Below are 144,179 nucleotides of genomic sequence, written 5' to 3'. Positions count from 1 at the left end.
TGTCTCATCTCATCTCATCTCATTATCTCTAGCCGCTTTATCCTTCTACAGGGTCGCAGGCAAGCTGGAGCCTATCCCAGCTGACTACGGGCGAAAGGCGGGGTACACCCTGGACAAGTCGCCAGGTCATCACAGGGCTGACACATAGACACACACAACCATTCACACTCACGCTCAATTTAGAGCCACCAGTTAACCTAACCTGCCTGTCTTTGGACTGTGGGGGAAACCGGAGCACCCGGAGGAAACCCACGCGGACACGGGGAGAACATGCAAACTCCGCACAGAAAGGCCCTCGCCGGCCCCGGGGCTCGAACCCAGGACCTTCTTGCTGTGAGGCGACAGCGCTAACCACTACACCACCGTGCCGCCCCTGCTGTGTTGTGACATGCACCATTTGTATATACTGTATATTATTTGTTTTTCTGCTGTGTTGTATTTTCCCATCTAAATGTTTGCACTGGGGTGTGTGCTTTCCATCTCATTATATAATTTTCCCGCACCTTCTCCCGTCGTTCTAGCTTTCTTCACTACACTTTCTTCCTCGTCCGTTCTTTTATTCTTGTTTCCACCATCATTGCTTTTAAAAAACGCCGTTATTCTCTGCATAGCGAATATATTTCTCAGCTCGGTCCAAACCAGCTATCTCTCAGTTGAATGATCTGATGAATCCCTAAAAAGCACTTTTCCCACCTAATGCCACACCCACAACATACAACCGTGGGAAAGAGGGGCAATCACAGAAAGATGTGGCAGAACGGCAAAAAAAAATTTACTTTTTCACTCCTCGCTACCATGGGAACCACCGCAGGTGCAAGACAGAGGCAATGCACGCAACTACAGACAGGGAGCAAGGCGCAGGCAGAACACACACACACACACACGTACACAACACTGAACACACACACTTGCAACAATACAGGCCGTTACTCGTTACACTATATTAGGTAGGCTATCCAGCGCTGGATTTACATACTTTGCAGTTTAACGTTTGATACATTTTAGAATGTTAAACTCATCGCGTCTGTGCTCAGTGCTTTCCTAAATTGTCGGCCGCAAGAAGCCCTCGCACAAATGCGCGTTTTTTTTTTTTTTTTGTCGTTCGCATGCCGAAAAATTCACTCGCAAATGCGAGTGAAACGTGCACACTGTAGAGCCCTGGCGCTGTTGCCTCACAGCAAGAAGGTCCGGGTTCGAGCCCCGTGGCCGGCGAGGGCCTTTCTGTGCGGAGTTTGCATGTTCTCCCCGTGTCCGCGTGGGTTTCCTCCGGGTGCTCCGGTTTCCCCTACAGTCCAAAGACATGCAGGTTAGGTTAACTGGTGACTCTAAATTGACCGTAGGTGTGAATGTGAGTGTGAATGGTTGTCTGTGTCTATGTGTCAGCCCTGTGATGACCTGGCGACTTGTCCAGGGTGTACCCCGCCTTTCGCCCGTAGTCAGCTGGGATAGGCTCCAGCTTGCCTGCGACCCTGTAGGACAGGATAAAGCGGCTACAGATAATGAGATGAGCCTTTTATTATCCCACAAGGGGAAATTTACATTGTTACAGCAGCAAAATATATATAAAGAGAAAAAGATAAGGCAGTGAAGGAGTAGTGCAAAAGTAGTAAGCATACAAAACAGGATAAAAGAAATAAACTACAAATTTAGAGATAAAAAGGGCGGCACGGTGGTGTAGTGGTTAGCGCTGTCGCCTCACAGCAAGAAGGTCCGGGTTCGAGCCCCGGGGCCGGCGAGGGCCTTTCTGTGTGGAGTTTGCATGTTCTCCCCATGTCCGCGTGGGTTTCCTCCGGGTGCTCCGGTTTCCCCCACAGTCCAAAGACATGCAGGTTAGGTTAACTGGTGACTCTAAATTGACCGTAGGTGTGAATGTGAGTGTGAATGGTTGTCTGTGTCTATGTGTCAGCCCTGTGATGACCTGGCGACTTGTGTATCCAGGGTGTACCCTGCCTTTCGCCCGTAGTCAGCTGGGATAGGCTCCAGCTTGCCTGCGACCCTGTAGAAGGATAAAGCGGCTAGAGATAATGAGATGAGATGAGATTTAGAAATAAAAAATTTACAAATTTGCATAAATTAACAGGTTTGCAGATATACAGTTAATATAAATGTATTACAAAGGTCGAATTGCACATGTAATTATTACACAGGTAGTATTACCCAGGTAGTATTGCACAAGTAAGTAGATATATTGCACAAGAGCCATTTTAACCATGTGTAGCTAGCAGTTCGCTGTAAAGTACTGATGCTGATAGTCAGTGCACACAGTATACATTCAGAGGGGTTTCTATGGATGTAGAAGTGATCTGGACAGTATTGTTCATTATTGTGAGGAATGTCTGGTGCTGTGCTTGGTGAGGTGCCGGTTGTACAGTCTCGCTGTACAAGTGTACATTTTGAATTACACATTTTGGATACCATTTTGGTGTGTTTTTGGATTATTTATCATAGGTGAAATAGACCAGTTCACACATATCGCTGCGCATGCGCATGGGTCAAAGGTCAAGGCCTCATCGGAGATGAAAACATGGCGGCAAACAAGCCAAACCTTAGCAAATACGCCTTATGGAAGAAGGCAGAATTGCAGAGGCATATGAGAGAACGGGGATTGCCAACTACCATGGGGGTAGAAGAGTTAAGGGCGCTTGCATATGCCACAGATATTTTGAAAATCCAGCCTGTATCGTCCAAGGAAGACAAAGAAAAATCAAGGTATGCACCCGGTGATACTGCCACGCCCACTGCAGTTTTTGACAGGTCAACGACTCATAGTTGTAGTTCTATATCTGACACGGGGAAATAATATAAGTCGTGCTGCCTACCAGATTACAGTTGTCTGTTTTATTGTATCAGTACTAGTATCACTTACTATACTCATCAGTCATGTACTTCAGGTACATGTGACCCTCAGCCTGCTGCCTCAACAGCTGACCTTGCTATATCAACTTTGTCCAAACCTGACTCTCCACCGAAAGGCAGGAACAAACCAGCAGCCAAAAAGACCAGGTGAAGAAAGACCCGAAAGGACAGTGGGGACATAACAGAAAATGATGACAATAGCGTAGGATGTGATCAGTGCTATAAGTGGTATCATTGGAGGTGTGTGGGCTTTGATGTTTGCTGTCTTGATAATGACTGGTTATGTTCAAATTGCTCAGATTGTTAAATTGTAATGTTACTGGTGAACTTCTCGCATGCAGGTCTTTTGTTAATACTTATCAATAGTTCATCAGAACTTCAGTGTTTTTATACCATTTTATACCATACTTTATCATGTATTAAGCTGTACTAGTAGTGTTAGTGTTTTATGTATTTATTATATGTAGTAAACTGTAGTAAAAATATTACTTGCAAAATTTTTAATTCATTAAAACAAAAATATAATTGATCAACATCTACTCCTGTTAACCAAAAGGTAGTGGGAATATGTGAAATGCATTATTCTTTGCTTAGTATATTTAATAGTAGACAAGGATGTTTCATTTTGTGTCCATTTACTTTTCATTTTGTGAAATCTGTGAAATTTAAAAATTAAAACTTAATATAAATTACAAGGGGTGGCACGGTGGTGTAGTGGTTAGCGCTGTCGCCTCACAGCAAGAAGGTCCTGGGTTCGAGCCCCGGGGCCGGCGAGGGCCTTTCTGTGCGGAGTTTGCATGTTCTCCCCGTGTCTGCGTGGGTTTCCCCCACAGTTCAAAGACATGCAGGTTAGGTTAACTGGTGACTCTAAAGTGAGTGTGAATGGTTGTCTGTGTGTCAGCCCTGTGATGACCTGGCGACTTGTCCAGGGTGTACCCCGCCTTTTGCCCATAGTCAGCTGGGATAGGCTCCAGCTTGCCTGCGACCCTGTAGAAGGATAAAGCGGCTAGAGATAATGAGATGAGATGAGATAATTGTCACAGGTGTTTATTCAGCGCATGCTCTGAATGACCAAGACACGTGGTTTCCTCTCCCAAATGCAAGGGCTGGGCAATGTGGTCCTCTCTCCGGTTAAAGTTCATGTTGTCGTGGCTCAGGTGGATAAGGCGCCATACCATAAATCCGGGGGCCTGGGTTTGATTCTGACCTAAGGTCATTTCCTGATCGATCTCTCTCCTGCTCATTTCCTGTCTCTACACTGTCCTATCCAAATAAAGGTAAAAAAAAATTTGTGATAACCTCAATTGCCTTTTTGTACTACTGTGAATGCCACTGTTCAGCAAAAAGAGAAATCTATGTTGGCAGAATGAGGAATTGAAAATTGACTTAATTAAGAATTCTTAATAAAGATAACAGTGTTATCATAGTTTGGATTATCATGGGCACATCGTTGGCAAAACATAAACTTATTAATGCAGACTGTTGCCTTGAAATTTCAAGTATTCTCAACTATTCTTTTTTACAGTGCACAGCGAGCCTGTAGCCTCCGCCATTGTTGATGTGCTCTACTTCCGCTCGTTTATGAGGCCTTAACCTTTGACCTTTCCCACAACTCCTTGCGCGTTGCCGTGTTTGTGAACTCGTCTATTGCCAGTTGTATATATGTTTTTCTTACCTGACATGTCCAGGATTTTTGCTGGATACAGGTCCTTCCCCCATCTGACCATGACTTCTTGGTTATTTGGCCAGTCCTTTGGATTAAGAGCATTTGGTCTTAAACCCGTGCCAGCCAAATTGACCAAATGTAATGGCCCAATGCCTAAAGTATTTTCCTCGAAAAAACTAAATAAACCGTACATGTTTGCCATCATGAAAAAATCAGTCTTCGCTGCAGAGAAAATCAACCGAAAATAACAGCGACCCCCAACGGTCAAAATGCTAGCTACTTGGAACATTGAATGTGATTGGCTGAGTGGCATTCGCATTCACTGCACGCGCCACAGTCACGTCCGCACGTGCCAGCCAAATTCATCAGGAAAGCGCGAGTCAGACTGCTGACTGAAGTTCAAGCCATGTATCGACGACGACTGGGTCCATACAAACGATATTTGAGTGATGTTGATGTCGACATCCCAAGAGAAACGTCTCGAAGAAGATTGAATGCAATTGTAAGTATGAGGGATACCGCGTGACGTCACCGTACCGCGAGATTTTGTTAGGGCACCATATTGGAAGACCTCAAGTACATACATACATACATACTCAGTGCAGATTAAATGAAATTTATTTTTAATTTACTACTTATCTGTTTTTATTTATATATCTTTGAATTATTTGGACATGGGGAAAAATCCAAAGAGGGATGGAGGGAGGAAAATTGAAACAAAAGAAAGAAATGAAATATATAACATAAATGTGATAAAATTAAGGATGTTTTTATTCAGTAAACATTTTAAAAAATGTTCTACAACACTCTAGCCTAGTGACTTACCAGTAACAAAATGGTCTGAACATATTCTGTACTGTTGTAGATTTGAAGTATTCAGATCAGCTCTGCATAAAGCAGCTAAATACTCTCTCTGTCTCCTGGCAGAAAGCTCCTTGGTTTGCTCCCCTTGTGTCTCAATCACAGCTGGTATTCTGTAGAAAGACTTCTTTTCACCTTTCCCATCAGCTTTGTTAGAACACCCTAACACAGCACAAAAGTTTACCATTGTAGGTTGTTTGATGAACCAAGTGCATGAAATTCTAACGAAAACACCCTAGTCATTAGACACACTAAATGTGTCAGTGGCTGGCTGTAATAAACACAGCCAAGGGACAAAACCATCAGAGTCAGTTTTTCAACTTATCGCTTCCTTTCAGCAGGCTTCAGGGTTTTGAAATAATCTGCCATGTCCACAGATCATGCACAGACTTATCCATTATATCCACAGTTTTTTGCCAAGTCTCACACAGGTTTCTTTCAAGTCTACTGTTGGGCCAATAAATCATAAATAAAACAGTTCAGATTTGTTTGTTTAAGTCGTTTGCCACTCCACTTTATTCTCGTGGGTTCACATACCGCTGCCGTTATTTCCCCCTAATCATGAGTTTGTTGGTCTTCCAATATGGCGCAGGGTTTGTTTACTTCCGGTTTCGGGTGACGTCAGTGCAAGGGGTCTATTAGTAGCCAAGTAAACTAGACCTGGGGGTGTCATGGCTCAGATGGCTAAGGCACCATACCATAAATCCGGGGACCCGGGTTCAATTCCGACCCGAGGTCGTTTCCCGATCCCTCCCCGTCTCTCTCTCCCGCTCATTTCCTGTCTCTCTACACTGTCCTATCTATATATATAAAAAAAAAAAAAAGAGTTCAGAAGTGGACCCTGAACTCCAAAGGAGTCCACTGCTTGCTATAACTCCAATTATGAGATAGCAAGCCATAATTGAGATACTAAGTCATTATTATGAGATAGGATTTCATTATGGGTGATGTAGTGATTAGCGCTGTCACCTCACAGCAAGAAGGTCCTGGGTTCGTGGCTGGCGAGGGCCTTTTTGTGTGGAGTTTGCATGTTCTCCCCATGTCTGCGTGGGTTTCCTCCGGGTGCGCCGATTTCCCCCACAGTCCAAAGACATGCAGGTTAGGCTAATTAGTGGCTATAAATTGACTGTAGGTGTGAATGTGAATGGTTGTTTGTCTCTATGTGTCAGCCCTGTGATGACCTGGCGACTTGTGTACCCTGCCTCTAGCCCATAATCAACTGGGATAGGCTCCAGCTTGCCCATGACCTTGTAGAACAGGATAAGCGGCTACAGATAATGGATGGATGGATGGATGGATGGAAGGATTTCATTATGAGATTGAAAACCATAATGGGATAGAAAGTCATAATTATGAGGAAAATTATTTTGAGATATTGAATCTGGGCGGCGGGGCAGCACGGTGGTGTAGTGGTTAGCGCTGTCGCCTCACAGCAAGAAGGTCCGGGTTCGAGCCCCGTGGCCGGCGAGGGCTTTTCTGTGTGGAGTTTGTATGTTCTCCTCATGTCCGCGTGGGTTTCCTCCGGGTGCTCTGGTTTCCCCCACAGTCCAAAGACATGCAGGTTAGGTTAACTGGTGACTCTAAATTGACCGTAGGTGTGAAAGTGAGTGTGAATGGTTGTCTGTGTCTATGTGTCAGCCCTGTGATGACCTGGTGACTTGTCCAGGGTGTACCCCGCCTTTCGCCCGTAGTCAGCTGGGATATGCTCCAGCTTGCCTGCGACCCTGTAGAACAGGATAAAGCGGCTACAGATAATGAGATGAGATGAATCTGGGCGGCACGGTGGTGTAGTGGTTAGCGCTGTCGCCTCACAGCAAAAAGGTCCTGGGTTTGAGCCCAGCGGCCGGCGAGGGCCTTTCTATATGGAGTTTGCATGTTCTCCCCATGTCTGCACAGGGGTGCTCCAGTTTCCCCCACAGTCCAAAGACATGCAGGTTAGGTTAACTGGTGACTCTAAATTGACCGTAGGTGTGAATGTGAGTGTGAATGGTTGTCTGTGTCTATGTGTCAGCCCTGTGATGACCTGGCGACTTGTCCAGGGTGTACCCCGCCTTTCGCCCGTAGTCAGCTGGGATAGGCTCCAGCTTGCCTGCGACCCTGTAGAACAGGATAAAGCGGCTACAGATAATGAGATGAGATGAGATTATTTTATGGTGGTATTGAATCACTATGATGAGAGCGGAAGTTGTAGTTATGAGTTCCATAGATAGAGATTAGTTTAATCGTTTGGTGTTTAGGCTTGCAGCACTGGATTTGGAACATTTTATATGAATCTCAGAATGGGCTTTGCTCAGCTTTAGCACATGCCGTATGTTATATGCTCTGGGAGCCTGAGCGGCTCTGTGGGGAAGCACCAGAAGTGAACACTGGGTGACCCGGAAGCGCTGCAGCGTGGAGGCGCACAGAAAGAACACCGAGGTCTTTTAGCTTTTTATTAAGGTTCTCCTGCGAGGGAAACTGCAGTCCGAGCACAAGGTTTGTGTGCACCATTTTTACTCCTCCTTTCCTTTCCCCGATAGACAGTTTCATGGTCACGAAAGCCTTCCTACCGGAGATGGATTGTGTTTTATCTGGGCATAAGGCATGCTAAATTTGCCCCCAAATGTCATTATGCGAACGCGCTACGTCTGCAGCTGTAAAATATTTCTGTGCACATTTCACTATGCAGCGTTATAACGCAGTCGTTACCGCCGACGGTGTCAAATTCCAGCTGTGAGCTCGGCCAGCCGTTTGTAAGCCATTTTCTGCACGGCATGATTGTTGTAGGAAGTGTCAATTTTTTTTTTTTTCCAAAGGGGCCGGGCAATTCAAAGGTGCAAATCTGTGTAAACAAACACACACATTAGCACTTTGTATGTTGTCCCGGTTAAACACAGACCCAGTATAAAATGTGAAGGGTGTGTGAAATATGGCGTCGTTCCATATGAAAATAAGGCAGGCTGCCATTTTTTTTTCTTTTGTCTGAATTTTTGGTAAAAGTGTGAGGAGGCCTGCATCAGTTTTTTACCCCGAGCTGGGCGCTAATCAACATCCAGCAAACACTCCTGGAGAAAGTTGGGCAACTTTTGTTTGAGATTCACATCAAAATTTACACTTAAGATTTTTTTTAAATTATTATTATTATTATTAGTCTGCTCTATGAGTTGGTGAGAATTTTTAAGAATGGTACTTTTATCATAAACAGTCTTGTGTTGGGCTGCAACCATATGTCCTTTTGTCAGTCAGTCAGTCAGTCAGTCATTTACCCTTTTTTTTTTTTTTTTTACAGTATGTTTCTTTAGTCTGTTGCATTTATACAAAATCAGCAATTGTACCTACCCATATGGAAAAGATGTAGATAAATCTTATAAAATTTGTATGTCCTTTGTCTGAAACTTGTATGTAAAGCATACAACAGTGAAACCAGATATAAGATCCTTAGTCAATTTGAACAAAATGAAACTTGTATGATTTGCGTATTTATCAGAACAATATATGACAGAAATGCAAAAGTGGCCACTTCCAGGAGTAAATCATATTCCTTATATGATGCACAATACATGAAACATTAACTAAAAGTGATGGAAAGTTATATTTTTTATAAGTTTCTTCTATTTCTTTTCCATATGGGTAGTGCTGGTCACATAACACATTTACTTTTGTCACATCCAGTGCTGACTCTTTTGTGTTTTCATTTATTACAAGCATTCTGGTTGTAATGTGGGATTTTGTCCAGCACAGGTTCGGGAATTAAATGAACCCCTTCGGACATGAAGTTCCATAAACATTTTTCCTTACGTCCGAAGGGGTTAAAAAACTTTGCTTATATTCATTTTTATTCTTAGGCGATACTACACAAATGGGCTTAGCAAACCTGCCATTAAAACCTTAACCTCTGCTTAAAAGCAGAACATTTGTTTAAAAGCATAATGCCTCGCTGGAACTTTTGACTTCTGATCTAAACTTAAAAAAAAAAAGCTTGACTTGGGCTTTATTTGTGTCACTCTTGAGATGGATCGTTACCAATCTTTTTTTTTTTAATAATATTTATTCAGGAAGCTCATTTTACATAGCGTGATTTTCAGTGAGGTCCTGTCTATAAAATATCAATAATTACAGAAAAAATAAGGAAATATTCACAAATACAAAAAAAAACGATTTACAAATCAAATGTTTACAGGTGGGCGGTACGGTGGTGTAGTGGTTAGCGCTGTCGCCTCACAGCAAGAAGGTCCGGGTTCGAGTTCCGTGGCCGGCGAGGGTCTTTCTGTGTGGAGTTTGCATGTTCTCCCCGTGTCCGCGTGGGTTTCCTCCGGGTGCTCCGGTTTCCCCCACAGTCCAAAGACATGCAGGTTAGGTTAACTGGTGACTCTAAATTGACCGTAGGTGTGAATGTGAGTGTGAATGGTTGTGTGTCTATGTGTCGGCCCTGTGATGACCTGGCGACTTGTCCAGGGTGTACCCTGCCTTTCGCCCGTAGTCAGCTGGGATAGGCTCCAGCTTGCCTGCGACCCTGTAGAACAGGATAAAGCAGCTAGAGATGATGAGATAAGATGTTTACAGTTATGAAGTTAAATAATTGTTAACTTTTAATTTAAAAATATGCACATTTTTAATTGAACATAGGTCCCTTGGCAAATTGTTCCAGTCCTGGCCAGTAGTGTTTGTTTTCCCCAATTCCTTTTGGCCTTTGTTAAGTGAATGTCATTTCTTTTCCTGGTGTAGTGGATATGGAAGTCCTTGCTGTATTTGATGTCACTATTGATAAAGCCATTGAGATATTTGAAGGCCAGTAGTACTCTATGAGTGGTACGACGTTGCGTCAGTGTTTTCCACTTAAGTTCACATAGAGCATCAGTCGAAGATGAGTATAAATGTAGCACATTTATTTTGGAAAATTTGTAGCTGATTCATGATGGTGGAGTTGTTTTTATCACCCCACATGAAATCTGCATAATCGAATAGTGGGCAGATAAGGCTGTTACACAGTGTGAGCCTAGCGTGTTTGGGTAGAAGAGCTTCCCACATGTTTTCTTAATTTAACCTTTTTCGTAAAAACTAACCGAGGTGCAAGACATCAAAGAACTAATTCTCCACAAATTCATCTAGTTTGCACTGTTATTTTGGAATCTTATGCAAGATAATAAGCTCATATTTAAATCTGAGTTTGAAGGAATTGAAAAACAGAACAAAAGTTAAGCCGGGTTTACTGATGAACTCCAAACAGGATACAGTGATGGCTTGAATGCAACCCTGATTACCTTTAAACATCATGTAAATTTTGATCTAACATGACTCGTAGAGAAACTTGGATGTTAAAAATTAAAATCCAAGTTAGGACACAAACAATATGGATTTATTTATTTTATTTATCCTTTATTTAATTAACCAGGGTAAATCACATTGAGACGGAAGTCTCTTTTCCAAACGAGCCCTGGCCAAGAAAGGGCAGCACCTAGCTAGAATATAAAACATAAAAACACAAAACAACATACAAAGGAAATAAGGACGTAGACAAAATAAGGAAAATAACACCGACAATCTAAAAGCATTCACAGTGATGATTTCGAGTGTTTGCAACACAAAGTTTAAAATCACAAAGTGGAATAAGTACATCAAGTTTTAACTGTTTCTGAAGTGCATTCCAGGATGAAGGGGCATTGTACTGAAAAGCTGTTTTACCAAATTCAGATTTCACAGTTGGTACATTGAAAAGGATGATATTGTTAGACTTGAGGTTATATCTATTGTTAGTTATCCATTTATACAAATTTGTCCTCATGATTAGCTTTCTTTTATCCTCATTGTGCACTGTGATATTTAGCTTGTTTTAAAATGCTGCCCTTTGCTTCCCTTAAAGGTATGGCAGAGCCTCGATTCAATAACCCTTACTTCTGGCCACCACCTCCTTCTATGCCTGCTCAGGTGAGACATTACCTTTGGAATGTGGGTACAAAGTCAAATTTTCACCATTCACTTCTGTTGTTGATCCATTTCTTCAAAAGATCACAAAACAAATGTTAATCGAGATTTTATAATTTACTTGCACGTTGATAAATCAGTTGTGTATTACATCTTGGTTAGCTGTAATCCTGTGAACTCACCTGTGTGTGACTAATACACTCCTTATTTTATATTAAATAACCTCTGATGACGGTCAAGCTACTGTAAGAAGAATTTTTGTCATATAACAAACTTCTAACGGGTGCCTTATGTACTGTTTACTTGAAACCTTGTTTGGCATCTTACATGTTATAGTCTGCCATCTGCTTTCTTATCAGCTGTTACTATTTTGGATCGTCCTAAGGTGAACCATAATGGATATTGTAGAACATGTGCCAGTTCCATCATAACTTGCATACACATGCAATGTTAATTAATAAAGACCTTCTACCATATGACCATAGATCTTAGTAGTGGTTTTTTTTCTTTTTTTTTTGTAAATAACATCCCCAATTTGAGCATAACCAATGATTCTTACAGCTGGATAACCTGGTACTAATCGACAAGATCAAAGAGCAGCTGATGGCAGAAAAGATCAGACCCGCGCATTTGCCACCCACCACTATTCCCTCTCAGCAGACGCTGCTGGTGGCCTCGCCGCCCTCCGACGCCACACAGCACATGATGCCAATTCCCAAACTGCAGCAAGTGCCGAGCCAGCAGGCCCACAACTCCACCCAACCAGACGTCGCCCTGCACGCCCGCCCAGCCTCCAGTACTGTTCCAGGTACTGAACATGACGTATGGCACTTTGAGGACGTTAACGTAGAGTGGCTGTATGGATTTATGAGACAGATTTCATAGTTTGTAGGTGCTATATAACACAGAACAGTTGGGTGCTGTATGTAATATTTAGCATATATCTAAATGTGGATATGTTACCAGTGGTGATAATGGGTGATGATTTTCTTTCTGGTGATCAAGAGGTGACCATGGATGACAAGTCAGCTGTGAAGGCTAAAGGATTATGGGAAGACTGGCACATGCGCCAAGCTGTGGATCAGGCTGTTAGAGCAAACCATCGTGCAGGTATAGACCATCATTTTAATTTATAAAGCTATATTTGTTTATTTCAGTTCTCTTTCATCATCTTCTCTTTAAAATCCAACTATGGGAAGGACATAGTAAATCTGGCTTGCCTGACAGGGAGTGTGTATCCAGTGCTGAGGAAGGGTCCGTCCTGACCACTGGTATATAAAACGTGACCATGCGCACTCTTCTTAGTAAACATTTGTTTCTTACAGCCTCAAATGTTACTCTCGTCATTTTTATTGCATTTCCACCATCGCTTTCAGAGTCCATAGGAGACCACACCAGCCTCGACTGTGTGTGATAGTCATAGAAATGAGAAATTTTAGCAACTTTACTTAGCCTGCTAGCCACTTGCTGACTTGGCTAGTAATTAGCTTTGAAACATTGTTCACACCATTTCCATGCTGACCATGGATGACAAGTAGTCATCCATGTAGTGCCTTATCACAGAGAGGGATTCATGTCACTTTTGCTTCACTTGTATGGTGGTAAAACATACTGAGTAAACTACCACCCAACTTGAAGCCACTGCCTCATGTTCCCCAAAGTGATGGCAATATGGCAGAAAACTCCTGGGCCCTCGCCATAGGCCGAGGAAACAGCACCTGCCTGTGCCAAGCACATGAAACATCACTTGGAATTCCTGAAGCACATCCTCTCTGTTCTGGAAGCCAAAAACATGTCTGCCCATGGCATGGGGAACCTCCCAGCTATCTTTAATCCATCATAAGGAAGCCTGCCCTCCAAGAAAATGGAAGAAAATTCTCTGCCTCAGTTTTCCAGGCCACGTCTATAGCTTTATCTCTTGCAGTGAGAACTGTATATTCAGCCTTTGAATTTAAAGTTGACCTTACAGAGGATATGGGAAGACAACTGGAAAGAAATGGTCATGTCATTTGCAGCACCTACCAGGCTGTCGAGGCCAGTGAGCATTCCGTGGGTTCTCTTGTGGATGAACGTACCCTGTGGGTCAATCTCTCTGGTCTGACAGTGAGAAAAAGAACATTATAGTTGCACCTTTGGATCCAGAACATGTTTTCATGGGCCTTGCAGTAGCCCTGATACAGTAAAGATGTAGTAACAAGAAGAATGACAAGACATTTAAACTCTGCCTACTGAGGAAAGACCATATATGGTCCCCAGCGAGATGCATCAAGGTTCTGGGAGGCTCAAGCCCCTAGCCAGTAGCCTGGCTACTTGGCCAAGTCCTGGTATAAGAGGTCATTTGCCTTGGCCAAGAAAAATGCCTGACCTCTCCAGATTCCATTGAAATGGGAAGATTTCATGGTAAAAAGCTATATGATCTCTTAAATCATATACCTTTTTACCACAAAATCTTCGCATTTCAATGGAATCTGGAGAGGTCAGGCATTTGAAGAAGAAGAAGCCTTTATTTGTCACATGCACAATCAAGCACAGTGAAATTCATCCTCTGCATTTAACCCATCTGAAGCAGTGAACACGCGCGTGCGCACACACACACAAAAGTGAGCAATGAGCACCTATGATACTGCACCTGGGGGTTAGGTGCCTTGTTCAAAGGCACTTCAACCCACAGCCGCCACACATTAACTTAACCACATGTCTTTGATCTCGGAGGGGAAAGCGGAGCACCCGGAAGAAACCCACGCCGGCACGGGGAGAACATGCAAACGCCACACGGAAAGCCCCCGTCAGCCACTGGGCTCAAACCCAGAACCTTCTTGCTGGGAGATGACAGTGCTAACCACTACACCACCCAACAGAATGCAAGGTCCCCATCCACTACATGGCTGGAAGTGGCAGATGTTTGAGAGATAGTGTCTCACCAGTTAGTGTCTTAGTGTTCAGTCTGACAATATCTTTTCTGTACAATCTTATGGACAATAGTACATCCTTGTCCACCATTAAGGTCTACCTGCCAGCCATTTCTGCATGCCACTTCAGCAGTGCTGCAGTGTATCAGCATCCTCTCATCCACAGATATATAAAGGAAGTTCACCATTCCTTGCCAGTCAGTAGACACCTTATTTGGGACCTGTTCTTGATGCTGGAAGTATTATCCAAGCAGATATTTGAGCTAATAGAGGGTATTTATTTAAGGCAGTCATAAAAGAGCTGTCTTATGGGGTAACCCTGCCCCTGACCTTGGCCTCAGCCAAACACATCAGTGATATGCTCTCAGTTCATCCCTCATGCACTAAATTTTCCCTTAACATGATGGAATCCAACCTTAAATCCATCCTTTGACCCAAGAGGAAAGAAATTAACAGGTATAAAGGGTGTCTAAAAGTTTTAGAAGGCAAACGCCTCAACTTCTGTCCAATTTTGGGTTCATGGTGAATTGGGTAGTGTTACTGGCCTATATACAGTTGAGCATACTTTTTCACCTGAGCTTGATGTAAAGGTTTTGGAAGAATATGTAAGTATGTGTGATACTGTAAGCAATTACTTCTGTTAAGAGCTAAGAGCAGACAGCCATGCTTAAATACCAGATCCCTAAATATGTTCCACTTGTTCAAATACAGGTCTGGCACCTACTTCTCGTGCAGACAATCACAGCACTTCACAGGCCATGACATCCACCACCACCACATCCAGCAGCCAGAGCCGGCTAGGAGCAGTATCTTCTCTGAATGTCATCTCAGGCCTGGCCAGTGCCCCTGGTATGGATCAGGTGAAGAATGCAGGCTTAGCGGGCATGCTGGGGCCCCAGCCCAAACCCCTACGTGGACGCAAGAAGATTAAAGCAGAGAACACCACAGGCCCCCTACTGGTAGTGCCCTACCCCATTCTGGCATCAGGCCCTGACCAGTCAGTCACCATTGCCAAAGAGGGGAAAACTTACAGGTCTGAACTTTATTGGGCTGTTAGGTGTTTACCAGGCATTTGTACCTTTTAGTCATATGTTGTTAACATTTGTTGCTGAACAACAAAATCTGCAGTACTAGTATATATTTGCAACCCCAAATCAGAAAAAAGTTGGGATGTATGCTGAAATTGAAATTAAATACATCTTAAAACATCATCAGATTTTCACACAAGTCCTAAAAATAGATAAAGAGAACCCAGTTAAACAAATGAGACAAAAATATTATACTTGGTCATTTATTTATTGAGGAAAATGATCCAATATTACATATCTGTGAGTGGCAAACGTATGTGAACCTTTGCTTTCAGTACCTGGTGTGACCCCCTCATGCAGCAATAACTACAACTAAACGTTTCCGGTAACTGTTGATCAGTCCTGCACACCGGCTTGGAGGAATTTTAGCCCATTCCTCTGTACAGAACAGCTTCATCTCTGGGATGTTGGTGGGTTTCCTCACATGAACTGCTCGCTTCAGGTCCTTCCACAACATTTCGACTGGATTAAGGCCAGGATTTTGACTTGGTCATTCCAAAACATTAACTTTATTCTTCTTTAACCATTCTTTGGTAGAACGACTTGTGTGCTTAAGGTATTTGTCTTGCTGCATGATCCACCTTCTCTTGAGATTCAGTTCATGGACAGATGTCCTGACATTTCCCTTTCGAATTCGCTGGTATAATTCAGAATTCATTGTTCCATCAATGGTGGCAAGCCGCCCTGGCCCAGATGCAGCAAAACAGGCCCAAACCATGATACTACCACCACCATGTTTCACAGATGGGATAAGGTTCTTATGCTGGAATGCAGTGTTTCCCTTTCTCCAAACAGAACGCTTCTCATTTAAACCAAAAAGTTCTATTTTTGTCTCATCCGTCCACAAAACATTTTTCCAATAGCCTTCTGGCTTGTCCACGTGATCTTTAGCAAACTGCAGATGAGCAGCAGTGTTCTTTTTGGAGAGCAGTGGCTTTCTCCTTGCAACCCTGCCATGCACATCATTGTTGTTCAGTGTTCTCTTGATGGTGGACTCATGAACATTAACATTAGCCAATGTGAGAGAGGCTTTCAGTTGCTTAGAAGTTACCCTGGGGTCCTTTGTGACCTTGCCGACGATTACACGCCTTGCTCTTGGAGTGATCTTTGTTGGTCGACCACTCCTGGAGAGGGTAACAATGGTCTTGAATTTCCTCCATTTGTACACAATCTGTCTGACTGTGGATTGGTGGAGTCCAAACTCTTTAGAGATGGTTTTGTAACCTTTTCCAGCCTGATGAGCATCAACAACGCTTTTTCTGAGGTCCTCAGAAATCTCCTTTGTTCATGTTATGATACACTTCCACAAACATGTGTTGTGAAGATCAGACTTTGATAGATCCCTGTTCTTTAAATAAAACAGGGTGCCCACTCACACCTGATTGTCATCCCATTGATTGAAAACACCTGACTCTAATTTCACCTTCAAATTAACTGCTAATCCTAGAGGTTCACATACTTTTGCCACTCACAGATATGTAATATTGGCTCATTTTCCTCAATAAACAAATGACCAAGTATAATATTTTTGTCTCATTTGTTTAACTGGGTTCCCTTTATCTACTTTTAGGACTTGTGTGAAAATCTGATGATGTTTTAGGCTGCTGGGCCATAGAAGGTTCACGCTGCACGCTGCACGCTACATGCGTGTAAAGAAAAGTGGACAAACGTAGCATGACTTGCTCTGGGCCATAGAACGGCGTTCACGCTGCACACTTCACGCGTGAAGCGAGAAATGAACATGCACACTTTTTTCTAGGCGTGAAGATGGAAATTCCAGTCAATGCATGCGGTCACCGCCGCGCCAGCCAATCAGAACGGGTCTAGGGAGATAACTCTATGCTTTCAGGGGAAAACTTCAGAAAAAATATAATTGAATGGTATAATTGAAAAATAGTTCTTCATCGGGATTGTCAAGCAGATTATAGAATGTTCGGTGAAATTCACCACGGGTTTCTCTCAGAAGGAAGTGTTCTCGGCTCCAAATTCTGTTCCTTTTTCTCTTCCTCTGTCTCAGTAAAAGCAGAATGAGGCAATCGTCGTCATCCGAAGAGTCCATATTGTTGGTTACTCGGTCAAAGTAGAACAGACGCAACACGTGAACATCCAAGCATGAAGTTTAATGGCCCAGGGTCCGGTTCTTCACGTGAACGTGTAGCGTGCAGCATGCAGCGTGCAGCGTGAACCTTCTATGGCCCAGCAGCCTTAGGTCATATTTATGAAGAAATATAGAAAATTCTAAAGGGTTCACAAACTTTCAAGCAGCACTGTAAATGTTATAATTTTTATGCCAATATAGTGGTTGTTTTCTTGTTATAAACACGACAGTGTGGTTTGTTTCTGACTGCTGTGGGTAGCAAGTAATGAATCATCGTAACTTTCCCTGCAAGTATAGCACTTGCTTGACTTTTGTCTTTGTCTATTCTGTGCAGGTGTAAAGTATGTCCACTCACCTTCTTCAACAAGTCAGAGATGCAGATCCATTCCAAGTCTCACACGGAGGCCAAACCGCATAAGTGTCCTCACTGTTCCAAGTCTTTTGCCAATGCGTCGTATCTAGCGCAGCACCTGCGGATTCACTTAGGGATCAAACCTTACCACTGTTCCTACTGCGAGAACTCTTTCCGTCAGCTCTCTCACCTGCAACAGCACACCAGGTCAGTAATTTACTGAGCAATGATGCCAAATGATGAGCAGTACTTAAGGGTACTGCATACTTATTGTTTGGCCTGTCATATCATCAAAGTTTAGAATTCAGAAGGATTGATTTCTTTTGGGGTTATGCAAAAGTGCTGTCGTGAAATACAGGGTGTTTCAAAAAATGTGATATTATTTGAGATGTAAATATCCCAGAAACTACATAGTCTAGGCAAATGAAACTGAACAGGCTTAATGTTGAGCGATTATAAGGTTTATTCTTCAAAATTTGAATGAGAAATTCAAAAGGTATGTGGATTCCATGAACAATTTCACAAATTTTCCAATATCCACGTCGCCTGAGACACAGACAGCCTTCCCCTTTGAACTTTTTGTGCCGTGTCCAAATCTGCATTGCAGTTGGTGCATTTTTAGAGAATTCTCTCATAAATACATGCTGCACAGTCTTCTTCGACTTATCAAATTTTTTTTAAAAACACCCTGTAGTATCAAGGTGCCAGAGCACTTTAAAAACATTCTTAATACTAATTAACCTGATGATGAAGCTGCTATACGCCTTCTCGCATGGAGCATTATGGGTATAATAAGCTCCCCGGACAAACCACAGTCGCATTTCTTCTCTAATACTTGGTTGTCTCTCTTCTCTGCTGAATAACAAGCTAATTCTGTCAGGTAAGGATTCCCACCAGTATACTGAGGTCATTTGTTTACACGTCATAAAATCTGCACTCTTATGCACACAAACTACATTTGTCCTGAAGCAACTATAGAGATGCTGTGCATTTATTGCCCAGTTGGTTTGGTATCAATATGACTAATTTTTTTTTTTAATTATTCTATTATTATATAGGATTCATACTGGAGACAGACCTTATAAGTGCGGCCAACCCGGATGTGAAAAAGCATTCACGCAGCTGTCGAATTTACAGGTGAGTATGACGGGGGAAAAAAAACATTTGAGTGTGATTCTGATTAGTTGAAGACGAATAAGAAAGAGGGACTTTGACAGATATAGAGATCTTGCAGTCACGTGACCGGAATGTAAACAGCCGCCATCTTGTCGGTAAAAAACACAGCTGAATACTGCTGCACTCGTGTACAAAATGGATCAATTTCAACCGACGGACTACACAGCTCATTTTTCTAATGAACAGATAACAACTAGATATATGTCTAAAATAAACGACCTACAGATTAGTGACCCTTATCGATTACCGGACGTAGTTTTCACGACCGTGTCAGTGGATATTGAACTGCCAGAGGTGGAATACCCAGACGTGTATAATTACCTCATTAACTTTCCCTCGCTGTTCAGTGGTGAAGCACTGCGTGCTTATAAATCTCTGGACAGTTATCTTTACAGAAATTCAGGATTTGTCAGCCGCCCTCAGATGTGGCATCTTGTAAACAAGAAAATAACAATCCTCATTGGACGGGTAAGTCACTTAAGTATTACTAGTACTGATACTAGATATATCAGTAGTATCTAGTATAGCACTGACCAGCCGATTATAGAATAGAATAAGGTAATTCCAGCTGTAATTCCAAATCGTCCGTCTTGTTTACCATGGATCTGGCGTTGGAGAGGTAGAGGCTTGGCAGTGGAGGTTTGAGTGGCTGTTTTCTGAGCTTAGTCAACAGGCCGGCTCTGCCTGCAGCCTCGCTTTTGCTTCCGCTCCCGACGCCGCCTCCTTCGCCTGCCAGACCCGATAACAATCCACGGAGACCCCACTGGTCTCGCTATCTCGTCCGGAATGTTGTGCATGCGATGGAAATCGCTACAAACCGTCATTTTCTGCTGGAAACCAATGTCCAGTAAGTCCATACGGTTGTAGTGGATATTGAAGTCCGGTACAGACGAACAACACGCAAAAATACACACAAAAAACATAAAAAAAACGTGCACAGGTAGGGAGAGCTTGTAGCTGCAGCCATTGAAGCAGAAGTAGAACCAGAAATAGAAGTAGAAGGTGGAAATATGGCGTTTGACCGACAAGATGGCGTCTGTTACAATCTGGATCGGCTGTGACGTCACATGCAAGATCTCTGTAGAAGCTTTGATAGGCCTAAAGGAAATGGAGAGGTTCTATGAGGCATGGCGCGTTTTTTTTTTTTTTTTTTAAACCTGAACTACCTAGTAGTCCCTTTATTATGCATATTTACCCTTTTCCTACTTGATCAGCTATACCTTCTGGCTGTCATCCAAATCTAGCTATGCACAGTTTGTCATTCAGCTTTGATCCCACTCTTCATTGAAAGTGTACCTAATTAAAGACACGGGTGCTTTTAACTTCTGAATATTTTTCCCCCAATATGCCCAACGCTACAGAGCCAAAAGAACATGCTAGCTTTGATATTATCTTTCTTTCAAATGCCAGTCATATGTTCCTTTTATTGCTTAGTCCCATCAGAGGCAACACAACAAAGACAAGCCGTACAAGTGCCCGAACTGCTACCGTGCCTACACAGACTCGGCCTCTCTACAGATCCACCTGTCAGCCCATGCCGTGAAAAACGCTAAAGCCTACTGCTGCAGTATGTGTGGCCGTGCATACACATCAGTGAGTACCCATCTGCATACCACCACAAGCACCAATATGGGATATAATCTTAGATGAAGTGTCAAAGGATTAGACTATCCTAAATAGTGTTACACGCACTATACTATACACCGCAGCAGTGAGTGGTTTAGAATACTAAAGAAATAATTGTCTGATTACAGCAGCCTAGAAAGCCAGTAAGGTCTGTCTGGAGACTTCAGACCACAGAAGTATTTGATCTCATAAATAAAAAATTGTGTGTCATTGAAATTTTTAATCTGAATCATAAAAGACTCTGATTGGCTGTACTTATAAAACGGTAATGTTTTGTTTGATTCCATATATGGAAGGCTTTGAAAATTAGAAGGAAGTCATATATATTGTCATTCATATTTACACACCCACACATTTATATTTTGTTATCCAGGTAACTGACATAAGCAAATTCTGTTAGTCATGAAAGTGTTCCGGAATTCCGGGTTTTTAGATTTTCCGCCGGATTTTTTCTGCTAATGACCCGGAAATCCGGATATTTGACAAAACTCTTGAAAATCTCCAGTTTTCCAAATGGAGAAATTTATTTTTCGGATTTTTCACGTTCCTAGACGCGGCGTAATACTTCGCATCGTCCTTGCATGGGCGCGATCCTTGAATAGCCCAAACATAGTTCATTGATTAAAGACAGGTGCTCTTTGTTAACGGCGCGTGTGCCGGAGCTCGTTAGGTGCGCGCGCCTTCAGGTGCACGAGCTAAGGCGCGCAGGACTGACACCGTTCTGCACAAGCGCAACACAATCGCACTAGAAAGCATGTTCAAGCTGCCAGTGTAGCTGCAGTCTTTTTTAGTTGCGAATTACAAGTATTTCCTCGTGTTAATAATTCACCATGTCAAAACAAGCAAAACTTTCCTCCTTCTTTCAATGTGAAGAGAGGTAAGCAATTTATATATATATATATATATATATATATATATATATATATATATATATATATATATATATATATTTTTTCCCCCATCAAAGTTGCATTTTGTGGTTTCGAAGCTAAGTTTTAGTGCCGTTTCTAGAACACAACATCAAGAAAATGTGGAAGAAGCAGCAATAATGGAAGAGCCGGTTTCTAAGCTACCTAAAACTAGCAATGGTAATTTTTTTTTTGTTACATAATGTACTCAGGCTGCCAGTCAGTGTGTCTCACACACACACACCCTACGCCCCTGATTTCTCAGCTCATCTCATTATCTCTAGCGGCTTTATCCTGTTCTACAGGGTCGCAGGCAAGCTGGAGCCTATCCCAGCTGACTACGGGCGAAAGGCGGGGTACACCCTGGACAAGTCGCCAGATCATCACAGGGCTGACACATAGACACAGACAACCATTCACACTCACATTCACACCTACGGTCAATTTAGAGTCACCAGTTAACCTAACCTGCATGTCTTTGGACTGTGGGGGAAACCGGAGCACCCGGAGGAAACCCACGCGGACACGGGGAGAACATGCAAACTCCTCACAGAAAGGCCCTCGCCGGCTACGGGGCTTGAACCCGGACCTTCTTGCTGTGAGGCGACAGCGCTAACCACTACACTACCGTGCCGCCCCGCCCCTGATTTATATGAGAAATTTGATATTCATTGGTGTGTTTAAATTTAGACAATACGAACTAATGTAAACAATTGGCTTCAACTCGCATAAATATGAATTGGAAATGTTTAGTTCACTTAGCTTATGCAAACGCACAACTCTACTAAAAGATTGATAAATGAGGCTCAATGTCCCCAACATTGAAACCTGAAAGCTTTAGAAACTCTAACAGACCTTTACTTTTTAACAGTACTATGGATTTTGCTGACGCGTTGCTGACGAGTACGCGTTGGGGTTTTGCTGAGTTTACCTTCAACTGTCTGATATTTTTCAAAGTAATGAACTGTGTAGCCAGGAAAATCACCGTGTTTTCTAAATGCACTCCTGAAAATTACTCATTAACTAGGGGAATTAAATTTGATATTTTTGACATGTTAATCATTAGTGTACATGAAAGAAAAAGGCTTAAAAGTGATAACTTGTTTTAGTGAAAATAAGTACTAAAATGTACTAGAATGCAGGGTTTTGCGTGTTATGTTATTAAAATATTTTCGGGGGACATTGCCCTGCCCCCCATTTCAGGGTTTTTTTCCTTTGCTCCACTTTCATCTCTATTCTGTGTAGAAGTTTAACATATTCATAAAATGTACCTAATCGTCACTGCTAATTTGACCTGGTGTATGCGAGGATTTTAATCATGTTCAAGGGCTTTCCCCAGAGCGTGGATACGCAGCGCTTCACCGTGCTGTGCGATGTCAACGCCGCACTGTCACTTGCACACCAAAAAAATTCAGTACCATAAATTGAACAATGCAAAGTACTTTCCACACCGCAATATCTCCTCCTATTCCCCTCTGAAAATGAGTAATAACTATAGAAATAGGAAGATATTGTAACATATAGGTCTAGACTATCCTGGTACTCAACCCAGAAGTGAAAATAAAGGGTTTCGCTGCGTGCACTGACTGCCATTGACAACCATACATAATAAAACCACGTTCTAGGCGCTGGTCGCTAGATGGCGCTGTTGCGTGATTTAACTTCGAGTCCCTAGATTGTTCAATATTATGCTTTTTTTTTTTTTTTTTTGGTGCAGTAAAATTTAAATATATGTCTCTGAATTGACTGTTTCCAGTGTTTTCATTTCAAATCTGATTCTGCCCTCTAAATGTTGCTCCTTGTATAATTGACAAGGTAAAAACAGCAAATTTAATAATGTTGAATTGTGCCTAAATCAGCCCTCGATGCCACCAGAATGCAGCATTTGAAGTCTCTAATTTCAAAAATTTCCAGGGGAGCATGCCCCCGGACCCCCCCAGCAGCCTTCAGGGCCCTCCAGCTGGGCTCCGCATCAGTAGCACCGCTCTGATTTTTAAAAATATTTTTTTCTTGAGAAAGCCCTGTGTGGCGGCACGGTGGTGTAGTGGTTAGCGCTGTTGCCTCACAGCAAGAAGGTCTGGGTTCGAGCCCCGTGGCCGGCGAGGGCCTTTCTGTGCGGAGTCTGCATGTTCTCCCCGTGTCCGCGTGGGTTTCCTCCGGGTGCTCCGGTTTCCCCCACAGTCCAAAGACATGCAGGTTAGGTTAACTGGTGACTCTAAATTGACCGTAGGTGTGAATGTGAGTGTGAATGGTTGTTTGTCTCTGTGTCAGCCCTGTGATGACCTGGCGACTTGTCCAGGGTGTACCCCGCCTTTTGCCCGTAGTCAGCTGGGATAGGCTCCAGCTTGCCTGCGACCCTGTAGAAGGATAAAGCGGCTAGAGATAATGAGATGAGATGAGTTTTTAATGCATTCTGATTTTGCTACTTATATAAACTCGACGGAAAAACATTGCTATGTCTCAGAACTTTGTGAATGTTAAGGGGCACATGACTCAACCAGACCCTGTTCTCAGAGGCAGGTAAACAAGATTAATACAAATGGGGGGGTAAGAAATGCAAAGAATCACTTCACTTATGCTGTTAAAGCTTATTCAGGAATTGTAGCATGATCTAAACAGACAACTTACCTTTTCCTGTTCTCTCTCACTTTTTTTTTTTAGGAGACCTACCTTATGAAGCACATGTCCAAACACACAGTGGTGGAGCATCTGGTTAACCACCACTCTCCACAGAGAACAGAATCTCCCAGTATCCCCATACGCGTCTCTCTCATCTGAGCTTTGCTTCGCTCTTCTCTTTACCTCCTCATCTTATTCTGTGTGTCAGACTGCTCTTCTGTTTAGAAAAAAAAGAAGACAGAAAGGAATAGACAGTACTGCGGTCCTCAAAAGGACACGGTGTCTGCCATACTCTTTGCTTTATTTAGCTGTTTAGTGAAAATTAGCGTAGCGGCTCGACTGGCTGCCATCTCAACCCCAGGTGTCTGCTGCTGATTCGCCTCGGACACCAGTTTAACTGACTTGCATTCCAGAAACAGAACAACAGAACGTTTTTCCCTTAGTTTATTCTTCTTATGTTACCGAGGGTGTATTAGGAGGCATCCAAAGATAAGCTTTAAGCACTTTCCAGTCTTTGGGGTTCAGCTGAAATGTTTGAATTTTCAGACAGGATGTGAGGCCTTGTTTTGGGGCTAAGAGTCTTTTTTTGTTTTTTTCCCCCTCCAAACTGTAATGGCTGTTTCGTTGGTCAGTTTCTGTGTCTTTTTACATCTGGCATCATGTTTTACAGGGTTGCGTGTTTAGTGTTCGTGTGGATATGAAAATGCCTCCACTTTATGCTCCTTTAACCATCGATAAACATCAGATATTGGGATAAAAACGATATGGTAGTCATTTTTCGATAAAATATTGTAATGCGTTTGACCTTGGCAAGGATGATTTGACCAAGAAATGGGATTAATGAGTGGTCAGTGTGTCCAGAGAACACCAATGATACACCCGGTGATCAGTTTTCAGCATGCTTTATTATGGCCCCACACTTCATAAACTAAATTGTAGTAGATGTGCACCAAGGTTATGTGGTAAGAGCTCCTTTTATTTTTATACTATCTCTTAAAGGCATTTTCGATGGAGGCTCTATAGAAAATGTACAAAGAGCATCAGTAGGACCAGATGCTCTCTAAAATACTCTCTTATATGAATTACATCACAGATGTACCATGCATCCTTTTTTTTGTTGTTGTTGTTGTTGTGCAATGTCATGGAAATCAGTTGGATTTCCTGTCTTGTTCTTTAGGCCAATCCTAATGTTGTGAGGAAAAGCTGTCATTTTTAGCACTTCATCATACATTACACTGTCCATGAAATGGGTTGATGTATTTATATAGTGCGGTGCAAGTCAGGGGTGTATACTCAAACTCTGCCAAGCCTTTTCTTCATCCCTGTAAAAATGAGTAATGTAGAAGCACCTTGACAAATGATCGACAAGCTGCAAATAATCATGAGTGTCATTATTGGGGATTTCATGACAACACATCAGCAGCCCAGTGCTGAATTTTCTCGTACTGATCACTAAACTTTATATATAAAAATGCCAGCAATGCAAATATCCACCTGTAAAAGCATTACAAGTTTTGTCTAGTTTCAAAAGAGCAGCTATTTAGCTCATAGTGAGGGTGTACTGTAATGTGCTCAAAAATAAAGTCATTTAGCTGTCAAGATAGTTTGAATCAGAAAGAGTAAAGCGAAAAGTTTCTTTAAAAAGCAGCAACAGTATTCAAAGAGAGTCACTCAAACAACATGAAGTATGCGTAAGAATGTAATTATAAATGTAAAAAAAATATTTGGCAAACATTGCATTCAGTTAGATCGTTTTGGTTGAGATATGCAAGAGCGCTTATTTGTCCTCTATCAACTGCCCTGGGCAAACGTTACTGCCGAGAACATAGACTATTCCGTATATATATATGACTACAATTTAAAAATTCACTGTAAAAGAGATTACATTTATATACAACATATTACCCACAAACCAAGATTGACCAGTGTATTTCTCAATTTTATTTATGAATATTAGCACAATTTCACTGAATATTAAATAAATGAAATGGATATTTGCTTTGGAGGTGTCTGGGGAAAGGGAAGTTTGGGCTTCCATGCTCAGACTGCTGCCTCCGCGACCCAGCCCCGGATAAAGCGGATGAAGACGAGACGAGACGAGATATTTGCTTTACAGTTAGCTTTATAGGCAAGAGAGAAGTTAAAGCTCATCCTGGCTTTAATCGAGTATAAATGCTGTCTGATTAGTGTAAAGTACATTATGTTTAGTATTCAGTATTTTCCCCCCCCTCCCAAGAAACTCCCCTGAACATGGACCCAGACAGGTTGTTTGCATATGAAGGTGATTTTAAAAGATAATTGTGAAGTACATACATTTGTATACATCTTCAAATCAATAACAGTCAGTTCAGTAAAATAAAATGACCAGAACACTTTTACGGTCACGTTGTTAGTTCAGTAAAGCAGTTGTAGTGTTCGGACTTCTCAAAGCGATGTCAAACACTGCAGCTGCTTCACTGACTGGTGTTTTGTTTTTGAGTCAGTTATCAGTCATACCAAACCAGTCATTTGTTAAGCTCATACTGTTTTTAATTTGAGAACGTTTAAGCAAATGCTAGAAAGCTTTGAGCAGTGTATTAAAGTTTAATGTTCTCATTAAGTTCTTTATTATTGGTGTTATTTTTCTTACCGTTTCAAATGTGTATAGGTTTCACAAGTGGTCGCTTCCAGTAGGCCAAAATAAGGACTTGTTCAGTTTACTGATTCAACAAATTATCTATTAAGAAGAAAGAAAAAGAAAAAACTTATAAGTAGCCCAAACTTTGCTTTCTAATTTCTTTGAGGTTGCATTAAGAAAAGTTTAAAAACCCAGCAGTGGAGTAATGCGATTCGTCTGTTAGTGACATTATCTCTGTAATTCTAATAGAGAGAACAAAGGGTTTACAACTATCCCTCATCATGAAGAGGCTCAAGTGTTGGTTTGATCCCATGTTTGTGTCTGTGGCCTAAAAAAATGTTCTCATTGTGTGTAAACTCTCAACAGAAAGCTGTACAATGGAACTCAAGCATGTTTACATCATCAAAGCCCGAGTCAGTATGTTCTGGCCCTTTTGGTTTTCACATTTCTCATAGCAGACTGGCAGAAACTGATTGTGATGTTCATTTTTTGCACATTAGTCCTGTTTTATTTAGCTCTGAAACAATACATCGTAACTGGGGCTTTAACAGACTCCCAGATTACTTTAGCCAGTTGTCCACTTGCCGAAATCTCTTTATATCAATGAGATGTGTACATTTATTCTAAAGTATACCATGTATTCATCATTAATAGTGCAAATTACAAGCTTTAGCTAGTGTACTTTTTTAATCTGTATTTCCAGTTATTGATGATTATCTCTGTAAGTACTGATTGTTTTTAATATCCATTCTTTTTATCATTTATTTGTACCTTGAATATTCACCTTGATGGTTGTATTTCTTCCCCCCATGTTGATGTTTTCAGTATTCAGTCTGTTAAGCCTTTATGTTTCCGCATGGACTTCTCCGACAGTAATTGTTATTAACTGTTAACAAATATATGACATTGTTATATATGTCTGGAAATTATTACATTTCATTTGTCTTGCATTGTGGTCTCCAAGATTTAATTCAATATGCACCGACAATACAGCGGGATTTAATTTAGAAAATATCAATGTCATGAACACTTTGTATCTATCTTGTTTAATAAACTGAGACTGTTACATGCGTGTTCACATAACTTCTTAAACTTTTGTTTAATTAGATTGGTCATTCAGGTAGTGGAAAGGCCATCTTTATAAAAAAGTAATGCTTTACATTCACTTAACTGACAGTGAATTAGATGGCATGAACAAACCATGTACTTCAGCATAAATAAGCCATATGCAAAATCGTATGCAAGTAATGAACACATTACTTGCTTAGGATAAAAATAAACGAAATGAGCTAAATATTAAGAATCTGTATAAAAGTTGACGGGGCGGCACGGTGGTGTAGTGGTTAGCACTGTCGCCTCACAGCAAGAAGGTCCGGGTTCGAGCCCCGTGGCCGGCGAGGGCCTTTCTGTGTGGAGTTTGCATGTTCTCCCCGTGTCCGCGTGGGTTTCCTCCGGGTGCTCCGGTTTCCCCCACAGTCCAAAGACATGCAGGTTAGGTTAACTGGTGACTCTAAATTGACCGTAGGTGTGAATGTGAAGTGTGAATGGTTGTCTGTGTCTATGTGTCGGCCCTGTGATGGCCTGGCGACTTGTCCAGGGTGTACCCCGCCTTTCGCCCATAGTCAGCTGGGATAGGCTCCAGCTTGCCTGCGACCCTGTAGAACAGGATAAAGCGGCTAGAGATAATGAGATGAGATGAGATAAAAGTTGACTACCTACCAAAAGTGGTCCAAGGAAGGACAACCAGTGAACCAGGATCATGGGTACGTGTGTGTGTGGAGCAAAGGCTAGTCCGTCTGGTCCAATCCCAAAGAACTATTGTAGCAGTGAATGCTGGTTATGAGAGAAAAGTGTCAGAATAGGCACCTGTGTATGGGGCTGCGTATATGCCACCAAAAGTGCCTACAATGGGCACGTGAGCATCAGAACAGGACTATGGAACAACAGAAAAAAGTGCCTGGACTGATGAATCACATTTTTCTTTTACCTCCTATGGTCTGCCAGAGGCAGTGATGCTCTGAGCAATGTTCCACTGAGAAATACTGGGTGCTCACCTTCATATGGATGTTACTTTGGCATGTACCACCTACCTAAATATTGCTGTAGAGCAAGTACACCCAATCATGGTAACAGTATTCCCTAATGGCTGTGGCTTCTTTCAGCAGAATATTTGCCACAGTGCAAATATTGTTCAGGAATGGTTGAGGAACATGAGTGTTTAAGGTGTTGACTTGGCCTCTAAAGTCCCCAGATCTCAGTCCAATCGAGCATCTGTGGGATGTGCTGGGCAAACAAGTCCGATCCATGAAGGTCCCACCTTGCAACTTACAGGCCCTAAAGGAGCTGCTGCTGGCGTGTTGGTACCTTTAGAGGTCTAGTGGATTCCATGCCTCAGTGGGTCAGAGCTACTTTAGGGGCACAATATTAGGCAGGTGGCGTTAATGTTATGGTTAGTATCTATATGCATTAGGGTGCATCAGTTGCCCCCTAAAAATGAAAAGTTCCTCCGATCATGATGCATTTTTGTTTTTATGTTCCTTTTGGTAAGAAAACACACTGGGTGAAATATTTTGACAAAATTCAAAAGTTTAATGGTGGCACCATTTCCATTTTTAATAAAAGGAATATTTTAGTTAATAGGCTATTATATTATATGGAAACGAGTGTTTTATTAGGAAATACACCACTCGTATTTTTCATACAAGCTACATCCGGGACATTGAGAACCAAAACCGAGACATCGATCTCTATAGGTCATTCATGAGGAAACTGATGAGTTGCTTTGATAAATCTGGGTACTTTTCGTTTGTGAATGTGTCTATATAATAAAAAGAACATCGCACATTGGCTTGAAGATATGAAGTTTATCTTCTCATGTTGAAAAACTTACATTTTTCATAAGAAACATCACGGATCTGAGGAACATATTTAACAGTTATTCTACGAAATCGAGTCGTATATGAGCTGATAGATGATGAGGCGCGTAGCACCGACTTGGCTATAAGCCATGTACGAGATTGAGTGGAATAACTGTTTTATTCTATCCACATTCACAGGATTTTGAAAAAACAGTGCATTTTTATTTTTAGCAAATTTAATTAAACAAAAAAAAAAAACTTTACACAAAATGTCCAACAAAATATTTTCTGCCAAGAATGGAAACAAACTGGTGAAATGACAGTAGCAATTTGCACAGAATGCTATAATAATTCTTGAAAAACAAAAGATACATTCTTACCATCAAATATTTTTATTCCATATTTTGTTGCCTTTTTATTTTGGGGGGTTTTGTTTTCAAGTACAGCTTTTAATTTCATCCTCAGTTGGTTCAGCAACACACTCCACCATTTTGTTTTTCTCCACTCACAGTGCATGAGCTGATTGACTGATTACTCTGCTACTAGGCTATCAGAGCACGCGATTGCTCATATCCAGTGAATGTGGATAGAATAATTCCCGATATTTCAGTCTGATGATGGTCACTCCCAGTGTTTTCCCACTGACCAGACACGCGTTGTAAAAATCACAAACCGGTTCAAAATTTAAATTCTTTTGATCAACTTGCGTTTTGTTTTTGTGTGTCTCCATCCATATAATATGAACATTAGACAGTGGCGCGAAGATATGAAGTTTAACTTCTCGTGTTGAAAACACATCACTCGTTCACTGCCCTCACTTGTGATCTATATTCACCACTCGAAGATAAACTTCATATCTTCATGCAACAATGTAATATCATATATTCATATTTATTTAATTTAAATTTTTTTTTTACTCCAATCTTGTCAAATGTGGGTAAATAAATATACTTCTCATCTCATTATCTCTAGCCGCTTTATCCTGTTCTACAGGGTCACAGGCAAGCTGGAGCCTATCCCAGCTGACTACGGGCGGAAGGTGGGGTACACCCTGGACAAGTCACCAGGTCATCACAGGGCTGACACATAGACACAGACAACCATTCACACTCACATTCACACCTACGGTCAATTTAGAGTCACCAGTTAACCTAACCTGCATGTCTTTGGACTGTGGGGGAAACCGGAGCACCCGGAGGAAACCCACACGGACACGGGGAGAACATGCAAACTCCGCACAGAAAGGCCCTCGCCGGCCACGGGGCTTGAACCCGGACCTTCTTGCTGTGAGGCGACAGCACTAACCACTACACCACCGTGCCGCCCCATAAATATACTTAAACTGAAAAATAATTAATGGTGAAGAAAATTAAACAATTTTTTTTATTGAACAAAAGGATCATTTAAAGTTGATAAAGAACATGAAAAATGTCCCTTTTTACTAAAATTTTATTTAATTGTTCAAAAAATATAATAGAAAAATCTAAATCATGAACCCAATATTGTGAATCGATTTGTGAATCGGAACATGCCTAGTACATGCCAAACAACAAGGTAAATCTGTACACAAAAGACTGGAGATAAAAAACAATGTGATTTTAACTACTTTAGTGCAAGACTTCACCCACGGGCACAAGGCTTTGATGTAATTATTAAATTATTGTGTTGACTAATCAATTTAGCTTTCAATACGTTCAGTTGTGTGTATAAAATGAAAGTATTAAAAAGTGAAATCCAATTTTAAATACAATAAAATCTGATTACTAAATATGTCGTTCCCTTTTCAGCAGCGTGAATTTTCATGTGTAGTCAGTATCATAAACAAGGACCATGGCCAGGGAGCTCATACAGTCAGGCCCAGAAATATTTGGACAGTGACACAATCTTCATGATTTGGGCTCTGCATGCCACCACATTGGATTTGAAATGAAACAACTAAAACAGAATTGAAGTGCAGACTTTAAGGTTTAATTCAAGGGGTTAAACAAAAATATATGATTAAACATGTAGGAACTGTAGCTATTTTTATACAAACGCTCCTCATTTCAGGGGCTCAAAAGTAATTGGACATAACCCTAAGTAAAATGTTACTTTTCAATATTTTGTTGAGAATCCTTTGCAGGCAATGACTCCCTGGAGTCTGGAACCCATGGACATGACCAAACGCTGGGTTTCCTCCTTTGTGACGCTTTGCCAGGCCTTTACTGCAGCTGTCTTCAGTTGTTGCTTGTTTGTGGGTCTTTCTGCCTTAAGTTTTGTCTTGAGCAAGTGAAATGCATGCTCGATTGGGTTGAGATCTGGTGATTGGCTCGGCCATTGCAGAATATTCCACTTCATTGCTTTAAAAAACTCCTGGATTGCTTTTGCAGTATGTTTTGGATCATTGTCCATCTGTACTGTGAAGCACTGTCCAATCAACTTTGCTGCATTTGGCTGAATCTGAGCAGAAAGTATATCCCTATACACTTCAGAATTCATCCGGCTGCTTCTGTCTTTTGTCACATTATCAATAAACACAAGTGATCCAGTGCCATTGGAAGCCATGCATGCCCATGCCATCACACTGCCTCCACCATGTTTTACAGAAGATGTGGTGTGCTTTGGATCATGAGCTGTTCCAATTCTTCTCCAAACTTTCTTCTTCCCATCATTCTGGTACAGGTTGATCTTAGTCTCATCTGTCCAAAGAATGCTGTTCCAGAACTGGGCTGGCTTCTTCAGGTGTTTTTTGGCAAAGTCAATTCTGGCCTTTCTATTTTTGAGGCTGATTAATGGTTTGCACCTTGTGGTGAATCCTTTGTATTTACTCTCATGAAGTCTTCTCTTTATGGTAGACTTAGATACTGATACACCTACTTCCTGGAGAGTGTTCTTCACTTGAGTGGATGTTGTGAAGGGGTTTTTCTTCACCATGGAAAGGATTCTGCAATCATCCACCACTGTTGTCTTCCGTGGACGTCCAGGCCTTTTTGAGTTCCCAAGCTCACCAGTGCACTCTTTTTTCTCAGAATGTACCAAACTGTTGATTTGGCCACTCCTAACATTTCTGCTATCTCTCCGATGGATTTCTTTTTTTTTCCAGCCTCAGGATGGTCTGTTTCACCTCCATTGAGAGCTCCTTTGACCGCATGTTGTGTGTTCACAGCAACAGCTTCCAAATGCAAACGCCACACCTGGAGTCAACTCCAGACCTTTTAACTGCTTAATTGATGACAGGTTAACGAGGGAAGAGCCCATGCAGCCTTGTTTTTTTTTTTCAGCCTTCTGAGTCAATTGTCCAATTACTTTTGGTCCCTTGAAAAAGAGGCGGCTACGTATTAAAGAGCTGTAATTCCTAAACCCTTGCTCCAAATTGGATGTGAATACTCTCAATTTACAGCTGAGAGTCTGCACTTTAAGCCCATATTGATTATATAATTGTATCCTGAATATGTTTTCATAAACAGCTAAAATAACAAAATTTGTGTCACTGTCCAAATATTTTTGGGCCTAACTGTATGTACAACATTTTCAGTCTACAAAATATTGCAATATGTTACAGGACCATCAAGTTAATATCAGCAGCCATGATCAGACGGCAGGTTAATGGAGAATATGAAAACTTACGTATAACCCTTCTGACAAATTCATAAAGTATCAACTATAATTTTAGAGATCGAGATCCCAGTTATTCCATATTCCCAAGATGTTGAGTGTTCTCACACACACAGATCTAAACTCGTCAATGCATTTTAATTGTTACTGCTGCCTTCGACCCTGCTCCCAACCATTTTATACCAGATTCCAAACATATAAAAAGGTGTGTGTGTGTATATGGGGGGGGGGGGGGGGGGGGGGGGTTAGGATTTTTCTGACTGTAAACATTCAAAATACACCACTTGACGTTAAAAGTGCTTTAGCTCCAGTAACCCCTCTTCTTTTAAATCTCTATTGTATCATCATGTCTCCCTTGTGGATTACCAATTTAAAAACATAAGGCATATCATAGCTGCCTTGCAAAAAAAAAAAAAAAGGTCTTACCTTTCCCCCCAGCTTTTATAAGGCTGTAACTCGTGCTTTGGCCTTGATATCAAAAGTAGTATATTGCTTTTGAATGTTTCAAAACACCAAACGTTTTGTTACGCATCACACATTAATCCAGCTTGCCAAGTCCTCGACCCTGTGTAGTCAATACACAGTTATCTGAAGTTATTGCATCTCCAAAATTCCTATTTGGGTTCTAGAGAGCTACAATCGGTTTCCTTTTGACTTTTCCCAGCACTGACAACAGGAGGGACAGGTGAGTGGCTGTTCAGTTTTGACCACATGGCTCAGCTTTATGGCTGGAATACACACGGGGTCCTGAAGAACTGGACTGGGGACTTCTCCAGGATACAAGTGAAGAAGTAGTCAGTCCCATATACGTTTTCCGTACATTGGGGAGAGTGCCTGTTAGAGAGCACACTCTGTCTATGCCACGGCATGGTGAGGTAGGGTGGCCAGTTCCTTTCCTCACCGCCTTTTGACTTCCCCCAGTGTTTCCACCAGGTCCCCATTCACTGCTGGGTGGACAGGAGACGAGCCCCAGATCACCGTCCGAGGCGAGGCTCGAACCGGGGATCGTTCGCTTAGTGGTCAAGCGCTCTAACCACTTGGCCACTTCGCCTCGGATACAAGTGACAAGGGCAATAAACTCAGCTAAGTGGTAATGACCCTGAGTAAAATTAAGGGTGAAAATGTTATACATTATGTACGTTTAAAAAAACACCAAAGGCTTTGATAAAACTATGATTGCTTCAGTTACAGTGACAATGTTTACTTAAAAAAAAAAAAAACACACTACTTTTTTGTATAATCTGGCTACCAATTCATCATGATTTCATACAAAAGCATTGTACAGAATCAGCCCTCCTATTTAGATGCAAGAAAGCTTTTTTTTATATAAAGTAAATCACCTACAAAACTGATGGGAAAAGGCAGGCCTCTCTCTTCCTGCATTCACACTCAGATTTGCTCTTCAGTTCCACAGTGAAATCTTACCACATCAGTGCATGGTAACCAACACTGAACTGATTTGTAATGAGCCTTGTCTTGTTAATTGTTTTGATTTAGTCTTGTTAATCTTCGATCAGGCAACTTCTGACCTAGTGACGATTACTACAGACTGGCTATAAATCTGGACATAGTTGGCAATCTTGGTAATAAGGTGTGGTTTCCTCAGGCATCTTCACTGGAGACGCTGTGGTTCTCCTCCTGATGCTGGGCGACACTGGGAGCCATGGAGGAGCTCACGTTCAGGTAGCCGATCTCCGATGGTTGAGAGGTGGGCAAAGAGAAGGACGACTCCAGGGTTTTAACGTGCTCACCCACTTTAACCCTGCAGATGGCATCCAGCAGTCCCCACGAGTCACGGAGTCCCAGCTTCGGACTTCACCAAAATTTTAATAACACAAGATGGCATAGTTTGTAATCATAAAGACTGAGATTTAATGTTTCTACTGAAACATGAAAAGGTAGATGCCTCATTGGTTTTAACTAAACGTGTAAATGGCACCATGATTTTCTTAAAAAAAAAAAAAAAAATGGTGGCATAGTGTACAGAATTTAGATGCATTAGAATTCATCAGCATTAAAAATAAATCCCACCAGTAGATTAGCAATGCCTTACAATGAAATCTCAGCCTTCAAAATGTAGCATATGCATTGATTTCACAGTATTTAGAAAGAGCAACTAAGGGGATGTGTCCATAGAGCACTTTTTCTGGCAGAAATCCCAGCACTTCATCCATCCATCCATCCATCCATTATCTGTAGCCGCTTATCCTGTTCTATAGGGTCACAGGCAAGCTGGAGCCTATCCCAACTGACTATGGGAAAGAGGCGGGGTACACCCTGGACAAGTCACCAGGTAATTGCAGGGCTGACACAGAAACAACCATTCACACTCAGTCAAATTAGAGCCACCAATTAGCCTAACCTGCATGTCTTTGGACTGTGGGGGGAAACCAGAACACCCAGAGGAAACCCACACAGACACGGGGAGAACATGCAAACTCCACACATAAGGCCCTCGCTGGCCATTGGGCTCAAACCCAAGACCTTCTTGCTGTGAGGCAATAGTGCTAACCACTACACCACCGTGCCACCCCCCAGCACTTCTCATCTCATCTCATTATCTCTAGCCGCTTTATCATGTTCTACAGGGTCACAGGCAAGCTGGAGCCTATCCCAGCTGACTACGGGCGAAAGGCAGGGTACACCCTGGACAAGTCACCAGGTCATCACAGGGCTGACACATAGACACAGACAACCATTCACACTCACATTCACACCTACGGTCAATTTAGAGTCACCAGTTAACCTAACCTGCATGTCTTTGGACTGTGGGGGAAACCGGAGCACCCGGAGGAAACCCACGCGGACACGGGGAGAACATGCAAACTCCACACAGAAAGGCCCTCGCCAGCCACGGGGCTTGAACCCGGACCTTCTTGCTGTGAGGAGACAGCGCTAACCACTACGTCACCGTGCCACCCCCCCCCGCACTTCTTTTTTTTTTTTAAATAAGTAAAATAAAATAAAATTAATTTTTAAAAAAACCACCACCACACCACAACCCAACTCTGCACATGGGTTTTGTTTTGATGACAAGAATATCTTGACATCATACCGCCACTCTAACCACCACTGTATGATAGACTAGCATCACCCTTTGCTTTATGATACATCTATTATTCTTAGGCTCGGGATCGACAGACATGGCCAGAACGAGCTCCTCCATTTCTTGGTTAATAGAGTAACGGGTCCCGACCATATAACTGGCTGCCTGAAAAGGAGCAACAGTGACATCAGTGCCTTTCTGAAAAGTTCAGAGATTTTCAACTAGAAGCATTCAGAGTGGCTGCAAAAAAGGTAGAGAGCTTGGGGATGGACAACAAGCACAGACACATACCCAGTGCCTAGAGGGCATTTTGGGGTTAGGGGCCTTGCACTTCAGCCAGAGTGTTTTCCTGTCGGTCCAGGGAATCAAACCAGCAACCCTTTGAGCCCAAGGCTGCTTCTCTGACCCTGAGCCTATGGCTGCCATGGAAACACTGGGTGCAGCACTTTGCTCCCACCTAGACACAGTCACACACATACAGTTGTGCTCATAAGTTTACATACCCTGGCAGAATCTATGATTCTTTGACCATTTTTCAGAGAATTAGAATGATAACACAAAAACATCTTTTCCACTCATGCTTAGTGGTTGGGTGAAACCATTTATTGTCAAACAACTGTGTTTTCTCTTTTTACATCATAATGACAACAGAAACTACCCAAATGACCAGAGGTGGAAAGAGTACTAAAATATTATACTCAAGTACAAGTACTGTTACTCTGATGAAATTTTACTTAAGTACAAGTTACCAGACAAAAAATCTACTCAAGTAAAAGTAAAAAGTAGATCATTTAAAATGTACTTTGAGTAAAAGTAAAACGTTACTTTTAACAATGGGTGTTTTCTGCCTCCATTGTGTTGTGGAAAAATGAAAAAGAAGAGGAAACAAGGATATATGTACATCTCAACCCAGATGTTTTATTTAAAGGAAGTGTATCAAATTGAATGCTTAGGATAATGCTGCATTAAAACTGAGACAAACAAAAAAGGTCAATACACACAGTCATGTCGTTTACATCGCCCTGACCACACACAAAGCATTGTACACGAAATATGAAAGTGAAATGTTGCACCGAAATCTCGTAGCTTGCCTGTGTGCACTGTGTGTTATTGAACAATTCAATTCAAACATTATTTGTTTTGCTTAGTATTCCTTTCTGGCCTGTTGGATGTAGAATGGTAGGAGGACTGATCACGTCAGGTTGGCGAGCTAACTTGCTTGCATGATTAGCCAACCGAATAACAGATTAGTTACCATTATGTTACAGTACCGGCGGCACGGTGGTGTAGTGGTTAGCGCTGTCGCCTCACAGCAAGAAGGTCCTGGGTTCGAGCCCCGGGGCCGGCGAGGGCCTTTCTGTGTGGAGTTTGCATGTTCTCCCCGTGTCTGCGTGGGTTTCCTCCGGGTGCTCCGGTTTCCCCCACAGTCCAAAGACATGCAGGTTAGGTTAACTGGTGACTCTAAATTGACCGTAGGTGTGAATGTGAGTGTGAATGGTTGTCTGTGTCTATGTGTCAGCCCTGTGATGACCTGGCGACTTGTCCAGGGTGTACCCCGCCTTTCGCCCGTAGTCAGCTGGGATAGGCTCCAGCTTGCCTGCGACCCTGTAGAAGGACAAAGTGGCTAGAGATAATGAGATGAGATGAGATGTTACAGTACCAACAGGTTGCTACTTCAACATTAGCAATGACATCCACTATTTTTGGAATATAACCAGCCTATTGTCGGTTTTACTATGGAAAGGAAACATTATGATCAGGGGCGCAGATACTTTTTTGAACTGGGGGGGGACAAAAAACTTAGGGGGACAAAGCTGCCAGCAAACCAACCCCAACCCCGATATGCCTGTCAAACTTGTTGTGGGTAACCATAGCAACCAAGCTCGAGCTCGCAACCTGTGCAGTCTGCGCAGCTCAACCAACCGAATATCAGTCTTTGTTTTGTTTTATGTGAGTTGTTGCAACTATGTATGTACTGCTGTGCACCTCAATAAACCGAATGGTAATTAGTCTTTTGATTTTTCCGTGAGGTTTGCCTTATGCAAAGAAAGACAGCATAGACGTTTTTTCCTCCCTATAAGTGGGGGGGACCGAACGAGGTGAATTTAAATCTGGGTGGGACGAATCCCACCCGTCCCACCCTCTATCTGCGCCCGTGATTATGATGCCAATGACAATACTTACATGCTTGCGCAGATTAGACGTCGAATTTTTGTATGCCGCAATGGTTGTCTTCTTGGGCACACATAATCTGCACTGCATAATGAAACTGTCACCCCTTTTCTCTACGAAGCTGAAGTGATCACGTATGTAGGGCCAGGGGTGCACTTCATTACTGGAAGAAATTGCGTTTTCTGCAGGGTCGTCCACGACAGGTTCCTCGGTCTCCTCCATGTCCGCAGGGGCGCTTTATCAACACCCGTGGCCCAGGGGCTAGGCCCCTCATAGGCTACCTGTCAACCCTACCCTTACCGTTGGCCAGGAAAACACTCATTTTATTTGCAATATGTGTCAAGCATTTACAGTGTAAGCACGTAATTAGCCTAGAAGCCTACGGTAGGTTACATTTGGCTCAGCGTAGCTGCGCAAGGCCCACGCTCACATCGCTCAACACATCCGACCACAGAGGGAGAGAAGAACGTGCGCATTATCATTACAGAGCCGGTTCTGATTATTACCACGGACAGGACAGTGATACTGCGTAACTTTCACGCAGGGTCATGGCCAGAGATAACCACACAAGCGCGTGTGCACTATAATGTAGACCTCTGTGTTGTAAACATAAAACACACACACACCTACAGATAAGTCCTTTTAAAAAATAAAATACATAAAAATAGCTCGGCGGCATGAAAACAAACATTCACTGCAAGTCAAGGTACTTGGCTCGGCGGCCACATGAAACGTAAACACCATGGACAGTGGCCAAACTCATAACTCTACAGACCGAAATACACGAAACCAAGTCCTACTAGGGTCAATTTTACCGATCTACTGTATGTTCAAGCATCATGCAAGTCTTCCTTCTCCTTGAATAAGACCGTGCATTCAACTGCCTTTTTGACATGACTGCATCGAAATACCACTTGCAACAATATTTCACGCACTCCATCAAGAAAAAAGTTAAACATGATGAACACGGGCATACTGTTTTGAGCATACGATTTTTTAAAAAGAAACTAGCTACATCAAAGTCCTTCAATAAACCCATCCTTTAGCGCAAATGAGCTTAACCTAGTTCAAAGCATGACGCTAGCAGTAGCTGCATAAGGCAAAATCGTGTGGGCCTTTCGTCAACAACAAGCTACGGCGGGCAAACATTAATAATCAAGCGTCCTTACCTTAAAACGTTGTCTTGACCACAGAACTTCTCAAGTATTTCACTTAAATCCACACGGGTTAACAACACACCCAACACAGCTAACGAGAAATGTGGATCTGCGCTAGCTTTGTATTGCTATTCCCCTCAGTATGCTTACTCTGTCTGCTGCCCGAACTGTGACAATTATAGGCTACAATCTTTTCATCAATTTCTTCAGTAGATGCCGTTTTAGACATTTTATTATCCCCATCGAAATATGCTATTATACTAACAGGATTATAACTCAAATCACACGACACGTATTCAAATCACAACTGATTTATTTTACTGTTGGACAGATCATAGCATATCTAGCCTAGCTGCACATAGCCTAGCTGCTGGTAGGCTGATAACTGATAAGTAGCTGATATTCTGAACAGATTGGTGATCCTTACCTTAAAAAAGTCTGTGACTTTAGGCAACGATTCTATCATTACCTGCATCTCTCTTTTTTTTTTCCTTTTATGCGCCCCGCTAACATGTGAACGCTTCATCTTTCAAAGCCTCTAAATTTGTGTCTCAGTAGTCTGCAGTCTTTGGCGCGCTTTCATGCGTGACGTTACATTTTGTTACATTTTATTCTGGTACAGTTGTGGGTGTTCGTTTCGCGAACCACATCCACCATGTCTCTTACAGCAGGCTACTGTGCGCTCATTTATTTCTAACCTTATTTCTATCCGTACATTAATGTAGGCCCACGATTCCGACAGTTTATTATTTTATTAATATTACAAGGCCCCTGATTGGCTGTGGCCCAGGGGCTTGAGCCCCCCGAAGCCCCCCCCTTAAAGCGCCGGTGCATGTCCGCCATCATCTGTGTGAGACTCGCGCGCGCGACAACTGTCCTTCCCGTGATTCATTTCCAGAACGCATTTCCCCTTCTCCGTTTTAGCCTTTTTTTTTAAATTTACTCAGTAACGGTTGTGATGTAAAATGTACCGAAGTACACTACTTAAAAGAAAACATATTTAAGTAAAAGTACACTCTTTAAAAATTACTTGAAAAAGTATAAGTACACAAAAAAGCTACTCAAGTACAGTAACGTGAGTAATGTAATTCGTTACTTTCCACCTCTGCAAATGACCCTGATCAAAAGTTCACATACCCTGGTGATTTTGGCCTGATAACATGCACAGAAGTTGACACAAATGGGTTTGAATGGCTACTAAAGGTAACATCCTCTCCTGTGATCTGTTTGCTTGTAATCAGTGTGTGTGCATAAAAGCTGAGAGAGTTTCTGGGATCCAGACAGACTCTTGCATCTTTCATCCAGCCACTGAGGTTTCTGGATTCTGAGTCATGGGGAAAGCAAAAGAATTGTCAACAGATCTATGGGAAAAGGTAGTTGAACTGTATAAAACAGGAAAGGGATACAAAAAGATATCCACGGAATTGATAATGCCAGTCAGCAGTGTTCAAACTGTGATTAACAAATGGAAAATCAGGGGCTCTGTTAAAACCAAACCACGGTCAGGTAGACCAACAAAAATTTACGCCAAACAGCACAGAGACGAGCCTCAAAACTTCTGGAACAAGGTAATTTGGAGTGATGAGACCAAAATTGAACTTTTTGGCCACAACCATAAACGTTACATTTGGAGAGGTGTCAACAAGGCCTATGATGAAAGGAACACCATTCCTACTGTAAAGCACAGAGGTGGATCGCTGATGTTTTGGGGATGTGTGAGCTACAAAGGCACAGGAAACTTGGTCAAAGTTGAAGGAAAGATGAATGCAGCATGTTATCAGCAAATACTGGAGGCAAATTTGCACTCATGAGCCCGGAAGCTGCGCATGGGATGTACTTGGACGTTCCAACATGACAGCGATCCAAAACACAAGGCCAAGTCGACCTGTCATTGGCTACAGCAGAACAAAGTGAAGGTTCTGGAGTGGCCATCTCAGTCTCCTAACCTCAATATCATTGAGCCACTCTGGGGAGATCTCAAGCGCGCAGTTCATGCAAGACAGCCCAGGAATTTACAGGAACTGGAGGCTTTTTGCCAAGAAGAATGGGCAGCTTTACCATCTGAGAAAATAAAGAGCCTCATCCACAACTACCACAAAAGACTTCAGGCTGTCACTGATGTTAGAGGGGGCAATACACGGTATTAAGAACTGGGGTATGTTAACTTTTGATCAGGGTCATTTGGATGTTTTTTGTTGTCATTATGATTTAAAAATAGAAAACACAGTTGTTTATCAATAAATGGCTTCACCCAACCACTAACCATGAGTGGGGAAAAAGTTTTTGTGTTATCATTCATATTCTCTGAAAAAAGGCCAGGAAAGCAAAAATTCTGCCAGGGTATGTAAACTTATGAGCACAACTGTACCTCAATGAAACAACTGAAAAAAAGAAGTTAGTGCTCAGGGGGGAAAATGCTATATGGACACTCACCCGACTGTGGCATCTACCATTTTCCAATTTCTGTCATTTTTTTTAAAAGGAAAAACATACCTTGTGGTCTGCAAGAGGCCATCCGTAAGAGTACCAGAGGGAAAGAATTTCTTTACCTCCTATTATAGAAATATAAATTTTAATATATTTTTATGCTTACACAGACTAATGTAACTTGCCCAATGCATTCCAACCAATGTAATGACATTTATCAACAGCCACCATTCATTTATCTTTACCTCAGCATTACACACTGACTGAAGATTTCTCAATGCACGTTCTAAAATGCCTATATGGTTGGCCAGCATCAAGGTTTTATCCTGAAGCTGCTTATTCTCCAACTCCAAGAACTTCACTCTATGGAAGAAAGAAGAGATCTTTAACATGGATCCTTAGAAGTTTATCTGAGTGTACTGCGCGGTCTAAAACCTATTCAAACCTCTGCTGTGTGTCCGTAGCTGTTCGTATTCCATTGTTGCCCATCTCCTCAGCCTCGGTCATCCTCCTCAGCAACTCTCGCCTCTCCAGCAAGAGCTGCTCATTCTCCTCTGTCACAGTTCTAATCCAGTCCTTTTCCTTTCCAAAATGGTACAAAAGCTGTCAGAATTCTATGCTTGTATTTTGCATGTTTAACTTTCAGAATATGAGAATAAAATGCATCTCACTTTCTCAGACAGACTCATTGCAAGTGCTAGATCATTCTCGAGCTTCTGGATCTTCATGTCTCGCTGGGTGGTTGCCTTCATGAACAATTGCTTTGCTCTGCATAGCTTGGCTTTATGTACAGAATGTTTTTCATTGTATCGCCTGAAAAGAGCAGACGATTCAAAATATTTCACTTTTCCTGCAGCAATGTTAAGTACACCTTGAACTTAAAAAAAAAAAAGAAGAATAACAAGCTCAACTGTGAGCTACTGCTCACTTATGTATACCCCCACGCTCACTTATCAGAATAGGACACATATTATGAATGTTGACTTCAACAAATAATTAACCTGACACAAGTAAGTAAAGAGCAGTGTTCTCCCCAGGGATTTCAAATAACATCCTGGTGAACTGTCATTTTGAAATAGCATTTTGCTTCTTGAAATGGCGTCAAAATCCACGCTATACGTTTCATAAATAAATTCAGTCGGTAAACAGGAACTTGATGTGTGACAGACCTGAAAATGGTATACATGGTATAGAACCCCAAGCTGAAGCTCGGTACCAAATATCATGCAGTTGTGATTTGTAGTTGCTGAGAAAAGCGTTACGAAAATTTTGTAAATCCACCCTGTGTGTTTCGTAAATACATTCAGTCGGTAAACAGGAAATTGATGTGCGACAGACCTAAAAAAAAAAAAAAACAAAAACACAGTATACATGGTATAGAACCCCAAGCTGAAGTTTGGTTCCAAGTAGCTATGATTTGTGGTTGCTGAGAACAAGGGTGTTTCGGACAGATGGAGATACAGACAGACAGAGGGAAACCAGTATAACCCCCCCCCCCGGAGCAGGTTTTTTTTTTTTAAATAAATAAATCACAATTTGCAACTAAATGGTCACAAAATTTGTGACTATGGTATATCTTGACAGGTTGGGTAATGTTCAATAAAGTACTGAGAATATAACAAGGCAAACCGAGATGCTGATACTCCTCCAAACTAGCAAGTTACTTGTAATGGCAGGAGGTTATGGGATGGTTTTATCAAATGTACACTATTAGGCCAAAAGATTGAGGACATCTGACAGTCACACTCGTATATAGTCCTTCTTCAAACTGTTGCCACAAAGCTGGAAGAACATAATTGTATAGGATGTCTTTGGATGTCAAGTTTCCTTCGCAAGAAGTGAAGGATTCGAACCTTTTCCAGCATGAGAACATCCCTGTGAACGACATGAGCTCCAAGAGGACATTGTTTGCCAAGGTTGGTGGTGAAGAACTTGAGTGGCCTGCACAGATCCCTAACCTCAAACCCACTGAATACATTTGGAACGAACTGGAACGGTGACTGCATCCCATGCCTTCTTGCCTGACCTCACTAATGTTCTTGTGGCTGAACGTGATATAGTGGAAAGCCTTCCCTGAAGAGCGGAGGATTTAAGAACAAAAGGAGACTGGAATGGAATGTTCAAAATATGGATGTGAGGGTCACGCGTCCCGAAACCTTTGGGCACACAGTGTATCAGCATACATAATTGCTTGTTTACGAAGTCCCTACCTGACATTGGCATCAAGCTGCTGAAGGATATTCTGCAGCTCCTCCTGCAGTCTTTCTGACTCTTGCTGGGAGGACATGAGCTGCTCCTCCAGTTTATGGCAACTCTTCTGACTGAGGCTCTGCTGCAGGATATACCAGACAGACAACAACAGGAACAACTGTGACTAAAATAACTCACAGATCACACCAAGCAGGGATTTACAGCAGCCAGCTTCAACAAGCTGTCAGCCTAATTAATGCTCTCTTCTCTGCAACACCACGGTGGTGGCCCTGGGCCTCAAAAGGCCTAAAATAACAAACGTCTAACAAAAATAATAACCAAACCTGCTCCTTGGCAGAACTCAGCTCGCTCTCCAGCACCTCTAGTCTTGTCTCCAGCTGTTGGGAGCGGTGGGAGAACTCAGAGTTAGTGCGACTGAGGGTGGCCTCTTTTGTACGCAGACAGCGTACCTGCTGTTGCAGCTCTTCTTCCCTCTGCTCCACTAACTTCCTATCAACAGAACAGGGATAAGCCATAAGTATGTTGTGAAGACTCCAGTATCTTGGCACTTATTCACAGATCAGATTGTGACTAGGTTTCTACGTTCAATTCCATTTTGTACACAAAAGTGTATTATGCTGTATCAGGTGGTGAGGGCACCTCTTGAGCTTTTCTTCTTGCAGTTTAGCTCGGAGGGCAGACAAGTTATCAGACATGTCTCTGGTGTCTCTCTCCAACTTGCTGGTCTCTCCAGCTCTGGCCTCTTCCAGACGCAACTGATGTAGAGCGGTTTTCAATTGCTGCTGAAGCTCCAACACCTTCAAACAAGCATAGCATGTAGTATATAATTATGCAAGGTAATCATTAAGCAGTTTCTTAATCGACAATCATTTGTTTCATCTCATTATCTCTAGCCGCTTTATCCTGTTCTACAGGGTTGCAGGCAAGCTGGAGCCTATCCCAGCTGACTACGGGCGAAACGCGGGGTACACCCCGGACAAGTCACCAGGTCATCACAGGGCTGACACACAGACAACCATTCACACACTCATTCACATCTACGGTCAATTTAGAGTCACCAGTTAACCTAACCTGTATGTCTTTGGACTGTGGGGGAAACCGGAGCACCCGGAGGAAACCCACGCGGACACGGGGAGAACATGCAAACTCCGCACAGAAAGGCCCTCGCCAGCCACGGGGCTCGAACCCGGACCTTCTTGCTGTGAGGCGACAGCGCTAACCACTACACCACTGTGCCACCCATTTGTTTCATATAACATCAAATTTCCATCCATCAGGGTCACGGGAAAGCTGGATCCCAGCTGACTTCAGATGAGAGGTGGGGTACACCCCAGGTGGGTCGCCAATCTATTGCAGAGCTCATGTAACATTTTACCAAAAGAAACTGTACAGTACATCACCGCTACAAAGACCCATTTTTAAAGAAACACAAATTCTGGTAGATCTGTGAATCAGTTATTTTAAGATGTATACTTTAAACAAAATACAAATTATGCCAGTATATGTTTATGAGAAACACTTCACAAATTGAAAGCAGAATAAAGTTGAATAAACTCACCTTTTTGTCAGCAGCAATAACCCGTGCTCTCTCAGCACTGAGCTCCTCCCGGAGGCTACTGTTGCTCTGGCTGTTCTGGCTGTTCCTGGCCAGTTCCAGGTCCAGCTCCCTGGCTCTCTGTTGCAGCTGTTCCAGCTCTGCCACCTGTGCTGCTGCACTGGCTTCCAGCTGTGCCAGTTTTGCCTGAGCCTGCTTCAGCTCTGCACACAGCTAAACACCACAGATCTGTCAGCATTCAACTTGGCACACCCCCACAGTGGAAATGCAGAATTCTCTAACTGACATGATCACTTATTCAAATAATGCACAGGTTTAAGGTGCAAAAAAATTTTTATTATATTTGTCTTCAAACATAGGCTGAAGAAAATTTATGAGCGTGCACACATACAGCCACAACTAGCTACAATAACCAAACACCAAGTCATGTTTAGCTCCTATCAGTAAAAGCACAAATTAACAACAGTAGCTATTTTGCACAGCACTTCTTGATTGTTTAGTGTAAGGGGATTTTTGTGCATTTGCTCTCATTTGCTGTTTATATGTTCAAATTCTTAAAATTATTTAATAAACAAACAAACAAACAAACAAACAAACAAACAAACACACACCATAACTGATGAGTTTGTAAATTCTTCACAGTTCCTCCCAAGTCATTTTACATTGCATTTCAATAAAAATGCATATTACTGTCCAACATTTAAAAACACTAGGGCATAAAATTCTGTCCTGTCTTTCAAGTACTTATTTTTTTTCACGGTCCAGTTTCCATCAAATCCTGAGCTCTGATTGGCTCGCGAACGGTCCAGAATCCTACGATACAGACCCTGATTACTGACCTTTGGTGACTTGCTTGTTCACAACAACAAACATAGTAGCAATTTTTTGGCAACCTTTATTTTCGCATTTCTCAGTATAATAGCATTAATTTTACAGCATGGATAGCGATAACGACAGTGTTCACAGCAAAAGCGAGTTTTACTACCCTGACGAAGACGAAATAAAAGAAAACATTTCAGGAGAAAGCTGAAAACCTGTAACTGTTGCTAACGCCGAGCAAAAACATGGCTGAATCCTGAATGGCTAAATTTTGCATAAAAACAGAGGACTACATAGTCAGCAAAATGTAGTTTTTTTCCTGCCATGGAAGTGCACTTGTATACCGAGAAGGAAGCCATTTGCATTACAGCCGTGAATGAGGATTCAAAATGCCGGCTTGGCTTGGCTTTGTTTTCCCTTTTGGGCGCTCTCGTTTTCTGTTAGAATTTGGCAAAGAAAAAATAAATATATTATTTATCAGCTTAAGGTCGGTCCGTATGGTGAAATACCGTGACCTCGGCCCAGAGGGCCTCAGTCAGTATTTTCAAGACCTCGGTCACAGTATTTCACAATTCAGGCCTCCCAGCTGGTAAATGAATATATATATTATTGTATTAATCAAATACAAATATACCATGCACTGAGAGGCTCTGATTGAAATTATGGATTCTCTTCGATGACTGGCACAGTACTATTTTGTGATGGGCAGAGCCCCGAAGAAAATAGTACTATGCCAGTCACCGAAGAGAATCCATAATTACCAGTGGATGGTATATTTGATTTATATCCCTCATCAAAAAATTCCAAACTAAAAGTATTAAGATTGAATCTCTGCATAAACTCACTGGAGGCAGCCATATTTGTTGTTTACGTCAAAGCGAGCTTCGACCTATGCACGTGTAAAGTACCATGTTATCGGCTGCCTTGCTAGGCATGATCATGATACATAGATACACACACACACTTGCAGAGCCACAGCTGTGACTTGAGTCGGTCATATAGCTTGAAATTGTGATATCAGTTCATGGTATATCCAAGATATACCATGACTGACTCACACCATACCTTTTTTTTTGACATCACAAGATAAATTGCTTAAAGGTAGACTGCCTTTCAGATTTTTCAAGTTTAGGTCATAAAAAGAATTCTCTGACACCCAATTATTTTTGTTTAGTGGACCGAAAGCTACTGAATTCGAATCACAGACTTCCAATTTTATTACACTTTTTTAAAATAGAACAATTAATGAATTTAGTGCCAAGTGGCCCTAAATTCTCCGCTATTTTTTCTTGCTTCACCATGACCCAATTCAAGATACTACGTCATGCATCACGTGGTGGGCTTTCCCTGTTCGTGCAAGGCATTGTGGGATACAAATTTAAAACAGGAGAGAAAAATGGAGGACGCGAGAGTGCGAATGAAACGTGAAAGAACGACTACAGTAACGGAAAGCGAGAAGACGTCATGTTGTGAAGGACAGAAAATGCAGGACCAAATTAATAAATATCGGCAGTCGGCGAGCACCTCGGTGTGATCAGCTGTTCGTTTAGTGACAGAATGATGTAACAGTCAGTGCACGGTCAAAGTAAACCTGTAGATGGCAGTAATGCAACACTGTGGATGCCAGCTGCTGTAAAACCCAAAAGAAGAAGGTGGTAAACCTACGCATGTGCACACGGACTTCCTCTGTCTGCTTGACTGCACAAAGCGAGCAAGTTCATGCACATTATTTGCTAGGGAATCCCCTCAAATGAAATAATTTCCCAGCCACAGAATAGCCTGATATTTTGTGAGATATTACAGAAATAAACATATCACAATGACCAAATTTCAGAGGGAACTAAATTTCACCGATTTCATGAAATTGAAAGGCCGTCTAGCTTTAATCAATGGTGGAACTATTTTATGTCACGTGAGCCATCCTTGGCCAATCCCTGCACGGGAATTTTTTGATGAGGGATATAAAAGCAATTAGACTTTATCATATACACACACACAATATCAATTTCTTTTGGAATTACCTTGATCTTCTCCTGGTCCAAAAGTGCATTATGTCTCTTAAGGTCAAGATTTTTCTCCCTCTCATAGCGCAGCTCTCGTTCAGCTGAAGTAAAGAGGTGCTGGGTTCTCTGCAGGTCCTGCTTTAGCTGCTTGTTCTCCTCACCCTTCTGCTGCAGGACAGAGTCCTGAGCCTGGGAACAGTTTCAGAACAAGAATCAAAACAGCACTAAAATACGAGTACAATACTGCCCGAAGCAGTACTCTAAGGCAGTCCTGTCTATAAACACAGGAGGGCATTTCTAGTGACTGTGCAATATGATTGTGGCTGTGTGTTGACCTTGACCCGTGTCTGGGCTTCATTGATCTGAGCCTGCAGGGCCAGCTGGTGCTGACTAGCCAAAAGTCTCTCCTGCTCCAGGGTGGTGTGCAGCTTACTCATCTCCGACTTCACACATGCCACCTGGAGAAGCAACACAAATATATAAGGCTTTTGCATTAACTGATCAGTAGTCATCCTTTCCATGCAAGCTTCTCAAATAAGCCACCAAACAGAGTGGTGCTTGAAAGTTTGTGAACCCTTTAGAATTTTCTATATTTCTGTATAAATATGACCTAAAACATCATCAGATTTTCACACAAGTCCTAAAAGTAGATAAAGAGAACCCAGTTTTCAATCAATGGGATGACAATCAGGTGTGAGTGGGCACCCTGTTTTATTTAAAGAACAGGGATCTATCAAAGTCTCATCTTCACAACACATGTTTGTGGAAGTGTATCATGGCACGAACAAAAGAGATTTCTGAGGACCTCAGAAAAAGCGTTGTTGATGCTCATCAGGCTGGAAAAGGTTACAAAACCATCTCTAAAGAGTTTGGACTCCACCAATCCACAGTCAGACAGATTGTGTACAAATGGAGGAAATTCAAGATCATTGTTACCCTCCCCAGGAGTGATCGACCAACAAAGATCCCTCCAAGAGCAAGCCATGTAATAGTCAGCGAGGTCACAAAGGACCCCAGGGTAACTTCTAAGCAACTGAAGGCCTCTCTCACATTGGCTAATGTTAATGTTCATGAGTGCACCATCAGGAAAATACTGAACAACAATGGTGTGCATGGCAGGGTTGCAAGGAGAAAGCCACTGCTCTCCAGAAAGAACATTGCTGCTCGTCTGCAGTTTGTGAAAGATCACGTGGACAAGACAGAAGGCTATTGGAAAAATGTTCTGTGGACAGATGAGACCAAAATAGAACTTTTTGGTTTAAATGAGAAGCGTTATGTTTGGAGAAAGGAAAACACTGCATTCCAGCATAAGAACCTTATCCCATCTGTGAAACAGGGTGGTGGTAGCATCATGGTTTGGGCCCGTTTTGCTGCATCTGGGCCAGGACGGCTTGCCGTCACTGATGGAACAATGAATTCTGAATTATACCAGTGAGTTCTAAAGGAAAATGTCAGGACATCTGTCCATGAACTGAATCTCAAGAGAAGGTGGGTCATGCAGCAAGACAACAACCCTAAGCACACAAGTCGTTCTATCAAAGAATGGTTAAAGAAGAATAAAGTTAATGTTTTGGAATGGCCAAGTCAAAGTCCTGACCTTAATCCAGTCAAAATGTTGTGGAAGGACCTGAAGCGAGTAGTTCATGTGAGGAAACCCACCAACATCCCAGAGTTGAAGCTGTTCTGTACAGAGGAATGGGCTAAAATTCCTCCAAGCCATTGTGCAGGACTGATCAACAGTTACCAGAAACGTTTAGTTGCAGTTATTGCTGCACAAGGGGGTCACACCAGGTACTGAAAGCAAAGGTTCACATACTTTTGCCACTCACAGATGTGTAATATTGGATCATTTTCCTCCATAAATAAATGACCAAGTATAATATTTTTGTCTCATTTGTTTAACTGGGTTCTCTTTATCTACTTTTAGGACTTGTGTGAAAATCTGATGTTGTTTTAGGTCATATTTATGCAGAAATATAGAAAATTCTAAAGGGTTCACAGACTTTCAAGCAACACTGTACCATATTATACATCTCTTTCCACAAACTATCACTATAAAAATTTAATTAAGTAAATCTACCAGTAATGCCTGCTGTAATGGTTATGCCGAGTTAAAATAACTCCACAGCTCAGTCAGTGAATTAAGAGTCTTGCCTGGCCGAGTTCATCATCCTTTCCTGGAGAAGATTTGGGATTAGGGTCACATGCTCGGTCTTGCCTGACAGCATGGAGTTGTTCTTTCTTGAGCTGCAGTTCCAGACCAAGCCGCTCCACCTGGCCCTCAGCTTGCAGCCTCTCCTGGGCTCTGATGCTCAGCTCAGCCTGCAGCTCCATCACCTGCCTACGCTTCTCCACCATCTCATTCCTTACACACAACACAACACATCCGCCTCTGTAGTACTCTCTTGTATTGCAAAAATACACCGCTCATATTTTAAACATCCTCGCTTCAAGAGAAATAAACTTGGTGTCTTAACTATATCATTAACATTTATTTCACACACTTGATGAAATAGTTATAACTCAATCACCAAATGCACTGTAACTGTAAAGTGGTGTATATTGTGCACTTTCTGATCCTTGTAAGTTGACATTTTATATCCTACAACACTCCTTACCTCAGTGTGCTGTGTTCTTTCTCCAGTTTACACAGTTCTGATCGTAGCTGCTCAACTAGAGCATTAAGCTGCGTCACCTGCTCCCTGCTCTCTCTCAGGTCCTCCTGCACTCTGCTGCCCTCTATGTGCTGTGCTAGGTCTTCCTGCAGCCGCAACCGAGCACGCTCCAACTGGGCCACCTAAAACAACATGATGTGAAATTTAAAGCCACTGACACATTTAGGACATTCCAGATTATCTGTATATGGTTTTCTGTAAACAGGTTGGTATTTAGTCAGTTATTAGTCAACATACTGAGATCACCTTTTCTTCCAAAATTCCCTTTTCTCCTTTTATCTGTGTAAGGCTCAAGTTGACGGATTTCCCTCGCTGACATTCAGCCTGTAAGCTCTGCACCTCTATGCGCAATTTCTTCAGGTCCTCATGCTCTCTCTGTGATGCCTGAGGGCAAGCAGTCCATATTCTAAATATAAATCAGCGCCCTCTTTAAAGTAAAAATGCCAGCATTTTTTCTAAATTCCACTATGCTTGTAATGTATGTGTGAGTCTCGCAGACAATTTCAACATGCTTCATTATAAAAAATAATGACAAAAGTTAATCGTTTATTCAAAACATACTTATCATAGAAGCGGAAGGACAATTGTTGGGGAAGTCAATAAACATTTATGCAAAACATGAGGGGTTTTTTTTTTAATAAGTTTTGAATTTACATTATACGTGAATATATTACAAGTGCTTAGATATAAATTGTGCAGATATAATTAATTAACACCTTTGCACAACTCTGGTTCAAGCACTGAATCCAAGTTGTGCAAAGGTGTTGATTAATTTTTTATAACAGCACAGGCCTGACAGCCTGACAACAAGGTCAGAGGTTTGCAGTGTCTCTGTAACAGGACCAGATGCATCTTGTCTTAACAACTAACTTCGGGGGGGGGGGGGGGGGGGTTACATATCGCACACACTGATTGGCTACTCTACTACTAGGCTATCAGCTCATATGCCATGAAGACAGGAAAAAGAAAATGGCGGCGCGTGTTGCTGAACCAGCCAAAGATGAATTAAAAGCTCTACTCGAAAACAAAACCCATAAATAAAGAAATAAATGGTAACAAAATATGGAATAAAAGTATTTGACAGAAAGAACATCTCTTTTTTATTTTCCAAGAATTATTATAGCATTTTTCACAAATTGTGCCTGTCATTTCCCCGGTTTGTTTACATTCTAAGCGCGGAAATTATTTGGTTGGACGTTTTGTATAAAGTTTTTATTTATTGAATTTGCAAAAAATAAAAATGCTCCGTTTCTCAAAATCCAGTGAACGTGAATATAATAAAACAGTTATTCCACTCAAGCTCGTCGTACATGGCTTATAGCCAACTCAGCGCTACGTGCCTTGTCGGCTATCAGCTCATATACGACTTGATTTCATGGAATAACTTAATTATTTTGTTTTGCAATATTCCATAACAAATCAATGACAAAAATTCATACAAATTATGTTTCTTTAAAAAGAAAAAAAAGCTGAAATCACTGGCAAACTGCTGTGGTGGAAACTAACACTACGTTCAGACTGCACCCTGAAACGACCCATATCCGATTTTTTTGCCCATATGTGACCTGTATCCGATTTGTTATTGACAATCTGAACGACACAGATCCGATTTTATCACATGCGACCCAGGCCGCTTGGATATGTGGTCCTAAATCCGATGCATATCCGATATTTTCACATGCGACTGCAGTCTGACCGGACAGGTCGCATTCATGCGACCTACACGTCATCAACAAGAGACAAACGTCACTATTCTGCGTTGGCTAATCCCGCCTCTTTGGTGGAAAACAACAACATTTATACAGTTTTCAGAATTTAAATAGACTTTTATAGAATTGATCAAGCTAATGGTGGATTTGGTAGGGACCTGGATGTTGATCTGTTAGCCTGATTAAATAAAACAGTTTCTATAACTGATTTATAACTTAAACCATCCTGTATTACAAGATTATAAGATTGTTCTGGAAATTTCCAGTAATTTGACACCTTCGGTCTCATTAGTCTGCTGTTAATCAGATTATTGTGCGAGTTCCGCCGCCGCCACAAAAACCACATCGCCAGGTCTCGCCTCATCTCCATAGCAAACTGCACTGGTGTTTCTGCACCTTGAGCCAGCGCTGAGAGAAGTTGCAGAATTCAGCTGGCTATAAACAATCTAAATAAATATTTATAAAAATGTAGAAAAAGTTTATTAATATGACGAAATAAATATGTGCAAATTATTAAGCCTGAATTAAGAGTTTGGTAATACAGCGGCCGTATCCCAAATGACTGCCTACTGAAGCTCGAGTGCACTATATAGAGTTTAAAAATCCATTACTTCCTAGTAACATGTAGTGCACTTATATAGAAATTAGAGAGACATTTAGGAGTCAACCCTCGTTACCAGGCTACACGTTTTCATTTCAGTTCAGAAACAAAAACACACACGAGACCTCACACTTTAACACTAACCAGATAATTAAACAAACAAACAAAAAAAAGAAATCATTAAACATGAAGAGTGCGCTTTTTTTTTGTTTACATATTACGTAGATGTGCTTATTACGTGTCAATTTGCGCATGCGGGACACTTTTGGGTCGTTTTCCGTTCATATTGGAGATCGCATACAAGTCTCATATAATTGGTAATGTGAACGGCCTAACAAAAAAATCGGATTTCACAACAAATCAGATATGGGTCGTTTCAGGTTGCAGTCTGAACGTAGTGTAAAATCAACCCCACCCCGTTGTTGATTATTCTCCTACAACAGGACACACTGAAGTTTTCTTAATCCTTATATTTATGAAATTCAGCAAAATGTCATTATAAGTGAGCTCTGAGCGAAGGAGTTTTCCATTTCTTTCATCAATACAGGGAAACATTGCAGTTATTGTCCTCGGTAACTGTACTTACCCTACAGATATGGTAGACCGATTGTGTATAAAAAAAAAGTTGCAGTATTATTTTACTTATCACTTTAACAATGATGGATGTATAAACATTTCCAAGACAATATAATTTTTTTTTTTTTTTTTGCTTACAGTGAAGTCCTGTTGTGAGCGCATTAAGTACCTGTTTCTCTTTTTTCAGAGAAGACTGGGCTACTGCTAAATCCACTTCTAATCGTTTCCTCCAGTCCTTCTCCTCAGCAAGCCGACTCTCAAGAAATGTCAGCCTCTCTTGAATACCACCTTGTAGCTTTGGATTGAAACGTATTACATAATTAAAATAATTACAGGGTTTTAACTAATGCAATGTGAACACTAGACATTTTAAGCCTTGATTGTCCTGTCACTCAGAAAGCTGAAGGATATCAGATATGCAAATATTTTACCGTGGAGGCACACACACCAAAAAAAAAAAGAGCCGGGGGTTAACTGGGGTCATAAATAGCTATGGAAATTATGTAAAGTCTCAGTGTGAAAATCCAAAATCTCTCAATATTTTGATTCTCTTCTTTTTTTTTTTTTGCTTTTTACCAAACATCAACTTGCAAAGTCATGTAATAATCATTCATGTCTTCCTGACACTTGAGTTTTGGCACTAGCACTGTAGTTGTAGTGTATGGTGACCAGACATCCCAGTTTGTCCAGGACCGTCCCGGTTTCGAGCTGGGCGTCCCGAGTCTTGACAAATATCCGTAAAACACTGAAATGTCCTGTTTTTCAAAATTCACCAACAAACTGTCCTGGTTTTCATCACAATAATAATATACTTGTTTTCAGAAGCTCACATATACGTTTATCATATTCTGTCCCACTCGTTATTCCCTAACCTAATCAAAAAACAAAATGCACCACGCATCTGAATTCAACATTAATTTTTGTCTGTATGTGTGTCAATCAGTGGCTATGGCTATGACGCTCGTGGCTCAGTGTGATAGAATCGGTCAGTAATGGTTTGCTATCGTGCCGAAGAGAAAGTCAGTGTTTTCTTAAGACCTCTGGAAGACAAACCCATTTCTTCATGAAGTAGCCAGCTACGAGAGTGCTGCACTCTGCACACACTGCAAGTGCACATTTTCAGCTTCACACGGTGGAAAAGCCGAAATAAAACATTAAGACGGCCAAACATCAGCAGTGGTGCCAGGCGGGAAGTTGCACCGTTGTGGCCTGGTATAGCGGGGCAAATGCCAGGGACGGTGATATGAAACGGGCTGCTCAGGAGAGGACCTGAGCCTACCATCTGGTATTCTTCTTAAAGATATCTTGTGTGGTTTGTTGTTAGCAATGTACAATAGTGGTTTAATATTTTGACGTTTTAATCTTTGTAAACTTGCCATTTTTAAATTAATTCTGTGATTAAGTCGATTCTATGAAACCTATGGAGTTGAGAGCAGCAATAAAACTCACTGTGACCAGCTAGTGACACGGTGTTGCGAGCATGTACGTTAAAGTTATTTTTATGGTATAACAAGGTCTATGGTGTACTCTGGAACAAAGATGAACCAAAAACAAGATCAACTGTGAGCTACTGCTCACTTACATATACCCCCGCTCTCGTTTACATCAGAATGCAAGCAATCGAAGCACTTATTACAAATGTTGACTTCAACAAATAATTAACCCTGAAACAAGTAAAGAGCAGTGTTCTCCCCAGGGATTTCAAATAGCATCCTGGTAAACTGTCATTTTGAAATGGCGTCAAATTCACTGTATAATCTATTATAAAATGAACACAGAGAGCATCATATTTATGCCATGATGCTATAAGGCCCTGTGGAGAATATTTGTTGCGTCTCATTGTCTGAATGCTTACATATGAGCACAAACCATTCACAAATCTATCTTTTTACTCTTTTAAAATCTTTTCTTCTTCCATTTGTTGATTAACATGTCATTTAGAAAGAAACACAGGGGAATAAAATGTTCATCTGAATCCACTGGTTCCAATGACAGAAATAGTCATTTACACAATTAAATACCATCACATCAAGAGAAAAAGTTGTTCATAATAATCTCATCTCATTATCTCTAGCCGCTTTATCCTGTTCTACAGGGTCGCAGGTAAGCCGGAGCCTATCCCAGCTGACTACGGGCGAAAGGCGGGGTACACCCTGGACAAGTCGCCAGGTCATCACAGGGTCCATATTAATCTGCTAGTCCTAAATAAATAAATAAGAAGTGTAAAGAAAAATTTTATGAAAATTTTGTAAATCCACCCTATACGTTTCGTCAATACATTCAGTTGGTAAACAGGAAGTCAATGTGCGACAGACCTGAAACACATGGTATAGACCCCTTTCACTGACGTCACCCGAAACCGGAAGTAAACAGACCCTGCGCCATTTTGGAAGACCAACGAACTCGTGATAAGGGGATAATAACGGCAGCGGTATGTGAACCCACGAGAATAAAGTGGAGTGGCAAACGACTTAAACAAATCTGAGCTGTTTTATTTATGATTTATTGGCCCAACAGTAGACTTGAAAGAAACCTGTGTGAGACTTGGTAAAAAACTGTGGATATAATGGATAAGTCTGTGCATGATCTGCGGACACTTTGAGGTAAGCAAACGCAAGAAATTCAGATTTAAAACATGCTAAATTGGCCCCAAGTTGATAACTGTATGAGGAGCAAGCCTCCCAGACTTCTACAATTTAATAATAATAATAATTTAGGATGGTTTGGGGCTTGCTCGCTGCTGCCAGGTTGGTTGTTGAGTAGCCTGACTGTTTTTTTTTTTTCTTGCGTGTGGTATCATTGTTGACGCGAGGTTGTTTTTTGAACATGCCAATGCGGACACGATTTCCCCTGATGAGTTATGACTTCAGACGCGATGCGTGTGTGGAGTCCGTGTGATATGTGCGCAAGATAGGCTTCTCATGTGTTTGGAGATCCGCGCTCTGAGACAAGCGCAAGCACAAGCACCCCCAAGGGAAAAAAAGGGACCCCCCGAAAATATCGGCATAGTTCGAACACTGAGTGTAGGCACTGGGTGTAAACAACAAATAGTTTACAATGTCTGGGTAGCAAACAGATGGCAGAATTGGTGTCCGGTCCTCCTTATGTTTCCATTCTCCCTTGCCGCGAGTCTTATCATATGGGTCAAACCCATCAATCACAGCCAGTTTCTCCACATACCGTGCCCTTTCTGCAGCTGGTAATGTACTCACATAACCAGAATTATCATCCATCGTGTCACTTTACTCTCGCTCGTACTTTGTTTTATATTGTGAGTGCATGTACTTGGTCTTCCAATATGGCGCCTAACAAAATCTCGCGGCGCGGTGACGTCATGTGAAAGGGGTCTATAGAACCCCAAGCTCAAGTTTGATACCAAGTGGCTATGATTTGTGGCTGCTGAGAAAAACGGTGTTTCATACGGACGGACAGAGGTAAACCAGTATAACCCCCACCCCCCAGGAGGGGGGAGGGGTGTATAGTAAAAATTGTGGGAGAAAAAATGGTTTTAGTTATTTATAGGATATTCTAAGATACTTGTTCATTGTTTTGTTGAAAAAGCAAAATAAGCTGGCATGCAGTGCTTGTGCACACTTACAAATACACCCACTTATGTTTTGAAAGGTATTTGAGTATCAATAAATATATTACACCAGTGCAATCCTTGTGTTTACTATAGTGTTATTATATAGTTCTGAAATAAGCTATGTTTTTGTGGATGATATTGAAGGGTGTGGTCACTAGGTGCGGTAAGCGCTGAAACGATTGTTCCCCAACTTTATGAACACGCCAGTGGTGCAGGCATAAGCACATACATGTGCACGTGCATGAACATGCAGTACAGTGAAGGGTACCAGTTTTGGGGTTTGAAAATGTGGTCACCCGGAAGTCAGTTATGTGGGTCAGGTAGTGCCCACTAGGTATAACAAGAATACTAAAACTGAGTGCAGCTACCTCTGAGACAGTCTGATCACACTTCTCCACCGGTCTTTTCTCCAGGGCACTCTTCGCATTCAACTCCGCCTCTATAGCTTTAATCTGCAAAGACAAAATTTATTCACTTTCTCTGAAAATCAAACCAAAAATAAATTTGGTTAAACTAGTTAAGCAATAATGTTTTCATAGCACTGATTTCTGACCTTTCTTTGCAAGCTGTCCACTTCACACTCATAGCCCTCTCGCTCCTCTTTTGCTTTGTTCTGTGCCTCCCCCAGCAGTGCCTCTAGCTCCTCGTTCCTCTCTACCAGTTCCTCATGCTCCTGCTGCTGCTTCTGCAGCCTCCTCTCCAGCTCCCGAAGACGGCAGTCCTTATCCTCAGACTCTCTTCGACATCTGCTCACAAACACACACAAATACATGATCAAATTTGTGCACAGTCAAATATGATCATTAAATCAGTGTGCAAATCTCATTCATCTCATTACCTCTAGCCGCTTTATCCTGTTCTACAGGGTCGCAGGCAAGCTGGAGCCCATCCCAGCTGACTACGGGCGAAAGGCGGGGTACACCCTGGACAAGTCGCCAGGTCATCACAGGGCTGACACATAGACACAGACAACCATTCACACTCTCATTCACACCTACGGTCAATTTAGAGTCACCAGTTACCCTAACCTGCATGTCTTTGGACTGTGGGGGAAACCGGAGCACCCGGAGGAAACCCACACGGACACGGGGAGAACATGCAAACTCCGCACAGAAAGGCCCTCGCCGGCCACGGGGCTTGAACCCAGACCTTCTTGCTGTGAGGCAACAGCGCTTACCACTACACCACCGTGCCGCCCCAGTGTGCAAATTCCACAGGCAATTTCCTTATTCAATCGATTTTATCTCTGGCCTATCTGTACAATCAAACTCATGCGGTCTGTGTGTAAATTTGGCTTAAGCAAATGCCCCATCAATCTACTGAAACTGTTTAAGGTTCAGCTTATGAAAGCTATAATAAGTATTGAAAAATGTTTCTGGAGCTAAAGTAAAAAAAAAAATCACATAAATTTTGACACGCATTACTGTCCTACAATGGATCATGCTAGTTTCCTCATATTCCAGAAACTTGCTCTGTAATTTTCCTTAAGAGATATAGTATACATACTTTCAACAGACAGGGTGAGCTCAATTAGAAGGAAGCAAAAGGATCATCATCGCTTTCTACTGAACTGCAATTCACCACACAAACAGTTCAAAAAACTGCCCACTGAAATTAAATTCAGTTAAAATATTATTATTATTACCTTTTATGGAGTTGATCCTTGTCATCCTTTAATGGTGTACCTGAAATTTCTGAGTTACTGGCATTTCCATCAACCTAGCACACACACATTATGTGGTTAGTAGAATATGGCTAGCTTTCTTCAAGTCTTAAATAACCAAACTGGTCAAGCACTACATTAGGTAAAGGTTAAAATGATAGCTGTTGCTACTGTTAGTAAAAACCCACTTCACTGTAATTCACCTGTATAGACTGAACAGATTCATTATCCATCGTAGGTTTGCCTCCATAATTGGGATGTATCTTAAAATTCTCAATCTGTGGAGATAAGATATTACAGTAGTAAGACCATCCCTAATTATTCTATCCACATTCCCTGGATATGAGCAATCACGCATTCTGATTGGCTACTCTACTACTGGCCTATCAGCTCATATACCGTGAGTAGAGAAAAACAAAATAGTGTAGCGTGTTGCTGAATCAAACGAAGATGAAATAAAAACTTAAACAAAACCCCAAAAAATACAAAAAATAATTTTTTTTTCAATAATTATTATAGCAGCACTTTTCACAAATTGCGACTGTCATTTTGCCGGTTTGTTTACATTCTAAGCGGAAATGATTTGGTTGGCCGTTTTGTATAAAGTTTTTATTTATTGAATTTGCAAAAAATAAAAATTCTCTGTTTCTCAAAATCCAGTGAATGTGGATAGAATAAAACAGTTATTCCACTCAATCTCATCGTACATGGCTTATAGTCAACTCTGCTATCAGCTCATGTAAGATTCGATTTCGTAGAATAACTTAAAGTGCATATCCTGGACCAAATTCATTATTTTTTTGGAGGGGTTTTATGAAAGAATGTCCCTTTACACACTCATCCAGAAGGGTAATTTTGCACAAGGCCATCTGTCTACAGCAGAAACAAATAAAATAACAAAACGCGTCTGGAAAAATCCCAAGGGAGTCGTGACGTCACCTGCGGAAGCGCCAGCAGGCTGCATGAGCTTGCACGGTTTCAGTGTACAGCCTGTGTAGACCAAGTTTAGTAGCTAGCGATTTTGCATTGAAATATGGAATTCTCACCTGAGCGCAATGTTACTTCACCTTTGGACGAAGAATGCAATGTTGCTAACCCTCCTACGATACATCTGTTAACCATTTTAATAATTACGTGATAACGTTGAAGAAATTTGCAAAAAACCACCAGGTCGTTTTCTCATAAACAAACCAACGCTGACGTAGGGTTCAGAGAGAGGTGACCCGCATGTGACATCATGAAAATCAATGTTTCCCGGGAAATCCAAATGCCAAGTTTTTTCAGAGGCGGACCAATTCGCCTCAAATGGCTTGATTTCAACGGAATTTTTCTGGTATAGACCCCTTTCACATGACGTCACCGCGCCGCAAGATTTTGTTAGGCGCCATATTGGAAGACCAAGTACATGCACTCACAATATAAAACAAAGTACAAGCTAGAGTAAAGTGACACGATGGATGATAATTCTGGTTATGTGAGCACATTACCAGCTGCAGAAAGGGCACGGTATGTGGAGAAACTGGCTGTGATTGATGGGTTTGACCCATATGATAAGACTTGCGGCAAGGGAGAATGGAAACATAAGGAGGACCGGACACCAATTCTGCCATCTGTTTGCTACCCAGACATTGTAAACTATTTGTTGTTTACACCCAGTGCCTACACTCAGTGTTCGAACTATGCTGATATTTTCGGGGGGCCCCTTTTTTTCCCGGGGGGGGCGCTTGCGCTTGTCTCGGAGCGCGGATCTCCAAACACATGAGAAGCCTTGCGCTTGTCTCGGAGCGCGGATCTCCAAACACATGAGAAGCCTATCTTACGCACATATCACGCGGACTCCACACATGCATCGCGTCTGAAGTCATAACTCATCAGGGGAAATCGTGTCCACATTGGCATGTTCAAAAAACAACCTCGCGTCAACAATGATGCCACACGCATGAAAAAAAAAAAAAAAACAGTCAGGCTACTCAACAACCAACCGGGCAGCAGCGAGCAAGCCCCAAACCATCCTAAATTATTATTATTATTATTATTATTAAATTGTAGAAGTCTGGGAGGCTTGCTCCTCATACAGTTATCAACTTGGGGCCAATTTAGCATGTTTTAAATCTGAATTTCTTGCGTTTGCTTACCTCAAAGTGTCCGCAGATCATGCACAGACTTATCCATTATATCCACAGTTTTTTGCCAAGTCTCACACAGGTTTCTTTCAAGTCTACTGTTGGGCCAATAAATCATAAATAAAACAGCTCAGATTTGTTTGTTTAAGTCGTTTGCCACTCCACTTTATTCTCGTGGGTTCACATACCGCTGCCGTTATTTCCCCCTAATCACGAGTTTGTTGGTCTTCCAAAATGGCGCAGGGTCTGTTTACTTCCGGTTTCGGGTGACGTCAGTGAAAGGGGTCTATTGCGCAAGGTAAAAAAAAATTGCACAAAATGCTAAATGTGACAGATATTTGACCAAAGTTTAATGTAAAATAGGAGAATTACATTGATCTTGCTCCTGAATTTACCCGTGATATGCACTTTAAGTATTGTATCTGAGCAGAAGTTACAAAACCCATTAGCATGACTACTGTCTATTCTACTCTCAATAAAAGGTTAACGTGGGAAAGAAAGGTGTCTCAGCAACCTTTGAAAGGTAACACTAACTTTACAATTAAGAAATACTACATACCATTTTCAAAAGCGTCTTCCTTTCAGAGTCTAAGGAGCGTACTCTGTCCCTCAGTGCCCGAATCTCTGTATCAAGTCTCTCATTATGTTCCTTTGCCTTCTGCAGCTCTACCATATCTGCCAAAGATTTACTTTTTACAAGCAACAATATTTGTTAAGCGCATCAAAGGTATCAGAACTTTTAAACAGTTCTTACCACACTGCTTTAACTGTTCTACTTCCTGTTTTAGCCATGCCACTTCCTCTCCAGTTGTCTGCAGGTCAGGGCCTAACATGAATACACTGCATCATTTCTGCTTTTACAAATCGCCAACACTAATAAACTGTATGAACTAATAATAAGCACTAGTAAGTAAAAATAGATCATTCATCACGTGTGCCTTTTTGTGATGCATTTACCACAAGCTTCCTGGGCTTTCCGAGCCAGATCTAGCTCATCAGTTAGGTGGCGAATCTCCTGATGAGCCATAGCGAGTCTGCAGGATGCCTCTTCGAGATCCCGCTCCAGTTTCTTCTTTTCTGTGCGCTCTTGCTCCAGTTCTGCACTGTGGACCTGAAGGAAATATTACTTTTACAGCTCACTGGCTAAAGATCTTTAAGTCTTTAGGACGTGGTTGGTAGGTGTCAGGTCAACATCCATGCTTGTGCTCACCATGCATTTGCCACAGTGAGGAGCTTGAATGAAGCTGAATGGGGAACATGCTTTAGTGTGCGCAGAGCCAAAAACAGCCACCACTGGCCCATACACCAACTATATCTCTTTACATGCAGCCTAATTGTGTGTTAATAATCTACCTAATGGCTCAAATGGGACCCAAAAAAAAAAAAATAACACCACACATCATATGCAAACCTCATTCGATGCCAATCTAAAATTAGTATCCAACAAAACAAGTAGAATCCATAAAATAACCCATTAAAAAGGGGAATAATCACTACACTAATTTGTGTGTTTGTTTTTGCACCAACAGTGTTGGTCAGTCTTATGAAGCAAGGTGAGTGAACACTTACCTAACTTGCTCAGATAATATTAGCTACTTGATCCCTTCTCACTTGACTCACAAGCTTTTAGTTGACATGCTGATGTTGACTCGAATGCTGTATTTCGCATGCATGTAAATTTCATTTTACACGCATCATGCATGTAAACTCATTCAATAAATTGCACGGTTTTAGGTACACGTAAGCACATTTGAAACCTGTAACTGGGCTGGCCAAAAAGGCCTTAGCGTATAAACACAGCCAATGAAAACCATTAAAGGGACAACAGACTCTTTAAAACCAAGTGCTAGTGGTTAGACATGGGAAGACATGCCAGAAGCTGCATACGTTCAATAAATTTGAGGGGAAATGCACAGCTGAGAGAAGACACATTCCTGCTCATAACAGCAGCTCGAGGAAAGAACAAATATGGCAGTCATGGGAACATACAAGAGAGAGGCTCTGTGCCATTTTTGTTGCCTTGTGCACACCAAAGAACTTCCTCCACGGGCTCTGAGCTGTAGCTTCTTTTCCCTTGGGAATAAAATTAAGGATGTACAGTCATAAAGCTCACACATTTCCCAGACCTGCTGACAGTTTAATTTCTGTTCATGACAGTTTCAAATAGAAAATAGCCAAACGTGGAACATGCACCGAGGTATCCTCACCTTGCTCATATTCTCTTTAGTGAGATGCATCATTTCCTTTTGCTGCCTGAGCTCCTCCTCCAGCGTGTGCCGGATGTGGTCCAGTTCCTCCTAGTTCCCATCCAAGACAGCAGCCAAATTAATAATGCCACCAAAGTCCATTATGAACACACTTCAAACCCCAGAACGCTCCTCTGATGGACCCTATCTATGATGAAACTTTAGGTTAAAGTGTGTGATGCTCGGTTTAGTTCTGGTCTGGTACCTGTAAGTGGACCTCTCTAAGGTTTCCTGTGAGGGTCTGAGTATCGAGTTTCCTCTCTGCAGCCTCCAACCTCTCCAGCAAGGTGACTCTTTCTACCAGCAGGTAAGCCACCTGCTCACTGGAACTGCTGTTACTGATTTCAGCTAGGCCTTCCTGCTCCAGCATCTCCATCACCTCTTTATATTGGCACTCTAGGAAACACCCAGAAGGATTTCTTTCCAGAAAGCTTGAGTAATCTAACGAAAGAAAGACTGAAACAGCCTCATCATATTTATTTTTTCTGAGAGGTATGGGAAGAGGAGATTATTCAACTCAGTTCAAGTTTATTTGTATCGAGCTTTTAAACAACAGAAAATTCATCAAAAATAGCTTTTGATTTGTCAGATAGTTAGCCTTTTGTGTTTTATTATTTTTTACTTAATTTAGTTAGTTAACACAAAGCAGCTTTACAAAAATATGAAGAGTTCGATCCCTAAAGAGCAATCTAAAGATGGCACAACAAAGAAACCTTGAGAGGAACCGACAAATAGGAAACCATGCTCTTTTGGGTGACACCAGATAGTGGGATTGGAACAGAGGTTTTCAGTTGTATGGCCTGGTGGTCAAAGTCCATCCAGCGTCAGGATCTGGTCTTCCCAGGCAGTCTCTTGTCCCAGTACTAACCAGCTCTTTGAGGCACACAGGTGTGGTAGTGATCTTCATTTCAGTAGCCCTCAGCCTCTTGCCCATTATATAGCTAGGGTTACAGTGGGGGGGGGGGGGGGGGGGGGGCTTGTCCTTTGGTAACCGTGAGAGTTTGACTCCCCACTTGCAGCATACCTTGCCAGATGGCAGTAGGTACCATTTTTATGATGTTTTTTGGCATGACCCGACTGCAAGTAGAATTCGCAATCTCCGGGTCTAGAGGCGGACATGCTAACAACTAGGCCAACTCGTGGTTACTGCTCAGCTGGTGGTACTGGCTCAAAACTATCCATCCATTATCCATAACCACTTATCCTGTGCAGGGATGCGGGTAAGCTGGAGCCTATCCCAGCTGACTATGGGCGAGAGGCAGGGTACACCCTGGACAAGTCACCAGGTCATTACAGGGCTGACACAGAGATAACTATTCACACCTACAGTCAATTTAGAGCCACCAATTAACCTAACCTGCACGTCTTTGGACTGTGGAGGAAACCGGAGCACCTGAAAGAAACCCATGCAGACATGGGAAGAACATGCAAACTCCACACAGAAAGGCCCCCGTCAGCCACTGGGCTTGAACCCAGGACCTTCTTGCTGTGAGGCGACAGTGTTAACCACTGTCATTTCCGTTTCCGGTTGAGAGTACGCCATGCGCATTCTGGCTGCCGCTTCTCACCGGAGCTTTTTATTTTTTATTTTTTCTCTTTTGTGTTTGCGTAGTTTGATGTTTGTTTTTGTCCGCTGGTTGTGGTGTAGCTCCGGACCCAGTTTTGGACGTCAGTTTCCTTCAGGCCTTGGTTCGCCGTGGGTGATGCCTGTGCTCCTAGCTATGGACTGCAGTGAGCTCGTTGCTCATTTTAACATCGTGGTTGTCCAGCGTTCTGTGCAGCAGAGCTTTAGTGCTTGGCGTGAAGTTCCGAGCGATGTTGCTCGATGGCGTCGCGGCGGCTGTACAGGCGGTTTGGGACATACCAGCGCTCTGCGTGGCGGTGCATCTGTGCTCGCTTTGTGGATCCATGGTGTGGTGTTCCGAGTGATGTTGCCCGGTGGCGTCGTGGCGGCTGTGCTGGCGGTGTGGGACTTGTTTTCGTGCGCCTTTTGGTGGGACTGTAGCTGCTACACCACTGGAATGACAACCTGACCTTTATTTGGTAGGCTTTTTTTTTCCCCTATAATTGTAAAGCGACCTTGGGTTTTGAGAAAGGCGCTATATAAATTGAAATTATTATTATTGCTACTACACCACCGTGACGCCCCGGCTCAAAATTAGTATCACACATATATAACGCTATTCTCCATTTTATTTCTCAACCTGCACAAACTATTAAAATTAATATAAAATTTAATATTTCAAAACCATGGACGCCCAAAAATGTTCTTTAAAGCAGCATGAATGAATGAATAGAAATGCTTTTATTTTGTGATCAAATGGAGTACTCTGACACTTTAATGCATTAACATCCTTAAAATCATTTTTTGCTTTGTCATGTTTTCATTTGTGAAAAATTCTAATTTTCCTCTCATCACTGATGGAAAAAAAAATCATAACCAGCTTTTTGACAGTACTTTCATGGAGTTAGTAAAAGTTAATCAAACATCCACACAGACAAAGAAACAACATTCATCCAAAAACTCCATGTTAGGCTTATTTGCTGTGCACTAAAATGAGGATGCAGTCACTTTTACTGCCATCACATGACAGCTCGACACACCACTCAAGCTGGTGTAAAATGAACTAGAACCTCAAGTTTGTTAAAATACATTAATGGAATTATTATGGAATCAAGTTTATCAAGTAAGGAATCTAGCAGTTATTCATAATGACTTGGATGATTGAAAACTTTCATCTGAAACATTTTGGAAGACTTGCCTTGCTGGTGCTTTATCTGCTCCAGCTCAGCACGGAGCTGTTCATTATCCCGTTCGTATTCAGCTGTCAGACACTCGCGCTCCTCTAGCATGTTTCGAATATGCTCCACATAACTCTCCACCTGTAACACACGAACACCCCAGTTAAAGTCTCTTAACCTTGTTGGTGGTCTTTATCCTCTGCACTGTGTAAAGAAGAAATCTGTGAAAATAAAATCGTATTTATTACAGAGACAAATATTCATATACTTAATTCAAATAATGAAAACTTGCTAATAACTCGAGTTCCCCATTGTGCACCCATTTAAGTTTTAATTAAAAGTGACACCACACTAAAAACCTTATGCACTAGCCAGATTAACAATCAGGGAAGAGGCAAAATGGCTGAGAGGAGACTGTATAAATTAGTAATACATTGCTTTTTTTTAACTATTATTTACACCTCTAATTTATGACAATAAACATCTTAAGGCAATCCGAATAGATTTCAATACTCCTGTTACCTCGGATTGCAGAAAGGCTGAAATTGAATATCAGTAATGTATCCAGAATGGGTCATTCATGAAGAAGGAGCCTTTGTCAAATATGCATTACAGGGAAATTCTTTCATTTGCATAATCCAGCTTGTTAGGTCGCTGGGGTCTGAGTGTAGCCATGATACAGCACTGTTGGAGCAGAGCGGCTTAAGGGCCTTGCTCATGCACTCAAAAGTGACAGCTTGCTAGTACTGGGGCTTGAACCCCCAACCTTCAGATCAGTAACCCACAGCCTTAACCACTGAGGCCAAGTTTACATTAGACCGTATCTGTCTCGTTCTCTTCGCGGATGCACTGTCCGTTTACGTTAAAACGCCTGGAAACGCCGGGAAACGGGAATCCGCCAGGGTCCACGTATTCAATCCAGATCGTGTCTGGTCCGGTGCTGTGTAAACATTGAGAATACGCGGATACGCTGTGCTGAGCTCTAGCTGGCGTCGTCATTGGACAACGTCACTGTGACATCCACCTTCCTGATTTGCTGGCATTGGTCATGTGACGCGACTGCTGAAAAACGGCACGGACTTCCGCCTTGGATCACCTTTCATTAAAGAGTATAAAAGTATGAAAATACTGCAAATACTGATGCAAATACTGCCCATTGTGTAGTTATGATTGTCTTTAGGCTTGCCATCCTTCCACTTGCAAGTGGTAAGTGATATGCACTGAGATCACACACACAGCGGCTCAGTCCCGAATCACTGCTCGTGCGCTATACTCGCGCGCTCTGTGAGCTGCGCAGGGCCGGAGTGCGCACCCTCCAGAGGGCACGCGCTGTTCAGGGCGGAGTGATTTGGAGCGCAGGATGCCTGCGGAGCCGAGCGTATCCGTGTATTGGTGTTGCTGTGTGCACACGAATCGTGTATTGGTGTTGCTGTGTGCACGCTAATCGTTTTAAAAACGTTAATCTGATGATCCGCTGATACGGTCTAATGTAAACCCCACCTGAGTCACCATTACCAATACGAGTCAGCTCTTTGGGTCAGCTTTTAGGTGAACGTTACAGGCCTTGTATTTTTTTTTTTTTAAACGTGGTAGACAATGCTGTTACTCTCGTTGTGTAATTTAATCAAAATGCTTCCATAGAAACCTCATGCTAGTAAACAACATGAGTTGTTTATTAGCATGAATGGCAAGGACTCAACTGTGCGACGGAATCAGCATGACTGGGAAGGTGAAGTTGATGAAAATATACTACAGTGGTGCTTGAAAGTTTGTGAACCCTTTAGAATTTTCTATATTTCTGCATAAATATGACCTCATCATCAGATTTTCACACAAGTAGATAAAGAGAACGCAGTTAAACAAATGAGACAAAAATATTATACTTAGGTAATTTATTTATTGAGGAAAATTATCCAATATTACATATCTGCAGGTGGCAAAAGTATGTGAACCTCTAGGATTAGCAGTTAATTTGAAGGTGAAATTAGAGTTAGGGGTTTTCAAATCAATGGGATGACAATCAGGTGTGAGTGGGCACCCTGTTTTATTTAAAGAACAGGGATCTATCAAAGTCTGATCTTCACAACACATGTTTGTGGAAGTGTATCATGGCACGAACAAAGGAGATTTCTGAGGACCTCAGAAAAAGCGTTGCTGATGCTCATCAGGCTGGAAAAGGTTACAAAACCATCTCTAAAGAGTTTGGACTCCACCAATCCACAGTCACACAGATTGTGTACAAATAGAGGAAATTAAAGACCATTGTTACCCTCCCCAGGAGTGGTCAACCAACAAAGATCACACCAAGAGCAAGGCGTGTAATAGTCGGCGAGGTCACAAAGTACCCCAGGGTAACTTCTAAGCAACGGAAGGCCTCTCTCACATTGGCTAATGTTAATGTTCATGAGTCCACCATCAGGAGAACACTGAACAACAATGATGTGCATGGCAGGGTTGCAAGGAGAAAGCCACTGCTCTCCAAAAAGAACATTGCTGCTCGTCTACAGTTTGCTAAAGATCACATGGACAAGACAGAAGGCAATTGGAAAAATGTTTTGTGGACGGACGAGACCAAAATAGAACTTTTTGGTTGAAATGAGAAGCGTTAAGTTTGGAGAAAGGAAAACACTGCATTCCAGCATAAGAACCTTATCCCATCTGTGAAACATGGTGGTGGTAGTATCATGGTTTGGGCCTGTTTTGCTGCATCTGGGCCAGGATGGCTTGCCATCATTGATGGAACAATGAATTCTGAATTATACCAGCGAATTCTAAAGGAAAATGTCAGGACATCTGTCCATGAACTGAATCTCAAGAGAAGGTGGGTCATGCAGCAAGACAATGACCCTAAGCACACAAGTCGTTCTACCAAAGAATGGTTAAAGAAGAATAAAGTTAATGTTTTGGAATGGCCAAGTCAAAGTCCTGACCTTAATCCAATTGAAATGTCGTGGAAGGACCTGAAGCGAGCAGTTCATGTGAGGAAACCCACCAACATCCCAGAGTTGAAGCTGTTCTGTATGGAGGAATGGGCTAAAATTCCTTCAAGCCGGTGTGCAGGACTGATCAACAGTTACTGCAAACGTTTAGTTGCAGTTATTGCTGCACAAGGAGGTCACATCAGATACTGAAAGCAAAGGTTCACATACTTTTGCCACTCACATATGTAATATTGGATCATTTTCCTCAATAAATAAATGACCGAGTATAATATTTTTGTCTCATTTGTTTAACTGGGTTCTTTTTATCTACTTTTAGGGCTTGTGTGAAAATCTGATGTTTTTGGTCACATTTATGCAGAAATATAGAAAATTCTAAAGGGTTCACAAACTTTCAAACACCACTGTATATGCACATTAAACTGCATATTCTGGACCAATTTTGTGTTTTTTTTATATGAAAGTATGTCCCTTTACACACTCATCCAGAAAGGTAATTTTGCATAAGGCCATCTGTCTACAGCAGAAAAAAATAAAATAAAATGCGTCTGGAAAAATCCCAATTGAGTCTGGAGCCAGATTCGCGATGTTACCTGCGGAAGCGCCAGCAGGCTGCGTGAGCTTTGCACGGTTTCAGTGCACAGCCTGTGTAGACCAAGCGCTCCCATTTCTCTCTCATTGTCCGATCTTTTGGAAAACGATGAGTACTAATCCCATCAAGATTGGTGTTGCTACACCCTCCTACAATACATCTGTTAACCATTTTAATAATTACGTGATAACGTTGAAGAAATTTGCAGAAAATCACCAGGTCGTTTTCTCATAAACAAACAGCGCTGACATAGGATTCAGAGGGAGGCGTCCCGCAGATGACGTCACAAAAATCAATGTTTCCCGGGAAATCCAAATGCCAAGTTTTTTCAGAAGCGGACCAATTCGCCTCAAATGGCTTGATTTCAACTGAATTTTTCTGGTATTGCACAAGGTTAAAAAATTGCAGAGAATGCAGAATGTTACAGATATTTGACCAAAGTTTAATATAAAATAGGAGAATTACATTGATCTTGCTCCCGAATTTCCCCGCGATATGCACTTTAAGTGTATTACAGGAGGAATCACTTAGCACATCTTCATAATGATGTGCAAACAATGTTAATGCAGGGATGCACATCTGTAATGCTTAAATAGAGATTATAAAACAATGCAAATACAACAAAAAGCCAAATAATCTGACTCCTTGAGAAAAGAGGGATTTCCCATCACTACTCTGTAGCAGTCAGAAACCTGGCCCTGTTTACTGAGGGCTTCATTTATTTCCTCTTTTTTCTCGCCTCAATATTTCAAAATTCATCCATCATCCCACAAATTTACCAATATATTGGAAGGCAGTAACCTTGAGAGATATTCTTTGATAAGGCAATGAAAAATCTCATCTCATCTCATCTCATTATCTCTAGCCGCTTTATCCTTCTACAGGGTCGCAGGCAAGCTGGAGCCTATCCCAGCTGACTACGGGTGAAAGGCGGGGTACACCCTGGACAAGTCGCCAGGTCATCACAGGGCTGACACATAGACACAGGCAACCATTCACACTCACAGCAATGAAAAATCATGCAAATTAAAAACTCAGTCGTTTGTTAGAATGCAATTTGATAATCATGTAAAACTTAACCAAACATTTTGGACGGTATCATTCGGTTACTTTTACAGTCTGCTGAAAACAATGTCACCGAATGACCAAAATGATTAAGTCGGCTATATGTTCTAAGCGTTTTATTTACGTTGAATGGTGTGATGCTTCACAGAACAGCATTTAATACGAGTATGATTTGTATTTTACTGTTACGATTTTTTATTAAACCTTTAAAATGAAGTAAGTTTTGGACTTTTCTTATATTGAATAATTGGCTATTATTTGTCAAAATATAAGAAAATAACGGATAGTAAACAGCATGTCAGAAAGACTGTAAAAGCAGCAGATCATGATCATCTCACTTTGTTAACAGTCAAACCCATATAGTCATGATAAAATGTTGATGAAGGAGTGGCTCATTAACTGATCACTAGCCATGCTTTACAGTAGCTCCTCAGCCTGCCATCTGGACACTCGCCTCTTTCATCTCGCTGGTCTGCTGTTTGCGGAGGGCCTGGAGCTCCTGTGTGGCTGAGGCTAGGCTGCCTTCACTGCTCTGGAGCAGACGCCACAGGTGGCACTGACGCTCATCTGCCGAGGCTTCAGGTGGGACGCCATCCTTCTCCAAGCGCATGAAGAGCTCCGTCAGCTCAGTTTTATCCTTGATCAGAAATACAAAAATGCTTGTTTATACACCAACAAGCCACTATTCATGAGAAGCGCAGGAGTACATAAGACCTGGTTTATCTGATACAGCAAGTTTAAAAAAAAAACAAAACACTATATATTGTTTGGTACGAAGCAACTAAACCATATTATGACGTGATAGATAAGTTCAGAGCTCGGAGATCCAGTGCATCCTCTTGGTAAATTGTGCCACAAGTGTCTGGTGTCAAGTCACGTGAGACTTCAGATACAGACAAGCTTTAAGCAAGATACATCAGTCAACATATCATGCATTTATGGCAGAATATACAGTGCATCAAGAAAAAAAATATATATGTTGAGCCTGATCCAAAACAGATCCAGAGTTTCAGGCCACTGTCAGATGCTGAGTTTCAAGCCCCCATGGCTTGAGAGCAATGATTTGATTCCATATGTCGATGCATTTCCTTTCAGAGTGAAATTAATAAACTCAATTTTCCCCTCAACCGAAAGACAATAAGAAATAGTGTGCTACAAGATGCACAGCCAGAACAGATGAACCATGTTTGCTTCTAGTGTCGATCAAGACCCACCACTGGAGGTGGGACATACACGGTCCCCTCTGAAAGTACTGGAATAAGGCCAATTCTTTTGATTTTGCTTTACACCGAAGACATTTGGGTTTGAGATCAAAACCTGAATACGAGATGACAGATCAGAAGTTCAGCCTTCATTTCCTGATATTTAGAGCCGGACGTGTTAAACAACTTAGAATATGGCACCTCTGGTGACAAACCATCCAAATTTTAGTTAGAGGAACAGATAGTCTTCAAGTAAATAACACTAATATTTGGTTGCATATCTCTTGCTTGTAATAACATCAAGTCGGCGACCCACCGACACCACCAAACTGCTGCATTCTTTTTTTGTGATGCTTGTCCAGGCTTGTACCACAGCTTCTTTCAGTTGTTTGTTTTGGGGAATTTCTCCCAGCAGTCTCCTCTTCAAGAGGTATAGTACATGGTTAAGGGTATAATCCAGGGTTAAGGTCTGGTGATCAACTTGGCCAGTCTAAAACCTTCCAGTTTTAAAAGTCCTTTGTTGTTAGCAGTGTGTTTATGGTCATTGTCTTGCTGCATGATGAAATTCCTTCCAATTAAATTGGATGCATTTATCTGTAAATTAACAGAATGTTTCTGTTGACTTCTGAATTCATACTGCTGCTACCGTTCTGAATTACATCATCAGTAAAAATTAGGGAGTCCGTTCCAGAAGCAGCTATGCAAGCCCAGGCCATGACACTTATCTTGTTTTGGATCATGAGCAGATCTTTTCTTTCTCCATACACTGGCCTTCCCATCACTTGGCAGAATCATGGTTCCAAAACCTTTGTGGCTCATCTCTATATTTGTGAATTCCAATCTGGTCTTCTGATTCTTACTGCTGATGAGTGGTTTACATCTTGTGGTATGGTCTCTATATTTCTGCTCTCAGAGTCTTCTTCAGTGGATTATGATATTTTCACCCCTACCCTGTGGAGCCTGTTTGATACCAAAGACAGACAGGCTTGCGTTTTCGTTCACAGCTCTCACAATGTTTATCATCAGCTGTCCTTATCGATGTCTGGTTATTAGCACACCAGGGGGTTCTTTCTTTTTCAGGTCATTACAAATTGTTGTATTGGTTATTACCAATACTTGTGCCTTGGCCCTAACCAATTTTCCCTCTTTTTCTCAGTTTCAAAATGGCTTGCTTTTCCACAATAGATGGCTCTCTGGGCTTCATGTTGGTTTGTTCTTTTTAAACAGCAAATGCAGGCTTCACAGGTAAAACCCAGGACTCAAACCAATTAACAGTTATTCCACAAAAATTGAGTCGTATATGAGCTGATAGCTGACAAGCCGCGTAGCACAGAACTGGCTATAAGCCATGCACAATGAGATTAAGCGGAATAACTGTGTTATTCTATTTTGAGAAACAGAATATTTTTATTTTTTGCAAATTCGATTAAAAAAAAAAACAACTTTATACAAAACATCCAACACAATCATTTCCACTTAGAATGTAAACAAACCAGTGAAATGACAGTAGCAATTTGTGAAAAATCCTATAACAATAATAATAATTCTCAAATAAAATATACATTCTTACCATCAAATACTTTCATTCCATATTTTGTTGCTGCTTTTTTTTTGGGGGGGGGGTTGTTTTCAAGTAGAGGTTTTTATTTCGTCTTCGATTGGTTCAGCGACACACACCGCCGTTTTGTTTTTCTCTACTCACAGTATATGAGCTGATAGCCAAGTAATACAGTAGCCAATCAGAGTGCACGATTGCTCATATCCTGTGAATGTGAATATAATAATAGTATATATTCAGAGATATTAATTGTTCAACCAATCTAACAATGACAAGAAATATCTGTCAGTCACATTCTCCAGTAGTTTAATCACTTGATAAATGGGCGGATTCAAACAAAAGGTGCCATGTTTTTTAAGCTGTTCTACACATCTACATGTAAATATCACCAAATGAAAGCTGAAATTCACCATCTCATTCATCCTTTGATCCCAAACCTAAATATTCGCAGTGTACTGTACAGCAAAACCAAAAGAATTAGCATTGCTGTGCTAACTTTTGGGAGAGACTTTGTGCTAAAAGCACTTGATCAGACAAACACAAGCCTAGTACAAGAGGAGTCGTCAAAAAAAAAAAAAAATTAAGCACTGGACTAGAAACCTGGGACTAAAATCTCTCCTAAACATTTCATTTTTCCCCCCTACATATACTATTGGGCGACATGGTGATGCAGTGGTTAGCATTGTCGCCTCACAGCAAGAAGGTTCTGTGTTCAAGCCCAGTGACTGATGGGGACCTTTCTGTATGGAGTTTGCATGTTCTCCCCATGTCTGCGTGGGTTTCCCCCACAGTCCAAAGACATGCTGTTGGGTTAACTGGCTAAACAGTCTCAGCGTTTAAGTCTAGGCTGAAAACATATCTGTCTAGTCAAGCCTTTTGTTAATAGTATTTATGAGGGAAAGGAGTAGATCTGGAGGGTCCTCAGGCATAGTGTGTTTTGGTAAACTGGGATGTATGGATGCTGTCAGTCCCCCACTCGCATTTGAAGAAGAAGAAACCTTTATTCATCACATGCACACTTCAAGCACAGTGAAATTCATCCTCTGCATTTAACCCATCTGAAGCAGTGAACACACGCACACACTCAGAGCAGTGGGCAGCCACACCAGAGCGCCTGGGGAGCAGTCAGGGGTCGGGTACCTTGCTCAAGGGCACCTCAGCCCAAGGCCGCCCCATGTTAACCTAACTGCATGTCTTTGCATTGTGGGGGAAACCCACGCAGACACGGGGAGAACATGCAAACTCCACACAGAAAGGCCCTCGCCGGCTGCTGGGTTCGAACCCGGAACCTTCTTACTGTGAGGCAACCATGCTAACCACTACACCACCATGCCACCCACTGTTGACTGTGTAGTGGCTGCTGCTTTATGTCCCAGGGCACCCTCATGCCTGTGTTACCTTCTGGCTCTCCCCTTTTAGTTATGCTGTCATAGTTAGTTTTGCCAGAGTCCCTGCTCCCTCATCAGGTGACATTGGGCATACCTAACAACCTGTGTTTTCTCTCTCTTCCCCTTAAGTTACATGTCAATCCTGAGATCGAGATGTTGACCTCCTCCTCCTGATCCATCCTGATACCCTGCGTCTGGCTGGAGTCTCATCACATCACTCCTGTGGAGGACGGCCCCATATGGACAGTCGAAAGTCACACTTGGAAGATGCTCTGGACACTAATGCCGCTTTTCCACTACAAACGCAGCTGAGTTGGGCTGAGCCGTGCCGTGCTGAGTCGGGCTGTTGGAGTTGCATTTCGACTACAACCGCGCTGAACCGTGCTGGCTGGAAGTGGGTGGACACATTGGGTGGAGTTAGCGAAAGTGGGTGGACATCAGGTGATGTCGTTAAGCAGCGCAAACAGTGACATCAGTGAGCTTTTAAGCGGTAGTCTCACGACCCGAATAGTAAACAATAAACATGGAGGACATGGAGTCGTTAGTGTTGCTGGTCTTGGTGCTGTGGCTTGTTGCCACCGACAACGCGGACAGATACTGGCAACAGCGTATAGATGAGGCGAGGCGCATAAGGCTTCAGAAATTCTCGTAATTCGTAATTCTTCTCCTTCCGGGTTTGCAGTGTTTACAGATCCCAGCGCGCTCGCGGGGCGTGTGTGGGCATGTGAGGACACTCCTCCTCACCAATCAGTGCACAGGGGAGTGTCTGCTCACGCCCCCAGCCTCACTCGGCTCGCTTTGGCTCGCTTCAGCCCCACTCCAAAACGGTGCGAGTTTTAGGGGCTAAGCAGGGCTGAAGCGAGCTGAGTCGTGCTGGTTTTTGGTAGTCGAAATGCGAGCCGTGTCGGGCTGAAGTGAGCTGAAGTGAGCTGAAAAAGGGTAGTGGAAAAGGGCCATTACAGTAATGCTTTTATGGCTGAGGACTACAGTTGACTTGCTAACTTTAGGACTACAGTTGTCATGAACAGTTTTGCACTCTAGTTTCCATCAATGAAGAGTTATAACATCAGTGAAACTGACTTCATGTTAAAAATGTTATAACCACATTGTCTGTTATCACCCAAATGAGGATGGGTTCCCTTTTGAGTCTGGTTTCTCTCAAGGTTTCTTCCTCATGTTGTCTGAGGGAGTTTTTCCTTGCCACAGGCTTGCTCATTGGGAATAGATTAGGGGTAAAATTAGCACATGTTTAAATTCTGTAAAGCTACTTTGCGACAATGTCTATTGTTAAAAGCACTATAAAAATAGACTTGACGAATCCAAATTGCCCATAGGTGTGAATGTGTGCAGAAAGGAACTGGCCTCAAATCCGGATCTGGTTCAGCAGTGATGACAACAACTTATACGAGGGTAAGTCAAAAAGTTCTAAGACAAATTTTTAAAAAATCTTTATTTATAAAAATAAAGCTATTTTTTCTCTACATATCCTCCATTTAAGTCTAAACACTTCTGCAAGCCGTGTTTCCATCAGAGAATTCCTTTTTTGTAGAATTCTGGGGGGTGTCTTTCAGACCTTTTGAAATGAAAGCATCTGTCTTAGAACTTTTTGAATTACCCTCGTCCCCATTGGTGTTGGGTTTTGGTTTTTTTGTCCATAAATACTCAGGAACAGTTATGGGAAAAGAAAGATCTGAAACACCCATTTTGATTTGAGGAGCATTTTAAGGCATCTTGAGTGAACTCAAGGACCAAGGAGCTGGCCATTGACTTTGGGAGGTCCAGACCAAGGTCATGACCAGTTCTGATCAAGGGAGTCGAGGTGGAGACTGTGGATTCCTACAAGTACCTCAGGCTGTGGCTGGACAGCAAGCTGGACTGGACTTGTAACACCAACCACCTGTACAGGAAGGTACAGAGCAGGCTGTACTTCCTGAGGAGGCTGCGGTCCTTTAACATCTGCAGGAAACTCCTGTGGATGTTCTATCAGTCTGTGGTCACCAGTGTCCTGTTTTACACCGTGGTACATCCAAGGAGGACACATCCAGGCTGGGCAAACTGATCAGGCAGGCCGACTCTATGGTGACGGTGGCAGAGAAGACGACTATGGACAAACTACTGAATATTATGGATGATGCCAGTCACCCTCTGCACTCCGTCATCAGCAACCAGAGGAGCCTGTTCAGTGACAGAATGCTCCTTCCCAAGTGCAGGACTAACAGACTTAGAAACTCCTTTGTCCCTCATGCCATCAGACTGTACAACTCCTCTCTGGGGGGGAGGAGGGGTAACAGGAGGACAGACGACGGGAAGGAGCAGTAGCCTAGCCCAACTGTACTGAGGACCCTCCAGGTCTACTCCTTTCCCTCATAAACACTATTAACAAAAGTTTTGACGAAACAAATACGTTTTCAGCCTAGACTTAAACGCTGAGACTGTTTAGCCAGTTAACCCAACAGCATGCCTTTGGACTGTGGGGGAAACCCACGCAGACATAGGGAGAACATGCAAGCTCCATACAGAAAGGTCCCCGTCGGTCACTGAGCTTGAACATAGAACCTTCTTGCTGTGAGGCGATAGTGCTAACCACTGCACCACCATGTCGCCCAATAGTATATGCAGGAGGGGAAAAAAATGAAATGTTTAGGAGAGATTTTAGTTCTAAGTTTCTAGTCCAGTGCTTAATTTTTTTTTTTTTTTTGATGTACGGTATTGCACATTGTCCAGTATTGCTAGACAATACTGGACAATGTGCAATACCTCTCCTGCTGGATTTAAAAAAATATATTTATTTATTTATTTGAATATGTTAATACTTAATTTATCTAGAAGTTTTCTTTATTTTCTATTCTCTGTTTATCCTGTAATGATGCTGCTGGAATTTTAATTTCCCTGAGGGAACCCTCCCAAAGGGATCAATAAAGTTCTATCATGGGCGTTGCCACCATTGAATGTGAAGGGGACGTGTCCCCTTCACATTTCATAATTCTTCGTTTGGAACCCCCCACATTTAACATAAAATATTAGTTCACCCAGCGCCGTTTCTATTGCTTCATGAAAGAATCCATTCCACTTGATCGATAAGAGAATACACAGACCACTGAAAATCCACTCTGGGTTTTCTGGGCGTTCCCTACAACAACTCACCGCAGGCAAGTGAAGTGAATCTCAGTGCAAGCAGAGACATTTTGGTGCAGCTGTTTGAAAGTGGAGGAGGTGACGTCAGCCCCATTGCCACCTCACAATGTCTAGCTTTTGCTAAAACCTTATTCTTTTGTTACATGCCCTCAAAATTAACCCTAGGCCACGTTAAATTAATGTTCAACTAAACAATGAAATAAGCTTAGCCTAATGGGGTATTCCATTATGCTGGATGTTATTCCAGGTGGATTGTGAAGGAAAGGGGGATAAAAGTTATGAAGTGGTAGAAATTGTGGTGGCACCAATGTAAGAAGGAGTTATATCTATAAATGTATTTGTTAGACTCATCTGCAAATGTTACTGTAGTACCACCATTGCATGTAGGTTGACAAAACTGAACTTGTTCATTGTGTGAAGTTCTCTTTTATGTCATTTTGTGTTATGAAGACTGCATGATGCCATGTCATTTTTGTTATGAGTATCACTAAATCAGAAAAAAGTAAAACGCACCCACTAAAGTCACTGTTGGTGGTGAACAAAATTGCACCTGTTCATTGTGTGAAGTTGGTTTTTATGTGTCGCCGTTGCTTGACACAGTGTGATTTTGTGTTATGAAGTTTGCATGATGCCATGTCATGCCTGTTCATTGTGTGAAATTATGAATATTCTTATTTTTAAACATACAGTTGAGTGTCACTATTGCTTGGCACAGTGGCATGTTGTGTTACATCGAAAACTAAATAAAAAAGGAAACCCAAAATAAAAAGTAAAACGCACGCATAAAGTCATTGTTGGTGATAAATTGTGTCACATTCATCTCATTATCTTAGGCGTAGCAGTGGGTTTAAAAACAGGCTGATGAATATATGGACTAGTTGAATGAGGACTTATTGTTGAGTCTCTAAAATAGTCATTGAATTAAGGGTTGTTTTACAATCAGGGTACAAAGTTTGTGTCACAGGGGTCCAAAATTCAAATTGATTCAAACTGGTTCTTGTACCAGTTTTTAAGTGAAGGACAAGTTAAAGAACAGATTTCAGGTAATTTTTTGACATATGCGTATGGTAGTTTTGTGTAATCTGCTATAAGATGGGAGAAACAAATGAAGTGATTCTCGGAGAGGACTTTTTTTTTGACAATTCAGAATCCACTACTTCCACAGTGCTTTTAAATATAAGGCTGTAAGCTTTGTGTTAGTTGTCTCTAATATTTATGTCCCAATATCTTGACCATATTTTAGGATGAAAATAATCATTTTAGATGTTATTTTATATTGAAAAATTAGCTGTCTCAGAGAGGACATTTTTTTGACACAATTACATACTAATTTGATCAAAATAGTCTGAAAACTTACTGGCGTTCAACATTAAAACTTAACTATGTTTCCAATGATATGGAACCAAATATTTGTTTTATGGTATAAAGAATGATTTAAGTGCATCCCTTTTGGAGCTACCTGCGGTCAAAAAAGCACTTTTTCTAAATGACACGAGTAATTTTGCTAAATATGACATATATTGCCATACATTCACCAAAAATAACGTTATCACCAAATTTTTTTTGCATGGTAAATAGAGCCATCACAGGGCTACAATAAACAACCAAGTTTATTTAGTCAAGCCTTTTAATACTGAAGATAATAAGTGTTAAATGTGATTTTTAGCTTGCGTACCCTGATTGCGAAACAACCCTTAAGTGACTTTTGTAGGTAAAATTAGGTGTTTAACAACCTGTTAAAATACACCAGAATGCAGGAAATGGCATCTAATTAATTACAAATTTTGTGGAGGAGGACCCCCAGACCCCCCACCATTAAAAATGCTTCTGATGCCCCGAGTTCTATCTATCTATCTATCTATGAGCAAACATACACTACGGTTCAAAAGTTTGGGGTCACTTTGAAATGTCCTTATTTTTGAAAGAAAAGCACTGTTCTTTTCAATGAAGATCACTTTAAACTAATCAGAAATACACTCTATACATTGCTAATCGGGGCGGCATGGTGGTGCAGTGGTTAGCGCTGTCGCCTCACAGCAAGAAGGTCCTGGGTTCGAGCCCCGTGGCCGGCGAGGGCCTTTCTGTGTGGAGTTTGCATGTTCTCCCCGTGTCCGCGTGGGTTTCCTCCCACAGTCCAAAGACAAGCAGGTTAGGTTAACTGGTGACTCTAAATTGACCGTAGGTGTGAATGTGAGTGTGAATGGTTGTCTGTGTCTATGTGTCAGCCCTGTGATGACCTGGCGACTTGTCCAGGGTGTACCCCGCCTTTCGCCCGTAGTCAGCTGGGATAGGCTCCAGCTTGCCTGCGACCCTGTAGAACAGGATAAAGCGGCTAGAGATAATGAGATGAGACATTGCTAATGTGGTAAATGACTATTCTAGCTGCAAATGTCTGGTTTTTGGTGCAATATCTCCATAGGTGTATAGAGGCCCATTTCCAGCAACTCTCACTCCAGTGTTCTAATGGTACAATGTGTTTGCTCATTGCCTCAGAAGGCTAATGGATGATTAGAAAACCCTTGTACAATCATGTTAGCACAGCTGAAAACAGTTGAGCTCTTTAGAGAAGCTATAAAACTGACCTTCCTTTGAGCAGATTGAGTTTCTGGAGCATCACATTTGTGGGGTCGATTAAATGCTCAAAATGGCCAGAAAAATGTCTTGACTATATTTTCTATTCATTTTACAACTTATGGTGGTAAATAAAAGCGTGACTTTTCATGGAAACACACAAAATTGTCTGGGTGACCCCAAACTTTTGAACGGTAGTGTACATACAGGAGGAGATCACTACATACAACGTGTCAGAGCGATTCAAACACTTAACAGAAACAACACTGACGCACTTCATACCTGTTTCTGTTCCATGACCAGCTGAAGTCCAGCAGGAGTTCAGTCATTACTTGGAAATCAGCTCACAGCAGTGAGAGAACATTCCAGCATGTCGCTTCCAACATTCAATAACCAAACCAGGCTGATGATCGAGTCTCCTAATCATTATTCTGCAGACACACCGCACACTGATGAACTAACAACCATAAACAAACCTGTTGCTCTTCACACGTTTTGTAGGCATTAATACAAACGACTGCGAGACGTCTAAACAAAAGTTGCTAACACTTAACTAGCTAAAAAAAAAACCCTACACGTTCTCCTGCTTGTCTGCAAACACCATTTTCTGTTTGGTGTTTTTGTTCTCACTGCTAGCTGTATTTAGCTAAACAACAAGCTAACCAACTTGTTACAGCTGACCATTTCTAAACAACCGAGCGCAACGCGTTTGCTAGCCAGGAAAAAAAAGTTACTTTTGGCTTTTTTTTAATGATTATTATTATTTTAATTATTTAACACAGCGTACAAACAGTCCAAGTAAAACCTTAGAGAAAAATTCAACTTGTTAAAAAAAGAAAGAGACGTAGTTATGTGGCTAGCTATGATTGTAAACACTGAGGAAGGCTCGTGGTGGCCTGCTGCATATCTTTGTGAGAAGCTTTGGCCAAGCACCATGGTAACGGAACATACCATAATCACGGAGAGAACAGGGGAACGGAGTGATGTCCTGTGGCTTTTTCATCCAGTACAACTTCTGTCCAGCAGATGGCGATATAGCCACTACCTTTCGGTGCTCAGAGCTGAAATTGTAAATAGGTGTGGCTTCAGGTCGTTATAGTGACACAAAGGTTTTTGAAGTATTGACGTTAATAGTCTTCCGGTTCCGGCTTGTAATCCTTTGGTTGATCCTTCTCCATTCTCCAAAAGTTGACTTGGATTTAGTCCCTAAAATCTCTAAACAAGAGGATAGTAGTTGCTACATGTTCCAATCTGCATTAGAACACATTCAACACTTACATATATTTACTCATCTCATCTCATCTCATCATCTCTAGCTGCTTTATCCTGTTCTACAGGGTCGCAGGCAAGCTGGAGCCTATCCCAGCTGACTACGGGCGAAAGGCGGGGTACACCCTGGACAAGTCGCCAGGTCATCACAGGGCTGACACATAGACACAGACAACCATTCACACTCACATTCACACCTACGGTCAATTTAGAGCCACCAGTTAACCTAACCTGCATGTCTTTGGACTGTGGGGGAAACCGGAGCACCCGGAGGAAACCCACGGTGAGAACATGCAAACTCCGCACAGAAAGGCCCTCATCGGCCACGGGGCTCGAACCCAGACCTTCTTGCTGTGAGGCGACAGCGCTAACCACTACACCACCGTGCCGCCCCATATATTTACTGATGGTTCAAAAAAAGATTTTGATTGTCCATCTATTATCTGTAGCCGCTTTATCCTGTTCTACAGGGTCGCAGGCAAGCTGGAGCCTATCCCAGCTGATGATGGGCAAGAGGCGGGGTACACCCTGGACAAGTCACCAGGTCATCACAGGGCTGACACATAGACACAAAACCATTCACAGTCACATTTAGAGCCACCAATTAGCCTAACCTGCATGTCTTTGGACTGTGGGGGAAACCCATGCGGACACAGGAAGAACATGCAAACTCCGCGCAGAAAGGCCTTCGTCGGCCACGGGGCTCGAACCCAGGACCTTCTTGCTGTGAGGTGACAGCGCTAACCACGACACCACCATGCTGCCCTAATTCCAAGTCTAGACATTCAAAAAGATTATAAAATCTCAAATGGTACTATTTTTAGAGCTGAGTTACTAGCAATTACGAAGGCTTTGGAACTTCTTATTGATAAACTTCCCTTTCAAAGTGTGATATTTTCTGAGTCCTTGTCTGTCTTACAAAAAAATCAAAAGGAAAATAATGACATAGAATTATTAGATTTCCCATATCGTATGTACCAGCTTTATCTTATGGGTGGTGAGGTTGTTTTTTGTTGGATTCCAGCTCATGTGGGTATTAAAGGAAATGAAATGGCTGATAAATTGGCCAAAAGATCAGTAAATAAAACCTGTTATGACATTCATTACCCTTTTACCACTTCTGATATCACAAAACATATCAAAGATGTAATTTTTATAATATGGCAAGACAGATGGGAAAATTGGGGCGGCACGGTGGTGTAGTGGTTAGCGCTGTCGCCTCACAGCAAGAAGGTCCGGGTTCGAGCCCCATGGTCGACGAGGGCCTTTCTGTGTGGAGTTTGCATGTTCTCCCCGTGTCCGCGTGGGTTTCCTCCGGGTGCTCCGGTTTCCCCCACAGTCCAAAGACATGCAGGTTAGGTTAACTGGTGACTCTAAATTGACTGTAGGTGTGAGTGGTTGTCTGTGTCTATGTGTCAGCCCTGTGATGACCTGGTGACTTGTCCAGGGTGTACCCTGCCTTTTGCCCGTAGTTTATTTATTTAGCTTTTGCCATAGGAAGATATATATATATATATATATATATATATATGTACATACATCATGGCATGGGAAACCACAACAGCTTGCGCCAATTACAGTGACCCCATTGTACCGAATTTGCATGTCTTTAAACTGTGGGGGAAACCGGAGCACCTGGAGGAAACCCACGCGGACACGGGGAGAACATGCAAACTCCACACAGAAAGGCCCCTGTCGGCCATGAGGTTCGAACCCGGAACCTTCTTGCTGTGAGGCGACAGTGCTAACCACTACACCACCGTGCCGCCCTGTCAGCTGGGATAGGCTCCAGCTTGCCTGTGACCCTGTAGAACAGGATAAAGCGGCTAGAGATAATGAGATGGGAAAATTCCCAAACTGGTAGATTCTTCTACCAACCAGAACCAAGTATTACAACCCATACCACATATTCTGACAAAAGCAGAAACAAACAAAGGATAATTATAAGACTTAGATTTGGAAAATGTCTACTTAATGATGCGCAATTTCTTTTTGAAAAAAATAAAAAATTCTAGATTGTATCAAATATCCAAACTTTCATGATAAAATTATTCAAAAAATGAGAAATAAACAATTATAAATTAATATTAAAAATTAACTTTTACATAAAGAATTTTATGATTACATTTATAAGTTTATTATTGAAAAAGAAATAAAAATTTAATTTTTATTTCAGCTGCTAGCTTCTCTGTGTCAACATAAAAACGGTTTGTTAGAGACATATCTTGCCGTTTTTATGACTCGTATTTAATGTGTGTGTACTTGGTCACAATATGTGAACTAGCAGTTCCAATTCTTACAGGACGCCAAATCACTTCGAGTGGGAGCGTCCCTAAAAGAAGCTCAAGATGAAGCATTGACGCTTTACAGCCATCTACATTATAAGACCAAAAATTTGTAGACACCTGACCATCACACCCGTATGTCCTTGTTGAACATCCCGTTCCAGATTTAGTCCCCAGAAATATTAGTTGAGCTTGAAGGTGTTGATTTTGGAGCAGGGGCTTCTTTCTTGGACTGCAGCCTCTCCATCCATGATGATGTAAAACTCACTTGACTGTAGACAGTGTTTCAGCAGCTTCCAGTTCATGGCAGGCTTGGGCCTTGGTGGTTCCTAACCATCCAAACCAATTTCCTCTCAGCTATGGGTGACAGATTGGGTCTTCTTCCAGCAAAGAGGCTACACTTCCCAGTAAATTGTACTCACATACACCTGTTTAAACTAATGATCTTGGAATCTGCAGTGGTTTAGAAATGGCTCCAAGAGACATTCCTGAATTGTGTAAATCCTTGGACTTTCAGATTGTACTGTGTGTTGGTCAATCCAATAAGCACTCTCTAACAAACCGTTTTTATGTTGACACAGAGAAGCTAGCAGCTGTAGTCATTCATCATCAAAATCATTCATGATCATGAACAGAAAGTTAAGAGGCCTTGGCTTTGACAAGTTAAGACATTTTGGAACTTTCGGTACCACTGAAATAATAACGTAAGTGGGTATGTGCATAGTCACCTGACTATGTATACACCCTGTATGTATAATTTTGACCTGTGTTGATTTCAGAAGACAGCAAATACACCAAATTATTTTTGTTTTCCTATTAAAAGATGCCATTCAAAAAAAGTCATTGAAAGTGCAATATTGGCACATTCATGTCCATAATGACACTTTAGACAGAAAGAAAGAAAGAAAGAAAGAAAGAAAGAAAGAAAGAAAGAAAGAAAGAAAGAATACAGTACCAGAAAAATGTCAGGACCGTAACCTCATCTCATTATCTCTAGCCGCTTTATCCTGTTCTACAGGGTTGCAGGCAAGCTGGAGCCTATCCCAGCCGACTACGGGTGAAAGGCGGGGTACACCCTGGACAAGTCGCCAGGTCATCACAGGGCTGACACATAGACACAGACAACCATTCACACTCACATTCACACCTACGGTCAATTTAGAGTCACCAGTTAACCTAACCTGCATGTCTTTGGACTGTGGGGGAAACCGGAGCACCCGGAGGAAACCCACGCGGACACAGAGAGAACATGCAAACTCCACACAGAAAGGCCCTCACCAGCCACGGGGCTCGAACCCGGACCTTCTTGCTGTGAGGTGACAGCACTAACCACTACACCACCGTGCCGCCCCAGGACCATAACCTGTCATTTCAAAATGTTCTGTATACGGTACCAATCAAAAGTTTGGACATACCTACTCACTCAAAGGTTTTCTTTTTTTTTTTTCTATTTATTATTCTAATAATTAGAAAAACTGGATTTCTGATTTTCATTAACTATAAGCCATAATCACAACTGAAACAAAAAAAGGCTTGAAATATTTCACTTTACATGTAATGAATATAGAATAGATGAAGGTTTACCTTTTTGAAATAAATTATGAAGAAAAAACTTTGATATTCTAATTTTTTGAAGTGTGTGTGTGTGTGTGTGTGTGTGTGAGAGAGAGAGAGAGAGAGAGAGAGAGAGAGAGAGAGAGAGAGAACACAGTGGCACAAAGATATGAAGTTTGTCTTCGAGTGGTGAACATATTTCATGAGTGAGTGAAACAAACGAGCGAAATATTTTTCAACAAACACATACATACATACACCTAGTGAACCAGACTATATCCGGTCAGGTCTATAGCAAAGAGCATTGCTACATTATAGCTTCAAGGTCCCAACAAAGTTCATGGTTCAAGTTTATTTTTCTCAATTAAAAAAAAAAATTAATATCGCCTGTCTTCATGGCATAAGTTTCATGTACAGACTCAGACTTGGTGTTAATTGGAATGGGCATTTAAATAATGATTCTTATTTCAAGGTGTATTTCTGAGGAAAAACTAATTTTGGAAGAACACAATAGTCCTGTCCGTGCAGAAAGCTTTAGACTCCAACTTGCTGACTAGGCTGCACGTTTCTTAAATTATTACTCACCTGCATACTTTCTACAGTGTGTAAACACAGGTTTACGTTAATGTGTTAAATAACCACATCTTTCAACCTATACAGCAGGAGATTTGTAATGTATTAAAAGTGTCTACAGTCTTATTGATTAAGATACAGTATAACCAAAGCCAAATAGAGAGATACAGTTTTATGGATTCATTGCCTGTATACATTTTCTGTGATGAAGCAGGGTTTTTATTTTTCATTAAAAATTCTGTGGCCTAGTAGAAAATGTTTAAACAAACCTGCTTATACATAATCAAAACATAGTCTAAGTATTTTGAATAAAACCAACAGTTTTGCTGACAGCTCGATCAGACGGCAATGTGTAAGCTTCACCGAATCCATGCTTCCTCGATCAGGTTTCTGCTGAATGGTCTGTGAAATGCCACATAAACTTTTCCTTTTGGAGTGGAATTGCCCACTAGAGTCTGTTCAAACAGATTCATTTCCTGGAGGCCGTGCTGTTTTTAATTTTGTAGAAGAGAAGATACGCCTGGCTGGACTGAAGTTGGTCCTCAGATATTTGGGTAACACTGTGAGAATATAGAGAGCATAGAATAGTTTAACAAGACTCATCCCAAAGAGCTATTGAATTCAGTCAAATCTGACTGGTTGATTAATTTTTTTTTAGAACAGCAGTTCTGACATAAGTGCTGTCTGTCATTCAATTTACAGATTTGTATTAATATGCTCATTCTAATAGGTTATTTACACAGCAACAGTTAATTCACAGTATTGTGAACAGCCCACAATAAACTAAGTTTAACAATAATAAAAAAAAATAATGTGTTTTTAAAAAAGTGTAGTCACTGATACGATAAGGGTTTTTTTTTTAAATAAGGAGTAATTTACTTAAAGCTATACTGCCTTTCAGATTATCAAGTATACAGTGGTGCTTGAAAGTTTGTGAACCCTTTAGAATTTTCTATATTTCTGCATAAATATGACCTAAAACATCATCAGATTTTCACACAAGTCCTAAAAGTAGATAAAGAGAACCCAGTTAAACAAATGAGACAAAAATATTATACTTGGTCATTTAATTATTGAGGAAAATGATCCAATATTACATATCTGTGAGTGGCAAAAGTATGTGAACCTTTGCTTTCAGTATCTGGTGTGAGCCCCTTGTGCAGCAATAACTGCAACTAAACGTTTGCGGTAACTGTTGATCAGTCCTGCACACCGGCTTGGAGGAATTTTAGCCCATTCCTCCATACAGAACAGCTTCAACTCTGGGATGTTGGTGGGTTTCCTCACATGAACTGCTCACTTCAGGTCCTTCCACAACATTTCGATTGGATTAAGGTCAGGACTTTGACTTGGCCATTCCAAAACATTAACTTTATTCTTCTTTAACCATTCTTTGGTAGAATTACTTGTGTGCTAAGGGTCGTTATCTTGCTACATGACCCACCTTCTCTTGAGATTCAGTTCACATTTTCCTTTAGAATTCGCTGGTATAATTCAGAATTCATTGTTCCATCAATGATGGCAAGTCGTCCTGGCCCAGATGCAGCAAAACAGGCCCAAACTATGATACTACCACCACCATGTTTCACAGATGGGATAAGGTTCTTATGCTGGAATGCAGTGTTTTCCTTTCTCTAAACATAATGCTTCTCATTTAAACCAAAATTTTCTATTTTGGTCTCATCCGTCCACTAAACATTTTTCCAATAGCCTTCTGGCTTGTCCACGTGATCTTTAGCAAACTGCAGATGAGCAGCAATGTTATTTTTGGAGAGCAGTGGCTTGCAACCTTGCCATGCACATCATTGTTGTTCAGTGTTCTCCTGATGGTGGACTCATGAACATTAACATTAGCCAATGCGAGAGAGGCCTTCAGTTGCTTAGAAGTTACCCTGGGGTCCTTTGTGACCTCGCCGACTATTACACACCTTGCTCTCAGAGTGATCTTTGTTGGTTGACCACTCCTGGGGAGGGTAGCAATGGTCTTGAATTTCCTCCATTTGTACACAATCTGTCTGACTGTGGATTGGTGGAGTCCAAACTCTTTAGAGATGGTTTTGTAACCTTTTCCAGCCCAATGAGCATCAACAATGCTTTTTCTGAGGTCCTCAGAAATCTCTTTTGTTCGTGCCATGATACACTTCCACAAACATGTGTTATGAAGATCAGACTTTGATCTTTGAACTTTGTTTGACTGTTCTTTAAATAAAACAGGGTGCCCACTCACACCTGATTGTCATCCCATTGATTGAAAACACCTGACTCTAATTTCACCATCAAATTAACTGCTAATCCTAGAGGTTCACATACTTTTGTCACTCACAGATATGTAATATTGGATCATTTTCCTCAATAAATAAATGACCAAGTATAATATTTTTGTCTCATTTGTTTCACTGGGTTCTCTTAATCTACTTTTAGGACTTGCGTGAAAATCTGATGATGTTTTAGGTCATATTTAAGCAGAAATATAGAAAATTCTAAAGGGTTCACAAACTTTCAAGCACCACTGTAGGTCATAAAAAGAATTTTCCCTGACACCCTATTATTTTTGTTTAGTGGACCGAAAGCTACTGAATTTGAGTCACAGACTTCCAATTTTATTAGGGTCTTTTCCATCCATCCATCCATCCATCCATTATCTGTAGCCGCTTATCCTGTTCTACAGGGTCGCAGGCAAGCTGGAGCATATCGCAGCTGACTACAGGCGAGAGGCGGGGTACACCCTGGACAAGTCGCCAGGTTATCACAGGGCTGACCCAGAGACAAATAACCATTCACACTCACATTCACACCTACGGTCAATTTAGAGCCACCAATTAGCCTAACCTGCATGTCTTTGGACTGTGGGGGAAACCGGAGCACCTGGAGGAAACCCACACAGACACGGGGAGAACATGCAAACTCCACACAGAAAGGCCCTCACAGAAAGACTGCTGGGCTCGAACCCAGGACCTTCTTGTTGCTGTGAGGCAACAGTGCTAACCACTACACCACCATGCCGCCTTAGGATTTTTTAATAGAACAATTAATTCCCCTCCTTGAACTGCCACCTTATTGTGGTGGAGGGGTTTGTGTGCTTGAATGATCCTAGGAGCTATGTTGTCGGGGGCATTATGCCCCTGTCAGGGTTTCCCAAGGCAGACAGGTCCTAGGTGACAGGCCAGACTAAGAGCAGTTCACCAAAACCCCTATGGAGAAAAATCCGAGGACCGTGACGTCGCCCGGGATGACGCAGCCGGGGCCCCACCCTGGAGCCAGGCCCGGGGTTGGGGCTCGTATGCGAGCGCTTGGTGGCCGGGCCTTTGCCCATGGGGCCCGGCCGGGCTCAGCCCGAAGAGGTGACGTGGGCCCGACCTCCTGTGGGTTCACCACCCACAGAGGTAGCAGTAGGGGACTGGTGCAATGTGGATTGGGTGGCAGTCGAAGGCAGGGGCCTCGACGACCTGATCCCCGGACACAGCGGCTGGCTGTTGGGACATGGAATGTCACTTCACTGGGGGGGAAAGAGCCTGAGCTTGTGCGGGAGGTTGAGAGGTACCGGCTAGAGATAGTCGGGCTCACCTCCACGCACAGCTTGGGCTCTGGAACCCAGCTCCTCGAGAGGGGCTGGACTCTCCACTTCTCTGGAGTCGCCCGTGGTGAGCGGCGGCGGGCTGGTGTGGGCTTGCTTATAGCTCCCCAGCTCAGCCGCCATGTGATGGAGTTTACCCCAGTGAACGAGAGGGTCGCCTCGCTGCGCCTTCGGATTGGGGAGAGGGCTCTTGCTGTTGTTTGTGCCTATGGCCCAAATAGCAGTATAGAGTATCCGGCCTTCTTGGAGTCCCTGGGAGAGGTACTGAGGAGTGCTCAGATTGGGGACTCCATTGTGTTACTGGGGGACTTCAATGCTCACGTGGGAGATGACAGTGACACCTGGAGGGGCGTGGTTGGGAGGAACGGCCTCCCCGATCTGAACCCGAGTGGTGTTTTGTTATTGGACTTCTGTGCTAGTCACGGTTTGTCCATAACGAACACCATGTTCGAGCATAGGGGTGTCCATAAGTGCACGTGGCACCAGGACACCTTAGGTCGGAGGTCAATGATAGACTTTGTAGTCGTTTCATCTGATCTCCGGCCCTATGTCTTGGACACTCGGGTGAAGAGAGGGGCTGAGCTGTCAACTGATCACCACCTGGTGGTGAGTTGGATCCGCTGGCGGAGGAGGAAGCTGGACAGACCTGGCAGGCCCAAACGTATGGTGAGGGTCTGCTGGGAACGTCTGGCCGAGCACTCTGTCGGGGAGGTCTTTAACTTCCACCTCCGGGAGAGCTTTTCCCAGCTTCCGAGGGAGGCGGGGGACATTGAGTCTGAGTGGACCATGTTCTCTACCTCCATTGTGGACGCAGCTGTTCAGAGCTGTGGCCGCAAGGTCTCCGGTGCCTGTCGTGGCGGCAATCCCCGAACCCGGTGGTGGACACCAGAAGTAAGGGATGCCGTCAAGCTGAAGAAGGAGTCCTATCGGGCCATGTTAACCTCCAGGACTCCCGAGGCAGCTGACGGGTATCGGCAGGCCAGGCGTGCTGCAGCTCGGGCAGTTGCGGAGGCAAAAACTCGGAACTGGGAGGAGTTCGGGGAGGCCATGGAGAAGGACTATCGGTCAGCCTCGAAGAAATTCTGGCAAACCGTCCGGCGCCTCAGGAGGGGGAAGCAGTACTCTGCCAACACTGTTTACAGTGCGGGTGGGGAGCTGTTGACCTCGACTGGGGACATTGTCGGGCGGTGGAAGGAATACTTTGAGGATCTCCTCAATCCCACCGTCATGTCTTCCACTGAGGAGACTGAGGCTGATGACTCAGAGGTGGACTCGTCCATTACCCAAGCCGAAGTCACTGAGGTGGTTTGCAAGCTCCTCGGTGGCAAGGCACCGGGGGTGGATGAGATCCGCCCTGAGTATCTCAAGTCTCTGGATGTTGTGGGGCTGTCTTGGTTGACACGCCTCTGCAACATCGCGTGGCGGTCAGGGACAGTGCCTCTGGAGTGGCAGACTGGGGTGGTGGTCCCTCTTTTTAAGAAAGGGGACCGGAGAGTGTGCCCCAATTATAGGGGAATCACACTTCTCAGCCTCCCAGGGAAGGTTTACTCCAGGGTACTGGAGAGGAGAATTCGACCAATAGTCGAACCTCGGATCCAGGAGGAACAATGCGGTTTTCGTCCTGGTCGCGGAACACTGGACCAGCTCTATACCCTTCATAGGGTGCTCGAGGGTTCATGGGAGTTTGCCCAACCAGTCCACATGTGCTTTGTGGATCTGGAGAAGGCATTCGACCGTGTCCCTCGTAGTATTCTGTGGGGGGTGCTTCGGGAGTATGGGGTTCGGGGCTCTTTGCTAAGGGCTGTCCGGTCCCTGTACGAACGGAGCAGGAGTCTGGTTCGCATTGCCGGCAGTAAGTCAGACCTGTTCCCAGTGCATGTTGGACTCCGGCAGGGCTGCCCTTTGTCACCGGTTCTGTTCATAATTTTTATGGACAGAATTTCTAGGCGCAGCCAGGGGCCAGAAGGAATCCTGTTTGGGAACCACAGGATTTCATCTCTGCTTTTTGCGGATGATGTTGTCCTGTTGGCTTCTTCAAACCAGGACCTTCAGCATGCACTGGGGCGGTTTGCAGTCGAGTGTGAAGTGGCTGGGATGAGAATCAGCACCTCCAAGTCCGAGGCCATGGTTCTCGACCGGAAAAGGGTGGCTTGCCCTCTCCAGGTTGGTGGAGAAGTTCTGCCTCAAGTGGAGGAGTTTAAGTATCTCGGGATATTGTTCACGAGTGAGGGAAGGATGGAGCGTGAGATCGACAGGCGGATCGGTGCAGCCTCCGCAGTGATGCGGTCGCTTTACCGGTCCGTTGTGGTGAAGAAGGAGCTGAGCCAAAAGGCGAAGCTCTCAATTTACCGGTCGATCTACGTTCCGACTCTCACCTATGGTCATGAGCTTTGGGTAATGACCGAAAGGACAAGATCGCGGATACAAGCGGCCGAAATGAGTTTCCTTCGCAGGGTGGCTGGGCGCTCCCTTAGAGATAGGGTGAGAAGCACAGTCACTCGGGAGGAGCTCGGAGTAGAGCCGCTGCTGCTCCACATCGAGAGGAATCAGCTGAGGTGGCTCGGGCATCTTTTTCGGATGCCTCCTGGACGCCTCCCTGGGGAGGTGTTCCAGGCATGTCCCCCCGGGAGGAGGCCCCGGGGAAGACCCAGGACACGCTGGAGGGACTATGTCTCTCGGCTGGCCTGGGAACGCCTCGGTGTTCTTCCCGAGGAGCTGGCCGAGTTGTCTGGGGAAAGGGAAGTTTGGGCTTCCCTGCTTAGACTGCTGCCTCCGCGACCCGGTCCCGGATAAAGCGGAAGAAGACGAGACGAGACGAGACAATTAATGAATTTAGGGCCATGTGGCCCTAAATTCTCCACCATTTTTTCCTGCTTCACCATGACCCAATTCAACATACTACGTCATGCATGACGTGGTGGGCTTTCCCCGTTCACGCAAGGCATTATGAGATACAAATTTGAAACAGGAGAGAAAAATGGAGGACGTGAGTGTGTGAATGAAATGTGAAAGACCGACTACAGTAACGGAAAACGAGAAGAAAAGACATCATGTTGCGAAGGAAAGGAAACGCAGGACCACCTCGGTGTGATCAGCTGTTCATTTAGCGACAAAATGCCGCTCAACTGTCAGTGCACAGTCAAGGTAAACCTGCGCATGCGCACACGGACTTCCTCTGTCTGCTTGACTGCACGAAGCGGGTGAATTCATGCACATTATTTGCTAGGGAATCCCCTCAAATTAAATAACTTCCCAACCAGAGAATGGCCTGGAGTTTTTGTTTTTTTTAGATATTACAGAAATAAATATATATCACAATGACCAAATTTCAGAGGGAACTAAATTTCACCAATTTTATGAAATCAAAAGGCCATCTACTTTTAACATTTATGTAGGGCCTCTTGGCTCTTAGTGCTGTGCAACTATCAATAAGTTTTCCACCATGGAAGAGTCTTTAGAACAGAGGACTTTGTACTTTCTAGTTTCTCAATAAAAGTACAAGCTGCAGGTTTTGTTTTGTTTTGTTATCATTAATTTCAAGAGAGAGAAAAAGGAGAGGCTGTGAGGGAAGCACTGTTCATAGCCGCTACAATGTAAGGGACCTAAATACGTTTCGCAGGTGATCCACAACAGTAAATGTAACTGTAAATGGTTAAAAGTGTGATGCGTCATTTGTAAATTTGGCTAGTCACTATGGTGGGAGAGGAATAAAACATTTAGGGATGTGCTGTTATAAGAAAAAAATATTCAGGCCGCATTATATCATGTCATCATTAGTTAGTTTCCTATAATGTGCATTATTCCTCACATATTAGCTTTAACACTATAGACAAAAAGTAATATCATAAAATCCTAGTGCTACCATAAAACATACAAAGATATGCCAAAGCAAAGTCTACATTATTCACCTATAACTCCAAACCAAGTGTAAATAAATATACAAATATACAGTAGGGTGGTCCCGAAATGTATGGGAAATTTTTTTTTTTTACCAAAACATTCCGACCACCCTACCATTTTTTTTTTACATAGGCTAAAAGAAGGCAACAAGCAAAATTTCAGAAAAATTGGTTAATATTTACAGGTGCCACACGAGGTTGCAAATCGGGTTAAGCCATTAACATTAGTTGGTGCGTAGACTGTTGCAGAGAAGATCTCAAACCCCCCAAAAAGTCACAGTTTTAGAGGGAATATACCACTTCTATGAAAAAGAAGAGGCAGGAAGAGTTTATAGACTGATAGAAGGTTAACTTTCATGCACTAAGGGGTTCTTAAACAATGAGCACTGATCGTAATATGCTGATGAAGTTGTGAATGTTTTTCTTTCTATGTTTTTCAGATGGCTAGCAACAGTAATACAAAGTAGTACCGGTGGTGCAAAGCACAAAACCAGAAAGGACAATTACGTTTGGTTAATTGATCCCACTTCCAAGGAACTGTCTGGGGCCAAGTTTACATTAAACCGTATCTGTCTCGTTTTCTTCGCGGATGCACTGTCCGTTTACATTAAACCGCCTGGAAATGCCGGGAAACGGGTTAAGGACCCCACCAGGGTCCACGTATTCAATCCAGATCGTGTCTGGTCCGGTGCTGTGTAAACATTGCGAATACGCGGATACGCTGTGCTGAGCTCTAGCTGGCACCGTCATTGGACAACGTCACTGTGACATCCACCTTCCTGATTCGCTGGCGTTGGTCATGTGGCGCGACTGCTGAAAAACGGCGCGGACTTCCACCTTGTATCACCTTTCATTAAAGAGTATAAAAGTATGAAAATACTGCAAATACTGATGCAAATACTGCCCATTGTGTAGTTATGATTGTCTTTAGGCTTGCCATCCTTCCACTTGCAAGTGGTAAGTGATATGCACTGAGATCACACACACAGCGGCTCAGTCCCGAATCACAGCTCGTGCGCTCCACTTGCGCGTTCTGTGAGCTGCGCAGGGCCGGAGTGCGCACCCTCCAGAGGGCACTCGCTGTTCAGGGCGGAGTGATTTGGAGCGCAGGATGCCTGCGGAGCCGAGCGTATCCGTGTATTGGTGTTGCTGTGTGCACACGAATCGTGTATTGGTGTTGCTGTGTGCACACTAATCGTTTTAAAAACGTTAATCTGATGATCCGCTGATACGGTCTAATGTAAACCCCACCTGGGAGAAAGCTTCCTTCTGCTAGGGAAGTCCTTAGTGTGTTCTTTTATCTCCACAAGATACCATAATACCGAAGGGTTTAGAAAATCACAGACAAGTAATAGCTATTGTTACTTTGAACACAGGAAGTTATATTACTGTATTGTTTGTATTAATATGAAACAGTTAATAAGCCACATTATTTTATATTGTGTCTTGAGTGAAAACTTTGTGGCACCTCTAAACATTGTTCAAACTTAACCAAATTTCGCACAATAACTTCTTTTAGGCAATGTAAAAAAAAAAGTAAGATGGTCTTAACAAAATCCTAAAAAAAAATTTTGGGACCACCCTAATGTACAGTATATTTGTTTCTCTTTATCACTATATGGTTATACCAAACACCTAACTAGTCAGCTTTTTTAAGATGTGCAATGAATTAATTACCTTTTCACATTTCAAAGTGTCAAGCATTATTGATCAGACACGTACTATACAGGGTGTTTCAAAAAATTTGATATCATTTCACAATCTAATAACTTTGCCAATTCTGGTTCAATTGACCTCAAGTTTTAACAGCATGTGTGGAAACAGGTCAAAATTTTATGTTTAATGTTTTTAGTTTTTATCTTCTTAGGTATAGAAATGCCATTCACTGGAAAAGAAAAGGCATTTTGTGTGTTAGAGTACGCTCGAACACAGTCGAACAAGACTGTGCAGCGTGTATTTATGAAAAAATTCTCTAAAAATGCACCAACTGCAATGCAGATTTGGACACGGCACAAAAAGTTCAAAGAGGAAGGCTGTCTGTGTGTCCGTGTCTCAGGTGGCGCACATATTGAAAATTTGTGAAATCGTTCATAGAATCCACATACCTTTGAATTTCTCATTCAAATTTTGAGGAATAAATCTTATATTGCTCAACATTAAGCCTGTTTGGTTTCATTTGCCTAGACTATGTATCCATCCATCCATTATCTGTAGTCGCTTATCCTGTTCTACAGGGTTGCAGGCAAGCTGGAACCTATCCCAGCTGACTATGGGCAAAAGGCGGGGTACACCCTGGACAAGTCGCCAGGTTATCGCAGGGCTGACACAGAGAGACAAACAACCATTCACACTCGCATTCACACCTACGGTCAATTTAGAGCCACCAGTTAGCCTAACCTGCATGTCTTTGGACTGTGGGGGAAACCAGAACACCTGGAGGAAACCCACACAGACACGGGGAGAACATGCAAACTCCACACAGAAAGGCCCTCGCCAGCCGCTGGGCTCGAACCCAGAACCTTCTTGCTGTGAGGCGACAGTGCTAACCACTACACCACCGTGCCGCCCCTAGATTATGTACAACCCCGATTCCAAAAAAGTTGGGACAAAGTACAAATTGTAAATAAAAACGGAATCCAATGATGTGGAAGTTTCAAAATTCCATATTTTATTCAGAATAGAACATAGATGACATATCAAATGTTTAAACTGAGAAAATGTATAATTTAAAGAGAAAAATTAGGTGATTTTAAATTTCATGACAACAACACATCTCAAAAAAGTTGGGACAAGGCCATGTTTACCACTGTGAGACATCCCCTTTTCTCTTTACAACAGTCTGTAAACGTCTGGGGACTGAGGAGACAAGTTGCTCAAGTTTAGGGATAGGAATGTTAACCCATTCTTGTCTAATGTAGGATTCTAGTTGCTCAACTGTCTTAGGTCTTTTTTGTCGTATCTTCCGTTTTATGATGCGCCAAATGTTTTCTATGGGTGAAAGATCTGGACTGCAGGCTGGCCAGTTCAGTACCCGGACCTTTCTTCTACGCAGCCATGATGCTGTAATTGATGCAGTATGTGGTTTGGCATTGTCATGTTGGAAAATGCAAGGTCTTCCCTGAAAGAGACGTCGTCTGGATGGGAGCATATGTTGCTCTAGAACCTGGATATACCTTTCAGCATTGATGGTGTCTTTCCAGATGTGTAAGCTGCCCATGCCACACACACTAATGCAACCCCATACCATCAGAGATGCAGGCTTCTGAACTGAGTGCTGATAACAACTTGGGTCGTCCTTCTCCTCTTTAGTCCGAATGACACGGCGTCCCTGATTTCCATAAAGAACTTCAAATTTTGATTCGTCTGACCACAGAACAGTTTTCCACTTTGCCACAGTCCATTTTAAATGAGCCTTGGCCCAGAGAAGACGTCTGCGCTTCTGGATCATGTTTAGATACGGCTTCTTCTTTGAACTATAGAGTTTTAACTGGCAACGGCGGATGGCACGGTGAATTGTGTTCACAGATAATGTTCTCTGGAAATATTCCTGAGCCCATTTTGTGATTTCCAATACAGAAGCATGCCTGTATGTGATGCGGTGCCATCTGCGGGCCCGAAGATCACGGGCACCCAGTATGGTTTTCCGGCCTTGACCCTTACGCACAGAGATTCTTCCAGATTCTCTGAATCTTTTGATGATATTATGCACTGTAGATGATATGTTCAAACTCTTTGCAATTTTACACTGTCGAACTCCTTTCTGGTATTGCTCCACTATTTGTCGGCGCAGAATTAGGGGGATTGGTGATCCTCTCCCCATCTTTACTTCTGAGAGCTGCTGCCACTCCAAGATGCTCTTTTTATACCCAGTCATGTTAATGACCTATTGCCAATTGACCTAATGAGTTGCAATTTGGTCCTCCAGCTGTTCCTTTTTTGTACCTTTAACTTTTCCAGCCTCTTATTGCCCCTGTCCCAACTTTTTTGAGATGTGTTGCTGTCATGAAATTTCAAATGAGCCAATATTTGGCATGAAATTTCAAAATGTCTCACTTTCGACATTTGATATGTTGTCTATGTTCTATTGTGAATACAATATCAGTTTTTGAGATTTGTAAATTATTGCATTCCGTTTTTATTTACAATTTGTACTTTGTCCCAACTTTTTTGGAATCGGGGTTGTAGTCTCTGGGAAATTTATATCTCAAATAATTTCAAATTTTCTTGAAACACCCTGTATTAATCATAGATGCCATGTTTCCACTCACCACGAGTCATTATAGCAACACCAGCCTCTCTCTTCCTTGCAGAGAGCTGTGTAGTGACCCATGTTCACAGTGCCAGTGTGGTCACATAGAGCATATAAGTCATACAGCACTGAGCCTAAACACATGAATATGAATGTTACATTGCCATTCAACAAAACATAAATGTAATTATGGTAAATGGCTCATTAAGGTAAATCTCAAACTCAGTTTTAGTGATGTAAAGTTATGTTTGTTTAAGTAAATCTTGCCAGTCAAAAATGATATTATAATGTCTTTTGTTCAATAATCAGGCACGGTGTCCAGAGCTTGGGGTACTGTCTCTATACACTTTGTGCACAATTATTAGGCAAGTTGTATTCCTGAGGATTAATTTTATTGTTGAACAAATACAGTGCTCTCAGTCCATCCAAATTGTTAATAAACCTAAAATCCAAATGTTTAACAAAGGAAATAGGAAGTTTAGGCTTTCTCGGGGGAATATATAAGTGTGCACAATTATTATCCATCCATCCATCCATTATCTGTAGCCGCTTATCCTGTCCTACAGGGTCGCCAGCAAGCTGGAGCCTATCCCAGCTAACTATGGGCGAGAGGCGGGGTACACCCTGGACAAGTCGCCAGGTTATCACAAGGCTGCACAATTATTAGGCAGCATTTAATGTGCAGAATTATTATGCAACTAAATGAAAAGCTAAATTTTTCCCATCTCGCTTGTTTAATTTTTAGAATAAGTGCAACAAACAACTCAGAATTAACAAATAAACACTTTTGCCATTTCACAAACATTCAGTGACCAATATAGCCATCCTTCTTTTCAATAACTGCCATAAGCCTTCCATCCATGGAGTCTGTTAGTTTTTTGATTTGTTGACGATCAACTTTTTGTGCAGCAGCAACCATGGCCTCCCAAATGCTGTTCCAAGTGGTGTATTGTCTTCTCTCACTGTAAATCTCACGTTTAAGAAGGGCCCACAAGCTCTCAATAGGGTTTAAGTCAGGTGAGGAAGAGGGCCATGTCATTACTCTGTCATCTTTAAGGCCTTTGCTGGCTCGCCAAGCAGTGGAGTACTTGGATGCATGTGATGGTGGATTGTTCTGCATAAAAAAAATCATGGCCTTCTTGAATGATGCAGACTTCTTCCTGTACCACTGCTTGAAGAACGTATCTTCTAGAAACTGGCAGTAGGTTTGGGAGTTGATTTTAAGTCCGTCTTCAACCCGAAATGGTCCAACTAGCTCATCCTTAATAAGAGCAGGCCATACCAGTACCCCTCCTCCATCTTTCTGGTGTCTGAGTCGAAGTGGTGTCGTGTGTGCATTAGTTATCCAGCCACCGGCCCATATATCTGGTCCACCAAGAGTCACTCTCATTTCATCCATCCATAAAACCTTTGAAAAATCTGTCTTCAGATATTTCTTGGCCCAATCTTGATGTTTCAACTTGTGAGTCTTGTTTAGTGGTGGTCGTGTTTCAGCCTTCCTTACCTTGGCCATGTCTCTGAGCACCGAACACCTTGTTCTTCTGGACACTCCAGGTATGCTGCAGTTCTGGAATATGGTGGCACTGGATGATAATGGGTTCCTGGTAGCTTCATGTTTAATCCTTATCACGTCTTTTGGGGTTAATTTGTGTGATTTCTTTTCCACACGTTTTTTGTGACCCTGTTAATTATTTGCAACAAAATATTTGCTTGTTCTGTGGTCACATTTCAATAGCTTAGCTATTTCAAGAGTGCTGCATGCCTCTGATAGGCATTTAACAATTTTTGCCTTTTCAGGGTCTGTTAAATCTCTTTTTCGGCCCATTTTGCCTGAGATAAAGAAAATGCCTAATTATGCACACCTCAAAGTGCATATCACGGGGAAATTCAGGAGCAAGATCAGTGTAATTCTCCTATTTTATATTAAACTTTGGTCAAATATCTGTCACATTTTGCATTTTGTGCAATTTTTTTACCTTGCGCAATACCAGAAAAATTCAGTTGAAATCAAGCCATTTGAGGTGAATTGGTCCGCCTCTGAAAAAACTTGGCATTTGGATTTCCCGGCAAACACTGATTTTCGTGACGTCACGTGCGGGACGCCTCCCTCTGAATCCTACGTCAGCGCTGGTTTATGAGAAAACGACCGTATTATTTACATCCCTGGTATTGTCACCGTCGTCTTCACTACTTGAATCATCATCAAATCCAAACAGATGAAGCCCCAATACTGACATCTCATTATATTCTTCGTCCAAAGGTGAAGTAACATTGCGCTCAGGTGACAATTCCATATTTCAATGCAAAATCTCTAGCTGCTAAACTTGGTCTACACAGGCTGTGCACTGAAACCGTGCAAGCTCTCGCAGCCTGCTGCGCTTCCGCAGGTAACGTCACAAATCTGGCTCCAGACTCCCTTGGGATTTTTCCAGACGCATTTTGTTACTTTATTTTTTTCTGCTGTAGACAGATGGCCTTGTGCAAAATTACCCTTCTGGATGAGCGTGTAAAGGGACATACTTTCATATAAAAAAAAAAACGAAATTGGTCCAGAATATGCACTTTAAAGGAGAACTGAAGTCATTTTTAAACTTGCTTCATTTCTTAATTAACGTGTTATTCAATTAGGTTTTCAATTTTAGTAACCTTATATCGTGACTCATATTGGCAACTAATTGCAAGTAAATAATATTATACTTATCAGCCTATTCGGTTTTTAGCCATGTTCAATTTAGTTTGTTTGGTCCATGGCAGGCGGCACGGTGGTGTAGTGGTTAGCGCTGTCGCCTCACAGCAAGAAGGTCCGGGTTCGAGCCCCGTGGCCGGCAAGGGCCTTTCTGTGCGGAGTTTGCATGTTCTCCCCGTGTCCGCGTGGGTTTCCTCCGGGTGCTCCGGTTTCCCCCACAGTCCAAAGACATGCAGGTTAGGTTAACTGGTGACTCTAAATTGACCGTAGGTGTGAATGTGAGTGTGAATGGTTGTCTGTGTCTATGTGTCAGCCCTGTGATGACCTGGCGACTTGTCCAGGGTGTACCCCGCCTTTCACCCGTAGTCAGCTGGGATAGGCTCCAGCTTGCCTACGACCCTGTAGAAGGATAAAGCGGCTACAGATAATAAGATGAGATGAGATGGTCCACGGCAGGCGTCGCTTATCCGCGTGATCTTCACGAGACTTTGAAACGTGAAGTGTCAGCCAGGTGTCAGTGCCGTCATTTTGAAAACTGTTTTCCAAACGAAATATTGCACAAAAACGAGTTTAAATGACGATTACTGCCTACTTTTTTCAAACTTTCCTGATTGCTCTCAAAACAAACAAAACTTCCGGCTTGATTATATCAGCATTCGAAAGAGGGCGCGCGCGTCTTTTGACAACGTTGGCAGATGTCGGTCACTCTGATTTCCGCTGTACGTTTTACTTCCGTCCTACGATGTCTTGCACAGGTCTCAACACATCTCGTTTACGGCCATTGCTTTGACATATGGACTGATATATTACATAGAATATTTCAAACACTCATAACTTGCTATAGCAGTGACAAAATAGCGATCAAAAATGCATTCCTATATTTAATAAAATGAGATAAATAGAATTTTAATAATAAAAAAACTTGCCTTCAGCTCTCCTTTAATATAGGGTGTTAATGACTTTAGGCCACACCCTCTTTTATTACACAAATAAATACTACCTGAGAATGCTTAAATCCAATTAGCATTCAAGTGTATACAGCTTGGGGTTGGAAAATACTGTATGCATAGAAATAATGGTAGGGTCAGAGTACTCACTTGCCTAATAATTGTGCACAGAGTGTATATGCATACTCACCACAGTCCGTTGGTCCAAATGGTCCCAAATCAAGATCAGTAAGAGGGAATGACACCGGTACTGTGCTTTTCCGGATTGAATACCTTGATGCTGTAAAGCGCTTCAAGTCTAAGACAGGCAGTTAAGTGAAATTTTATGGAGAATCTTTAGCCTTGCTATAGACATTGCTATTCTTATACCCAGTAAACAAAGTGTAAAGGATACGTATCACCAGGATTTTAGGGAATCTCTGGATGGTTAGACTTTTTGTGCTCTCTGTGTGACGATTGCACTTCTCACAGATCTAAAGCACACAAAACAAATTCCATTTAGTAAGCAAACATTGAGCATTGTCCATGAAGACATATTTGAAACTCATGCCGTCTACCTACAGGTGAATTTTCTTTGCTGAGTTTTTCCTCATGTGAGAACAGATCCAAACATTCTCGGAGGGTCACACCTGCTCTGGAGTCGCATGTCTGAAACAGCACAGGGTGGAAAGAAAAGTGAAAGTCAGGTCTACACATGTCCCAGACAAGGCCTAAAAGAGGGCGTGTGAGATACCTTTGGGATAGGCAGGGACAGATCACAAAACAAATCGAAGGTGTTGGAGTAATGTGAGCAGACAGAGCAGTGTAACGAGCTGCGCAGCTGTCCTGAGAACAAATCTGTGACAAGTGAGAAAACAGAGAAGAAACAGTACAAGGCTCATGAGGAGTATAATTAAAGGTGCAATCTGTAACTTTGTAAAAAGTGTTTCTAGACTGATAGTAATCATATAATTCTGAAAATACCTTAGAAAAGACATGATTTGTTGCAGAATTGCCATGCTATTTTCTTCATTTTATTCTTCTCATGCACTATAACAGAAGTATCTAAAAATTCCAAATTGTTCATTTAAAGCTAGACTGCCTTTCAGGTTTTTCAAGTGTGGGTCATAAAAATAATTTTCCCTGACACCCAATTATTTTTGTTTAGTGAACTGAAAGCTACGGAATTTGAATCACAGACTTCCAATTTTATTAGGTTTGTTTTTAAATAGAACAATTCATGAATTCAGGGCCACATGGCCCTAAATTCTCTGCTATTTTTGCCTGCTTCAACATGACCCAATTCAAGATACTACGTCATGCATCATGTGGTGGGCTTTCCCCGTTCACGCAAGGCATTGTGGGATACAAATTTGAAACAGGAGAGAAAAATGGAGGACATGAGTGTGCGAATGAAACGTGGAAGACCGACTACAGCAGGGGTGGCCAACCAGTTGGAGACCAAGAGCCACATTTTTTACTGTGTTACCGCAAAGAGCCACATCATACACATGGGCACACGAACATCACCCATCCCTTCCTCTCTCTCTCTCTCTCTCTCTCTCACACACACACACACACACACACACACACACACACACACACACACACACACACACCTCTGCTCAGCCAGATTAATAGTAAATGTCACACACCAACATATTTACTCCTACAGTACTAAGACCACAGGCTGAGGCCAGTCATTTTTAACAATGAACATTGTGTGCACTTACTATGCATGCTGCTTAGTGGGACTTATGGTCATTACCAAAAAAAAAGCCACACCATACACATGACCGCACATGAACATCGCCCCTCCCTCACAGACACACACGCTCACGCACCTCTGCTCAGCCAGATTAATAGTAAATGTCACACGCCAACATGAGAGAAACTTACTCCTTCAGTCAGTACTAATACCACAGGCCAGTCATTTACAGCAATCAATATTGTGTGCACTTTACTATGCATGTTGCTTTGAAATGAGCTAATGACGACTGATATATAAGGCAGAATGGCTTGCCATTATGTTCAACAAAAAAGTATAAACTCTCCCACTCTGTTAAAAATGTCCTATGTTCGTCTTCATATTTTCGCTTTGCTGTGCATTTTTTCATTGCCATTTTGAGAGGCTACTTGACACAAGATGCACCTTGCCCAAAATCTTAGCGATTATCTCACGCACATGCGCATTTGACATGACCTGAAAATACCGTAATATACCCAAGCAAAGCGAAGATGCATTTGACGAAAATACCATACTGAACTCAAGCAAAGTGCACACGCACATAAAAAAAAACAAACACAAACTTCGATATGAACGTAAGACACCGGGCAAAGAGCCGCATGCGGCTCGCGAGCCGCTGGTTGGCCACCCAAGGACTACAGTAATGGAAAGCAAGAACAGACGTTATGTGTGTGAAGGAAAGGAAATGCAGGACCAAACTAATAAATATTGGCGGTCAGCGAGCACCTCGGTGTGATCAGCTGTTCATTTAGCGACAGAATGATGTAACGGTCAATACACGGTCAAAGGTAAGCCTGCGCATGCGCACACGGACTTCCTCTGTCTGCTTGACTGCATGAAGCGGGCGATTTCATGCACATTATTTGCTAGGGAATCTACTCAAATTAAATAACTTCCCAACCACAGAATGGCCTGATATTTTGTGAGATATTACAGAAATAAACATACATCACAATGACCAAATTTCAGAGGGAACTAAATTTCACCAATTTTATGAAATCGAAAGGCAGTCTCGCTTTAAATTGACTGTATTCGGTAGAATGCTCTTTAATTACATTCATAAATCTTAATTCAAATTGGTGTACTTCATACAAAAGCTTTTCATTTGGCCTTTCAAACAAAGTCAAATAGTCTGTTCCTGTTAGGCATCACTACAGCGGATCTGTTCTGCATAGGTTTTATACCAGATACCCTTCCTGATGTAATCTTCCCCAATCTACCCAGGCTTGGGACCAGCGCTGGCTTGTGCAACCCCAGTGGCTGGGTATTTCACCTAACCTGCAGGTCTTTGAACTCTGGAGGAAACTGGAGCACCTGGAGGAAACCCATGCAGACATGGGGAGAACATGCAAACTCCACACAGAAAGGTCCCTGTCGGGAGGTTCGAACCCAGAACCTTCTTGCTGTGAGGCGACAGTGCTAACCACTGCACCACCCCAAAGTCAAATAGTCTGAATGGTTTCAATTCCCTATAAGCAGAAGGGTAGCACTGCCTCAACAGACCAAACTGCTTTAAAGTCTAATGATAAGTTTGAATGAAAGTTCATTTGAAATCTGGTACCTGAATAACTTGGTTTATATCGTAGCAATACATGCATTGGTAAACAGAATGTGCTGATATTGCCAAGCCCACCCTGTCTGTGGAGCAGAGCTCATTTCAGGGATAGGAACATGTAAACAAATCACAATTCTTCGAAAGGTATCTTTAATGTTATATGATTATTACAGGCCTAGAAACACTTTCACATATTGCAAGCTGTACATTTAAATAATATTTCTTTTCTTTTTTTAAGTAAAATGTGTTCTCCTGCCAGTCATGCTTACCTACAATTATACTGTCATCCTTGTCCACATGTCTCTTCCACATAACAGCTGCTTCTTCCGAAATACTAGTTGGAATAGTTTGTGTAGGATTTGAATGACTATAAGGTTGAATAGCTGATGTTTCTTTTACATCAGACCTTTTCTTTGTGTACCTGGGCTCAGGAGTGGTCGAGGTGGTCAAGGTGGCAGGGTGACGTGAGGGTCGGCGGTTGATTTCTGTATGTAATCGGTCCAAAAGGAATCGCAAGAACTCCTGAGCATCCTGCTGACTGTCAGAGTGAGGGTGTGAGAGAGCATTCTCATTACCTACTGTACATTCTGCAAAATGGAGAACTGCATTATATACAATACACTGAAATGTATTGAACTTTCTAGCACTGTGGGATGCTTGATTCTGATGGGCAAAAGGTGTTGATTCATTTTCTATAACAGCATGGCTTGGACAGTAGTCCTGTCTGCAAGGGGATGGATGGATAGATGGATGGATGGGATTGATTTGTACCATACACTCACACAATACTACTACTACCACCCAGTTTTACATCAGTTTCTCCACTGGGAGGTAGGTTTGACATTGCATGGCAATTTTGGTTTTTCTTTTCCATCCCCGTCTATCCAATATGTCAGAGGCCTCCAGCTTGTATTCACAAAGGTCACTCCAGATGACCTCCGTCCAGGTTTTCCATGGCCTGCCCCTAGGCACCTGTCCCTCCACACTAAGTCTGGTCACCTTGGCAATCCACAAATTGCTGTGTTGCACGTGTCCAAACCATCTTGGACATCTGCCTGAAATGGCTGTCTTCAGGTCTGCAATTTCAAGCCATTCAAACAGGGAAGAGGTTGGGATGTCATTGTCTCCTCTCACTCCGCAAATCCATCTGACCATTGATTGCTCATTCCTTTGCAATCTACAAAAGTCAGCCTTCTTCAGGGCCCAGCACTCACTGGCATATAGCATTCCGCCTCTCTCACAGATGTTATAAATACTGCTCCGGGTTCTCGTGGAAAGGCTTTTGCTTCTCAGGATGGGTAGGAGTTCACGGAATTTACCCCAGGCAGTTCTCACTCGAGTGATAGTAGCAGCCTCACAGCCACCTCCAGCGAGATTGAGTCTCCCAGGCAACAGAAGGAGTTTACCACCTCTAGCTTGTGCTCATCAACCATCACATGGTCGATGGGTCCACCATTGATGGGACGGGCTGTGCCAAGGCAACGGCTGCATTTGAAGTCAGGGTCAAGAGTCAGTCTGCCGCTGGTACCGGTGCACCTCTTGTGAACCCAGTGTTTACAGCAGTGGCAGAAAATGGAGTTCACACCAACTCCTTTCCTACAAACACCACAAAGGTGCTTGCCAGAGTCCTTCAAATAGCCTAGGTTGGGGCCCGATATTATTAGTTTGGTCTTGGCCATATTTACCCACAACCCTTTTGCCTCAAGCCCAAACTTTTATTAATGCGCTCGATCGAATAGGCTATCGTGTCTCTAGTAACCATTTACACAATGTTTTGTCTGGCAGAAGCTTCATATAAACGGGTTTAAAAATGTGTAATTGTTAATATAGAGAAGGTTGGGGGGGGTTGAGGAGACATGTTGAATTTTTGGAAAGACTCTCCATTGTCAGTGAGAAGTAAAACCTACAGGATGTTAACTAACTTTAAGAGTGTTATAAAAGAGAGGCTGGTGAAGGATTGACTGTTACAAGCTTTTCAAATGTAAGCGATAACAGGAAGTAACTTGTTTTGCTGTCATTCCAGCATCAAACATTGCTATAAATAAATAAAAAGTACGTAAAACACATGCCATGCTTTATTCCTTTCTTACAATCACATTACAGATATTGCAGTAATGCTATTGTAACATTTGTACTCTTTATTATGAATGCAATCATTTGAGAGCACCAAGTATTCGAATAAATTCCTGTTGTTCCTACCTGTATCCACTGAAGTAAGGCATAGCCTCTTTAAAGACATGGTAGAATTGTTCAGGATTTACTGTCCTTTTCCCTTCATCTGTGCACCACAGCCCTTCCAAAACTTTGGTGAATTCTGGAACAGAATTGATAGATCAAGACATAATGGAAACGGCGTTTACAGAAAAAGAGATACGAGACAGCTTTATACCAAATGCTACATGCTTGATTGAACTGAATTACATATCTGAAATACTTAAGCTGTTAACGTTATACTACTACAGTACCAGTCAAAAGTTTGGACACACCTTCTAATTCAATGGTTTTTCTTTATTTTTATTAATTAAAAGACACTTCGTGTCTTAAAGTCAAGATGGATGTCATTTCTCTTTACTCAGTTGAGCGGTTCTTGACATAATATGGATTACTGCAGTTGTGGAATAGGGCTGTTTACTGTATAATGAACTCAAACGCATTAAGAAGGCAAGAAATTGCACTAATTAACTTTTGACAAGACATACCTGTTAATTGAAAAGCATTCCAGGTGACTACCTCATGAAGCTGGTGAAGGTAATGCCAATAGTGTGCAAAGCGTCATCGAGGTAAACACTGGCTACTCTGAAGAATCTAAAATATGAAACTTTTTGTTTTTTTCACCACATAATTCCATATATGTTATGTTATTGCATAGCGTTGATGTCTTCAGTATTGTTCTACAACGTAGAAAACAGTTAAAAAGCAGAAAAAATTATGAACGAGTAGGCGTATCCAAACATTTGACTGGTACTGTACCACAGTATTCCAGTTTTAATTATATAACCAAAAAAAAAAAAAAAAAACTTGATTTCCAAGAGCATATCTCTTTAAATACAGGGTGTTTAAAAAAATTTGATATTTCACAATCTAATAACTTTGCCAATTCTTGTTCAATTGACCTCAAATTTTAACAGCGTGTGCGGAAACGGGTCAAAATTTTATGTTTAATGGTTTTTTGTTGTTTTTTTAAACTCTTTTTAGGTATAGAAATGCCATTCACTGGAAAAGAAAAGGCATTTTGTGTGTTAGAGTATGCTCGAAGACAGTCGAACAAGACTGTGCAGTGTGCATTTATGAGAGAATTCTCTAAAAATGCACTGTTACCAGAAAAGACTGTTACAAAAGACATGCTGCAGCGTGTTTGGCAGGAGCTGGACTACTGACTTGACGTGTGTCTATGTCTCAGGTGGCGAGCATACTGAAAATTTGTATAATCGTTCATGGAATCCACATACATTTGAATTTCTCGTTCAAATTCTGAGGAATAAACCGTATATTGCTCAACATTAAGCCTGATCAGTTTCATTTGCCTAGACTATATAGTTTCTGGGATATTTACATCTCAAATAATATCAAATTTTTTGAAACACCCTGTATTGCAAAACTTTTTCCTGAAGACGACTACTAATTTTCTTGACAAACCAAACAATTTAATACTTGTACTGTTTTCGCAACGTAACATTTCTGAAAAGCTGTAATATTTGCTTTTGTGGTTATCACACAGTGATTTTTTCCAAACTGTCCCATACTTGTGTGGAGGCACTGAAAATCAAATTTACACAAAGAATTAGCATAAGGAACAATACTCCCACCATTCATCAGCTCAGGCTCTTGACTGGAGCACATGGCCTGCAGGTAGGTTTTAGTCAGACAGTAGTCTCTAAGACCCTGAGTGTGAGAGAGGCACTGCACAATGGCGTTCAGGAAACACTGCGAGAGAAAAAGAGCAAGACTGAAAACTTCAGTACCATAATAAGGAAAAATCCTGCAATTTGAAAGCACTAACAAACATTTTGAGGACTGTAACATACTGTGTTCCCGGCGTTATGCAGTCCAACTTGTCCACTGCCCAGTGTTAGCTCTCTCTGTGGGATTGCAAATTAAAACATCTCAAATAATCATTTTTGTAGCTATAAACTAACAAATCACAATGGTAGTCATTTCATTATACCTCATAATAAACCCTCTCAAAATATCCTGCCAGGCTAAACCTCTCCAGGGGGTGTACTGTTTCCATTTATACAACTCTAATCCTATTATCACGCACAGGGAATACACACTCATGGAGGTTATAGAGGTTAACTACAAAGGCATCTACAGTGTCTAGTTCTGGCAGTTAGGAATATGCAGCATGTTTGTGTGTTTGTACAGAGACACGTGCACATGGATTTTTGTCATAATGCAATAATAATGAGTTTAGTCTGAGCATGCAGCAATGAGAATCAGACATTTACAGCTAAGAAACGCTCTACTTAGACCTATATTATAGAGCAGGGATACATTTTAACACACCAAATAAACCAGAGTTAAATAAGTAAGGAATAAAACATGACCAGGTATTCTGTTACTCCCCAGAAGTTGATTAGTTTCCAATAACTGCATGTCCTGAAATGTTTAATTTCATTTATACCACAATTTCCCCAAATATTCCAATTTTTTATTTAAACCCCCGGATGATATTGTGATATGTGATGAAAGTAGAAAGGAGGTTGAGTTGGGTTTGGAGAGATGGAGATATGCATTGGAACGAAGAGGAATGAAGGTGAGCAGTAGCAAAACAGAATACATGTGCATCAATGAGAATGGGGATGAGAGTGTAGTGAAGATGCAAGGAGTAGACGTAATGAAAGTCCCAGCAAAAGTGAAAGGTAAGATGTATAAGATATTGAGACCAGCTGTCATGTACGGATTGGAGACCGTACCCTTAACGAAGAGACAGGAGGCAAAGTTGGAGGTGCCAGAGTTGAGGATGTTAAGGTTTGCGATGGGAGGTTAGACAGGATAAGGAACGAGCACATCAGGGGGACAGCACATGTGGAGAGCTTGGGAATTGAGCTAAGAGAGATGAGACTGAGATGGTCTGGGCACATCCTGAGAAGAGATGCAGAGCATGTGGGAAGGACAATGTTGAGGATGGAGCTGCCAAACAAACAAAAATGAGGAAGGCCAAAGAGGAGATACATGGATGTGGTGAGAGAGGACATGAAAGTGGCAGGTGTGGTAGAGAAGGATGCGGAAGACAGGGACCAATGGAGACAAAAGATCCGCTGTGGAGACCCCTAATCGGGAGCAGCCAAAAGAAGAAGATTCCAGTTTTTTATTTAATAATGAATGACTTGTGTTGCATGTCTTTTTTTTCAAAAATTTCTAAACCTTTATATTTATTTCTGGTTTTAAATTAAAAAAAAAAATCCCTGATTTTCAGTGTGGTCTCAGACTTTTGGATAACAGGAACAAAGTTGTTTAATGGGTGTTCCACAACATTATGTGTAAATATAAAGAGATAAATATATGGTGTCATTCATTCAGTTCAGTTATCCCTTGACTGCTGAGGTCGTCAGAGTGCCATGCTAGACTGGGTGGTCAACACCTTCCACTGGTCACGGTCCTCTGCGAGGCGAAGGAGAGTATCAAGGCTGCTGTCGGTCCAATTCTTGATGCCCAACCAATTAATCGTTTCAGGACATGCAGTTATTGGAAACTAATCAACTTCTGAGGAGTAACAGAATACCTGGTCATGTTTTATTCCTTACTTATTTAATGTGTTAAAATGTCCAGAGCACAAGACTAACAAGTAGGTCAGGCAACAAGTTAATATCCTTGCGGGTAGACAGGAACCGCTCTTAGCAGTCATTAGGCGCAGAAAACTCAGCAGTATGGATACGTGAGCCGCCACAACTCCCTAGCCAAAACAATTCTCCAAGGCACAGTAGAAGGCAAGCACCAACAAGGCAGACCAAGAAAGGCTTGGTTGGACATCATCAAGATTTGGACTGCCAGCAGCCTCGATACTCTCCTTCGCCTCAGAGAGGACCGTGACCAGTGGAAGGTGTTGACCATCCAGTCTAGCATGGCACCCCGATGACCTCAGCAGTCAAGGGATAACAGAACTGAACTGCATGAATGACACCATACAGTTATCTCTTTATAGTTACACATAATGTTGTGGAACATCCACAAAACAACTTTGTTCCTGTTATCCAAAAGTCTGAGACTACATTGAAAATCTGGGATATTTTTTTTTCTATTAAAAACCAAAAATAAATATAAATGTTTAGAAATTTGGGCGGCACATTGGTGTAGTGGTTAGCAGGGCCGTAACTACCATTGAGGACACCGAGGTCATGTCCTCGACACTCCATCACTCAAACTCTCACTCACTCACACTCCATCACTCAAACTCTCTCTCACTCACTCTCACTCACTCACTCACACTCTCTCTCACTCACTCACACTCCATCACTCAAACTCTCTCTCACTCTCACTCACTCACACTAACTCACTCACTCACACTCTCTCTCACTCACACTCCATCACTCAAACTCTCTCTCACTCTCACTCACTCACACTAACTCACTCACTCACACACTCTCTCTCACTCACTCACACTCCATCACTCAAACTCTCTCTCACTCACTCTCACTCACTCACACTCCATCACTCAAACTCTCTCTCACTCACTCACACTAACTCACTCACTCACACTCTCACTCACTCACACTCCATCACTCAAACTCTCTCTCACTCTCACTCACTCACACTAACTCACTCACTCACTCTCTCTCTCACTCACTCACACTCCATCACTCAAACTCTCTCTCACTCACTCTCACTCACTCACACTCCATCACTCAAACTCTCTCTCACTCACTCACACTAACTCACTCACTCACACTCTCACTCACTCACACTCCATCACTCAAACTCTCTCTCACTCTCACTCACTCACACTAACTCACTCACTCACTCTCTCTCTCACTCACTCACACTCCATCACTCAAACTCTCTCTCACTCACTCACACTAACTCACTCACTCTCTCTCTCACTCACTCATTCTCACACTAACTCACTCACTCACACTCTCACTCACACTAACTCACTCACTCACACTCCATCACTTACTCAAACTCTCACTCACCCACACTCACTCACTCACTCACGCACACACACAAAATACTTTTGTGATCGTGCAGTTTTGAAATTGTTAAAATAAACATGTTCACCTACATGTTCATTTTGTTGGGCTTGTGATTTTGACTCGTTTCCAAAATGTATGAAAAGTCACCATATTAGGACATTTTTTTTTTTTGGCAAATAAGATGTATCGCAATGTTTGACCTCAGTATTTGAAAAATCCTGGTAACGGCCCTGGTGGTTAGTACTGTTGCCTCACAGCAAGAAGGTCCTGGGTTTGAGCCCAAGGGCCGGCGAGGGCCTTTCTGTGTGGAGTTTGCATGTTCTCCCCGTGTCTGCGTGGGTTTCCTCCGGGTGCTCCGGTTTCCCCCACAGTCCAAAGACATGCAGGTTAGGCTAATTGGTGGCTCTAAATTGACCGTAGGTGTGAATGTGAGTGTGAATGGTTGTCTGTGTCTATGTGTCAGCCCTGTGATGACCTGGCGACTTGTCCAGGGTGTACCCCGCCTTTCGCCCGTAGTCAGCTGGGATAGGCTCCAGCTTGCCTGCGACCCTGTAGAACAGGATAAAGCGGCTAGAGATGATGAGAAGAGATCTGTTACGGCAAAAACCACACACTAAAACAGATGCATTAAATGAATTTTTGATTCGAGTTATAACCTACTTGAATTATAACTATTCAAGTTGTAGAGCTGCTGTTCGAGAAAAATAATCTGACCAATCACATCTGAGAATGCCACAGCACTGGTGTAAGGTGCATTAGAGAAAGGAAAATCACTAAACGATGGTCCTGGAGAAGTCCAGCGCAAATTAAAACACTAAACATCTCACCTCTTTGTCAGCCACCAGCAACAAGCCCATGAGAGAGGTGTAGAGCACCGACTGTGAGATGTCGATGTTTTCATTTTGGCTCACCAGTGAGCGACACAAGGCCTGGCATGAGGTATCCATCTGAGCTCTCAGCATGGGGCTGTTACACTCTATACTTATGCCATGCAATGTGCAAAAGACAAATGTGAGAATATGATCAATAGTGGAGCAAAACAAAAAAAACCATTGCGTAAATACACCACTGATAAATAAAATTAAATAACTTGACAGGAACAAACTGTATTACAACATTGAAGGCTGCATGTAGGGTTGTTGTTTTTTTTAATAAATATATATCACACATTAATTAGGCTTGACTACCATTTAGCTCCTTAGTTCCTCCGAGTTTATGGAAAATTTCATTACATGAACTCTATTTACATGCTAAAATACTTTAACTGGTCTGCTGTTTTAAGAGTACAGGACATGTACAGTACTTACACAGATAACACTAACAGATGTTCCACAACACTAGATGGAAAAAAAATTTTTTTAAACGTACTCCAACTACAGTAAACGGTGATCCTCTTTCCCTTGGTTTGTAAAGTCAACCGGCTGCGTTCCACTCTCACTGCTGATCACCAGCCACCATTCAGACCAGTGAACCTTTAATCACCACTAAGCTTTCATGCCTCTTTGTAGGAGCGTCTATACTTAGCCAATCTCCTTTTAGGAGCTGGGAAACTTTAAAGCCACAGTTGACATTGGTCTGTACTAACAGCTAAGTGCAAAACTTTGCATCCCCCATGATTTCTGGTTTTACAATTTACGAATAGAAAACGTAGCTAAGGAAAAGATCTGCCATGACCATCTTAGCTCCAAATCTGATGTGAAGAAGTGTAGAACATCCAACTCAGAACAAGAATAACCAAATAAGTCAGAGAAGCCAAAAATGAATACTGATAGTGTCTTGCAAAAGTATTCATCCCCCTTGGTGTTTGTCCTGTTTTGTCGCATTATAAGCTGGAATTAAAATGGATTTTTGAAGGGTTAGCACCATTTGATTTACACAGCATGCCTACAACTTGAAAGGTACACATCGTTCTTTTATTATGACACAAATAAAAATTAAGATGAAAAAACAGAAATCTGGAGCGTGCACAAGTATTCACCCCTTTTCATATGAAACCCCTAAATAAGAGCTGGTCCAGCCAATTCACTTTATAAATCACATAATTAACTGATTAAGATCTACCTGTGTGCAATCAAAGTGTCACATGATGTCTGTATAAACCAACCTGTTCTAGAAGGACCCTGACTCTGCAACACTACTAAGCAAGCAACATGAAAACCAAGGAGCACTCCAGACAGGTCAGAGACAAAGCTGTGGAGAAGTATAGATCAGGGTCGGGTTATAAAAAATATCCCAAACTTTGAATATCCCAGGGAGCACCATTAAATCCATTATAGCAAAATGGAAAGAATGTGTCACCACTACAAACCTGACAAGAGAAGGCTGCCCACCAAAACTCACAGACCGGGCAAGGAGGGCATTAATCAGAGATGCAACAAAGACACCAAAGAGAACACCGTAGGAGCTGCAAAGATCCACAGTGGAGATGGGAGTCTTCGTCCATAGGACCACTTTAAGCTATGCGCGCCACAGAGGGGGGCTTTATGGAAGAGTGGCCAGAAAAAAAAAAGTAATTGCTTCAAGAAAAAAGAAAAAAACATTGAGTTTGTCCAACAGTGGTGACTCCCCAAACACATGGAAGATGATTCTCTGGTTAAATGAGACAAAAATTAAATTTTTTTGCCATCATGGGAAATACCAACTCTTCCCATCACCCCAAGAGCACCATTCCTACAGTGAAGCATGGTGGTGGCATCATCATGCTGTGGGGATATTTTTCATCTGCAGGAACAGGAAAGCTGGTCAGGACTGAAGGAAAGATGGATGGCACGAAATGCAAGGCAAACCTGTTTGAGTCAGCCAGAGGTTTGAGACTGGGACAAAGGTTCACATTCCAGCAGGACATCCATCCATCCTCTGTAGCCACTTATCCTGTTCTACAGGGTCACAGGCAAGAAAAATATTTTCTTTTTTTGTACCTTTAAAGTGGTTGGCCTGTTGCGTAAATCAAATGGTGCTAACCCCCCCAAAAAAAAATCCATTTTAATTCCAGCTTGTAACGTGACAAAACAGGACAAACACAAAAGGGGAATGAATACTTTTGCAAGACACTGTAGGATACAGATTTCAAAAATTACAGACGTGAAAAAAGGCAGTTAGAAAGGTAAGGTTTGGGCATACACATCATAAATACATTCTTCATTAGAGAGATTAACATGTACTATTTGACCATTTTCGTTAGAGATTGTAAAATGAACATTTTTGGAATCTAACACACCAAATGCTTTGGTGCTATAAATGACATTTCTTTGCCTTTTTTTTTTTTTTGGTCCTAACATTCTGCAGACTTGAAATTTTATTGTATTTTAGGTACAATTCAAAGATAAAAAAAAAAGACAAAATGCATCAGGGTGTATGAGCTTGTTATTGCACTTCAAGCTAATACATATCTACAGACAACCGAATAATATTTATTCATGGCACAAAAATCCAAAATCCATAAGTGAATAGCTCCATCTCTGCCACAGCTGAAAATCAACTTCACATGAAAACTGTCAGTTTAACAGAGGGGGGAGTCTGTAAGAAAAATGTCTAATTTCTGTAATCAAATTCACCATCAGATGCTATCATATTACTCACAAGCAGTTACTAGGCATAATGTACCATACATCATCACATTCAAATTACTGTTTGTGAGCCTTAATTATAAGTCTATAAGCTACATAGAAAACAGGAATGAGCTCATGGACTCATTGAGTGAGTAAGTGTCCATTAGGCAAACACGCGTGAATGAACCACTTTACATGTTCTTCAGTCTGGCTGAACCATTCATATAAATACCGTTCACTTTTATAATAAGAAAGTTTGTAAACTTCATCAGGTCCTTGCATGGAACGTGAGAGACTGTATGGATGGGAAACATTAGCTTTGTCCTTGTAAAGTGAGGTCACCTATGACCTATGTGTCTATCATCTCCACATCAGAATTCAGGCTCAGTTCAGCGATGTGGTCAAGTGGAGGCTCGGGGCTTAGGTAGGCTTTGGATTGGCTGGCCTGAGCATCTCTGTCTCTCGATTGGATGATGGCTTGTCGCAAACAGGAAATCCACTGCTGCTTGTTGAAGGAGTCATTGGCCTGCAGGCTGTGCGACTGAGCCTTTGTGCGCCCCCTGCTGCTCACACGGAAGCAGTTCTTCACTGAGAGAGAGAGAGAGAGAGAGAGAGAGAGAGAGAGGTGGATAGATTTTAGTGAATAGTCCATTAAACTCACGATGCATGGTTAAAAATGCCTCTTTCTGACCCATCATACTTTTCAGCCCTTTATAGTCAGATGTAATGCTTTGACTTATCAGAACAGCTCTAAACAATCATTCATCAGCCTCTTTTTTTTCTTTCCTCTCAAAGTTAAAATGCAGTTTGTCATGTCACTGAGAAACCACAAAACCCCCAACTAGCGAAGACGGAAAATGTCTGACTGTTACAAAGCACTGACGCTGGAAAGAAAGAGCGAGTCAGAAAATGTGTAATAAACATCTCACAAAAAGCTTCACAATATAATTTTAAATGTTTGTGTGCCACAGCCACCAAACACAAGTCATACAGAAAATCAACCAACAAAGAGTGCAGGAGGTGTAAAAATTAGTGTCATGATTTCCACCGATCTTTCAAAAAAAGAAAATGTATACAAAACATATGGTTAGTTCTCACATGGAGAGGTTCTAAAGCCTTCATCAGTAAAATCAGACATCACTTGTACACCATTACTCTCCTAGTGAGTCACACTCCATTTATTTATACAGCTGCTTTCTGAGATTCTTGCATTATGTCAAAAAACATACAATACAATTTACCTTTGTCATTGCCAGTGAAGGCGCCACGGAAGGATCCAGAACTGCTGGCCTCTCCGTCAGGCAGGTCCTCCAGCAGGATCTGGGAAGCAGGTAAGGGTTGACGATAAACCTGGAACTGCACCATGCCTTCTTTGTCCTGCACCACTGGGCGAGTCAAAACCAGCACCAGCTCGAACAAGAACACGTGCAGCTTCTGCAGAGGACAGGTGGTGGTAACAAAAGTTTTTTTTTTTAATTCCAAAGAGTATCCATAGCAGGAATACTATATGATAAAAGGCATAATGACTGAAAGCACTGAAGAACAGTAATAAGAATGAGAAGACCGTCTTCACCTGTCCTTTGGTGTTTTTGAGTTCGCCATGGCAGTAGAGAAAGTGTGAGGCATGAATCTCCGGAACTCTTTGCCCCTCCTCTGAGTAGCACAGGCCTCGTTTGTAAAACTGACACTCAGCCTCGCCGGTCTTACGGTTCACCTCAGTAATAATGCTCTGGATTAGCTGTATCTATATACATAAACAAATTGAGAATGTTTACTGTGTGTGCGCAGAAAAGGAGCGGCTGTGGGCAAGACTCAAAATTAAGAGAAAATTATTCAAGAACAATCTTCCTGCGTCTTCGTTAGTGACAAAATGTCACTATATCAATATTTATTTAGTGGTCCGAATATCCGTATCTGTCTTTAGACTCGAAACGGAGGTGGCTGAAAGCAAAATTCTGATTTAAAAACAAAAATTAAAATACCTTTAACTTCAATATGAAGTCTACTATTATGCCATAGAAAAGGTGATTCTGGCTCTGACCTCAACCTCAGTTACATCACTGGAGTTCAAAATTTCGCAACTAGAGATGTGCACTGGACGGTTTTTACTCCTTTCACCCAGTTATAATTGTTTCATGTTTGCTCACAATATTTTCACGTGAATTTAGTTGGTTCCCAAAATATATCCACCGAATATAACTAGCATATCAATTCAAACGACTACAACTCAGACCAGGCAGTTACTAAGGATGAATGAACAAACGCTGTAAATGCCAGAAAGGTAAAACCCATTTTATTACACATCCTGGAGTGCACCTCCTATTTGTATCTGCATTTGTTCCTCTTTAACACGTTATCTATTCATTCCGATTAATTTTTTTGGTATTCCCTAGTATTCACAATAGATTTGGTTTCAGAGGAACTCACAGCCTGAGGCAGCGTGTCCTCATCAGGATGATCATGTGGCGTACTCTTCTGGATCTCCTTCAGAAGGAGCGGGTACTTCACCAGGCGACTGCGTGGCAGATCCAGGAAGTTCCACAAGTCCAGTTTCCTGCTGAAGGATGACTCTTGGCACAAGCGGAGGAACTCCTCAACACGTCGTACCTGCTTTTTCTGGTCTAGCAAGGCTTTGGCACCCACTTGGTTACAGCAGTAAGTGATATAGGCATCCAGGCAAGGGAACTAGAAATGGAAGAATACTGCAGTCAGAGACGTGTGGAAAAAGACATCCGGGCAACCTGTAAAAACATCCATCACCTTTTTTTGCCTTGAGAACACTTACCCAGTCCAGCAAGGTCGGCCCAACCTCTCCCACTGTCTTCTCCACCCCTCGCAGCCCTTCCAGACGAGCCAAAAAATCTGCATGCACAAAAACGTCAAAACACTATGGTCAAGTGCAAAAGTTTATACACCATAAAAAAAAAGCAGGAAATATCATTTATAACAATGACAGCTTGTTAAATTTCACAGATATTCCTTTACCATCAGTCATAAAAAGTTGTCAAACAGTGAACGTTCAAATGTTAATAATGGAAAACATTTATATAATTATAAAAGCCAAAAGCTTGTGCTTCTCATTATTAATGAGCGATGTATAGAATAAGACACGATGGGGAAACGTTATGAGAAAAATCAGCCAATGTGTGGTGTGATACCACCCTGAAGTCAATTATTTTCCAAAAACAGCATGCCCTGTAAATGTTTTAAATCATCTTATACCACAGCAATTTGCAACATGATCCGCATATTAGATCAGAGCATTTCTACTGTTCTTCCAGTGGACTTTATGGTTTCTTAACATGGCAAACAGCAGAGATAAAGGCTAAATAAACTTCACCATATGAACACTTATGGGTTTTTTTTTTAATCCACTGAGCATTGGCCATACTACATATGCAAGTTGGTGCTATTAAAACCAGCACATTACTAGTTTATAAAAGTAATCAACACCTTCTGAACAAATCAGAATTGAACATTCAACAGCAAAATTATAAAAGTACAACTAATAGTTCAAATGCCAATCCCATTAGCTTTCTGAAGGTCACCAGTCGCTTTTGTATCCACTAAGAAGTACTCGCATGTCAAGAATAATGTCCACCCCTCTGGACATTACACTCAACTGCTCCGTTACAATGGTCAGATTTCTTGATAAAACATTGCTCATTTCCTTGACACAGCTATTATAACTTTCAGATATTACACACTGCCTTCTTCAAATCAAGCCTGTAGACCGAGCTTATTGTGGATAATTTGCAAAATAAAAGTCTCGTTTCAATTTTTCCATTCAAAACCGATAGGGGTTGCAATTATTTTTGGCGTCATCTGTAGCACAGGTATCATCTCTGTACCAACACACCTTCATGGAGAGGAATCAGAGAATCAAGAGTCCCAAATATCTGACCCAATTCACTTTCTGTCATGATGTCCAGTTTCAGCATTGGCTCATAGTAAACCTGGAAATGCAGAGCAGGATAAAGCATTAACCAACAGCGCACAAGCAGGACACTAATTGCTACACAAAAGCCACTGTATTTAAACAAACCTTTTTGACCAAATTGAGGTCTTCTATCAACTGCTTTTCTCCTTGCGTCATTTCATATATCACCTGTAACAGGAGAGAAAAAACAAAAAAACCAAAACCCTCACGTCATTCGCCAGCCTATGAGACCAAAGTGCTTGCACAAAAATGTCAAGTAATGTCATTTGACTAAAAACAGGACTAGTCATTATTATGTGCAGAGAGTAAAATAAGTGAGTTCAGTCACCCTGTCCACATCACTTCATGTTGCTAATTATGGAATGATTGTCTTGAATCCAAACTAATTGATATGCCTAATAAAAATAGTTCATTTGTGGATGTGCGTAGTGCAGCAGGTGGCAGGATTCAGAAGAAAAGCTGATGCACACATTACAGCATTGAGGTGCTTTATACCACCGTGAAAGACCGGAACCAACTGGAGCACATTTTGGAGCAAGTTTTAGTTGCAAGAGGCAATAGGGAGTTGTTGTTTCTCTTTCTCTAGTTGCTGAGCAAGTTTAAAAAAAAAAAGCTTATCCCAGTTGCCTGGGCTAGCAATGTATCCACCCCAGGGATCATTGACACTCAGGGACGTCAAATTCACCTCATGACTTAAATCAGGTTTACTAGGCGTGTTAGAGAGAAGAAAAAAAAGGAAAAGGAAAAGGTTTTTAAGTCAGACAACTAGCAATAATATCGTTATATAATAATAACACAGCGATATTGTTGCCTAACTCTTTAAAGCAAATCAGATGTATAATTATTGCATAACACAATCAGATGTATAATTATTGCATAATACAGCTTTGGGCAGCAGTATTAAAGGCCATTAAAAAAAAAAAAAAAAATTGACTTCACACAAAGCAATGACAATTGCCATATTCACTGAGGTGGAGCTGCTGTCTGACAAAATGTGAAAAAGAGAACATGGCCTCTGAGCCAGCTCAGTTACTTCCTGTTTCATAACACACATCCCTCCGTGCCACAGCCTTAACGTAGCCCCAGCAGTTCAGCAGCCCTTCAGAGATTTGGCAATATGTAGAAACTCGTGCTGAGTATTGAGTAGGAACAGTTTTACTTGTTTACAAAAAACAAAGCGAACTGACCTCCAGATGGGAAAGAAACATCTCTTATCTTTTTGTCCAAATCAAATCAATCAATAGCTCGTGGTAAACTAGTGGTATATTATATTCCCTTATCGACTATGAAGTATTGATTACTGCTGCAGCATTGAACACTACAGAATTTGACCCCGATTACATTCTAATCTCCCGTCCTTTCGTACCTCCTGTCTCTTAATCTCTTTGGCGCTAAGCTCCTGGCTCAGGCTGTCAACAGTGTCACTCCACAGCTGGCTGCTGCGTCGTCGTGGGAAAGAAGAAGCCTTCTGACGTGTCCGAATCGGCATTGGTGGCATTGGCCGTGCTTCTGTACGGAAGCTGATGGACCTCTGGAGGTTTAAACAGACAAGAATTTGTTCAGTAGGTTTGCTGAGAGAACTGTCGTGAGGCTAATAAAAAACACAGGAAGTGTCTGAATGTTATACAGTTACCTATACATCCATTTATAGGTATCAGTTACATATAATTCAGTTAAACTTTTTTGTACAAAAAAAAAAAACCCTGATCATGTGGAAGGTTTCACACATTCCTTCATCACAAAATAAAAATGGTCAAATAGTATGTGGTAAAGATATTACTAGTGAAAGGAACAAGTAACACCCCCCCCGACCACCAACTCTTTTTTTTTTTTCTTTCTTCCCCCCTTCAGAACAACTTTGGAACCTTTCAATCATAATTTATAATTCTATCCTCTGTTCTTCAAATCAGGTCTACTGGCTGCGAGATCACGTCGAAACTTTACAAAAAATATTTTTCTGTTGAATTTATAACGTTGCAGTCTATACCCACAATTCATTTAACACACTGCAATGTTTTATAAAGATCAAGTGTAAAATTAGTTATATCGTACTGTATATTTTGTTTTTCCACTACAAATCCAATAAAAGGTACTCTTATTTAAAAATAATAATAATAATAATAATAATAATAATACCTGGATGGACTGTCCCAACCGTTTCAGTGCAGGGGTCTTCACTGGCGCTATAATACCTGTAACTCCACTACTTTTGTCCACTGGTTTGACTCTCTTGTTACAAGGTCCCTAACATTCAAGCAACAAGACAAGATCAAAATTAGTAAGCCACAGTTGAGGTTCTGTTCAATCTTTAAACACATCACCCATCCTTCATAGCCTAACGGTACCTCAGAGTCATGTGGGAGATCAGTGGGAAAGTCATCTTCATCCTGAAAGAACGAGAGAGTCAAAATTTCAAAAGGTTCAAAATGGGCAAACTATAAGATGAGAGTGGATAATGGGTTACGAATAATCAGAGTGAGAAATCTACCACTCTGCGCTAATTCTCAAAAGATGATTTCAATCTTCTTTACACACACCACTGCTCACAGTGAACAGTGCAGACGCTCTGGTAATTATAGAAAGAAAGAAAGAAAGAAAGAAAGAAAGAAAGAAAGAAAGAAAGAAAAAGGTTGTGTGATGGTGTTTTTGTGGTAGAGACGTAAGAGTATGTAAAGCTGCAAGAGATAAGAGAAACACAGCACAGTGCTGAGCTGTGAACATGGAGAGGCCTCTTTCCGTTACAACACAGGAAGCTGAATTGTAAAATGACATTTTCATACTGAGAAATGAGCAAGAACAGCTGAACTTATCGCTGCTATTGCTCTCAAAAACATCTAACATGTATTTGATGATTCGAAGGAGTGGTTAGTATATTAGAAAAAGAAAAAGAAAAAAACACCACTGTGCTGAGAATCACACAGTCACCTGGTCTCAGAAGCAAGGTCTGTGGCCTAAACTTCCGTTGCAAAGCAGAAAACGAGAGATAAAAATGGGGAGAATTTGTAACTGACGGAAACTGCGAGCATCTATTATGTCCACCTAAGGATTTGAAATAACAGTGGTCTTTAAAAAAAAAAAAAAAAGTAGAAATTGAGACCCATGTGCTAAAAATGCAGATTAAAAAATAAAGCTGCAATACGTTTGCAACATATTTCACAAGTTAGGATTTAAAGCTGATCATGTCTCAATTTTCAGCAGATGTACTAAAACTATGCTATTAAAAAAAACTCACATAGTCTTCTGAGGCTCGGGCTGAAAATTCAGCATCACTGCTTGGGTCCTGTTTCCTTTTTTTCTGCCCAGAAAGTAACAGACAACATATTGATTTGCTTCAAAGTTAGGCCTAACCTCCATAGTTTGCGGTCAAGTTTGTGTAGCAGAAAAGCAACTTACCCCTGCAAAATCAGAAAGGTTGGCACATGTCAGGAGTCTCTCTCTTGATACAGGAGACCTTAAAATATTGCCAAAGAATTTTATCATTAGATACCAATATGACTAAAGTTAGTCCTTCAAAAATCATGTTAATATAGAGTGAATAAAAATAAATAGGTAACATAACCCCTACAAAAACCTGCCCCCCCCCTGCAAAAAAAAAAAAAAAAGGGAAAAAATAATAATGAAGCTTTACCAGGAAGGTAACCCATCGGTCTCCGTCTCTTCGAGCTCCATTGTTGTCTCTCTTATATCATCTTTAGATATTAACACTCCAACAGATCCAAACACGATCAAAAGTCTACTTTGACAGTCCTCTGGGTTTGGCAGCAACACCTGTCCCTCCTCTTCGGGGAAAGTAAGAGAGCAAAATTGTGTGTGCTACCAACTCTACACCTCCTCTCTTCCTCTTACATGTCTGAAACCCACATCCTGTATATAAAGAAGTTCTTGCTTCCTGTTCGCACACAACAGATTTAGACCTTAGCCAAAGAACTGCCTTTATAACATTTACAAATGATGAGTAGTACACATCAGGAAGTTAAATATAGTGATTCATTTTGTAGAAACGAGGTCACAGAATTGCCAATGTTACATGAAATTAAGTGTTTATATTTAAGTAAACTTTTTTCCTTTTTTTTTTGGGTGGCGTTGTGCTGCTTTCATGGTACACTGATTAAAAAAAAGTTCATTTTTCCCCCCACCAACCTTTGCCATTTTTCCTGTTTAAAATTTTAAATGGGTTTCAGTAGAGTCTAAAACAGGAAGAGGTGTAGCTCATTTGTTGCATGTTGAATTTGCACACACTTGGCCAGCATAATGAGATTCAGCCATTAAGTAAGTGTCAATTGCCTTCTTTTCCCACACACTGGTGCATATTGACCAAACAGACTTTCACATTTCTCAGCAAACTTCGGTACGTTAGAGGTCACCATACACCTGCTTTGACCATTTCTTTTCACCCACTGTTTTGCAAGAATAAAAGACACAAAGACAGAAAATCTTTTACAACTTTATTCACTATCAGAATCAGACTAAGTGCTCCCATTACAGAATAAAATCACATTTTTACTGTAATGTTTCCTGGAGGTTAACAAAGTAGAAAGAATAGAGTTTGTCCTACAAGGTGTGTGCGCCATGACAACCCAAAAAAAGATCCTCAAGTTATGTGCAGGTTCTATAATCCCTGACTGAAAGAGAAGTCAGAGAAGCAAATAAGACACACCAACTAGACCCATGGAGGAGAAAGGGGTCAGGAGTGAGGGGACCAACATGCCTCGAGACATTAACCAGAAGTAGCACCTGGTCAAGCAACACCATCCATACCATCCCGTATTAGCTTGTGTTTAAGGTGCCATTATATATAGTCCACATCAAGGCTATGAGATGTATCAAATGATGTCAGCAAGTGAGGGAAGAGGGGAAAAAAAAAAAAAAGGATTAAAGCACTTACATTTAAATGTCATCACTTCCAGTCTGCACTTTCTTTTTGGCATCATTCAATTGTATACCATATGCATGAAAGTGTTTAAAAACAAAGCCAGGCGGTGCCCATCATGGAGGAAAAGGGTGAGAAGAGTAGAGTGAGGAAAGTAACAAAACGCCTGTTAAAACACTCAACTTTTTACACTGGGAGAGTGCTTATGATCGTTTTTGTCTACTCGTACGCTGAAGCTTTACAACCAGTTTTAAATAAACGGTTTCCATCAAAGCACTCATTCGCAACTCCCCCAAATCCCACTCGTCCATGCCAACAGGCCGAGGAAACTTTTAAAAATGCAAGCTTGGGGTCAAACTTGGGTTTCAAGACACCGAATTCTGAAGTCAATAACTACCCCATATTTGTAATCATGTTTTAATTTTTTAAACTTTGGGCCCTGTTATTTCAAGAACCATCTGATTTTTTTTTTTTAATTTTATTTAATTTAAATACACCTTCCGAATCCACTAGAACCCCTCCCTCCCTCCATCTTGGAAGTCCTCTCAGCGAATGGTGTATCTGACGTAGGGCACCTCCACATCCTCATCAGTCATATCATTGCAGCAGAGTTCAAACACTAGTGCTTTAACATGCTTCCCCAGCTTCTTCTTCGACACCTTGGTCACTATCTCGGTCATGCTAAAAAAGTGAAGACAAGGACAAGTGAGATTCTTACCACTCGATTCCAAACCGTTCAATTAATTAAAAATAAAAAACATTTTGATCCGGATAAGTTGTCCGTTTTGTGTATGCGAGTGCAAATAATACTCACGGCAGCTCCAGTCTTTCTTTGAGCTTGGCAGCAGGCATGAAGAAAGAATAGAGCATAGACACCCCCTGAGACAGCATTGTGATCTCCAGCTTGTGTTCATTCTGAGGAGAGCAGAAAAATAGAGGAGAGGTTCTGAATTCAACAGTTCTAAGAAACTACTACCAGAACAAAAAGGTTAAAAGGTTCAATTAATACCTTAAAGTAGTCTAGGAACTGTTTGAGTGTCATTTCCTCTCCGCTTGGCTGAATGCCTTTCACTTCGAAGCGGTCCCATAGCGTCCAGTCAATTTCATAGTACTGTAAATGAGATGATTCACAAGGATCATGTGAATAATAGGGCTGTAACAATACACCCAACTCACGATTCGAGTCGTATCGCGATTTTTGACCCACGATTCGATACACCCACGATTTTTTTTTAAATGTTTTTTTAAAGTAGTAAATTTGACTTAACATTTACTTACTTACATTAACTATTTAATAACAAATAATTCAGACCACGGCAGAGAATGAGTAATATGTATGCAAAAATGAACAAATGTATATCCAAAGATTGTTTTATTTCTCAAAATAATACTGTTGAGCCGGAAGCTCTGGTTTTTTCGGTTCTGAAAAAGTCATTTTTCCAAATCGTGTAAATCCGTTAAGATTTTTTTCTTTTTTGGGGGGGGGGGGGATATAGGGGTGGCTCTCTCACTGTCTCACTCTCATAGGGCCAATGATTTTCTGTGATCGCGGAAAACAGATGGAAATTACGGAATTTTTATAGTGAAACATTGCTCGCGTGTCAAAATGTAACTGCCGCAGAAGGCTTCCGCCCAAGCAGACATGCCTTCAGTGTTGCCAGATACTGCTAACGTTTTCCACCCCAAAATATGTTCAAAACCAGCCAAAAAGCACCTAAAACCTCCCAATCTGGCAACACTGCATGCCTTTCCGGTCAAGTGATTGCAATTGGCTTGTGGCACACCTAGCCAGCCAATGAGCTGCTTGTTTACAGATTCGCTCCCCGCGTCGCAACCAGAATGGCGAATGCTTAAAAGAAACAAATGCTCTGGTGGCCAAGGACGCCATATGGCTGCCAGTGGCAAGTGTGGACGTTGCGTGACTCGCAGAAGATTGTCGCAGGTCGGCGAAAAAACGACTTACTAATAGATATAAAAAATAAAAGTAATTTAAGTAAGTTTAAAATGTAATTTAAATAAAAAGTATTCATAAATTGAAGTTTGGAAGCGCCTCTGTTTTTGGGCTGAGGAGAAGTTTGAAAGGGTGTACCGCGATTCTGCCTTCTTGTATCGTGAGACGGATCGTGGCTCTGCGTATCGCGATTTCGATTTGCATATTGTTACAGCCCTAGTGAATAAGCATTCGGATAACGTGCAGCTCACTAACCCTCTCATCAGGGTAATTCCAGGAACATACCTTGTGCTTGGGAGCAGCAATGGGTTCCGAGAAGGCAAAGAAAGGCAGGGCAAGGTTCATAAAGCCGTTCTTATACGACTCAAGCTTCTTGTGTTCCTGAACGATCTTTAGCAGCTCAAGACACACCAGGCCAACTACCGCAGCTGTTGTTGTGGCAATAGCAGGAATGATCTTCCCAGCAATGAGCTTGCTCTGTACGAGAACGAGAGGGAAAAAAAAAAAAAAAAAAAAATCATATATTATATGGCTGTCACCAAATGCTTTTCAAGGTAAGGGCAGCTACTACTAACCTTGTGTCTGTCTGCTGGAGGAATGTCATAATTCTCTGCTCTCAGATTGGACGCTGCTACTATGAAGTCCATGTGGAAGTTAGTATCATCATCCTGAATATATTTATAAAAAACACAGCCAAGTTAAAAACAAGCTCATACCCCAAAAACCTTTCAGTGTACAAGAACCGAGTGCTGTACCTTTTCAAAGTCTATGGAACAGAGTTTGAACTGGGATGCTGCCTCTGAAGAAGGCAGGAGGGTTTTCAGCTCCTCAAGCCTTGAGTCATCTATAAAAGCACAGGATTATATCCAAGCTTAGACACACTAACTTTAGTTAAATTAAAGGTGGAGTACGAGATTTTTTTTCAGGAGTATTTTTTACTATATTGCTTGAAAAGCTCCTCACACCCATGTTGCAAGCAGTACAATAGAAGGTTTGACCCAAAAACGAAATATTTTAATCCAGTCTACAGTGTAAAATAAAGGAAAAACACCATCAAATCCTATCGAGGTAACCACCTCAAAATGATTGGATACTGACACGTCAATCAGACTGAAGCCCGCAACCCCAACCCCCCCGCCCGCCCCTAGTCTGGCTAACGCAACTTCAAAGCTCTGCGAGCATTTGGTCTGGCAAAGATATTAAGCCCAACCGTTTCCCAAAGGCGTGGTTGACCCGCCTCCCTGAAATGCCTCAGTTTGCTACTGGTCGAAGCCAGAAAAGGCTGTGACGAAGCTTAAACCAATCACATCACTCTTTCCTCTGACGTATGTGACGCGACGGAAACTGCTTGAGTAACAGGAAGAAGATAAATACCTCCAGGGCTGCTCTTTGCTCCGTTTTCAATGAGAACTTCCCGTTGAATGCTTTCAATACAGCATCTACCGCTGTGTCAAAGGCTTGCCGTTGCTCCATGTTCGTAATGGTTCTAGTGAATGAAGCGCTTCCGGCATAGATTCTGTAAACAATCTATGGCTTCCGGTCGCAGTTCTACTACGTCACTGCCTTGAACACGCCTCTACCCAGGCAGGGTCTCTGCACATTTCTGACCAGCAAAAATAATACTTTTTAAGACCATTTTAAGACCACTGAGTATAAAAAATAAGACCACTACCGCGGAACAAATACGTACAGAAAAAAAAAGCACACTCTAGGTTAAGTTCAAAGCATTTTTTTAAATAAATAAGTGCATCTTCAGTTTACAAAACAGAACATTAGCTGCCTTCTCGATATTTTAATAGTAGGGTACTGCTGTAAACATAAACAGTGAGGAAACAAATTGATCTTCAGTTAACAAAACAGAACATAAGCTCACACCTTCATTTGAAGTGTATGAGTGGTGTTGGGTAATCGTCTGCAGAACCCACAGTATTTCTGCCTTCAGCGTAGCGTTTGGGGCGAATGCCGCGAAAGCACTTGTACTGGGACCCGGAGACGCTAAAGCTGGCGTTGCACTTTTTGTGACCGTAGAGGCGAACATTGGCATGGGGACTGTTGTTGCCCGACTAGCAGCATAGCGCATATGCTTTTCCCCTTTCGAGTGAGCATCAAGGGCTTTACAGCCCATTGTTGTTAACTTGATGTCTTTCCGACATACCTTACATCTCGCTTCATATTCTGAAGTTGCTGTTGTTAGCCAACTTTTGTATTTTGGCTCCTCAAGCCACTTCTTACTAAACTTACACTTCCCCATCTCCGTTCAAGTTCAACCACTTCTTCCTCGTCTGCTCTACTCTCAATGGTTCTACTACATGGATAAAAGAACACACTGCCCCCTGTGGCGTGGTTCCTGCGCTATTAGAACTAGTGCTAGACACACAACGGCTCTTGTGCTACTTGTTCAGCATCTTGATAACAAACAACGCTGGTTGAATAAATAACGTTAGCGCGGAAAAAAAATCCAGACATATGGTTTTTTTTTTTTCCATTTACCGTAGGCTACCCGGATGAAATTTAATACCTCCCATGTGAAATTTAATACCATAGCTCAAAAAATAGCGAAATATAATGCTTTTTAAGACCTTAAAAAACACATATTAAAAATAAGACTTTTTAAGGATCCGCGGAGACCCTGCCAGGGCCGTTGGAGATGCTCAAAGTTGATTAGCTCCCGATTTTTCGGGAGCTTGGAAGAGCTGGAGATGGCTTGCCTTGCCAGACTAAGCCAGACTAAGTGTTGTCGTTTTAACAAGTGTACACCCTGGCAGCGAGAGCATAACCGATGATACGGACCACAATGTAGGTTTTGCTAAGTTAGCATGATTTGCAAAGTTAGCTGACACGGATTGTTATACTAACGCGTATAGTCGTATTACATCCTTGATGGTAGTTTTTCCATGGTATTTATTTCATGCATACAAACGATTTGTTAGCTTAGCTGTATGTGGCACAAACGATAACTCTTATTTATTGTTTTCTTAGTTATGAAGGCATGGCACAAGCCAGTTCGACACCAATGAAGCATGGGTTTTTGAAATCACCTCCTCCTCCCGTATCCACTATTCGTTCAGATTCACTCTCAGGCTCGGACCTGTAAGTACCATTATGTTCACATAAACATGGTTTTGGCAACATGCTTTGAAGACGCGGGGGTGGGGTGGGGTGGGGTGGGGGGAGCATGGCGAGGGCGGGCATGTTTCTTTTCAAAATATGGCTTGCGGGAACCGTTATTCCAAAATCTCGTACTCCACCTTTAAATCTTGGTTTAGGCAAAAGGACACATTCCCTCTTTGTTAATTATTCGATTAAGTCATTTTGAAGTCCTTACCCACTGAGGCGTTGGCGTTCTGCAACTCTTGATCAGATACATGGATTTTAACGCCAGATTTAGGGGTAAACTCTGGTACTTTAACATTCTGCAACACCTTGGCCACAGCTTCGCGGTCAGTGGAGCCTTGCAGGCCATACGTCTGGGCAAACAAGTTGGCTGCAGCGATGATGTAGTCCATGTGCAGATCCTAAGACAAAACGAAAAATCAATTAGCTTTGCTTGTTCACATGGTTGCACTTGGAGAACATACTATACAGAACACTGACCAGATTCTCATAAGATTGTCTGTCATGGAAAACACTCACATTGCTGGTGCTAAATTCTAGAGGATGAGGACATCTTTTGGGTCCTGACCAGAAAGGCGCTCCAGAGCTTGTGAGCTTGGGGGGGAGGAAGACACACATTAATATTAAAAAAGGTGTACATAAATGTGGTACAAATATAAAAAGGCTGATAAATGTGTAGGATTTTATTATTATTTTAAAACATCTGATATCAATATTTTGAACTTTCAAATAGGAGATAAAATAAAAAGAATGCAACTGAACCAGAGATGAGAGAACACTTTTCACCTGGTCAGGAGGGAAGTTGTGCAGTAACTGGCGAATGTTGTTACTGTATTGGCACTGCCAGTGGTTGCGTGCCCAAGCTACACAGTCCTCCCAGCTCCGGGGACAATCCGTCACCAGACTCTTATACACAGCCTCCAGGACTTCTGCAGGCTGGGCGCCAGGCAGCTTCAACGTGCGCTCCATAAACTTTGGGTCTCTGTGGGTGGGTCAGTTAATAAAACGAAGTCATCCTTATAAGATTTGGAGAACTGATTCTAAAACTTCAGCACAGGGGGTCAACTGAAACTACAGCAATAACAAATAATTCAAGATTACCAAAAGACCATCATTAATGACTTACGTTAAATACTGCATGGCATTCTCAGAAGGCTGTTTGAAAAGTCCCTCGAACTCATCACGTGCCCACTGTGAAAGGACAACAGAGGAAGCATTAAAATAGATCGACCACAGTGATCATACAAACTGAATGCCAACACGCACAGCCTTCCAGTCGGAAAAGTGCTTCTAGCACAACTGTCTCACCTGAAGAGTGTGTTCAATAGCATTGGGGAAGTTCTTCAGCGTACAGATGGGGATGGACTTCTCTGGGGGATCCTGACTAGAGCTGTAAGACTCCGTGAGGAAGGGGATCACTACCTGTACGTTCCCTTTAGTGCCCAAAGTACCAGACTCTAGCAAAGGTTTACGGTAGTACACACACCTGCGGTCCATATACATACCTGGAGAAGATGCACAAAAAGAGGTTCACTAACTAAAATCAACGAGTGGCGCTAGTCTCCTACTTCATACATTCAGGACTGAATATCAGCCAATCAATCTGATCAATTCCATCACACCAGGAGTATTATCTTTGCTTAATTTATTCCATATCAGAAAGGCCTTAGGACTTGTACTCACGCGCGTCCACGTTGTCCAAGGCATTGGCCACTCCATTCAGGCTCTCAAAGAAATCATCATCATAGATTTTTTCTGTGTCGGGCCCAACACGGTTCTGATGGCCTGTGATACGGATAAACGGATTCATCTGCTTCACGGCAGCAGCAGCAGTCTCACTCTTCATCTTCTGCTCGTCAGAAGAATGACACATAACAGCCAATTATCACCTCCTGTCATCATCACCACTTCAAGTTAATGAAACACTGCAAAATGTTCCAAGTCCTCAAACTATCCTCGAGTCAATCAGATATTTCCCAGAGAGACTGGAATGGAAACAACTGGCCACCTCATTCTCTGTTCAGCACCAATTAGACTGTCAATCACAGGGAATATACTCAGCCGGGCAATGGCTTCAGGGCACAGAGCAAAGGGTTTTAAAACCATAAATCTGAAGTATTTTATTTTGTGATTGACAAAATGTGCCCTTTTTAAGGTGACCAAACAAAACTGAATTAAGCATTACTTGTTACAATGAATTGTAATTTTACAATAAATTGAGAATACAAACCCAATTTAAAAAAAAAAAAAAAAAAGTTAGGAGACAGGGTAAAACAAAAAACAGAATGCACCAGTTTGCAAATCCTTTTTAACCTATATTCAACTGAATACAAAGATATTTAATGTTCAAACGGAAACTTTTTTTTTCGATAAATATACACCCATTCTGAATGATACCTGCAACACATTCCCCCCCCCCCCAAAAAAATAGAAGTGGGACAGGGATGTGTTTACCAGTGTGTTACATCACCTTTTAACAACACTCAGTAAGTGTTAAGAGGCCACTCACTGAATTCTGAACATGAAATTCTTTCCCATTCTTGCTTGATATACAATTTCAGTTGCTCAATAGTCCGTGGTTTCCATTGGGGCATTTTGCACTACATGATGTGCCATACATTTTCAATAGGAGGTAGGCAGGCCGGCCAGTTTAGCACCTGCACTCTTACTATAAAGCCACGCTGTTGTAACATGTGTAGAATGTAGCTTGGCATAGTCTTGCTGGAAAAAGCAAGGATGTCCCTGAAAAAGACATCTGAATGGCAGGATATGTTGCTGTACATACCTTTCAGCATTAATGGTGACTTCACAGATGTGCAAGTTACCCATGCTATGGGCACTAACACACCCCACAAGATCACAGATACTAGCTTTTGAACATTATGCTGTTAACAACCTGGATGGTCCTTTTTGCCCAAAGGACAAAGTCATCTTTGTCACACATACATTACAGCACAGTGAAATTTTCTTTGCACATTCCAGCTTGTCAGAAAGCTGGAGGAGTCAGAGCACAAGGTCAGCCAAAATCAGCCAGCATTTCTGGTTGTTGACGTATGGCTCTCTTTTTGCACTCGTGGATGCAGCGAGGAACTGTTTACCGAGGACGCTTTTCCGAACTGGTCCAAAGCACATGTCCTTTATATTTTCAATAAAGGACATTTCATTCATGGAGGTTTTCAATGCAGTGCCACCTGAGGGGTGGAAGGTCACCGATGTTCATTGTTGGGTTTTGGCCTTATAGCCTCTTACATGCAGCCATTTCTGAATTCTCCAAACCTTTTGATGATCTGGATTGTCAAATGATGAAAGCCCCAAATTCCTTGCAACTGTACATTGAGGAATGTTGTTCTTAAACTATTGGACTATTTGCCCACACACACACTCAAAGTAGTGAATCTCACCGCAACCTTGCTCATAAATGACCAAGCATTTCTGAATACCAATTAACCTGTTTACCTGTAGAATGCTCCAAACAGGTGTTTGAGTATTCCACAACTTTCCCTGTCTTTTGTTGCCCTTGTCCTAATGTTTTTGGAACGTTAGTCATCAAATTCAGAATGAGGGGTGTTTTTTTAGCTATTAAAAACATAAAATATCTTGTCCTTGTATTGTATTCAGTTGAATATAGGTCAAAAAGGATTTGAAAATCATTGCATTCTATTTTTTATTTGTTTTACAATGCCCCAGCTTTTTGGGAAATCAGGGTTACAGAAGGGAGCAGTGCATGAAATGCCATAACAGATATACAAAATTACTGCGTGCTTAAATTTGCTCTCACCGTGACATCCCATGGCCTGAACAAGAACTGACGATTGAGGTTTGATTTTTCAATCGTGTCCATGTCAGTAACGATGACTTCACCCTCCCCACTGGCCAGACCCATCATAGCAAAGTTCTTCAGTAGTTCACAGCCAATTGCTCCTGCCCCCACCTGAAATAAAGCAAAATGAAGCTATTAGTACCATCAGAAGACAGAACAGGCTGCTTTTATTACATTCCAAGTAGGCACAATGGTTTTTAAAACAGCAATAGGGGAAAAAATTGACGAGTGCGCTAAAAATAGAACTCACCAGAAAGTAGCGCTGTTTGGCTAACAGATCTTGTAGCTTGGACCCAAAAACAGCAATTTGTCCATCATATCGGCAGCCTCTCTGAGGAAAATGACAAGCAGGTAGAAATTTTATAGCACACCATGTAATATCCCTATTATGTATATGTAAATGTAATACACATTATGGAGTGTGTGTGAGACAAATCCCAAGTACAACACAAGTTATCTCTCAAACTTACAGGTGCGCATTCCTCCTCTGTAAGAAGTACGTCCTCAGCTTCAGGTAAACATTCCAGTGCATCAAAATACAGCCACTGCATGATGGGCATAAATTTGCCTGTGCAAGCCTGAAACACAACAGTTTCATTCTCTATAATTTCCCAAAGAACTCACACAGGCAAAATCTGAATTCAAGATCACACAGTTAAGGTCATATGTAACGCTTTACATCATTAATAATAAGAAAACCCTGGGCAGCACTGTCAGATCTGCAGCGGCACAGAAGGGGATGAAGAGGATAACAGGAGGCTTTATTACCTTCATAACCTCCTGGGCAGCAAGCCCACCAATAAAGGCATTGACTGGAGCCAGGTCTCCAGCTGCAACATAGGAGAGCTTTTTCAGCAGTGCCTGGTCCAGCTCCTCCTGCTTGGCAGAGCCAGACTGCGCTGCATTCACCTCCTCTGCCAGTGCAACCAGCTCATCTGCATCTGACTGCAGAGGACAGAAAACACATCTGCTGAGTCAGCTGCACCTCAAACAGGAATCAGCAGGAATCATACCAGTATATCCAGATCATTGTAACAGAAGATGTAGAAGTTACAAAAAACACCCAGCAAGTTGCAAGAATAGCCATTTGCAACGGAGTTTTAAATAGACAAACATTGCCAGTACACAACAGTTTCACAAGGTTCTCAGTAAAAATCTGTTCGTTTCCAGCACCAAAATGCTGCTGGTATAACATAAGGACTTTGTGAAGTCAGAGTTTAGGTAACATTTAGTTTCCATTACAAATGAAGCAAAACGCACAATTTAAATGATGATGAATGTGAACCAAGCTCATGTGTCTATTCGTTCCAGCAGAGGGGAAAAAAAAAAAAAAATGCAATAACCATACCAAAGTGTTTTCGTAGGGATACAGCCATATTGTTTTTGTTTAACAATTAAAAGGACTTAAATAGAAGCTGCACTGCTAAAGAAAGAAAAAAATGCATTTACAGTCTGAGCATCTCTGTTCTGTGCATAAATGATGGATCTGACTTTGGATTGCAAAAGACTCTTAGAAAACCCTTCAAATGTATTATTTTTGTGTGATGCATGATAAATCTGACATGTGATTATGCAAATCATTTGGTTCTTAAGCTGGTAATAAAATTGGATGGGTCTTTAAAACTACCGCTGCTTCCCTCAATGTGCAACACCAAGGGGTTGTTAAACAGGGATGAGAATGAAAAACATTTAAAAAGTCTGAAAAACGCCAGGGGTTTGGGGGCCGCACGCACCCAGAGGGGCCCAGGGGCAGAGCCCCGGTGGGGGCCCAGGGGGCGGGAGCTAATGATTTTTGGCTTTTTTTTTTTACCCCAAAACCATTAATTTTATCAGCAAAAAGTTGTAATTTATTTGGAAATAAATTCCCCTTCTTGGTGGACTACCAGGTGAAAATGATTAATATGGTACAAGAGACTTGTTTTTAATCAATTCACATTTGATGATTTCAAAAAAAAAATAATCAATGCACCTTTTAATATAAACGAGCTCTACAGTATTATATTTCTGCATTTTAGCTATTCATGTCTTTGAATAATCTAATCCTTTAAAATGAAGTGCAAACCAGAAAAAAGTTCTATCATATAATTCTCTTAAGCTTTCTTCTGATGTTATCATGGTAGCAGGAGGTCTTGCATATTAAGCAGGCAACATTAAACATCACATCACTTCCCTTTCAACTGTTGTGTGTACTAACTAGGTTTTATCTGGACAGGATGTTGTGTAATGTACCATATGGTCAATTTGAAGATCAAGATGGTGATTTTGAATTAAAGAACCGGCATGTACAATGGGCATTACATATTGGAATTTTTTTTTTTTAAATCAAAAACTAAGTTCATCTCGGCCTAAAATATTTGGGCAGATGCTCCCGCGCGGCACATGCCAGCAATCCCCCCCCCCAATGAAATGAGCAATAAGTAGGAGAGTTATACATGTTATCATACCTAAAATTTTATCAGAAATATAGATATGATACTATGATTCTCCCCAACATGCTACATTACATAAGCTAACCCCATTTATAAAAAGATACACACTTATGATTCGTGCGATATACATTATAAATATAATGAATCATTGAACAGGCAAAATAATTTAATTTTCGCCCTACCTTTGTGTTTTTTGGTGTATATGTGAAGTTCGATAGTCCTTGCCCCTCTAATAGCGTAGTTTATCATGTCAGAACACAATGAGCAAAGTACTTTTCCTGGGACGTCTATTTTCCGTTTGTGATCACCGAGCTTCGTTGTGATCGACATTCAGTGTTCTTTCTAACCAAGCCCATCGAAAACAGTTCTTTATTCCTGCACCTTTATCAATCTCCCTCGCTCGATCCTCTTCTTTCTTATATAGGACTTTTGCCATTGTCGATATGCTAAAATATCCCGCCTGAATACGTGTCTTTCCGATGTTACCAATGCGTATCGTCAAACGGCGTGTACGGTCGGTGAACGGCGATTGCAAGCCGCGTGTGGAGAGCATGCGTGCTTGTGTTTATACACTGCACGTGATGGGATTTCCCGAAAATTCTACCGCAAATAAGCCGAACATTGTCGCAAAAGTGAATGTTAATTACGACATGTCGAAATACTCGAGTGTGTTAACCCGGAGCCCACCAAGAATCAAGATGTTATAAGGTGACCACAGATCGTTAACCATACACCCCCCTCCGAAAATCTCTCAATGGATTTACATTGATCTCAAGAACGATCATTTTGGTCTGAAAAAGTCGGAAATCCACCGATTGGCAGAAAATTCTCATCCCTGGTTAAAGGAGGACAACAGACAGACCTGACTCCAAGGTTTGGGAGAACGACTGTGTTTCTTCTCAAAAGCATGCAGAGCCTGGAACCCCAGATGCAGATGGCTGGGATGACTGAACTTGGCAAAGTCAGTCAGCAGAAGCTCAGGCTCCGATATCGATGATGAAAATGTTTTCTGAAGATAGACATGTAACATGAGAAACGTGACTCGCGATACTTCATTAACGTCTATAGCGTGTTTTAGTTGACTGAAAACAAACTTACGAAAACCACTTTCTTGGGCATCTTGACCTGTGTCACAATACCACCTCTCACATAGTCAGAGAAAGATGAGGTGTCACAAATACTGAAAGTGTAGGGGCCTGTGGAGAGACATTGCTTTTTTACATGCAGTGAATTGAAGTCAGACCACATTAAAAATGCTCAATTTCTAAGAATAATTTAAAAATTAGATTTGCCTGCAGTAAATACATACATACCAAGGGCTTTAATTTCAACTGGCTGGCAACCGTTAAGCTCAGTCATACCCTGCACCTCTGTGAAGGTGACGTAATCGCCACTCTCAAAACCGTGTCTTACTTCATCCAAACAAGTTACCACACCAGCACTGTCCTGTTAATACATAACCAAACCTCATTTTCAGTTCCACATTAACACAGATGGCACTGTAAATCAACAAATACATCAAGAACTCAACTACAGCTAACATCACACCAGGTCATGGTTGCTGCTGATCAAGTATAAATCAAACTTTATTTAACCAATTTTATATTCACACAGTAGTGCAAGACAAACCAGGCTGACAGTGTTTACCTTTGTGATCATAGAGATCATGGCACTTAGAGGCTGCTCTCCATTAGTGTCAAATACAGTCATTTCCTCGCCAAAATCACAGAAAAGTTGCCTGTCCGTAAACAAATTTATATCAATTTATCATACAAGACAAGAACTACAAAATTCTCATGAATAAAACTCTGCAGAGGTCAGCCTACACCTGTAGAAAAGAGAGATTTAAAAAAAAAAAAAATTTGGGCCAGTGACACACAGTACCAATCAAAAGTTTGGACATTTGGACACACCTAATTCAATGATTTATTTATTTTTATTAATTAAAGAGAGTTACTTCATGTTTTAAAGTAATGATGGCTGTCATTTCTCTTTACTTAGTTGAGCGGTTCTTGACATAATATGGATTACTATAGTAGTGGAATAGGGCTATTTACTGTGTATTATTTACCATTTGATCTCAAACGCATTAATAAGGCAAGAAATTACACAAACTTTTGACAAGACAGACCTGTTAATTGAAAAGCATTCCAGGTGACTACCTCATGAAGCTGGTTAAGATAATGCCAATAGTGTGCAAAGTGTCAAGGTAAATGGTTGGCTACTTTAAAGAATCTAAAATATGAAAAAAAATTTTAAAACACTTGTTGAACACATAATTCCATACATGTTCCATCTATGTTATTTCATAGTTTTGATGTCTTAAGTGTTGTTCTGCAATGCAGAAAATACAGAAAAACTGAAGAATGTGTATGCTCACTGATCTGGCTTTCATGATCACAAGTTGGACGCTCCTAGAACTCTTTTTACAAATGTGTGTTGAGCTCAAACATGAACGGCTAATACAACAAACCCACAATGACTGATCTTTTTCATCCACGGTATCAGACAAAATGTGTTAGTTTTCATCCACCATAACATTTGCTTACCCAAATAGTCCACGTGTGTCAGCAATGATCAGTTTGATGCCTTTGCTGTGACAGAAGTCACCAATACGTGTTTGTTCATCAAGTGTAGAGTTGGTCAGCACCACAACCTGTAGCAGACATGTGACTATATAAGGAAACAACTCTGTATAACATACAAGTGTACAAGGCGAGAAGAGAAAGGAGGATGTTTGATCTCTGTGCAAATGCATTTTATAACTTTATTGGATGAGATATTGCACATGCTTTTGCACTTCCTATCTGTGAGCTAATTCATTTGTACCGTCCCTCCCGCTCCCTCAGATCTTCTGTCTGTGGACTTCTGACTGCTCCACGTTTTAAACTGGCATCTATGGGTGGCAGATCATTCAGTGTTGCTGCTCCTAAACTTTGGAACTCGTTACCACAATCGCTTCGTGACTGCTCCACTCTTCCTTCAAAGCTAACTTGAAAACTTCTCTTTACCTCACACTACTCTTCTTGGTGTGGCTCTTTTTTGGTAATTCCTGTTTGTGAAAGGCGCTATATAAATTGAACTTATTATTATTATGTGCACAGACACAACCAAGCAGTCAAGTAACAAATTATTAGTCATCATTAACGTATATAAAAATAACCCCACTGAGGTTCTCCTGCTACCAAAGCCTCTGGGAAATGTGGCAGCACCGTTTCGGCTTTTCATCATAGTGTGCCACTTTTCATTTGGTCCAATTATCATGGGGGGGGGGGGGGGGGGGGGGGGGAGAGAAGAGTGTTAAAACATTTTCCTTTTTCTTTTTTTAAATGAACACAAGAAACAAACTAACCGATTACACCTCCAACAAAAAGTTGTTCACTTAGATGAGATAAACATCCTTACGCAATATACACAGCACAGGACCTAGCATGAAGCAAGTTACATCATTACACATGATCCCCTTTAAGACTGCGTGTGCAGTACCTGAAACTGCATCAGGTAGTCATTGGTGAGAGCTCCAGTGTAAGATGTCACAGGAACATAGCTGTTGAGTTCTGCGAGCCTCCCCTGACTGACCTCAGCACGGTTCTTCCCCAGGTCTTCCTCACGCAGGTAAAACTAGAACACAACAATCAAGGTTCAAGTTTCATACACTGCTCTTTACAGCCAAGCTTAATGCAGTGAAACTCAAAGACAAGCACTTTTCAGTCACTGGGGGGGGGGGAACGACCCCTTAACATATCTTGGCTAAAACAACAGCTTATCGATTTAGGTCATTGGCATACTATACAGCAGTACATGCTAACTAATAATAGTGTCTGTGCGTGTTCCTCTTGGGCAAAGTGAAACACGAACCTGTGAGGAGAGGTCTCGCCACTCAGCCACTCCCTCATCATGCAGAGTGACGCTCTTGACTCCGCCCAGAATGACATTCTTGGCAATCTCCACACCTAGTCCGCGCAGTCCTGAGATCAGCACATTGGAGCTCTGCATGCGCTTCATCGCATCATGACCCAACACATACCTGACAAACATCAGCCACTGTCACAGACAGACTACAGATATCCCTATAGAGAACCGTATGCCAAGAAACAAGAATGTGCTATGGGTAACAAAATGTAAAGGAAGCAAGAACTTACAGCTGCCTGGAGTACAGGCCTTCATCAATCTCAGCATCATTTCCATTCTTAGCCATGCCCTGGAGAATGCAACACCATCATTAGCGTACCATTTACAACATATACACTGAACAGATGAACAAGACACCATAGTGGAAGTGGCTGCACTTCATAGAATGAGTTTCAACTCCCAACAGAACTGGAAAATTTTAAAAGCATCCCACTTTATACAAATCATGTGTGTACAACATTTAAATGATCACATGTAAAAAACACACAATCATCTAAAGTAACTAAAGGGCTAGCAATATTTAAATTTTTCTATTGAGATTTATATTACGTGTTACTGTTATATCGTCCGTGTGTGTGTGTTACAAGTTAGTATGATTAATGCATCTCTACATTCTGTTCTTCGATGCCATACAATTACACTTGGGGGGGAATCCCACAAGCTGTTTCCAATCAGGCTGTGACAAACATGGGTCAGAGAGCAAAAGAGAACGATGATTTTGCCTTAACCTCTAGGATTTCAGTTTGCATCCATGTGTGCCAGATCAACCTTAAATTCTAGTGCAAAGGATTGGAAATGTATTATACATCAGTCATATATGACTTTTACAAGTCCAACTGACAGGCGAGTTAGAAAAAGGTGTGTGTAGACAGAGGTGGCCAGACCCCATTAGCGTTGAACTGATTCAGGTGATGAGACAATATGCCTGGATATAAAACTGCCTGTGAGGTGTCATATCCATCTTAGCCTTAGATGCCGCAATTGTATATTGTGACATCTTAAAAGATGTCACAATATACAAGTCAGATCAAAACCCAGCCATCTATACCCCCAGCCTCTCATCCACTGACCCTCACTCGGGTATATTTAACATCTCTGGCAAAAACAGATTACTTTGGGAACAAACTGCAAATTTGGGAATATTTTAGGAACAAATTACAGGGTACAATGCAGCACTACATGGTAATAAGGAGAAGGGGACTTACGTTAGCTGGTATGTGGGATAGTTCGGTTCTGACAGAGTTTGAGGAGGAGCAGTGGGATCCCGTCTTCGTCTCTGATCCTGACACGCGACGCTTCTTGGACAGCGGCGAGCTGGACATCTACAGAACAAATCGCGCAAATTTAGAACAATGGAGCAAGAAAAAAAAAAATGCAAACAAACATTATGCATTTACACTGACCCGCGGTGTATCCAAACCAAATAAAAAAAGCTTAAATCATGTGAATACTTGAATTTTGCTCATCATTAGAAGAAAACATACAGGCATGAGACTAAATACAGCTATGTTAAATTAAACAAACTGGATAATGGTCCAACTAATAAGCAATGCAAGGAATAAACTGCCGAGTTACTGCACAATCATGTGCACACTGGTGGTGCATGGCAAGTTAATCAGATGACTCTTGACTGCTTCGGAATGTATGTAACTTAAGATGCCCATCACCAGAGGGCATTATTTATTTATGTAAACAAGTTGACTGCAAAAGGTCAAATGTGACCAAATTTCTGGATACAATTTGGAATACGCCATTCAAACTGACTACCGCGAGTTGACCTAGTAGTTAGCGTGTCCGCCTCTCAATCGGGAGATCGCGAGTTCTACTCACAGTCGGGACAACCAAAGACCATCTGGCAAGGCACGCTGCAATACAGATGCGAGTGGGGAGTCAAACTCTCATGGTTACCAGAGGACTAGCCCCTCCACTGTAACCCTAGCTATGTAGCAGGCGAGAGGCCAAGGGCTACGGAAACGGAGACTGGCGCCACCCTATACGCCACATGGCGTGGGAGGAACTTTGACTTTTGATTCAAACTGACTGACCCTTAATCATTCGCACATCTTTCACACTTTCAGTTTCTGCGGTTGCAACTACAAGGCGAAGGGTTAACTTTCTGTTCCTGCAGCACTGGAAATGAAAGCATACACAACCCAACTACATTTCTATCTTTTTGGACCATCTGTGTGAAGGCCTACAGGAATGAACTGCATCTTCGTACATCATTCTTTCCCTTCCACTCCCCCATGAAGCATGAAATTAATTTCACCAATGGGTCAGCAGTTTGCAAACTTCTCCAAGTAGGTCAGTGGCCTTTCGACCTGGTATTAACTGTGGTCTTTATAGAAATCAGAATGATCTGAGGTGTTTGGGTTCAGCACTGGACAGTTCCTGTAATGAATAGCCAACAAACTGTGGGATGAAAAAGTCCAATTTACAATGCTGGTTAAAATGTGGCCTAGGGGACTGTCGCGCTTGTTCCAACCGCACAAACCAAATCATACAACAACTGGCTATCAGGATTTTTAAAAAAAATATTTTATTTAAAATGTATATATTTTTTGTACATCAACAAAAGTGAATCAAACTTAAGTGCGTTTTCTGGACTTTAATGATTACAGAGAACAATGCAAAGAATTGTGTTTCATGGCCTTTTGCATCATCTAAGTGCACACTGAGTGCCAAGTCCTTGAGTGATGAAGCCAGGGCAGAGGCTGCACTGTGCTGCAGACTGTAGGTAACCAGCCTGCTATAAATAGCCTGTGGACAGAAACGCTTTTGTTCATGGAGTAAAGCTCGCCTATTATGCCTGCACAAAAAAAAAAAAAAAAATCCCTGATTCATCAAAATCGCTCGTGTTTAATAACCTCTTTAGATCGATCAACGTATGATGCTACCTGCCTTTAAATTCAGCATCCTGATTATTATAGTGCAGATTTGGAGGAAAAAAAAAAAACAAACAAACAGCCGCTTTCGCCTGAATAGGTACATGAAAAACAAACAGTCTACCAAATACGTGCCATGGTTCTTATTCCAGAGGGAAATCCGCAGTACAGCACGACAAAACGAGCTGCCTGCCTTTAAATTCAGCATCGACATTTAGAGAAAAGCTGATTATGCTCGACGGGATCACAACATGGCCAAGTTGAATGAGCTGTCGACATTCAACTAGCAATGGAGAGCACAGAATTTGATCGCAGCAACCGTACACCTGCTCGGTATGTAATTCTGCCAACAAGCTTTTCTCCACGTTTCAGCGATTTCTTCCGAGCACTTCCTTGTCGATAACCGATGATCGGTTATCCGGGAGCTAGTCAGAATCTGATAAATCCGACAACGCAAATTCTTGTTAGCTAGGTGTGGCGGTGTTGATCAATCAAGGTTAGCCGGTTTGATTTGGCCAAATTAAAAAAAAAAAAAAAAAGATGAGATTCGGTTCCGCTAACAGGCTAGCTCCATACAGAGACAGATGCAGTTTTCTGACTCAGGTTTGAGGCCTAGCTAGCGCACTTACAGTAGCGAAGTTGGCCAAGCACCGACTGGCTGCTTGCTAGTCACGGTAACGAAAAACGAAACTTTCCGGTTTTTAAAAGGAAGCGTCGATCCAGGTGGGCTAAAAAGCAAAGCCTGTATGTGAGCACTGTGCATCTCTAAACACCCACAGCACAGAAAGTGAGCAGCGAGGGAGAGAAATAAATGAACAGCACCAAGTTGCAGTGTTAATGGTTCTCTCTCTTACCAATAACCCTTCTCTCTGTCCACTCTCAGTGTCGGCAAAACCGATCCGCGCGTGAAACGTCGACGATGCGAGCTGCTTGTGTTTAAAAAAAAAAAAAGAGAAAAATAAATTAAAAAAAAAAAAACGAACAGCAATACCACAATGTCGCCGTTTCTCTCTCGCTCTCTCTTCGCCGAGATAGTGCGAGAAAGTCCCGCCGTCGCTATCCTGCCGAGTCACCGTGCTCGTTTCTCCCTGCGCCGTCTAACTCTTCGTGTTTCTGCTTTCACTTCAGCACACGGAACAAAACCAAAATGGCAGCTTCAGCGCAGGGGCGGAGCTACTCATTCAAAAGGAAGAGGCGGGCTCTTGGGAAGATGCGAGCCGCTCATTGGCCAGCCGCACTTCAACTTGCGGAAATAACTCCGTCAGCGCGTGCTACCGCGAATACATACCACATGTAACAACGGACTACACTCACACCGAGTCCATAACTCAAACACACAGACAGAAATAACAAACATACTGCTGTACAAT

At 41.9% G+C, this 144,179-nt stretch overlaps 5 protein-coding genes across 14 annotated transcripts in view; 1 reads left to right on the top strand and 4 right to left on the bottom strand.

The window, feature by feature from the left end:
- Nucleotides 1–7,753: 7,753 nt before the first annotated feature.
- On the top strand, nucleotides 7,754–27,730 carry znf362b (zinc finger protein 362b). Its single transcript, XM_060938214.1, has 9 exons — nucleotides 7,754–7,858; nucleotides 11,223–11,287; nucleotides 11,846–12,092; nucleotides 12,290–12,394; nucleotides 14,905–15,226; nucleotides 17,714–17,938; nucleotides 18,790–18,868; nucleotides 20,342–20,500; nucleotides 24,103–27,730. The coding sequence occupies exons 2-9, from the start codon at nucleotides 11,225–11,227 to the stop codon at nucleotides 24,217–24,219; spliced, it is 1,317 nt and encodes a 438-aa protein (XP_060794197.1). The 5' UTR covers nucleotides 7,754–7,858; nucleotides 11,223–11,224; the 3' UTR covers nucleotides 24,220–27,730.
- A 5,643-nt stretch (nucleotides 27,731–33,373) lies between these two features.
- On the bottom strand, nucleotides 33,374–81,910 carry ccdc30 (coiled-coil domain containing 30). 7 transcript variants are annotated; one of them, XM_060938208.1, is made up of 29 exons: nucleotides 81,842–81,910; nucleotides 81,173–81,321; nucleotides 71,491–71,673; nucleotides 66,461–66,581; nucleotides 63,904–64,094; nucleotides 63,660–63,749; nucleotides 63,442–63,525; nucleotides 62,410–62,563; nucleotides 62,207–62,278; nucleotides 62,012–62,127; nucleotides 59,533–59,607; nucleotides 59,312–59,385; nucleotides 58,220–58,412; nucleotides 58,035–58,118; nucleotides 54,250–54,375; nucleotides 51,432–51,578; nucleotides 51,138–51,316; nucleotides 50,674–50,884; nucleotides 48,855–48,977; nucleotides 48,538–48,708; nucleotides 45,701–45,910; nucleotides 44,782–44,939; nucleotides 44,466–44,631; nucleotides 44,142–44,263; nucleotides 42,603–42,744; nucleotides 42,377–42,513; nucleotides 42,177–42,294; nucleotides 41,998–42,056; nucleotides 33,374–34,942 (listed from the first exon to the last, which is right to left on the bottom strand). In XM_060938208.1, exons 2-29 carry the CDS (start codon nucleotides 81,185–81,187, stop codon nucleotides 34,732–34,734), a joined length of 3,732 nt encoding a protein of 1,243 aa, XP_060794191.1. In that variant the 5' UTR covers nucleotides 81,188–81,321; nucleotides 81,842–81,910; the 3' UTR covers nucleotides 33,374–34,731. The 7 variants fall into 7 exon arrangements, with proteins under 7 accessions (XP_060794191.1, XP_060794190.1, XP_060794192.1 ...); XM_060938207.1 differs by lacking the exon at nucleotides 81,842–81,910 and adding an exon at nucleotides 81,466–81,798; XM_060938209.1 differs by lacking the exon at nucleotides 81,842–81,910 and having other exon boundaries at nucleotides 44,142–44,260; nucleotides 81,173–81,798.
- A 4,400-nt stretch (nucleotides 81,911–86,310) lies between these two features.
- On the bottom strand, nucleotides 86,311–113,302 carry usp21 (ubiquitin specific peptidase 21). Its single transcript, XM_060938206.1, has 12 exons — nucleotides 113,168–113,302; nucleotides 109,233–109,286; nucleotides 109,014–109,131; nucleotides 107,407–107,521; nucleotides 105,614–105,745; nucleotides 105,477–105,541; nucleotides 102,660–102,763; nucleotides 102,488–102,574; nucleotides 102,321–102,399; nucleotides 102,117–102,224; nucleotides 98,313–98,427; nucleotides 86,311–87,131 (listed from the first exon to the last, which is right to left on the bottom strand). Exons 1-12 carry the CDS (start codon nucleotides 113,300–113,302, stop codon nucleotides 87,041–87,043), a joined length of 1,203 nt encoding a protein of 400 aa, XP_060794189.1. The 3' UTR covers nucleotides 86,311–87,040.
- A 929-nt stretch (nucleotides 113,303–114,231) lies between these two features.
- arhgef3l (Rho guanine nucleotide exchange factor (GEF) 3, like) lies at nucleotides 114,232–123,665 on the bottom strand. 2 transcript variants are annotated; one of them, XM_060938204.1, is made up of 13 exons: nucleotides 123,457–123,665; nucleotides 123,222–123,279; nucleotides 123,061–123,123; nucleotides 122,174–122,215; nucleotides 121,965–122,072; nucleotides 121,195–121,359; nucleotides 119,934–119,996; nucleotides 119,748–119,844; nucleotides 118,674–118,750; nucleotides 118,316–118,573; nucleotides 117,462–117,632; nucleotides 117,130–117,322; nucleotides 114,232–116,476 (listed from the first exon to the last, which is right to left on the bottom strand). In XM_060938204.1, the coding sequence occupies exons 1-13, from the start codon at nucleotides 123,495–123,497 to the stop codon at nucleotides 116,238–116,240; spliced, it is 1,575 nt and encodes a 524-aa protein (XP_060794187.1). In that variant the 5' UTR covers nucleotides 123,498–123,665; the 3' UTR covers nucleotides 114,232–116,237. The 2 variants fall into 2 exon arrangements, with proteins under 2 accessions (XP_060794187.1, XP_060794188.1); XM_060938205.1 differs by lacking the exon at nucleotides 123,061–123,123.
- A 595-nt stretch (nucleotides 123,666–124,260) lies between these two features.
- The window catches only part of uba1 (ubiquitin-like modifier activating enzyme 1), a 22,190-nt gene continuing 2,271 nt past the window's right edge, over nucleotides 124,261–144,179 (bottom strand). Inside the window, exons 1-26 of one of the 3 annotated variants that reach the window (XM_060938201.1) lie at nucleotides 143,664–143,946; nucleotides 141,130–141,246; nucleotides 140,155–140,213; nucleotides 139,871–140,039; nucleotides 139,499–139,633; nucleotides 138,562–138,668; nucleotides 137,660–137,750; nucleotides 137,326–137,458; nucleotides 137,111–137,208; nucleotides 136,875–137,021; nucleotides 134,352–134,528; nucleotides 134,054–134,161; nucleotides 133,834–133,914; nucleotides 133,542–133,694; nucleotides 131,447–131,612; nucleotides 131,072–131,268; nucleotides 130,890–130,954; nucleotides 130,550–130,745; nucleotides 130,283–130,357; nucleotides 129,975–130,164; nucleotides 127,405–127,493; nucleotides 127,225–127,317; nucleotides 126,935–127,126; nucleotides 125,708–125,809; nucleotides 125,513–125,613; nucleotides 124,261–125,379 (exon numbers count right to left, since the gene is read on the bottom strand). In XM_060938201.1, coding sequence (XP_060794184.1) covers nucleotides 125,244–125,379; nucleotides 125,513–125,613; nucleotides 125,708–125,809; nucleotides 126,935–127,126; nucleotides 127,225–127,317; nucleotides 127,405–127,493; nucleotides 129,975–130,164; nucleotides 130,283–130,357; nucleotides 130,550–130,745; nucleotides 130,890–130,954; nucleotides 131,072–131,268; nucleotides 131,447–131,612; nucleotides 133,542–133,694; nucleotides 133,834–133,914; nucleotides 134,054–134,161; nucleotides 134,352–134,528; nucleotides 136,875–137,021; nucleotides 137,111–137,208; nucleotides 137,326–137,458; nucleotides 137,660–137,750; nucleotides 138,562–138,668; nucleotides 139,499–139,633; nucleotides 139,871–140,039; nucleotides 140,155–140,213; nucleotides 141,130–141,246 — 3,177 coding nt within the window. In that variant the 5' untranslated portion in view covers nucleotides 143,664–143,946 and the 3' untranslated portion in view covers nucleotides 124,261–125,243. Of the gene's footprint in view, nucleotides 125,380–125,512; nucleotides 125,614–125,707; nucleotides 125,810–126,934; nucleotides 127,127–127,224; nucleotides 127,318–127,404; nucleotides 127,494–129,974; nucleotides 130,165–130,282; nucleotides 130,358–130,549; nucleotides 130,746–130,889; nucleotides 130,955–131,071; nucleotides 131,269–131,446; nucleotides 131,613–133,541; nucleotides 133,695–133,833; nucleotides 133,915–134,053; nucleotides 134,162–134,351; nucleotides 134,529–136,874; nucleotides 137,022–137,110; nucleotides 137,209–137,325; nucleotides 137,459–137,659; nucleotides 137,751–138,561; nucleotides 138,669–139,498; nucleotides 139,634–139,870; nucleotides 140,040–140,154; nucleotides 140,214–141,129; nucleotides 141,247–143,663; nucleotides 143,947–144,179 lie in introns of those variants that run through there. The other 2 variants (XM_060938203.1, XM_060938202.1) reach the window with 2 other exon arrangements.

The sequence above is a fragment of the Neoarius graeffei genome, chromosome 13, assembly GCF_027579695.1.
Source record: "Neoarius graeffei isolate fNeoGra1 chromosome 13, fNeoGra1.pri, whole genome shotgun sequence".
NCBI lineage: Eukaryota > Metazoa > Chordata > Actinopteri > Siluriformes > Ariidae > Neoarius > Neoarius graeffei.
Note: the sequence above shows the minus strand (reverse complement) of the source record. Positions and strands in the feature narration are given on the sequence as shown.

Bases quoted from the DNA above. Each gene is read 5' to 3' on its own strand.
- arhgef3l (XM_060938204.1), bottom strand. From the start codon at position 123,497: ATGGAGCTCGAAGAGACGGAGACCGATGGGTTACCTTCCTG. The intron at 122,073-122,173 runs GTACCGTTAGGC...CTTGAATGTTAG, and splicing joins ATCTCCCACATGACTCTGAG to GGACCTTGTAACAAGAGAGT. The intron at 117,323-117,461 runs GTGAAGACGGTC...TGTCCTCTGCAG, and splicing joins TCAAAAACACCAAAGGACAG to AAGCTGCACGTGTTCTTGTT.
- znf362b (XM_060938214.1), top strand. From the start codon at position 11,225: ATGGCAGAGCCTCGATTCAATAACCCTTACTTCTGGCCACCACCTCCT. The intron at 11,288-11,845 runs GTGAGACATTAC...TGATTCTTACAG, and splicing joins CTCCTTCTATGCCTGCTCAG to CTGGATAACCTGGTACTAAT. The intron at 12,093-12,289 runs GTACTGAACATG...CTGGTGATCAAG, and splicing joins AGCCTCCAGTACTGTTCCAG to AGGTGACCATGGATGACAAG.
- ccdc30 (XM_060938208.1), bottom strand. The intron at 50,885-51,137 runs GTAAGGAGTGTT...GTTGTGTGTAAG, and splicing joins AAAGAACACAGCACACTGAG to GAATGAGATGGTGGAGAAGC. The intron at 42,514-42,602 runs GTGAGATGCATT...CATTTTGGAAAG, and splicing joins CAATGAGTCTGTCTGAGAAA to GAAAAGGACTGGATTAGAAC.
- usp21 (XM_060938206.1), bottom strand. From the start codon at position 113,302: ATGCTGAGAGCTCAGATGGATACCTCATGCCAGGCCTTGTGTCGCTCA. The intron at 109,287-113,167 runs GTGAGATGTTTA...GCAATCCCACAG, and splicing joins TGCTGGTGGCTGACAAAGAG to AGAGAGCTAACACTGGGCAG. The intron at 105,542-105,613 runs GTCTGATGTAAA...TATTCCAACTAG, and splicing joins CCCAGGTACACAAAGAAAAG to TATTTCGGAAGAAGCAGCTG.